This window comes from Phyllobates terribilis, unplaced genomic scaffold (assembly GCF_046119375.1).
Source record: "Phyllobates terribilis strain yellow unplaced genomic scaffold, ASM4611937v1 Scaffold_7__3_contigs__length_470593459, whole genome shotgun sequence".
Lineage (NCBI taxonomy): Eukaryota > Metazoa > Chordata > Amphibia > Anura > Dendrobatidae > Phyllobates > Phyllobates terribilis.
Window position 1 is genome coordinate 201,353,617 of NW_027362767.1, and position 144,179 is coordinate 201,497,795.

Sequence of the window (144,179 nt, forward strand, 5' to 3'; positions counted from 1 at the left end):
GTATGGGCCCCTGTCAAGTATATATTATTGGAGACAGGAGAATGTATGGGCTCCTGTCAGGTATATATTATTGGAGGCAGCAGAATGTATGGGCTCCTGTCAGGTATATATTATTGGAGGCAGCAGAATGTATGGGCTCCTGTCAGGTATATATTATTGGAGGCAGGAGAATGTATGGGCTCCTGTCAGGTATATATTATTGGAGGAGGAGAATGTATGGGCTCCTGTCAGGTATATATTAATGGAGGCAGCAGAATGTACGGGCTTCTGTAAGGTATATATTATTGGAGCCAGCAGAATCTATGGGCTCCTCTCAGGTATATATTATTGGAGACAGGAGAATGTATGGGCTCCTGTCAGGTAGATATTATTGGAGGCAGCACAATGTATGGGCTCCTGTCAGGTATATATTGTTGGAGGCAGCAGAATCTATGGGCTCCTGTCAGGTATATATTATTGGAGGCAGGAGAATGTATGGGCTCCTGTCATGTATATATTACTGGAGGCAGCAGAATCTATGGGCTCCTGTCAGGTATATATTACTGGAGGCAGCAGAATCTATGGGCTCCTGTCAGCTATATATATTACTGGAGGCAGCAGAATCTATGGGCTTCTGTCAAGTATATATTATTGGAGACAGGAGAATGTATGGGCTCCTGTCAGGTATATATTATTGGAGGCAGGAGAATGTATGGGCTCCTGTCAGGTATATATTACTGGAGGCAGCAGAATCTATGGGCTCCTGTCAGGTATATATTACTGGAGGCAGCAGAATGTATGGGCTCCTGTCAGGTATATATTATTGGAGACAGGAGAATGTATGGGCTCCTGTCAGGTATATATTATTGGAGGCAGCAGAATGTATGGGCTCCTGTCAGGTATATATTATTGGAGGCAGCAGAATCTATGGGCTCCTGTCAGGTATATATTATTGGAGGCAGGAGAATGTATGGGCTCCTGTCAGGTATATATTATTGGAGGCAGCAGAATGTATGGGCTCCTGTCAGGTATATATTATTGGAGGCAGCAGAATGTATGAGCTCCTGTCAGGTATATATTATTCGAGGCAGGAGAATGTATGGGCTCCTGTCAGGTATATATTACTGGAGGCAGCAGAATGTATGGGCTCCTGTCAGGTATATATTATTGGAGGCAGCAGAATGTATGGGCTCCTGTCAGGTAGATATTATTGTAGGCAGGAGAATGTATGGGCTCCTGTCAGGTAGATATTATTGGAGGCAGCAGAATCTATGGGCTCCTGTCAGGTATATATTATTGGAGGCAGGAGAATCTATGGGCTCCTGTCAGGTATATATTACTGGAGGCAGCAGAATCTATGGGCTCCTGTCAGGTATATATTATTGGAGGCAGCAGAATCTATGGGCTCCTGTCAGGTATATATTATTGGAGGCAGCAGAATCTATAGGCTCCTGTCAGGTATATATTATTGGAGGCAGCAGAATCTATGGGCTCCTGTCAGGTATATATTATTGGAGGCAGCAGAATGTATGGGCTCCTGTCAGTGTCAGGTATATATTATTGGAGACAGGAGAATGTATGGGCTCCTGTCAGGTATATATTATTGGAGACAGGAGAATGTATGGGCTCCTGTCAGGTATATATTATTGGAGGCAGGAGAATGTATGGGCTCCTGTCAGGTATATATTATTGGAGGCAGCAGAATGTATGGGCTCCTGTCAGGTATATATTATTGGAGGCAGCAGAATGTATGGGCTCCTGTCAGGTATATATTATTGGAGGCGGCAGAATGTATGGGCGCCTGTCAGGTATATATTATTGGAGGCAGCAGAATTTATGGGCTCCTGTCAGGTATATATTATTGGAGGCGGCAGAATCTCTGGGCTCCTGTCAGGTATATATTATTGGAGGCAGCAGAATGTATGGGCTCCTGTCAGGTATATATTATTGGAGCCTGCAGAATGTATGGGCTCCTGTCAGGTATATATTATTGGAGACAGCAGAGTGTATGGGCTCCAGGCAGGTATATATTATTAGAGGCAGCAGAATGTATGGGCTCCTGTCAGGTATATATTATTGGAGACAGCAGAGTGTATGGGCTCCTGGCAGGTATATATTTTATAGGCAGCAAATTGTATGGGCTCCTGTCAGGTATATATTATTGGAGGCAGCAGAATGTATGGGCTCCTGTCAGGTATATATTATTGGAGGCAGCAGAATGTATGGGCTCCTGTCAGGTATATATTATTGGAGGCAGGAGAATGTATGGGCTCCTGTCAGGTATATATTATTGGAGGCAGGAGAATGTATGGGCTCCTGTCAGGTATATATTTTTGGAGGCAGGAGAATGTATGGGCTCCTGTCAGGTATATATTATTGGAGGCAGGAGAATGTATGGGCTCCTGGCAGGTATATATTATTGGAGGCAGGAGAATGTATGGGCTCCTGTCAGGTATATATTATTGGAGGCAGGAGAATGTATGGGCTCCTGTCAGGTATATATTATTGGAGGCAGGAGAATCTATGGTCTCCTGTCAGGTATATATTATTGGAGGCAGGAGAATGTATGGGCTCCTGTCAGGTATATATTATTGGAGGCAGCAGAATGTATGGGCTCCTGTCAGGTATATATTATTGGAGGCAGGAGAATGTATGGGCTCTTGTCAGATATATATTATTGGAGGCAGGAGAATCTATGGTCTCCTGTCAGGTATATATTATTGGAGGCAGGAGAATGTATGGGCTTCTGTAAGGTATATATTATTGGAGCCAGCAGAATCTATGGGCTCCTGTCAGGTATATATTATTGGAGGCAGGAGAATGTATGGGCTCCTGTCAGGTATATATTATTGGAGACAGGAGAATGTATGGGCTCCTGTCAGGTATATATTATTGGAGGCAGGAGAATGTATGGGCTCCTGTCAGGTATATATTATTGGAGGCAGCAGAATGTATGGGCTCCTGTCAGGTATATATTATTGGAGGCAGGAGAATGTATGGGCTCCTGTCAGGTATATATTATTGGAGGCAGGAGAATGTATGGGCTCCTGTCAGGTATATATTATTGGAGACAGGAGAATGTATGGGCTCCTGTCAGGTATATATTATTGGAGACAGGAGAATGTATGGGCTCCTGTCAGGTATATATTATTGGAGACAGGAGAATGTATGGGCTCCTGTCAGGTATATATTATTGGAGGCAGGAGAATGTATGGGCTCCTGTCAGCTATATATTATTGGAGACAGGAGAATGTATGGGCTCCTGTCAGTTATATATTATTATAGACAGGAGAATGTATGGGCTCCTGTCAGGTATATATTATTATAGACAGGAGAATCTATGGGCTCCTGTCAGGTATATATATTGGAGGCGGGAGAATGTATGGGCTCCTGTCAGGTAGATATTATTGGAGGCAGCAGAATGTATGGGCTCCTGTCAGGTATATATTATTGGAGACAGGAGAATGTATGGGCTCCTGTCAGGTAGATATTATTGGAGGCAGCAGAATGTATGGGCTCCTGTCAGGTATATATTATTGGAGGCAGCAGAATGTATGGGCTCCTGTCAGGTATGTATTATTGGAGACAGGAGAATGTATGGGCTCCTGTCAGGTAGATATTATTGGAGGCAGCAGAATGTATGGGCTCCTGTCAGGTATATATTATTGGAGGCAGCAGAATGTATGGGCTCCTGTCAGGTATATTTTATTGGAGGCAGCAGAATCTATGGGCTCCTGTCAGGTATATATTACTGGAGGCAGCAGAATGTATGGGCTTCTGTCAGGTATATATTACTGGAGGCAGCAGAATGTATGGGCTCCTGTCAAGTATATATTATTGGAGGCAGGAGAATGTATGGGCTCCTGTCAGGTATATATTACTGGAGGCAGCAGAATCTATGGGCTCCTGTCAGGTATATATTACTGGAGACAGCAGAATCTATGGGCTTCTGTCAGCAGGGCCGGCGTCAGCATCCGGCCAAATGCCGGGTCCCTGAGCGGGCGGGGGGGGGGCCCACTAGCGGTCGCGCACCCCGCTGGGCTATGGGCGGAGGAGAGCGGTGTCAGCGCCTGCCCTTCTCCTCCGCTTGCTCAGGGCCCCGGCAGCTGGATACTTACCTCTCCCCGTGCCTCCGCAGATCCGCTGTCTTCCTGCTCTGCGCTCCCTGTGACGTCTCAGGTCAGAGGGCGCGATGACGTCTTTACACCGCACCGTCCCCTGAGCCGTCACAGGGAGCGCTGAGCGGGACAACGCTGGCGTTCGGACCCGAGCAGCGGGCAGCGGGCAGCAGGTGAGGAGAAGGGAGGTGAGTATTTGATTTTTTTTTTTAATGTATGGAGGCATGGGGCAGTATAAAGAGGGGGGGCATCCTCCATGGAGCATTATAAAGAGGGGGGGTGACATCCTGCATGGGGCATTATAAAGAGAGGGGGGGACATCCTGCATGGGGTATTATAAAGAGGGGGGGGCATCCTGCATGGGGCATTATAAAGAGAGGGGGGGTGACATCCTGCATGGGGCATTATAAAGAGGGGGGGTGACATCCTGCATGGGGCATTATAAAGAGGGGGGGTGACATCCTGCATGGGGCATTATAAAGAGAGGGGGGGACATCCTGCATGGGGCATTATATGGGGGGGGAGGGACATCCTGCATGGGGCATTATAAAGAGAGGGGGGTACATCCTGCATGGGGCATTATAAAGAGAGGGGGGACATCCTGCATGGGGCATTATAAAGAGGGGGGGGCATTATAAAGAGAGGGGGGGACATCCTGCATGGGGCATTATAAAGAGAGGGGGGGGCATCCTGCATGGGGCATTATAAAGAGAGGGGGGGGCATCCTGCATGGGGCATTATAAAGAGGGGGGGGCATCCTGCATGGGGCATTATAAAGAGGGGGATGGTGATGACGCACCCCTGGGCCTACTTGGTGTAGCGTTGCGCACGCGGGGACTACCCGGAGCCGGGCCTGTTGGGGGTAGTAGTCTCGTGGCGGTGACCCGGTCCGTGCCCAGGGAGTCAGACTAAGTGGCGGTATATTAGCAGTAGATGTAGGACGACTACGCCACCCGTTGAATGCAGCTATGGAGCTGCTGCTGCAGGGCAGACCGCTGAGGCCGGTGGTAGGATAGTGCAGCGTAGATGGTATAACCCCCAACGGGAGGGGTATGGCCTCAGGGCAGCCGACGTGGATGATGGGGGTAGCAGGAACCACTCAGAGACGATGCGGTGTAGTTCAGGGTCTTTACTGGTGACAAAGATAGACCCTCCCGGAGTACTGGCTAGCGGTCGGGGCCTGGTCAGTCCTTGAGCAGATGGGATCCCCCTTGGCCAGGCGGAGTTGTAGGCCTCCCCAACTAATTGTACTCTTCTGGCTTCCTTGCTAGAGGCGGGTAAAGGTAGCCCACGTCCCTGAGTGTACCGTGTGGTGCTCACCCGTATGGCCGGTGACTCGGGGCCTTCTAGTGGCTTCCGCTCCACGACGGCGGTGCTGGTCCCACGCGTGTGACCGTGCCTTCGGGTTTCTTGGCCAGAGGACCTGAAATCCCCTGCCGGGCGGTTTCTGCTGCTGGGTCTGGGTTAATCCCCACAGCCTCGGACTCCGGGTCCGGTGGTAACTCTTCAATCAGGGCGAGCTCTTCAGCTGCCAGCCCCTGATTCCTTTTAGCACTGCTCCCACAGAGCTCCTGATCTCTCTTTCCTATAGCTGCTTCTCTTCTTCTCAACTCTTCTTCTCACTAACCCTGCCTCAGCCCCAGCTTTATATAGGGGAAGTTCTTCCCCTCCCAGGACTGGGCAGGAGGTGTGGCATGCATAGGATTCCTGACCAAGAGACCTCCCACCTGCTCTCAGACATAACATTGCTATTACTGTGGAGACCAGACCCCTGGGGTGCCACATTCCCCCCTAGTGAAAGTTAGTACTCCGGGACTAAACATATTTTTGTAACATAACAAATTACAAACAGAAACAACGCAATAAAGAAAAACATTAGGATGGTCACGGCGTGTCCGCAACCGGGTGTAACTTTTGAGGAAAACAAGGGTGTCCATTTCACCAACACAGGGAGACGTAACCAGGTAGGGGTCTGTCCTGCCCCGAGTCCTTAACAGTCTTTCAGTCCGTCCTGGGTTACGCTCCAACTATATACACAAAGGATTCCCGGTAAATCCACCAAAGACTCCTATAAATAACTAGAAACACATAATTATACACAAGCAACAATAAACAGGTAAACATTAATAAAATAGCTTGAACATTTAGATCCTCCACCGTATGGGCAGCTGGCCTCTAGTGACCCTAGTGGACCTACGGAGCTGGCTGACTGGTCCTGAGCTACAGGGTATAGGAGCTGTCAAGGGTAAACTGGGCAGCCGTCTACGGACTCTTTGGCTCACTAGGGGTATGGCAGGCTCACTATAAGCAGAGGGTTGATTCTCCTGGTCTGCTTGTGTGGGGTCTTCTGCCTCCTGGACCGGCTGTTCTTCCAGCTCCACCTGTGTCTCCGTAGGTCCTTGGGATGCTGGTTGGAGGAACGTGAGGACGGGTACCACAACAGCACCATTGACTTGAGTCCAAGACCGAGGGAAGTCTCCGAGCACAGTACTAACCAAATCTTCCCTTTCCTCTACGGGTCGAGGGTCTTCTTGTTCCTCTTCAGGGTTCCGTAGCTGTTCGGGACACTTCTTCAGGTGATCCCGGGATACAATGGCTGTGGTTTCCCCTCCGTCTTTACTGATTGTACAGATCTTTGGGTTGTCGTGGCTTGAGGGCAGTACGGTGTACGGGTCCTTCTCCCACTGGTCGTCCAACTTGTGGAGCCGTCTTTTCCTCTTCAAGACCTGCTCTCCGGGCACCAGGGGAACAGCGGGAGCATACTGGTTGTAAGTTTTCTCTTGTCTTTCCCTAGCTTGACAGAGACTTCGCTCCACGCTCTCCTGTACTTTCCGGTACTGCTGCTGCCTCTCTGTGTCCCAGTCTGCTTCTGGTGAAGTGTCCTCGGGTGTCAGGACTCCCATCTCCAGATCAACAGGAAGCTTACCAGGTCTTGCCCTCATTAGGTAAGCCGGGGTACAGTTGGTGGAACCTACAGGGATGTGGTTGTATAGGTCCACCAGGTCGGGCAGCTTTTCAGGCCACAGACTACGTTCTTCCAGGGGCAATGTTTTCAGAAGATCTATCACCACCTGGTTCATTTTCTCACAAAGTCCATTAGTTTGCGGGTGATAGGGTGTTGTTCTAATCTTCCGGCAGCCATACAGGGTGCAGAACTCCTGGAAGACTTCCGCTTCAAAGGCAGGCCCCTGGTCCGTCAGCACCTGCTCCGGGTATCCGTGCGGACGGCAGAAGTGCTGCTGGAAGGCTCTAGCTGCTGTTTGAGCCGTTAAGTCCTTGACGGGGACGACAACCAAGAACCGGGAGTAGTGATCCACGATGGTTAACGCGTAGACGTAGCCACTTCTGCTTGGGGTCAGTTTTACATGATCCAAGGCTACCAGTTCCAACGGCTGTCTGGTGATGATGGACCGCAGGGGAGTCTTCTGGCTGGCACGGTCCCTCCTTCTTAAGTTGCATGGGCCACAGTCTCTGCACCACCTCTCGATGGTTCCTCTCATGCCTACCCAATGGAACCGCCCGCGCAGCAGAAACTCCAGCTTCTTCCATCCGAAATGCCCAGCTCCGTCGTGGTATGCCTCCATCACCATAGCTGCGTCTCTTCTTGGCACCACTACTTGCCAGATTAGTTCATGCGTCCGGGAGTTAACCATTCTGCGGCACAACTTTCCCTTATAAAGGAACAGTCGACTCTTCTCAGCCCACAGTTGCTTGGCTTCCTCCGGAGCGTCTGGGTCAAGGCGTGCATCTGGCCGAGTCAGCATCTCCTTTACCAGACGGACGGCAGGGTCACTGTCTTGCGTCTCCACCCAGTTGAAATGAGGTAAGGGGTTGAACGTAGCGGTTTGCTTACTTCTTACACGGTGGGAATACTGGATAGTCCCATGACGGTGGAACGCGGGGAGCTCAACTTCTTCCAGTTCCTCTGAATCTTCCCCTACGTCCGGTAGGTTTGGCATCCTGGACAGGGCGTCCGCGTTGGTATTGGAGCGTCCTGCCCGGTATTTGATTGTAAACTCATAGTTGGACAAGCGGGCCATCCATCTCTGCTCTAGGGCACCGAGTCTTGCAGTGTCCAGGTGTGTCAACGGGTTGTTATCCGTGTACACGGTGAACCGGGAAGCAGCAAGGTAGTGCTTAAAGCGTTCGGTGACTGCCCACACCACTGCCAGGAACTCTAGCTTAAATGAGCTGTAATTCTCAGGGTTTCTTTCGGTGGGTCGCAGTTTCCGGCTGGCGTAAGCAATTACTCGTTCTTTCCCCTGCTGGATCTGGGACAGTACGGCTCCTAGCCCGACGTTACTTGCGTCGGTGTAGAGGATAAAGGGCTGGCTGTAATCAGGGTACGCCAGGATTTCATCCCCCGTGAGGGCCATCTTCAGCTGGCGGAAGGACTCTTCTTCCAGCTTCTCCCATCTGAAGGGTGGCTTCTGGTTCTTGGCCTTCCTGGACTGGCCTATCAGGAGGTCCTGCATAGGAGCTGCCTTTTTGGTGAAACCGGGAATGAACCTTCGGTAGTAGCCTACCAACCCGAGGAACTGCCTCACTTCCTTTACGCTGGAGGGGCTTGGCCATTCCTTAATTGCGGTGATCTTATCAGGGTCGGGAGCCACTCCGTCAGCACTCACCACGTGTCCCAGGTATTGCACCTTTGGCTTCAGGAGGTGACACTTGGAAGGTTTCACCTTTAGGCCGTAACTTGCCAGAGCTTCAAACACTTCCGCCAGGTGCTTCAGGTGGTCCTCGTAGGTCTTGGAGTAGACGATGACATCGTCCAGGTATAATAGGACCGTCTCAAAGTTCCGGTGTCCCAGACAGCACTCCATCAATCGCTGGAAGGTTCCTGGTGCGTTGCAGAATCCAAACGGCATGCAGGTAAACTCGCTAAGTCCCATCGGGGTGGTGAATGCGGTCTTCTCCCGATCCGCCTCTGCTACAGGAACCTGCCAGTACCCGCTAGTGAGATCCAAGGTGGAGAAGAAGTTAGCAGATTTTAAAGCAGCCAAAGACTCCTCTATTCTTGGTAAGGGGTACGCATCTTTGTGTGTGATACGGTTGATTTTCCGGTAATCTACACACATTCTCATAGTGTTGTCTTTCTTTTTGACCAAGACTAGTGGAGCTGCCCAGGGGCTACAGCTATCCCTGATTACCCCAGCCTCCTTCATGTCTCTAAGCATCCCCTTGGCGTGTTGGTAGTGTGCAGGGGGTATGGGTCGATACCTCTCTTTTATGGGAGGATGGTCTCCCGTGGGGATGTGGTGTTCTACCCCCTTGACTCGCCCGAAGTCTAACGGGTGTTTACTAAACACTCTCTCGTACTCTTGAACCACCCGATAGACTCCCTGTTTCTGGTGTGAGGGAGTGGAGTCAGTACCCAAATGTAGTTGCTGACACCAGTCCTCTATTGTTTTCTTAGAGCCGTTACCTTCCTCCGGGTGAGATGGAGGCAAGGGTTCCACAGACTGTATAGAATTTTGGTTGATAGTATATAATTTGGCTAGCGCAGCATACCGGGGCAGGTATACTTCCCTTTTCCCAATATTTATTATGCGAACGGGTACCCTCCCATGGCGTACATCAACTACCCCCCGGGCTGTCAAAATGGTGGGCCTACTGTCTGAGTAGACTGGCTCTACCATGGCCTGGTAATCTCTACCTCTCAGACCAATAGCTGCCCGGCACCAAATCATCATTTCACTTTTCGGGGGTATGGCAATAGGGAAAGGGTCACACATTCTTACGCTACCAATCTCACCGCCGGAGAGTTCCACTTGTTGCCGTCGCATCAGTGCCCGGATCTCTTTCTGGAGCACTCGCTGCTGGCCGGAGCTGGCGTTCTTGGCAACCTGCTGTAAAATGAAAATCACCTCTGCAAGACAATTTTCAATCACATTAGTTCCTAGAGTTATCTTTGGGTGACTCTCGCGCTTGTCAATGTCTACAATGATCAGTCCCTGTGCTGCCAGTTCGACTCTACCGATTTTAATGGTCATTTCTTTAAATCCGATCTGTGGCACGGGCTGACCATTACTGGCGATGATACTCAAGTCGTCGTCTGGATAGCGGGTTATATCCGAGTCATTCCAGTACTGCTTGAAGAGCACGTACGGGATGGTGGTGACCTGTGACCCGGTGTCAAGTAGGGCACTCATAGGAATGCCATCCAGTACCACAGGCAAGACTGGACGTCCTCCCACATATTTGTCGCGCCAGCTCGATGGGCCTGGTGATCTTTTTCCTGGGGGTTGGCCCTCTACCCCAGGTTGTGCCAGTTTAAAGGACAGTACCTTGCCATATGTCCGGGTTGATTGCAGCGGCGGCAGATGGGTTGTCCGTCCTCGTTGTATCGGTCGCTGGGTCTTCCTCTGGCCGGTGGGGTCCTCCTTGGTCGACGCCACGGGATGTCCTCCGGTCCGGATGCCAGCTGGATTTTCCCTGGAGTGGAAACCTGCAAAGACTGCACAGTTCGGGTTAGCGCAGCAACACTTTTAGCTAGCTCTTGGACCTGATGGTGCAGGTCTGGAGCCGGGTCATTGTTCAAAGCCTGCGCATCAGCCCCCACAGGCCCTGCCGACAAGGGCGCCGCCTCCTGGTGGTAAGTGATAGCTGGGCGCCTGTGGGTCACAACGCCACCCGGTGCCGGTTCTCGGAGCACCCGGATGGCTCTGTCCTTGAACTGTGCAAAGTCCAGATGAGGATCCTGTAAGGCCATTGCCCGCAACTGGGTTCGGTGGGCATTGCAATATAGTCCCTCTATAAATTGTTCGGTCAACAGCCTGTCCTCGTTTCCCACGCCGTCAGGGTCGGTCTGCTTAATGGCTCTCAGGGCCTCTTGTAGGTTTAGTGCATAGTCCCTTATACTCTCATGTGCTCGCTGCTTGCACCCATAGAATTTAAGCTTAATCTCGGCTGAGGTGCGGGTATCAAAGGTGTCCCTCAGCCGGGTTAGTATCCCTGCGACAGTCCTCCTCCCAGGTGGCCAGGACTTTACCTCCCTTTGGGCTGCCCCGGTTAGTTGGGCCACCAGGATGCTCACTTTTTGCTCCTCTGTGAGGGGGTACACCTGGAAGAGGCTATCCAGCTTTTCTTTAAAGTCATTCAGGGTATGTGACTCCCCTGAGTACTGGGGTAGCCAGGCTGCTCCCGGGATATAGGGCATGGTGAAAGGCATGACTGCAGCAGCGGTGGCGCTGGCGGGGGTTGAGGCAGTGAAGCTCTCCTCCGTATCCGACATCTTCCTCCCCCCTAGTGGACCGTGGCCTACCTTGCGATGATCCTCTTCCGTAGGCCGCGGCTCCGCAGTGGATCGTCAGGGTTGAGGACCTTCCGTCGCGCTCCTGTGACGTCGGCGTCTGCTGGGCTCCTTCCAGGACCTTACGCAACGTCCGGACGTGAGGCGGGGCTTCAGTTCTCGCGCGCTTTCGGAGTCCACGCCCCTCTTCTTCCCGCACGGCGTCTTCAAGATGGCGTCCAACGGCGGGAAAACTCCACGGAAGGCGGGAAGAAGGCAGAAGATGGTGCCGGATGGCGGGAAAACTTCGCGGATGGCGGGAAGAAGGTAGAAGATGGCGCCGGATGGCGGGAAACCTCCACGGATGGCGGGAATCTTCACCACTGGTAAGTTTGAACAGTCTTTTTCAGGCACGCAGTACCCGGTGGTTGCGGGCACGAAATCCTGCCGACTACGCCAAAAGTTGACGCACCCCTGGGCCTACTTGGTGTAGCGTTGCGCACGCGGGGACTACCCGGAGCCGGGCCTGTTGGGGGTAGTAGTCTCGTGGCGGTGACCCGGTCCGTGCCCAGGGAGTCAGACTAAGTGGCGGTATATTAGCAGTAGATGTAGGACGACTACGCCACCCGTTGAATGCAGCTATGGAGCTGCCGCTGCAGGGCAGACCGCTGAGGCCGGTGGTAGGATAGTGCAGCGTAGATGGTATAACCCCCAACGGGAGGGGTATGGCCTCAGGGCAGCCGACGTGGATGATGGGGGTAGCAGGAACCACTCAGAGACGATGCGGTGTAGTTCAGGGTCTTTACTGGTGACAAAGATAGACCCTCCCGGAGTACTGGCTAGCGGTTGGGGCCTGGTCAGTCCTTGAGCAGATGGGATCCCCCTTGGCCAGGCGGGGTTGTAGGCCTCCCCAACTAATTGTACTCTTCTGGCTTCCTTGCTAGAGGCGGGTAAAGGTAGCCCACGTCCCTGAGTGTACCGTGTGGTGCTCACCCGTATGGCCGGTGACTCGGGGCCTTCTAGTGGCTTCCGCTCCACGACGGCGGTGCTGGTCCCACGCGTGTGACCGTGCCTTCGGGTTTCTTGGCCAGAGGACCTGAAATCCCCTGCCGGGCGGTTTCTGCTGCTGGGTCTGGGTTAATCCCCACAGCCTCGGACTCCGGGTCCGGTGGTAACTCTTCAATCAGGGCGAGCTCTTCAGCTGCCAGCCCCTGATTCCTTTTAGCACTGCTCCCACAGAGCTCCTGATCTCTCTTTCCTATAGCTGCTTCTCTTCTTCTCAACTCTTCTTCTCACTAACCCTGCCTCAGCCCCAGCTTTATATAGGGGAAGTTCTTCCCCTCCCAAGACTGGGCAGGAGGTGTGGCATGCATAGGATTCCTGACCAAGAGACCTCCCACCTGCTCTCAGACATAACATTGCTATTACTGTGGAGACCAGACCCCTGGGGTGCCACAGTGACATCCTGCATGGGGCATTATAAAGAGAGGTGGGGACATCCTGCATGGGGCATTATAAAGAGAGGGGGGACATCCTGCATGGGGCATTATAAAGAGAGGGGGGGACATCCTGCATGGGGCATTATAAAGAGGGGGGGGCATCCTGCATGTGGCATTATAAAGAGAGGGGGGGACATCCTGCATGGGGCATTATAAAGAGGGGGTGACATCCTGCATGGGGCATTATAAGGTGGGGAACAGCCTGCATGGGGCATTATAAAGGGGGGGGGGCAGCCTGCATAGTGCATTATGTGGGGGGGAACAGCCTGCATGGAGCATTAAAAGGGGGGGGGCTGTATGGGGCATTATGTGGGGGGTAACAGCCTGCATGGAGCATTATAAGGGGGGGGACAACCTGTATGGGGCATTATGTGGGGGGTAACAGCCTGCATGCAGCATTATATGGGGGCCAGTATCCTGTATGGAGCATTATAAGGGGACCGGTATCCTGTATGGAGCGTTATAAGGGGACCGGTATCCTGTATAGAGCGTTATATGGGGGCCAGTATCCTGTATGGAGTTTTATAAGGGGACCAGTATCCTGTATGGAGCGTTATATGGGGGCCAGTATCCTGTATGGAGCTTTATAAGGGGACCAGTATCCTGTATGGAGCGTTATATGGGGGCCAGTATTCTGTATGGAGCCTTATATGGGGGCCAGTATTCCGTATGGAGCCTTATATGGAGGCCAGTATTCCGTATGGAGCCTTATATGGGGGCCAGTATTCCGTATGGAGCCTTATATGGGGGCCAGTATTCCGTATGGAGCCTTATATGGGGGCCAGTATTCCGTATGGAGCCTTATATGGGGGCCAGTATTCCGTATGGAGCCTTATATGGGGGCCAGTATTCCGTATGGAGCCTTATATGGGGGCCAGTATTCCGTATGGAGCCTTATATGGGGGCCAGTATTCCGTATGGGGCCTTATATGGGGGCCAGTATTCCGTATGGATAAATTCAGATACACGTCACTCCGGGTAAAATTGGTGCTCGGAAAGGATACCACTCCTAACTAATATAAGAATATAATCCGGCACTCATATAGTGATATGAAATAAATTCTTTAATGAAATATTCATTGTTCTTAAGGTAATTTTCAAAAATAGCAATCCATACAATGTAACGTTTCGGTCGTCAAACTACGACCTTCATCAGACACTAATGTATAGATAGAAAACAGAACAATAAAGAAAAAATTAATATTTTAGCATACTCATAAATATAAATCAAATATTATAATTTTTACAGAAAAAGACATATAAAGACATAGGATAAATTGATAGATAAATTCCATCATAGTGGCATATTATAATGCATATAACAAATAATCTGACAAAAATGAACAAGTCTCAAAAAAGAGAGCAACAAAAGAAATTTAGAGCGGCTAATGGCCAGAAATTAGGATAAAAATTGACATGAGTAAAAAAGGAAGAGCCAGAGAGTACATCTGAAAAAGGGAAAAAGTAAGAAGGAGATTGTAATGAGCATAATAAAATAAGTATCTAGGACCCAGGAAAGTAGTACAAACAAAAGGTGTATACATAAAAAGTAAATACAAAAAAAACAAGATGCATGTAAAACAATAGTGAAGTGACCATACGTTAATGGTTCCAAATAGAAAAACTGTGTATACAGAATGTGAGCAACAAACTTACCGGATTGCTGGTGTATGGTGATATACAAAGAAAAAAGCGCCCAGTGTAACGGCCAGTATTCCATATGGGGCCTTATATGGGGGCCAGTATTCCGTATGGGGCCTTATATGGGGCCCAGTATTCCGTATGGAGCCTTATATGGGGGCCAGTATTCCGTATGGAGCCTTATATGGGGGTCAGTATTCCGCATGGAGCCTTATATGGGGGCCAGTATTCCGTATGGGGCCTTATATGGGGGCCAGTATTCCGTATGGAGCCTTATATGGGGGCCAGTATTCCATATGGAGCCTTATATGGGGGCCAGTATTCCGTATGAAGCGTTATATGGGGGCCAGTATTCCGTATGGAGCCTTATATGGGGGCCAGTATTCTGTGTGGAGCGATTCACCGGTTTCTGAGCTATTGTAGAATTTACAATAGATATCACTCATGTAATGTAAGAAGTGAAATCTTTGCATTGTACTATATATATATATATATATATATAAATATATTTCTCCGCCGTATCTGTGCATCATGAATCGTGGTATGTGTTAAAGGGGCCCACTGAGACTCTTTCGCCCGGGGCCCAGAAAAACCTGGAGCCGGCCCTGTCTGTCAGGTATATATTATTGGAGACAGGAGAATGTATGGGCTCCTGTCAGGTATATATTATTGGAGGCAGCAGAATGTATGGGCTCCTGTCAGGTATATATTATTGGAGGCAGGAGAATGTATGGGCTCCTATCAGGTATATATTATTGGAGGCAGCAGAATGTATGGGCTCCTGTCAGGTATATATTATTGGAGGCAGGAGAATGTATGGGCTCCTGTCAGGTATATATTATTGGAGGCAGGAGAATGTATGGGCTCCTGTCAGGTATATATTATTGGAGGCAGGAGAATGTATGGGCTCCTGTCAGGTATATATTATTGGAGGCAGCAGAATGTATGGGCTCCTGTCAGGTATATATTATTGGAGGCAGGAGAATGTATGGGCTCCTGTCAGGTATATATTATTGGAGGCAGCAGAATGTATGGGCTCCTGTCAGGTATATATTATTGGAGGCAGGAGAATGTATGGGCTCCTGTCAGGTATATATTATTGGAGCCAGCAGAATCTATGGGCTCTTGTCAGGTATATATTATTAGAGCCAGCAGAATCTATGGGCTCTTGTCAGGTATATATTATTGGAGGCAGGAGAATCTATGGGCTCTTGTCAGGTATATATTATTGGAGGCAGCAGAATCTATGGGCTCCTGTCAGGTATATATTATTGAAGGCAGCGGAATGTATGGGCTCCTGTCAGGTATATATTATTGGAGGCAGCAGAATGTATGGACTCCTGTCAGGTATATATTATTGGAGGCAGGAGAATGTATGGGCTCCTGTCAGGTATATATTATTGGAGGCAGGAGAATGTATGGGCTCCTGTCAGGTATATATTATTGGAGGCAGGAGAATGTATGGGCTCCTGTCAGGTATATATTATTGGAGGCAGCAGAATGTATGGGCTCCTGTCAGGTATATATTATTGGAGGCAGGAGAATGTATGGGCTCCTGTCAGGTATATATTATTGGAGGCAGGAGAATGTATGGGCTCCTGTCAGGTATATATTATTGGAGGCAGGAGAATGTATGGGCTCCTGTCAGGTATATATTATTGGAGGCAGGAGAATCTATGCGCTCCTGTCAGGTATATATTATTGGAGGCAGCAGAATGTATCGGCTCCTGTCAGGTATATATTATTCGAGGCTGCAGAATCTATGGGCTCCTGTCAGGTATATATTATTAGAGCCAGCAGAATCTATGGGCTCCTGTCAGGTATATATTATTGGAGGCAGGAGAATGTATGGGCTCCTGTCAGGTATATATTATTGGAGGCAGCAGAATCTATGGGCTCCTGTAAGGTATATATTATTGGAGGCAGGAGAATGTATGGGCTCCTGTCAGGTATATATTATTAGAGGCAGCAGAATCTATGGGCTCCTGTCAGGTATCTATTATTGGAGGCAGCAGAATGTATGGGCTCCTGTCAGGTATATATTATTGGAGACAGGAGAATGTATGGGCTCCTGTCAGGTATATATTACTGGAGGCAGCAGAATGTATGGGCTTCTGTCAGGTATATATTATTGGAGGCAGGAGAATGTATGGGCTGCTGTCAGGTATATATTATTGGAGGCAGGAGAATGTATGGGCTCCTGTCAGGTATATATTATTGGAGGCAGGTGAATGTATGGGCTCCTGTCAGGTATATATTATTGGAGGCAGGAGAATGTATGGGCTCCTGTCAGGTATATATTATTGGAGGCAGGAGAATGTATGGGCTCCTGTCAGGTATATATTATTGGAGACAGGAGAATGTATGGGCTCCTGTCAGGTATATATTATTGGAGGTAGGAGAATGTATGGGCTCCTGTCAGGTATATATTATTCGAGGCAGCAGAATCTATGGGCTCCTGTCAGGTATATATTATTGGAGGTAGGAGAATGTATGGGCTCCTGTCAGGTATATATTATTGGAGGCAGGAGAATGTATGGGCTCCTGTCAGGTATATATTATTGGAGGCAGGAGAATGTATGGGCTCCTGTCAGGTATATATTATTGGAGGCAGGAGAATGTATGGGCTCCTGTCAGGTATATATTATTGGAGGCAGGAGAATGTATGGGCTCCTGTCAGGTATATATTATTGGAGACAGGAGAATGTATGGGCTCCTGTCAGGTATATATTATTGGAGGTAGGAGAATGTATGGGCTCCTGTCAGGTATATATTATTCGAGGCAGCAGAATCTATGGGCTCCTGTCAGGTATATATTATTGGAGGTAGGAGAATGTATGGGCTCCTGTCAGGTATATATTATTGGAGGCAGGAGAATGTATGGGCTCCTGTCAGGTATATATTATTGGAGGCAGGAGAATGTATGGGCTCCTGTCAGGTATATATTATTGGAGGCAGGAGAATGTATGGGCTCCTGTCAGGTATATATTATTGGAGGTAGGAGAATGTATGGGCTCCTGTCAGGTATATATTATTGGAGGCAGCAGAATCTATGGGCTCCTGTCAGGTATATATTATTGGAGGCCGCAGAATGTATGGGCTCCTGTCAGGTATATATTATTGGAGGCAGGAGAATGTACGGGCTCCTGTCAGGTATATATTATTGGAGGCAGCAGAATCTATGGGCTCCTGTCAGGTATATATTATTGCAGGCAGGAGAATGTATGGGCTCCTGTCAGGTAGATATTATTGGAGGCAGCAGAATGTATGGGCTCCTGTCAGGTATATATTATTGGAGGCAGCAGAATGTATGGACTCCTGTCAGGTATATATTATTGGAGACAGCAGAATGTATGGGCTCCTGTCAAGTATATATTATTGGAGGCAGGAGAATGTATGGGCTCCTGTCAGGTATATATTATTGGAGGCAGCAGAATGTATGGGCTCCTGTCAGGTATATATTATTGGAGGCAGCAGAATGTATGGGCTCCTGTCAGGTATATATTATTGGAGGCAGGAGAATGTATGGGCTCCTGTCAGGTATATAATATTGGAGGCAGGAGAATATATGGGCTCCTGTCAGGTATATATTATTGGAGGCAGGAGAATCTATTGGCTCCTGTCAGGTATATATCATTGGAGGCAGGAGAATGTATGGGCTCCTGTCAGGTATATATTATTAGAGCCAGCAGAATGTATGGGCTCCTGTCAGGTATATATTATTGGAGGCAGCAGAATCTATGGGCTCCTGTCAGGTATATATTATTGGAGGCAGCAGAATGTATGGGCTCCTGTCAGGTATATATTATTAGAGGCAGCAGAATGTATGGGCTCCTGTCAGGTATATATTATTAGAGCCAGCAGAATGTATGGGCTCCTGTCAGGTATATATTATTGGAGGCAGCAGAATCTATGGGCTCCTGTCAGGTATATATTATTGGAGCCAGCAGAATGTATGGGCTCCTGTCAGGTATATATTATTGGAGGCAGCAGAATGTATCGGCTCCTGTCAGGTATATATTATTCGAGGCTGCAGAATCTATGGGCTCCTGTCAGGTATATATTATTAGAGCCAGCAGAATCTATGGGCTCCTGTCAGGTATATATTATTGGAGGCAGGAGAATGTATGGGCTCCTGTCAGGTATATATTATTGGAGGCAGCAGAATCTATGGGCTCCTGTAAGGTATATATTATTGGAGGCAGGAGAATGTATGGGCTCCTGTCAGGTATATATTATTAGAGGCAGCAGAATCTATGGGCTCCTGTCAGGTATCTATTATTGGAGGCAGCAGAATGTATGGGCTCCTGTCAGGTATATATTATTGGAGACAGGAGAATGTATGGGCTCCTGTCAGGTATATATTACTGGAGGCAGCAGAATGTATGGGCTTCTGTCAGGTATATATTATTGGAGGCAGGAGAATGTATGGGCTGCTGTCAGGTATATATTATTGGAGGCAGGAGAATGTATGGGCTCCTGTCAGGTATATATTATTGGAGGCAGGTGAATGTATGGGCTCCTGTCAGGTATATATTATTGGAGGCAGGAGAATGTATGGGCTCCTGTCAGGTATATATTATTGGAGGCAGGAGAATGTATGGGCTCCTGTCAGGTATATATTATTGGAGACAGGAGAATGTATGGGCTCCTGTCAGGTATATATTATTGGAGGTAGGAGAATGTATGGGCTCCTGTCAGGTATATATTATTCGAGGCAGCAGAATCTATGGGCTCCTGTCAGGTATATATTATTGGAGGTAGGAGAATGTATGGGCTCCTGTCAGGTATATATTATTGGAGGCAGGAGAATGTATGGGCTCCTGTCAGGTATATATTATTGGAGGCAGGAGAATGTATGGGCTCCTGTCAGGTATATATTATTGGAGGCAGGAGAATGTATGGGCTCCTGTCAGGTATATATTATTGGAGGCAGGAGAATGTATGGGCTCCTGTCAGGTATATATTATTGGAGACAGGAGAATGTATGGGCTCCTGTCAGGTATATATTATTGGAGGTAGGAGAATGTATGGGCTCCTGTCAGGTATATATTATTCGAGGCAGCAGAATCTATGGGCTCCTGTCAGGTATATATTATTGGAGGTAGGAGAATGTATGGGCTCCTGTCAGGTATATATTATTGGAGGCAGGAGAATGTATGGGCTCCTGTCAGGTATATATTATTGGAGGCAGGAGAATGTATGGGCTCCTGTCAGGTATATATTATTGGAGGCAGGAGAATGTATGGGCTCCTGTCAGGTATATATTATTGGAGGTAGGAGAATGTATGGGCTCCTGTCAGGTATATATTATTGGAGGCAGCAGAATCTATGGGCTCCTGTCAGGTATATATTATTGGAGGCCGCAGAATGTATGGGCTCCTGTCAGGTATATATTATTGGAGGCAGGAGAATGTACGGGCTCCTGTCAGGTATATATTATTGGAGGCAGCAGAATCTATGGGCTCCTGTCAGGTATATATTATTGCAGGCAGGAGAATGTATGGGCTCCTGTCAGGTAGATATTATTGGAGGCAGCAGAATGTATGGGCTCCTGTCAGGTATATATTATTGGAGGCAGCAGAATGTATGGACTCCTGTCAGGTATATATTATTGGAGACAGCAGAATGTATGGGCTCCTGTCAAGTATATATTATTGGAGGCAGGAGAATGTATGGGCTCCTGTCAGGTATATATTATTGGAGGCAGCAGAATGTATGGGCTCCTGTCAGGTATATATTATTGGAGGCAGCAGAATGTATGGGCTCCTGTCAGGTATATATTATTGGAGGCAGGAGAATGTATGGGCTCCTGTCAGGTATATAATATTGGAGGCAGGAGAATATATGGGCTCCTGTCAGGTATATATTATTGGAGGCAGGAGAATCTATTGGCTCCTGTCAGGTATATATCATTGGAGGCAGGAGAATGTATGGGCTCCTGTCAGGTATATATTATTAGAGCCAGCAGAATGTATGGGCTCCTGTCAGGTATATATTATTGGAGGCAGCAGAATCTATGGGCTCCTGTCAGGTATATATTATTGGAGGCAGCAGAATGTATGGGCTCCTGTCAGGTATATATTATTAGAGGCAGCAGAATGTATGGGCTCCTGTCAGGTATATATTATTAGAGCCAGCAGAATGTATGGGCTCCTGTCAGGTATATATTATTGGAGGCAGCAGAATCTATGGGCTCCTGTCAGGTATATATTATTGGAGCCAGCAGAATGTATGGGCTCCTGTCAGGTATATATTATTGGAGGCAGCAGAATGTATGGGCTCCTGTCAGGTATATATTATTGGAGGCAGGAGAATGTATGGGCTCCTGTCAGGTATATATTATTGGAGGCAGGAGAATGTATGGGCTCCTGGCAGGTATATATTATTGGGGACAGGAGAATGTATGGGCTCCTGTCAGGTATATATTATTGGAGGCAGGAGAATGTATGGGCTCCTGTCAGGTATATATTATTGGAGGCAGGAGAATGTATGGGCTCCTGTCAGGTATATATTTTTGTAGCCAGCAGAATCTATGATCATTTCCCAGGTGTATGTTAGTGAAGCTAGCAGAATGTAGCCTACAATGTATGGTCTCCTTCCAGGTCTTGACAGCAGCCCATACATTCTAGCCGTTTCACTGTTAAAGACACTAGAATGTAAGGGCTCCTGGTGGTATATAACAGTGAAGTCATCACAATATATTGGCTCCTGCCAGGTATACAATAGAACATCAGAATCAGGGGCGTAACGTGCCCGGCGGATAAGGGCTCGCCGGCGCCAGCCCCTATTTCAGCTGAATGTGCATCCTCGGACACACATTCAGCTGAAGTGTATTGTAGCGCAAAAACTTGCCAGATCCATGCTCCGCAATACATGCTGCCGGCCCATCAGAGTGACGTTATACGCTCCTGTCAAAATCAACCAAAATCAGCTGCCAGCTTCAGATGTGGACGCCGCACAGCATGGTGAGTGCTAGGAAGGTGAGTAGGAGCGTTTGTTTTTTTCTGTGTATTGACCAACAGCGGGGCCATATATCAGGATGGGGGCCCAGGATGGGGCCATATACCAGGATGGGGGACATATACCAGGATGAGGGCCATATTCTAGGATGGGGCCATATACCAGGATGAGGGCCATACACCAGGATGGGGAATATATACCAGGATGAGGGCCATATACCAGGATGGGGTACATATTTCAGAATGGGCTGTGCATTATACTATATAGAGGACTATAGGCTGTGCATTATACTACATGCATGACTATAGGGTGTGCATTATACTGTATGGTGGATTATTGAGGGTGCATTATACTATATGGAGGAGTATGGGAAGTACATTATACAATAGGGAGGACTATGGGCTGTGCATTATACTGTATGGAGCACTGTGGGGTTATAGTGTATGGAGGAGTATGGGGAGTGCATTATACTATAAGTAGGAGCATAATACTGTAGGGGGGACTATGGGGCACTATGACTTCTGTGTTCACCCCTGGGGAGTGTAATGCTTTACTTTTTTTTTCTATACGGTAAAGGACAGCACCAGAATGGGGGATATATACTGTATATACCAGTATGGGGCTCTAAGACAAGGGACCATAATGAGGGACATATATACTAGGATGGAAGTCATATATATATATATCTTGCACCAGGCCCATCAGACTTTACTCACGCCTCTGATCAGAATGTATGGGTTTCTGTTCGGGATATGTTAGTGAGCAGAGATGAGCGAATGTTTCAATGTTCGGGTCAGATTACAATTGTCGAATTTGCAAAATTCGCCGAACATTGACGAACGTCATAGGATTCAATGGGGGGCAAGAACAAACGCATACACAACACCTTCAAACTGGTCCAAAAGCTGCGAAAACACATCAAATTAGGGGTAGACACCAGGAAAGTGCCATCAATTGACCCAGAGTACAAGTACTATAATTATTATTATTACAGCGACATTTATTCAGTGTCGCTTTACATGTGAAAAGGAGTCACTGACTGGTACAAGAGGATCGAGGACCCTGCCCGCGAGGGCACACAAACAATCTACAAGGGATGAGTGAGGATACAGTATGTCAGGGTACAGCTAGTCGTGTAGCGGTATGCTGGAGCGAGGGTTACCGTAGATTGTACGCTTGTCAGAAGAAGTGGGTCTTCAGCTTCCTTTTCAAGGTTTCCTGGGTAGGCGAGAGTCTGATGTGTTGGGGTACAGAGTTACACAGTAGGGGATATGTATGCGATTGTGGTAAGAAGAGATAAGAGGGAAGTAGAGAAGATCTTGGAAGGATGGGAGGTTGCGTGCAGGAAGACTAGGTCACACATGTATGGAGGAGACAGGTTTTCGGTGGCTTGGTATGCCAAACTTAGGCTTTTCAACTGGAGTCTCTGGGCAACGGGGAGCCAGCGCAGGGATTGACAGAGAAAGGGGAGAAGCCGGGGAATAACGGGATAACGTGGATTAGCCGGCCTGCACAGTTTAGGATAGATTGGAGGGGTGTGAGAGTGGTAGATGGGAGGCCACAGAGTAGGAGCTTGCAGTAATCGAGGCGGGAGAGGATGAGGACATGCACTGGTGTTTTTGTAGATTCATGGTTGAGGAATGTGTGGATTCAGGAGATATTTTGGAGTTGTAGTCGGCAGCAAGTGGAAAGGGCTTGGATCTGACTTTTCAAGGACAGATCAGAGTGGGCAGCCATTGACTTTTATGGATAGGTCAGTTGGGGGGGTGAATGAGATGGTGGAAAGATGATGAATTTGGTTTTATCCATGTAAAGTTTTATCAATCTAGCAGAGAAGAAAGCTGAAATAGAGACTCACATTGTGGGATTCTGGTTAGTAAGGAGGTGATATCAGGTCCAGAGAGGTAGATCTGTGTGTCATCAACATAGAGGTGATACTGAAAGCCTTGAGACTGTAGGAGCTGTCCCAGGTCGAAGGCGTAGATGGAGAAGAGCAGGGGTCCTAGAACTGAATCACCGACACATAGGGGGCGAGATCAGGAGGTGGTGTGTGAGCGGGAGACACTGAATGTTGGATCAGTTAGGTATGAAGAGATCCAAGTTAGGGCTAATCTGTGATGCAGTAACAGCGGTACGCTTTGTAGATGAGGGCCAGAAAGAATATGTGCTCCAGTGGATGACAAGCGTGGCATCAAGTGGCCTCTGCTCCTCTTCCTCCACCTTAACATCACACACACTACTGTCCTCAGAGGTGGCACCCCAATTACCCTTGTTTTCCCCCATGTCACAACTCTCCAACTGCCTAACTGACTGTGGGGAACTACAAATGGGCGAGTCTGCAGAGTTGTGCACACATTCTATTCCGGGGAATCAGAGGTGTGATGCAAAGCTTCACAGACTCGAGAGATGGGGAAATCATGTGTAGCAATGCCCAAAATTTTTTTTAGTTGATCCGGGGCTGGACAAAGTAGGGTCCTAACAGAATCCAAACCCTCGTCATCAGACGTTAACCCCTGGGGGTGGGCATGGATGGGTTGGAGAACAAAACAAATACACACCAGAACATGGAGAACTAAACTAATATACAACAGGGGTTGGAAAACTAAACTACTAAACAGCTAGGTTTGGAGAACTAAACTACTACACACCAGGGGATGGAGAACTGGACCACTAGACATCAAGGTGTCACTAGACAGCAAGTGTTGGAATCCTCAAGGTTTGTGGGACAAACCTCTATATCTAACGCTTTGTCCGATGCCTCTGCCTCCTCTAGGGCCTCCACCTGCGCCCTCAAACTTTGCCTTAATAAGACACATGTTCCAACAGTGCAGAAAGAATCCCCCCACCTCCGTACTGCGCAGCCATGGCTCACCGGTTAAAATTAATATGCCTTGGAGATTGCAGTCATACAGCTGAAGAGTTGTGGACAGCTCTCCAGGCCGAGTTTGAGCAATGGCTGTCTCCACTGAACCTGGAGCAAAAGAAGGACGTGTGCAATAACGGTGCAAACCTGGTGGCGGCCCTACGCTGGGGCAACCTCACACACTGGGGCAACCTCACACACCGGGGCAACCTCACACACGTGCCTTGCATGTCTTGCATCCTCTACCTGATGGTACAGCAATTTCTCCGCCACTATCCCGGCCTGGATGCGCTGCTGCAGAAATCACGGTTTGTGTGTGCTCATTTAAAACTATAAAAACAGTAGGATCTTTAGTATAAAAACCAGACTCGCCAATTTAACCTCTTAATCCTCGCAAGCTTCAACACAAAGTTCACAAGGTAGACAGCAGCAGTGATCGGTCCCCTAGACAACGAGCAAACTCCTTCATGATGACAGAGGCCACTATCTCCTTAGCTTGATGCTGGTACTTTTCTGTGGGAATGAGCTTGTCTCCAATCAATCAGGAATATCCAGTGACTGGCACGCCACGGTTTGGTATTAGCACCCAGTACCAGAAACGAAGCCATCCACAATTTCCATATGTCAGGAATTTTATTTTTTAGAATGGCTGCCCAAACATTAGTTTCTCACAAAGGAGCTGAAGACACTGAGTGGCAGTAGGTGCAAGTTTCTCCAGCATGTTAGACGGTAGATTATAAAAGGGAATATAGCGGGAGATTAATTCAGAGATGTAGGGAGGAAAAAGGTTATGGATGGCTTTGTAGGTCAGTGGTAGTAGTTTGAACTGGATAAGCTGGGCAATTGGGAGCCAGTGAATGGATCTTATAGATTTCAATATTATAGATTGCTGGAGCCAGTCCACAGTAAAAAAGTAGCCATAGAGTGTCCCGGAACCTTGGCCAGGGATGCTTCTCAGCAGGATTGCACGGGCCCACCAGAGAAACGGAGACTCCCCCGGTGGGGCCTGGCTTCTCCTTCAGGAGAGTTCATAATGCAAACCTTGCAACTGCTAAGGGGCTCTTGAGCAGGGGAGAAAGGTGGGCCCTCAGAATCAAATTCTCTGGTGGGCCCAATGTTCTTCAGTCTGACATTGCTTCTTGGTGACAGTTGTATTTCACCACAGCCATATTCTTTAGCTCAGTGAAAGGACTGGCATAGAGGGAAACTGAATCTACGCCGGCTGTCATTTCTACCAGGAAAGTCCTTTAATGCAGCTTCTTCCATAAGCAATGACAGCCCGCCCAACATCAGCTCACACTTCTTGGTGGTACTTCAACATACAAAGATGTTTCTTTGCGCCTTGAATCTCATGACTACAGAGTTGGGCAATGGGATGATCTACAATGCGTTTTCAGAAATAACGTGCATAAGCAAAGCCACTGAAGGTCATCATTAAGCGAAACTCGTACTGCTTTCCCACAGACTGAAAGAGGGGTATTAAGACTTCCAAGAAAGCCAAGACTTCCCTGTCCTCACTAAGAGGACGACTGTTCATGTTCTCCTCCTCCTCCTTGAGATTAGATGAGGCTGGGCTGTGTAGCATCACCCTGTACAGTATAGTTCCCTGCTCTGCCTGCAAGGCCTTGTCTTTGTGAGCTGCGAGTGTTTCAGTAAACAGAGAAGCGGGATGGTGACGCTAATTATGGCGTCATCGCCACTCACCATCTTGGTAGAGTCCTCAAAGTTTTGGAGACAACACAGATGTCAAACATCCATCCCCACTCATCAGCTGTTATGTGCAGAGGCTGACCTGAATTCCAACGAGCATGTTGAAGCTCGTACTTAACAACTGCCCTCTGCTGCTCACAAATCCTTCCCAACATCTGCAACGTTGATTTCCAACGTATGGTCACATCGCACACCAGTCGGTGAGCTGGAAGCTGCAAACGTTGCTGAAGCACTGCCAGGGTGGGGAAAGCTGTAGCTGACTTTCTAAAATGGGCACACACGCGGCGTTTTCATGAGCAGCTCTGGCAGATCTGGGTAATTTTTGAGAAACCGCTGAATCACTAAGTTGAGCACATTTAGTGCTCGCTCATCACTAATGGGTACCCCTGTCTGGAGAACAATATCATTACCAAAGAATTAAAAGATGAAATGTAGCCTGCTTTATACACCACAGTACTAAGAAAACCAATTTCGATTATATCATGTGTACTCCTGTGACAATATCTGTACCAAAGAATTAATTTCACCAGATATAGAACTAGTATAATGGGGATAGACAACTCTTCCACTACAGCCAATCCAGCAGATGAAGACCCAACCAGGAGTGTTCACATTTCAAACAATTAGGGCCTGACACCACCATTTCCGTGGCCAACAGTTTGGAAATTGTGGCGTACAATCTCTTAGCTTTGTCATGTGTAGGAGGAAACAATCTTTTGCTGGCTGCAGTGCTGAGAGAGGGCGTAGTATGGTGGATCGGACAAACAGCTGAGGCACGGTAGGCACAATCTAGTAACGTCCAGTCCTATGGATGTCGCTGGTCTTCATCCAATACTGTCCTCCTTCTCTGCTTCATGTGGATTACACGTCCAACATCAGCCACACAGCATCTGCCATCACGCTCCTGCGCAGGCACGCTTCTCTGCTCTGTGCGGGGAAAGGGCAGAGAGAAGTGCACCAGCGCAGGAGCACGATGTAAGACACTGTCTGGATGATGTAGGACACATCATCCACTTGAAGTAAGGAGGACGGCAATCTCAGGAGGAGGCGCCGGATTAACACTAGAGAAACCCATTGGACGGGACTGCCCTGTAGGTGAGTCTAATATAAGGGTTTTTTTTACGTTATGCAGATCGGCTTGGGGACTTATATACAGCATTCTAGAATAGTGTATATAAAGGCCATACAGGTGGTGGTCATACTTTATATGGGGAAAACCAGGTGACAGGTTCCCTTTAACGTTTTCATCTATGCAGCTTGTACAAGTGAACTTCATTGTTTCAAAAGTGGGTTACCTGTCTAAGCCATGTTATTATAGTACCTTTTACATGGTTTACACAGATGCATCATGGGCTTTTCCTGCCCTATGAGTAAAATGAAAGTCTAAAATACAATGTGGAAGCTTAATCAATGTATTTACATTCAGAACAAGTTTAAAAGAAACAACATTAACATTACGTATAGAAATAATTCTAATTTTATAAAAGTGCATTTATGGGAGGATTGTGGGTAAGGTCTTTGGCTTTGCCCCGACCCCTCGGCCTGCCTCCGGTGTCTGATGTCTCAGCGTCCTGGAAATGAGATCATGATGCCTGCTTTGGATAGCAAATCAATAGCCTTGAAAAACCCGGGAATAAGGGAAGGGGGTCTTTGGGGAAATTGGTCTCGAAAACAAGGCAGCGTGGAAAATTCTATTTTGTGGCTGTAGGCGACAACGTCTCAGACCCAAGCGTTGTTGACTACTGAGAGCCACTCATCCCGGAACCAAAAAGGAGACGGCCGCCAACCCTGAGAAACATCTGCTAGATCTGGGCCTGGCAGAACGGCGCTAGTGGGTTCGGTGATGCCAGCAGGGGGCTAGCCTAAAGGAAGGTCTCTTCTTTTCCTGGCGGGTCGGAGAGTTGTCCTTTTGGTTGCTGTTCTACACTGAAAATTTCAGAAAGGACTAAAACTGGACTGTGCGTCTCTTGGGAGGAGGGCATTTGGCCCTCTGTTGCGGAAGCAAAATATTCTTACCCCCCACGGCATTAGAGATCATCTTATCTAGCTCTTCGAAAAGGCGGGAGCCCTGGAAGGTGAGGCTGGTGGACTTTTTGGAAACTGAATCCACGTTCCATGATTTCAGCTATGAGGCCATGTGGATGGTGATGTAGCCAGCTGCCAGGGCTGAATAGGCGGCTGCAGGGGGGGGGCACACTCTTGTTATAGGCAGTGAGGTGCTCCTGGGGAGGTGACATTGTGAGCGGACTGCAGTCCTGGCAGAGGGAACAGGTCTGACCAGAGGGAAACCTTTTGTTACAGGAGAAACATGCAAAATGCAGGACAATGGGAGTGAGACTCCCTGGGGTTAGGAATAGAGAGAAGAGAAAGAAACAGGTGCTAGAGGGGAGCTAGGCTGTGGATAAAGAGCTGTCCCGGTGGCAGAGCTTACTCAGACCCTGCATCCTTAGGACCTGGAGAGGCTGAAGGTGGTGTTGATCTGGCAGAACCAGGCGATGAGGCAGCAGAATTTTCAGGTGAGCTGCGGCAGTGTTATAAACTGGCGACAGAAAGATGGCGCCGAGCAGGAGAAAGGTAGCGTCAGGAAAAATACGTGCAGGGTTCTTGCGCACCAGAATGCAAAGTGAGCCCTGATAGATGGAGGGCAGAAAGCGCTGGAGAGCCAGCGTGCGCGATTGTTTAGGCTGCTAGGGGTGTGGTCCGGGCACCGGGGAAAGTCTAGACTGAAGTCTGGATTTTTTAAGACAGGGGCGTCAGGAGCCTCTGGAAAACGTGGAGGTGGTGATTCGAGCACCCTCACTGCCTGGTAGGATATATCTGTACCGAAGAACCTGAATCCTTCTTCGCAGACCGATGATGAAGCTGGGCATGAGATAACCTGGACAAAGACCCTCGGGCAGCTGGCAGGTAACGGATCAGTCTTCCTCCCTGCACCTTCTGCATCTGGGGGGTGAGCAGGCAGGGGATTAGTGCCAAGGACCATCTGCTGGGGAATCCCAAACACTCTTGTTGTGTTAGGGTCCTGCCTCGTAGACCACAGAGGATACAGTAGTAAAACAATTCCACTGTCGCCCTCACAAACCGTATCTGAAAGAAAAAGGGGAATCATTAATAAAAAATAAAAAAAACCACAAATCTAAGGCTACGTCCGAAATCCCCAGGAAACGGGGTCTGACGTATGCGCCGACGGGGGCCATAGACTGCAATGGTGACGGCAGAGCGAACGTGCACTTTTTTCGACAGTGTACACCTACAGGAGGCGGACTCTCAGACACAGTAGCCTATGTCTGAGTGTCCGCCTCCTGTGGGCATACACTCCGGAAAGCACACGTTCGCTTTGCCTTCACCATTGCAGTCTATGGTCACCAAACCCCGTTTTGCCGGGGATTTCAGACGTATGCCCCGACAGGGAGACAGAACGCAATGTGAAAGCACCCTAAGGATGAAGGTAATCACCCCCCCAAAGAGCCCCCACCAGCGCCCCCGCAGCATGCCCCCACCAGCATCCCCTGCAGCATGCCCCCACCAGCATCCCCACAGACCCCACAGCATGCCCCCACCAGCATCCCACCAGAGCCCGCAGCATCCCCCCCGAGCCACCACCAGCACCTCCCCCAAGAGCCACCACCAGCACCCCCCCAAGAGCCACCACCAGGATCCCCCCCCAAGAGCCACCACCAGCATCCCCCCCCCAAGAGCCACCACCAGCATCCCCCCCAAGAGCCACCATCAGCATCACCCCCCTAAAGGCCACCACCAGCATCCCCCCCCCAAGAGCCACCACCAGCATCCCCCCCAAGAGCCACCACCAGCATCCCCCCAAAAGCCACCACCAGCATCCCCCCAAGAGCCACCACCAGCACCCTCCCAAAAGCCACCACCAGCATCCCCCCCAAGAGCCACCACCAGCATCCCGCCCTCAAGAGCCAACACCAGCATCCCCCCCAAGAGCCACCACCAGCATCCCCCCAAGAGCCACCACCAGCATCCCCACCAAGAGCCACCACCAGCATCCCCTCCAGAGCCACCACCAGTTTCCCCCCCCAGAGCCACCACCAGCCCCCAGCATCCCCCCAGAGCCACCAGCATCCCCCCCAGAGCCACCAGCACCACCCAGCATCACCCAGAGCCACCACCATCCCCCCAGAGCCACCAACAGCCCCCCAGAATCCCCCTGGAGCCACCACCAGCCCCCCAGAATCCCCCCAGAGCCACCACCAGCCCCCCAGAGCCAACACCAGCAGCCCCCCAGAGCCACCACCAGCATCCCCCCAGAGCCACCACCAGAAGCCCCCCAGAGCCTGCAGCATCCCCCCAGAGCCACCACCAGCCCGCAGCATCCCCCCAGAGCCACCATCAGCCCGCAGCATCCCCCCAGAGCCACCACTAGCCCGCAGCATCCCCCATAGCCCGCAGTATCCCCCCAGAGCCCCCAGCATCCCGCCAGAGCCCCCAGCTTCCCCCCAGAGCCTCCACCAGCCCGCAGCATCCCCCCAGAGCCCCCAGCATCCCCCAGAGCCACCACCAGCCTGCAGCATCCCACCAGAGCCCCCAGCATCCCACCAGAGCCACCACCAGCCCGCAGCATCCCCCCAGAGCCCCCAGCATCCCCCCAGAGCCACTGCCAGCCCGCAGCATGCCCCCAGAGCCACCAGCATCCCTCCAGAGCCACCACCAGCCCGCAGCATCTCCCCAGAGCCACTAGCATCCCCCCAGAGCCACCACCAGCCCACAGCATCCCCCCAGAGCTCCCACCAGCCCGCAGCATCCCCCCAGAGCCCCCAGCATCCCCCCAGAGCCCTCGCCAGCCCGCAGCATCCCCCCAGAGCCCGCAGCATCCCCCCAGAGCCCCCAGCATCCCCCCAGAGCCACCATCAGCCCGCAGCATCTCCCCAGAGCCCCCAGCATCCCCCCAGAGCACCCACCAGCCCGCAGCATCCCCCAAGAGCCCCCAGCATCCCCCCAGAGCCCTCACCAGCCCGCAGCATTCCCCCAGAGCCCCCAGCATCCCCCCAGAGCCCCCACCAGCCCGCAACATCCCCCCAGAGCCACCACCAGTCCTCAGCATCCCCCCAGAGCCCCCAGCATCCCCCCAGAGCCACCACCAGCCCCCAGCATCCCCCCAGAGCCACCACCAGCCCGCAGCATCCCCCCAGAGCCACCAGCATCCCCCCAGAGTCACCACCAGCCCGCAGCATCCCCCCAGAGCCCCCAGCATCCCCCCAGAGCCACCACCAGCCCGCAGCATCCCCTCAGAGCCCCCAGCATCCCCCCAGAGCCCCCACCAGTCCGCAGCATCCCCCCAGAGCCCCCAGCATCCCCCTAGAGCCACCACCAGCCCGCAGCATTCTCCCAGAGCCCCCAGTATCCCCCCAGAGCACCCAGCATCCCCCCAGAGCCACCACCAGCCCCCAGCATCCCCCCAGAGCCCCCAGCATCCCCCCAGAGCCACCACCAGCCCACAGCATCCCCCCCCAGAGCCACCAGTATCCCCCCAGAGCCACCACCAGCCCGCAGCATCCCCCCAGAGCCCCCAGCATCCCCCCAGAGCCACCACCAGCCCGCAGCATCCTCCCAGAGCCCCCAGCATCCCCCCAGAGCCACCACCAGCCCGCAGCATCCCCCCAGAGCCACCACCAGCCTGCAGCATCCCCCCAGAGCCTGCAGCATCCCCCCAGAGCCCCCAGCATGCCCCCACAGAGCCACCACCAGCCCGCAGCATCCCCCCAGAGCCACCAGCAGCCCACAGCATCCCTCCAGAGCCCCCAGCATCCCCCCAGAGCCACCACCCACCAGCCCGCATCATCCCCCCAGAGCCACCACCAGCATCCCCCCAGAGCCACCAGCAGCCCGCATCATCCCCCCCAGAGCCACCACCAGCATCCCCCCAGAGTCACCACCAGCATCCCCCACAGAATTCCCCCAGAGCCACCACCAGCCCGCAGCATCCCCCCTAGAGCCCACAGCATGCCCCCACTGAGCCCTCCCAAACCCGCAGCATCCCCCCAGAGCCCCCACAAGCCCGCAGCATTCCCCCACAGACCACGCAGCATGCCCCCAATGTCCCTACAAGCCCGCAGAATCCCCACAGCGCCACCACCAGCCCGCAGAATCCCCACAGAGCCCGCAGCACTGACCTCCTCCTGCAGCTTCACCGGCTGCTGTGTCATTCTCTGCAACAGACTATGGCGTCTTGTGCTAAACTAGAACACGCCCATAATGCACCATCAAGACACGCCCCCGGAAATTACATCATACCTGGAAGGAGCCCATACATTCTAGCGTTTGCCTCAGCAGCAGCCGCAGCGCTGGAGGAGACCACGCCCCTTCCGGTGACATCATCCTTCACAGGCGCAGCCTCACGCTAGGGTTGCATCTAGTTTGGAGTTGATTATTTGTAGTCCTCCATTCTAGCTGATTCACCATTGAGCCGTCTAGTTTGGAGTTGATTTTTTGAGGGCTCATTTTATCAACTCCACTCTAGACGGTTCACTGGTGAGGTGACAAGATTGGAGTTGAATTTTTGAGGCCTCACTGTACTCACATGTTTTTGAGGACCTCATTTTAGCATCTCCGCTCTAGCTGATCACTGGTGAGGTGACTGGATCGGAGTGGATCTTTTGATGATCTCTCTGCAGCTTCTCCATTCTAGACAGTTCAGTTTCTACAGTGACGTTCCTCAAAAAATCCCCTCCAGTGTCCAGAATGGAGCAGATTCCCGGACCCTCATAGCCTGCAATGTAGTGGAATTGGAATGTACACACATTGTAGATATAGATCAGCCTTATAATTGTAATGATTTCATGTTATTATTTTTTAAGTACTTGCTCAAACTGTTATATTTATTACGTATTTCCAAAGGGCAAAATTTTATTTTTTTCATGATTAATCAAACTTGCATTTTATTATCGCTTTTTGTAATATAAATAATCACACACAGCGCTGATCGTTCAGTTTTACGCGGGGAATAACGTAACAGAGCGCAGCGACAGAGTCCTCATAATTTACAACAGTGGATTTTTTGAGGACTTCATTTTAGCAACTCCATTCTAGCTGATTCATCAGTGAGCCGTCTAGATCGGAGTGGGTTTTTTGAGGATCTCCCTGTAGCCTCCATTCTGTACAGTTTGGTGCTGAGGTGACTGGAATTGAGTTTTTCAAACAGTGAGCGGAGCCTCGCGGGGAGAAACGTAACAGAGCGCAGCAACAGAATCCTCATAATTTATAACATTGTATTGTAATGGATTTTTTGAGGACATCATTTGAGCAAATCCATTCTAGCTGATTCACTAGTGAGCCGTCTAGATCGGAGTGGATTTTTTGAGGATCTCCCTGCAGCCTCCACTCTGTACAGTTTGGTGCTGAGGAGACTGGAATTCAGTTTTTCAAAAAGTGGCGGAGCCTCGCGGGGAGAAACGTAACAGAGCGCAGCCGAGAGTCCTCATAATTTACCACATTGGATCGGAGTGGATTTTTTGAGTACCTCATTTTAGCAAATCCATTCTAGCTGATTCACTAGTGAGCGTCTAGATCGGAGTGGATTTTTTGAGGATCTCCCTGCAGCCTCCACTCTGTACAGTTCATTGCTGACCTGACTAGAATGGAGTTGCTGGAGCGATGTCCTCATAGGATCAAATCCAATCTAGACGGCTCATGACTGAAACCTCCAGAATGGAGTAAATTCCAGGAGCTCCTCATAGATTCCAATCTAGTGGCATAGGAATTATAAATGGATGGATGTATTGTCACTTTTTGTGACATACATAATTACACACCGCACTGATTATTCAGTTTTGCCCGAATTTGACTTTTAGTGTATTTCCACCAATCACAGCCACAGCAGCGACATTTCTGAAGAGTCGGCGGAGCTAGACAACATTTATGTGATCATTTTTGCCACTTTTGTGATGTAAATTATGATAATGTCCACCCGCTCTTCAAAATGCTGGTGCTGGCCGGGACTGGTCGACAGACAAGAAAAGTAACATTTTGTCAAACATGAACAATCAGAGCTTTGTGTAAGTTTTTAAACTATGAAAAGTGATAATATAAAAAAAAACAAACTAATTTTTTAATTTAATTTAATTTCTACCTCTCACCTTTTATTAATACTGGCATGCAAAATTTGTTTCTTCATGAATTGTGGCTGTAATCTTATATAATGTCTGCCAAGAAATAATAAAACACCCTGCAGCAACTCCAATCTATATGTCTCAGTACAGAGATGGCAAGATTGAGCTGCTGCCCTGAGGTCCATGATTTGTGGGCACAATGTACTGTGTATAAGGACGTCCCCTGTACAGAAACTCCATTCTACAACCCCTGGCAAAAATTATGGAATAACCGGGCTCGGAGGATGTTCATTCAGTTATTTAGTTTTGTGCCATGTCTGTGATCTGCTTTTTTTCAACAACATTAAAGTCATTTCAAATAGCAACTTTAGGGCTTTAAGAAACACTAAAAGAAATCAAGATAAAAAATGTGGTACTCAGTAAGGGTAATTTTTTTCAGACCAAGCAGAGGGAAAAATTTTTGGAATCACTCAATTCTGAGGAAAAAATTATGGAATCACCCTGTAAATTTTCATTTCCAAAACTAACACCTGCATAAAATTAGATCTGCTCGTTAGTCTGCATCTAAAAAGGAGTGATCACACCTTGGAGAGCTGTTACACCAAGTGGACTGACATGAATCATGGCTCCAACACGAGAGATGTCAATTGAAACAAAGGAGAGGATTATAAAACTCTTAAAAGAAGGTAAATCGTCACGCAATGTTGCAAAAGCTGTTGAGTTGTTCACAGTCAGCTGTGTCTAAAATCTGGACCAAATACAAACAACATGGGAAGGTTGTTAAAGGCAAACATACTGGTAGACCAAGGAAGACATCAAAGCGTCAAGACCGGAAACTTAAAGCAATATGTCTCCAAAACAGGAAATGCACAACAAAACAATGAACGAATGGGAGGAAACTGGAGTCAATGTCTGTGACCGAACTGTAAGAAACCGCCTAAAGGAAATGGGATTTACATACAGAAAAGCTAAATATAAGCCATCATTAACACCTAAACAGAAAAAAACAAGGTTACAATGGGCTAAGGAAAAGCAATCGTGGACTGTGGATGACTGGATGAAAGTCATATTCAGTGATGAATCGCGAATCTGCATTGGGAAAGGTGATGATGCTGGAACTTTTGTTTGGTGCCGTTCCAATGAAATTTATAAAGATGACTGCATGAAGAGAACATGCAAATTTCCACAGTCATTGATGATATGGGGCTGCATGTCAGGTAAAGGCACTGGGGAGATGGCTGTCATTACATCTTCAATAAATGCCCCAGTTTACATTGATATTTTGGACAGTTTTCTTATCCCATCAATCGAAAGGATGTTTGGGGATGATGACATCATTTTTCAAGATGATAATGCATCCTGCCATAGAGGAAAAACTGTGAAAACATTCCTTGAAAGAAGACACATAAGATCAATGTCATGGCCTGCAAATAGTCCGGATCTCAATCCAATTGAAAATCATTGGTGGAAGTTGCAGAAAATGGTCCATGACAAGGCTCCAACCTGCAAAGCTGATCTGGCAACAGCAATCAGAGAAAGTTGGAGCCAGACTGATGAAGAGTACTGTTTGTCACTCATTAAGTCCATGCCTCAGAGACTGCGAGCTGTTATTAAAACCAGAGGTGGTGCAACAAAATACTAGTGATGTATTGGAGTGTATTTTGTGTGTTTGTTTTTCATGATTCCATAATTTTTTCCTCAGAATTGAGTGATTCCATAATTTTTTCCCTCTGCTTGGTCTGAAAAAAATTACCCTGAGTACCACATTTTTAATCTTGATTTCTTTTAGTGTTCCTTAAAGCCCTAAAGTTGCCATTTGAAATGACTTTAGTTTTGTGCCATGTCTGTGATCTGCTTTTTTTCAACAACATTAAACAACTGAATGAACGTCCTCCGAGCCCGGTGACTCCATAATTTTTGCCAGGGGTTGTATACACCTTTTGATCACTTGTTTATAATATTTTTTGCAGATTTATTTATTTTCTGTTATGGGGTATAATAATTTTATAGTTTGGGTCATTACAGATGACCGATAATAAGTGTGCACTTTTTTGGCTTTATTTTAGTTTATTTATAAAAAAAACATTTTTATTGGCACTAAAAAATTTAAGCCAATATTTAGAATTTTTTTTGTTTTCTTTCACATTTTAGCCCCTTTTTGTAATACAATCTTACTATTAGCGCCATATAGTAGTTTTGGCCAGCATCTTGTAGTAATGTCCCCATCATGGTCCCTATCTTGTGTTTATGTCCCCCATCATGGTCCTCATCTTGTAGTAATGTCCCCATCATGGTCCTCATCTTGTTTTATTGTCCCCCCATCATGGCCATCTTGTAGAAATATCCTCCTACCTGGTCCCCTTCTTGTAGCAATGTCACCATTCGGCTCCCTATCTCATAGTAACGTGTCCCTTCCTGGTCCCCTTTTTGTAGTAATGTCTCTTTGCAGTAATGTCAGGATCCTGATCCTCATCTTCTAGTCCTGTTCCCATCCTGGTGCCCTGCAGACATTAGCTGCTGGCCTGTGATTGACCCACAGTTGGCATTGGTATAGCTGAGCCAAGAGCTTGTCTGTGCACGGCGCCTGCAATATGTTCCACTGAAAAAGTGCTGACGTGCCACAATCCTCAAGGTGTATGGTGCCTGCGGCCTGCATGAAGCAGCCCCTGTGGCCAAATGTTTGAGACCCCCGCTTGAGTCTATAAAGCTAAAGCTGCCAATCAAAATACAGGGTGCCATGATATACTGAGGGGCTGCCATTGGTTTGATTAGTTATTCTGTGATGACAGAGTCTCTTTACACCCCGAGTGATTTCAGACCAATCACCTATTCTGTGGAGAAGTGATAAAGATTTACAAGATGGTGACGTGAAGGGTCAACTTGATATTTGACATTTTTTCACAACATTTTATTTCAGTTATATCTTCAAGCAGATCAGGGGGTGTTCATATCCTGAGACGACCATAAGCTGCCCCCAAAAAAACTCACTGTCTTCACCGAGGGGTGCGCAGTTCAGGCATAAGAAAGGTATACTCAGTCCATAATATGGATATCCATGGAAAACAGAGGGCTTGTAGTGATCGATGGGTTATTGCATTGTGGGGTTTCTAGGTTTTGCTTGAAAGTATAAGGACATTCACAAATGAAAAATATATCATACAAGGTTTACTTAAATCTTACAAATGAGAAAACAGGTGTACTGGTGTGATCATTCTAATAATACAGGTGCATCTCACTAAATTAGAATATCATCAAAAAGTTAATTTATTTCAGTTCTTCAATACAAAAAGTGAAACTCCTATATTATATAGAGTCATTACACACAGAGGGATCTATTATATAGAGTCATTACACACAGAGGGATCTATTATATAGAGTCATTACACACAGAGTGATCTATTTCAAGTGTTTATTTCTGTTAATGTTGATGATTATGGCTTACAGCCAATGAAAACACAAAAGTCATTATCTCAGTAAATTGGAATAATTAACAAAAAACACCTGCAAAGGCTTGCTGAGCATTTAACAAGGTCCCTTAGTCTGTTTCAGTAGGCTCCACAATCATGGGGAAGACTGCTGACTTGACAGATGTCCAGAAGGCAGCCATTGACACACTCCACAAGGTCCCAGAGTCTGGAGGAAGAGTGGAGAAGCCACAAGCCAAGCTACTGGAGGTCTAGTGTGAAGTTTCCACAATCGGTGATGGTTTGGGGAGCCATGTCATCTGCTGGTGTAGGTCCACTGTGTTTTATCAAGACCAAACTCAGCGCAGCCGTCTACCAGGACATTTTACAGCCCTTCATGCTTCCCTCTGCCGACAAGCTTTTTGGAGATGGAAATGTCATTCTCCAGCAGGACTTGGCGCCTGTCCACACTGCCAAAAGTACCAATACCTGGTTTACACACAACAGTATCACTGTGCTTGATTGGCAGCAAACTCGCCTGACCTTAACCCCATAGAGAATCTATTATAGAGAAGCTATGGGGTATTGTCAAGAGGAAGATGAGAGACCCCAGACCCAACAATGCAGACGAGCTGAAGGCTGTTATCAAAGCCACCTGGGCTTCCATAACCTCTCAGCAGGGCTACAGGCTGATCCCTCCATGCCACAGGCTGATCCCTCCATGCCACATTGCTGCATTGATGCAGTAATTGATGCAAAAGTAGCCCAGACCAAGTATTGAGGGCATTTACTGAACAGACATTTCAGTAGGACAACATTTCGGATTTTAAAATAATTTTTCAACCTGTTATAAAAGTATTCTAATTTACTGAGATAATGACTTTTGTGTTTTCATTGTCTGTAAGCCATAATCATCAACATTAACAGAAATAAACACGTGAAATAGATCCCTCTGTGTGTAATGACTCTATATAATAGATCCCTCTGTGTGTAATGACTCTATATAATAGATCCCTCTGTGTGTAATTGACTCGCCCCCTGGGCCGTGGGGCACTCGGATCCGGGCAATAGGGGAACGATGGGAGTAGTAGTGGCAACCCGGTTCCGTGGCTCAGGGTGGTCAGGCCAGTGGTAGTCCGTTTTGTCCGACTACGCCACCCGTGGATTTGCGGTCATTAGGAACCGCCGCTGCAGGGCAGACCGCTGGGGCTGATGATATATGCAGCTGGGATGGTGTGACTCCCCACGGGAAGAGTGCGGCCCCAGGGCAGTGTAGTGGATGGTGGGAGTGATGGTAGTGAGAGTCCCGGTGCTGATAGTGCTGGAGGAGCAAGGAGCACACAGACAACAAGTTGCAGTCCAGGGTCTTTACTAAAACAGGTAAACTGACCCATAAACAGTCCTGGCTAGGAGGGGACCTGGATGTCTGAGAGCAACGGGGAAATTGGCCCTGGTCAGGGTGAGGGTGTAGGCCTACCGTGCTTTCTGTGCTCCTTCTGGCTATCTCCTCGTTATAGGGTAACAGCCCACGTTTCCGAGCTTTCCGTGTATTCTCGCCTGTATGGCCTGCGACGTGGGCTCCTTTCTGCTCCCAGCCTTGTATTGTTCTGCTGGTCCCTTCTGTTGTGGCAGGGCCTCCAGACTTCTTAGGCCAAGGAATATACAGTCCCCTGCGGACTGGTTATCTGCTGGAGGATGTAGAATCCTCTCAGCCTCAGACACCAAAGTCTGGTAAAGTCAGTCTGTTATCTGCCAAGACAGGCTCTCTTCGCCTCTTGTCTCTGGCTTGTGGCTCTCCTCCTGCCACACTTCCTCTTAGGTGCAGTGCAACTGTCTGTCCCTATTCTGCTCTGGGACAAGTCTCAGTGCTGAGACAGGCCATGAAGTTCTCTCTAACCCTGCCCCTAGTACCAGCTTTTATAGGGGCAGCCAGCTCCCCCTACTGGCCTGAGACAGGAGGCATTGCATGCTAATGTTCCCCTGACTAGAGAACCTCCCCCTTGCTCTCAGACACAGCTTTAATTACACTTGTGGCATCCAGGCCAGGGTGACACATTTTGACTCTATATAGTATAGGAGTTTCACTTTTTGTATTGAAGAACTGACAAAGTAACTTTTTGATGATATTCTAATTTAGTGAGATGCACCTGTAGATAAAAGGGTTTCTTAACTTGAATTGACGTCATAGCACAGACCTGCATCAACTCAGCTTAAACAGAACAAACCCATAGGACCCTATTCATCATAGTGTTTATTCCAGAATTCTGTTATAAAATGCTCAATCGTATAATTTGGATGCAACTGAAGACTATGTAAAAATGTTGCAACTTTTTGCTTTCTAATGCCATTTTTATCGGTAAGTGGGCAGGGTTGTGATGACTGCTGTTTGGCAACTTCATCATGAGCAGCGGTGGTCGCTACAAATCCTACTCCAGTCAGTGGCATAGCATGGAGGCGCTGCCAGCCATCAGACGCCTCTGATGAATATGTCTCTTAATGAATCAGGAGCTGCGTCCTTCACCCCAGCCCTCTCCAGACCGGCATGATCAGGTGCATAGTTCTTTAAGGTGACAATGCAGCAATTTCGCTCGAGTAGTTAATATTTTGTATGCATTTATGTACATAAGTGACACAGCCGAGTGCTGTGATGGCCTATTTTTATTAGTCCCATACAGAATCCATGAATGGACGGACAGACCTGTGCTAGGCATACGTGAAAATTACTTTATTAAACATGGACATAGTCTTTCCTAAGTAACACTGGGGTCCCTGGTGGTCCTAACCTCAGCAACTTATGTTTCATCCAATATGACTGTAACAGTGTATCCCTCTCCCGCCTGTGTTCATGTACGCTATGTAATGTAACCTGCTTTAGTGTAAGGCTATGTGCCCACGATGCAGAAATGCTCAGGATTTTTTACTGAGTGTTTCTGCATCTCCCTGGCAGAAAAAAAAACGCATGCGGATTGTACATACGGATTTCCTGCCAGGGACATGCGGATGTGAAGCGTTCTTCACATGCATTTCCGCATGCGGGTTGACAAGCACTTTCCAAACGATTTTCGCAACTTTTGGAAAGTGCTTGACAACTTGGTCACACTATATAAATCCATGGAAACGGCATGGATTTATATATGTGACCTTAAAGAATGGTAAAAAATAAATCTATACTTACCTTCCGATGGCCCCCAGAGTCTTGATTCGCTCTGTCCTGGCTGCCGGCAGCTCGCGGTACACTACACTGAAGGACCTGCCGTCACATGACTAAATGACATCAGCGCAGGTCCTTCAGTCCACAGCGCGCTGCTGGAAAGTGAAGACAAGCGCACTGGGGGCCATCAGAAGGCAAGTATAATATTTATTTTATTCTTTTTTTTCACAGGTTCTATGGTACCCGGGTCTGGAGAAGTCTCCTGTCCTCCACACCCGGGTACCATCCGCACATTGAAAAACATTACCCGTGTGTGCAAATGTGCTGGCGCGGATAATATGCATTTCAATGCAAGTCAATTACGCAGCATGTCCGCAAAATTAATGGACATGCTGAGTATTTTTCAGCAATGATAATCCGCAGCGGAAGTTTCCGCAGCATGTGCACAGCACGGATTATCATTGAGGAACATGGCAGGTCTTCTACCATGCATTTTCTAAGTGTTTCTGCAACGTTTTTGCCGCTGCGGAAACGCTTAAACGCATCGTGGCACACAGACTAACAGCATGTCCCTCCCCCAGCCTGTGTTCATGGACTGTAATGTAATCAGGCCTAGGTCAACAGCTCTTGTTGCATCTAGTGGGTGTGAACCCTTCCCCCATCCAGGGGCTGATCCCAGTAGACAGAACAATAGACTCATGTTTGGCCCAGTCAGTTGCGTGGTGCCTCCAGACGCTGGAGGGTCTCAGGCTGCGGCCAGACCCTCGTGCCGTGTGTGGATTGATAGAAGGGGCCACGTGGGATTGTGTTGTGTCCCTCATCTGCTGGATCCATTGAACTCATCCAAGGACTATTTCTATATTTTCTCTGGCGGGAGGCGCCCCCGGACTTGTTTCTACTGTTATATAGCAAAAACGAACCAAATACGGAGTATATGGCAAAGAATCAAAAAACTTTATTGTAAACAATATACAGAAAAGACATACATGATTAAAAAAGGACGACACACAGACAACCAAACTGGGTGACACATAAACAACATAATAACAGATGTTAAATATCTATTGGGACAAAGTGCAAGAAGTGCTAGTATTCAAGTCATTTATGCACTGGTACAAAATTATGGCATATTTCATCACTATGGATATGTTCCACGTGCCATATGGCCTATAGTGCCCTATGAAAAAATGCTAAAGAATTATACTGCACTCTTACCCATATTAGATGAGGTGTCAGCACCCAGAATAAACAAGGACCCCAATGTGTGTTTCGAGTGGCGTATCCTATGGCTTCCTCGGGGGGATTGTTTAATAGGACCTTCCATGTCTATTTAAAAATACTTTAGGGCCTGCGATCACGTGACCGGAACTGACCAATCATCTCCTGGATCATCGGCGCATGCGCGCTGAACCGCCCGAGCCAGATGCGTCACGCACGGCCATCAAAGTGAACCACGCATGACAGGGAACCAGGACACGTTGCCATGGCCCCCCAACATGCGCAGACACCATGCAGATGCCGTGCATGACGCAGAGGCAAGGGGAGGCACAGCAACGCATTTAGACAAGTAGAGTAACGCAACTACTTAATGATGCAAAAATGTGTTAGAGTAAGCAGCATCATTATCCTATAATTGCAACACAATTCTGTCAGTACGAAAATCAATTTTCTTGGTCCAATTTAATTGTTGCTAGTAGTATCCTCATATTAACCATATGTAGGTGATCCATATAGATGGTACATATAGACTATGGAGGGAGAAAGTTACAAATGACAAAGAATACTAATTAAAATCAACACATACAATTGTATAAAAATACCACAAAGATTATATCCATTAAAGAAATGGGGTGAAGCTCAGGGCCTCATTAAGGCCATTTGGCGTCATTGTTCCCAGTTCCACTATCCATTTGGTTTCCCTTTGAGCCAGAAGTTTTTTTAAGTTTCCACCCCTAACGCCACTATGGGTGACATTGATACCACGTACCATAAAATGTTTTAGGATTTCTCCCATGACAGATTTTAAAATGGCGTGCTATCGTCTTTAAGGAGGTTGTGTTGGCCACCGTCCTCATAGCCCATGGCCCCCCTCACACCAGCCACCTGGATGCCCCTCTACCTAGCCCATGCCCCCCCTCACACCAGCCACCTGGATGCCCCTCTACCTAGCCCATGCCCCCCCTCACACCAGCCACCTGGATGCCCCTCTACCTAGCCCATGCCCCCCCTCACACCAGCCACCTGGATGCCCCTCTACCTAGCCCATGCCCCCCCTCACACCAGCCCCCTGGATGCCCCTCTACCTAGCCCATGCCCCCCCTCACACCAGCCACCTGGATGCCCCTCTACCTAGCCCATGCCCCCCCTCACACCAGCCACCTGGATGCCCCTCTACCTAGCCCATGCCCCCCCTCACACCAGCCACCTGGATGCCCCTCTACCTAGCCCATGCCCCCCCTCACACCAGCCCCCTGGATGCCCCTCTACCTAGCCCATGCCCCCCCTCACACCAGCCCCCTGGATGCCCCTCTACCTAGCCCATGCCCCCCCTCACACCAGCCACGCAGCCCCCTGGATGCCCCTCTACCTAGCCCATGCCCCCCCCCCTCACACCAGCCACGCAGCCCCCTGGATGCCCCTCTACCTAGCCCATGCCCCCCCTCACACCAACCACGCAGCCCCCTGGATGCCCCTCTACCTAGCCCATGCCCCCCCTCACACCAGCCACGCAGCCCCCTGGATGCCCCTCTACCTAGCCCATGCCCCCCCTCACACCAGCCACGCAGCCCCCTGGATGCCCCTCTACCTAGCCCATGCCCCCCCTCACACCAGCCACGCAGCCCCCTGGATGTCCCTCTACCTAGCCCATGCACCCCCCCTCACACCAGCCACGCAGCCCCCTGGATGCCCCTCTACCTAGCCCATGCCCCCCCCCTCACACCAGCCACGCAGCCCCCTGGATGCCCCTCTACCTAGCCCATGCCCCCCCCCTCACACCAGCCACGCAGCCCCCTGGATGCCCCTCTACCTAGCCCATGCCCCCCTCACACCAGCCACGCAGCCCCCTGGATGCCCCTCTACCTAGCCCATGCCCCCCTCACACCAGCCACGCAGCCCCCTGGATGCCCCTCTACCTAGCCCATGCCCCCCCCTCACACCAGCCACGCAGCCCCCTGGATGCCCCTCTACCTAGCCCATGCCCCCCCCTCACACCAGCCACGCAGCCCCCTGGATGCCCCTCTACCTAGCCCATGCCCCCCTCACACCAGCCACGCAGCCCCCTGGATGCCCCTCTACCTAGCCCATGCCCCCCCCCTCACACCAGCCACGCAGCCCCCTGGAGGCCTCTACAACATTTATTCACATGGTCAGCTCTCCCCACCTCAGTACTCACAGCACAAGGCTGAACACCAGCTCCCCAGCAGAGACATAGCCAGGGCACAGGTTGTTGCACACCGCTCAGTACAGGAACCTCAGCAGAGTCGGCTCCACAGCACAACTCAGGAGCAACTAAAGGAGTTCCTCATCACCAGTCCTCCTGTGCCGGCACAAGGTACACACTGCTGCAGCAGCACGGCTAATTTCCACTGGACTGAGAAGGCCCCGCCCCTTCCGGTGACGTCATGATTCCATGAACTCACTCCTCCCCCTCAAGAAATCAATTCCAAACTAGACGCTACCATGAAGTAAGTGCGTGTTGTGCAGTGTCGGCCATACGGTCACCGTGTAGCCCTGCGCCGTGGTGTGTGCTGTGGTCCGGGCACCGTGTATCCCTGCGCCGTGGTGTGTGCTGTGGCCGGGCACCGTGTATCCGTGTGCCGTGGTCTGTGCTCCGTGTATCCCTGCGCTGTGGTCTGTGCTCCGTGTATCCCTGCGCTGTGGTCCGGGCACCGTGTATCCCTGCGCCGTGGTGTGTGCTGTGGCCGGGTACCGTGTATCCCTGCGCCGTGGTCTGTGCTGTGGTCCGGGCACCATGTATTCCTGCGCTGTGGTCTGTGCTCCCTGTATCCCTGCGCTGTGGTCTGTGCTGTGGTCCGGGCACCGTGTATCCCTGCGCCGTGGTCTGTGCTGTGCTCCGGGCACCGTGTATCCCTGCGCCGTGGTCTGTGCTGTGGTCCGGGCACCGTGTATCCCTGCGCCGTGGTGTGTGCTGTGGCTGGGTACCGTGTATCCCTGCGCCGTGGTCTGTGCTGTGGTCCGGGCACCGTGTATCCCTGCGCCGTGGTCTGTGCTGTGGTCCGGGCACCATGTATTCCTGCGCTGTGGTCTGTGCTCCCTGTATCCCTGCGCTGTGGTCTGTGCTGTGGTCCGGGCACCGTGTATCCCTGCGCCGTGGTCTGTGCTGTGCTCCGGGCACCGTGTATCCCTGCACCGTGGTCTGTGCTGTGGTCCGGGCACCGTGTATCCCTGCGCCGTGGTCTGTGCTGTGGTCCGGGCACCGTGTATCCCTGCGCCGTGGTCTGTGCTGTGGTCCGGGCACCGTGTATCCCTGCGCCGTGGTCTGTGCTGTGGTCCGGGCACCGTGTATCCCTGCGCCGTGGTCTGTGCTGTGGTCCGGGCACCGTGTATCCCTGCGCCGTGGTCTGTGCTGTGGTCCGGGCACCGTGTATCCCTGCGCCGTGGTCTGTGCTGTGGTCCGGGCACCGTGTATCCCTGCGCCGTGGTCTGTGCTGTAATCCGGGCACCGTGTATCCCTGCGCCGTGGTCTGTGCTGTGGTCCGGGCACCGTGTATCCCTGCGCCGTGGTCTGTGCTGTGGTCCGGGCACCGTGTATCCCTGCGCCGTGGTCTGTGCTGTGGTCCGGGCACCGTGTATCCCTGCGCCGTGGTCTGTGCTGTGGTCCGGGCACCGTGTATCCCTGCGCCGTGGTCTGTGCTGTGGTCCGGGCACCGTGTATCCCTGCGCCGTGGTCTGTGCTGTGGTCCGGGCACCGTGTATCCCTGCGCCGTGGTCTGTGCTGTGGTCCGGGCACCGTGTATCCCTGCGCCGTGGTCTGTGCTGTGGTCCGGGCACCGTGTATCCCTGCGCCGTGGTCTGTGCTGTGGTCCGGGCACAGTGTATCCCTGCGCCGTGGTCTGTGCTGTGGTCCGGGCACCGTGTATCCCTGCGCCGTGGTCTGTGCTGTGGTCCGGGCACCGTGTATCCCTGCGCCGTGGTCTGTGCTGTGGTCCGGGCACCGTGTATCCCTGCGCCGTGGTCTGTGCTGTGGTCCGGGCACCGTGTATCCCTGCGCCGTGGTCTGTGCTGTGGTCCGGGCACCGTGTATCCCTGCGCCGTGGTCTGTGCTGTGGTCCGGGCACCGTGTATCCCTGCGCCGTGGTCTGTGCTGTGGTCCGGGCACCGTGTATCCCTGCGCCGTGGTCTGTGCTGTGGTCCGGGCACCGTGTATCCCTGCGCCGTGGTCTGTGCTGTGGTCCGGGCACAGTGTATCCCTGCGCCGTGGTCTGTGCTGTGGTCCGGGCACAGTGTATCCCTGCGCCGTGGTCTGTGCTGTGGTCCGGGCACCGTGTATCCCTGCGCCGTGGTCTGTGCTGTGGTCCGGGCACCGTGTATCCCTGCGCCGTGGTCTGTGCTGTGGTCCGGGCACCGTGTATCCCTGCGCCGTGGTCTGTGCTGTGGTCCGGGCACCGTGTATCCCTGCGCCGTGGTCTGTGCTGTGGTCCGGGCACCGTGTATCCCTGCGCCGTGGTCTGTGCTGTGGTCCGGGCACCGTGTATCCCTGCGCCGTGGTCTGTGCTGTGGTCCGGGCACCGTGTATCCCTGCGCCGTGGTCTGTGCTGTGGTCCGGGCACCGTGTATCCCTGCGCCGTGGTCTGTGCTGTAATCCGGGCACCGTGTATCCATGCGCCGTGGTCTGTGCTGTAATCCGGGCACCGTGTATCCATGCGCCGTGGTCTGTGCTGTAATCCGGGCACCGTGTATCCCTGCGCCGCGGTCTGTGCTGTGGTCCGGGCACCGTGTATCCCTGCGCCGCGGTCTGTGCTGTGGTCCGGGCACCGTGTATCCCTGCGCCGCGGTCTGTGCTGTGGACCGGGCACCGTGTATCCCTGCGCCGTGGTCTGTGCTGTGCTCCGGGCACCGTGTATCCCTGCGCCGTGGTCTGCGCTGTGGTCAGGGCACCGTGTATCCCTGCGCTGTGGTCAGGGCACCGTGTATCCCTGCGCTGTGGTCAGGGCACCGTGTATCCCTGCGCTGTGGTCAGGGCACCGTGTATCCCTGCGCTGTGGTCAGGACACCGTGTATCCATGCGCCGTGGTCTGTGCTGTAATCCGGGCACCGTGTATCCCTGCGCCGTGGTCTGTGCTGTGGTCCGGGCACCGTGTATCCCTGCGCCGCGGTCTGTGCTGTGGTCCGGGCACCGTGTATCCCTGCGCCGCGGTCTGTGCTGTGGTCCGGGCACCGTGTATCCCTGCGCCGTGGACCGGGCACCGTGTATCCCTGCGCCGTGGTCTGTGCTGTGCTCCGGGCACCGTGTATCCCTGCGCCGTGGTCTGCGCTGTGTTCAGGGCACCGTGTATCCCTGCGCTGTGTTCAGGGCACCGTGTATCCCTGCGCTGTGTTCAGGGCACCGTGTATCCCTGCGCTGTGTTCAGGGCACCGTGTATCCCTGCGCTGTGTTCAGGGCACCGTGTATCCCTGCGCTGTGTTCAGGGCACCGTGTATCCCTGCGCTGTGGTCAGGGCACCGTGTATCCCTGCGCTGTGGTCAGGGCACCGTGTATCCCTGCGCTGTGGTCAGGGCACCGTGTATCCCTGCGCTGTGGTCAGGGCACCGTGTATCCCTGCGCTGTGGTCAGGGCACCGTGTATCCCTGCGCTGTGGTCAGGGCACCGTGTATCCCTGCGCTGTGGTCAGGGCACCGTGTATCCCTGCGCTGTGGTCAGGGCACCGTGTATCCCTGCGCTGTGGTCAGGGCACCGTGTATCCCTGCGCTGTGGTCAGGGCACCGTGTATCCCTGCGCCGTGGTCTGTGCTGTGGTCCGGGCACCGTGTATCCCTGCGCCGTGGTCTGTGCTATGGTCCGGGCACCGTGTATCCCTGCGCCGTGGTCTGTGCTATGGTCCGGGCACCGTGTATCCCTGCGCCGTGGTCTGTGCTATGGTCCGGGCACCGTGTATCCCTGCGCCGTGGTCTGTGCTATGGTCCGGGCACCGTGTATCCCTGCGCCGTGGTCAGGACACCGTGTATCCCTGCGCCGTGGTCTGTGCTGTGGTCCTGGCACCGTGTATCCGTGCGTTGTGGTCTGCGCTGTGGTCCTGGCACCGTGTATCCCTGCGCCGTGGTCTGTGCTGTGGTCAGGGCACCCTGTATCCGTGCGTCGTGGTCTGTGCTGTGATCAGGGCACCCTGTATCCGTGCGCCGTGGTCTGTGCACCCTGTATCCGTGGTCTGTGCACCCTGTATCAGTGTTCCGTGGTCTGTGCACCCTGTATCAGTGTTCCGTGGTCTGTGCACCCTGTATCCGTGTTCCGTGGTCTGTGCTGTGGTCTGTGCACCCTGTATCCGTGCGTCATGGTCTGTGCACCCTGTATCCGTGTGTCGTGGTCTGTGCTGTGGTTCTGTTGCCTCTAGCTCCTCCCACCTCATGAGAACTTGCAGCAGAATATCTTCCTCTAGCTCCTCCCACCTCATGAGAACTTGCTGCAGAATGTCTGTCTTCCTCTTGCTCCTCCCACCTCAGGAGAACTTGCAGCAGAATGTCTGTCTGCCTCTAGCTCCTCCCACCTCATGAGAACTTGCAGCAGAATGTCTGCCTGCCTCTAGCTCCTCCCACCTCATGAGAACTTGCAGCAGAATGTCTAAGGCAACAGAGACCATGTGTGTACAGTACGTGATAGGTCAGGTAGCAGTGTAAAATTATTAGCATGTTATGGGAGTAATCTGCAGAGGAACGTTCTATGTATATACGGTGGATGTGGCAGGTGTTATAGAACTCGTCTTTCCTCTTTTCTAGTCCTCTAACAAAAGTAAAGTTGATCAACGAACTCAATGCACGAGAGGCCAAACTTGGTGTAAAGGAGTCAGTGTCTTGGCATCAGGACTACAAAGACAGCGCGTGGCTCTTTCTGGGTGAGTACATGTACGGCCATGACAGAGCACTTCATTTAGGGCAGCTCAGTTCTTTACAACCACTGTGATGATTCGTTACGGGGGTAACCCTGTGCACGCTCTCTTGTTCTCAGGTGGGCTGCCATATGAGCTGACGGAAGGGGACTTGATCTGCGTCTTCTCACAGTGAGTTCATTATTGTTCTGCTTGTTTTCCCTTCCTCGTCATTCTGAATATTCCTGTGAAATAAACTTTTTTTTTTTTTCTTTAAGGATAGTATGAAAACAAAACTAGTTAATTGACCTGCTTTCTTTCTAATGTCTAAACATCAACGTTTTAAGTGGTTTGACCTTTCTAGCATGTTATAACTACATGTTGCTCACTATATACTACGTCATGGGGGCTCAGTGTGGTAGCCTGACAGTGTCTTGAAGGGACTGTGCAGACGAACCACAGGCAAAAAGAGAATGGTCAGCAAACTGTGTCAATACCAGGAGGGTCTGTAACAGCAGCAGAAGTGTCAGGCAAAGGCATTGTCAGAATACGGACCAGGGTCGATAACAGGAAAATCGCTAGAAAAGCAGAAGCTGCAATCAAGGGTGTGAACCAGGCCAAGCTGAGCTTATAACTAGCAGTGGCAAACAGGAAGTTGAGAGCTTAAAGGGACTTTTATCAGCACAGAATAACTGTTCAAACCAAGCACAGGCGTTCAGTGCATCATGGTGCAGTCGTATATCTATCTCCACCCTTCTCTGGCTCTATGATGCCAGAGCTATCAGTCGAAGAAGAAGAGAGTGGAGATAGATGGAAACCAAGCAGGTGGGAAGGAGTACTTGTTTGGCTGCACCATGATGCACCGAACACCTGTACTTTGTTTGAACAGTCATTCTGTGCTGACAGCAGCTCTCCAGGGAGCCAGCACAAACCAGAAGATAACCTCTAGCTTGGACAGCACCACAGGTCTGGGAGACATAAAGGGACCATCGAGTTGTTACCCTGTGTTGCCTGCGACTAAGGCAGTAGCAGAGGGGGCCGGCACCATTGCACGTCACACTGTGCCTGTAATGAACCTATTGGTAGGGAGCCCACTTCTTTCTGTGTTGTCCTTTATGGGGTGCTTTGAACCAGAGTGCACTTTACAATAGCTCCAATAAGGAGATAAACTGCTAAGCTTATAATAAAGGAATTCATGATTTCCTTGTAGGATGTCTCCATCAGGGTGACCTGTGTTTTGACAGTGGACTGCTCAGGATGTGCTCATTGTCATACACTGACCCCATATAGGCTTCTATCTCCCAGGCAGGGTAGCAGTATTATGGGATCACTCCTACCCGGTCTGCCTGGCCTTCATACGGGATTAAAAACATGTCTAGATATCCCCCCCAAAAATGATCCTGTTCAGAATGTAAATGGATTGGTCACTTTGTAATTATTTTTACAAAATGTGCAGCAAACGTATTAAATCTAGTTACTAATATAATGTGATTAGCTGAGAGGGCGTCTTCATACAAGGAGTGCTGGGAAGCCAGGTGTCCCATATACATAGGATGGCAGACGGCCGGCTGATCGCTGCCTCTGGAGCCCGTCCTGACAGAGCAGAGGAGCTCGACCTCTTCGACATTCATTGTGTATGGGACTGCGGGTGTTCTCGGAGATCTAGACAATGAATGGAGCAGAGACAGCATGCGCACCTCCGTGCCATTCGGGGTCGGGCTGCAGAGCCCCTTTTCGAGTTTCCAGAACCTCGATGGAGGTCATTCGGGACCTTGGGATCATTTGGGGTCCCAAGGGTCTGACCCCCCTGAAACTTTATTTGCAAGTTATCCCCTATCTGATGGCTAGAGGGATAATTTTTTTTTCCGAGGGGATGTTTTAATTCTTATGGTTTCTCCTATAAGAAAAGTCCATGTATGTGTTCTATGGCTGGGTGTTCACTGTTCATTATGGGGAAGCACTTTAACCACTTCGCACCAGAGCCTGTTTTTGCCTTCGTGACCAGGCCAATTTTTTCAATTCTGACCACTGTCACTTTATGAGGTAATTACTCTGGAACGCTTCAACGGATCCCCCTGATTCTGAGATTGTTTTTTTCGTGACATATTGTACTTCATGATAGTGGTAACATTTCTTCGATATCACTTGCGTTTATTTGTGAAAAAATCGGAAATTTGGTGAAAATTTTGCAATTTTCAAACTTTGAATTTTCATGCCCTTTAATCAGAGCGATATGCCACACAAAAGAGTTAATGAATAACATTTCCCACATGTCTACTTTACATCAGCACAATTTTGGAACCAAAATTTTTTTCTGTTAGGAAGCTATAAGGGTTAAAAGTTGACCAGCGATTTCTCATTTTTACAACAAAATTTACAAAAAACATTTTTTTAGGGACCACATCATATTTGAAGTCACTTGGAGAGGTCTTTATGACAGAAAATACCCAAAAGTGACACCATTCTAAAAACTGCACCCCTCAAGGTGCTCAAAACCACATTCAAGAAGTTTATTAACCCTTCAGGTGCTTCACAGGAATTTTTGGAATGTGGAAGAAAACAATGAACATTTAACTTTTTTTCACAAAACTGCTACTTTAGCCTCAAATTTTAAATTTTCACAAGGGCAGCCAGAAAAAATGGACCCCAAAATGTGTTGTGCAATTTCTCCTGAGCACGCTGATACCCCATATGTGGTGCAAAGCCACTGTTTGGGCGCACGGCATGGCTCGGAAGGTAAAGAGCGCCATTTGACTTTTGGAATGGAAATTTGACTGGAATCGATAGCGGACGCCATGTTGCATTTGGAGAGCCCCTGAGGTGCCTAAACAGAGGAAACCCCCAACAAGTCACCCCATTTTGGAAACTAGACCCCTCAAGGAACTTATCTAGATGTGTGGTGAGCACCTTGAACCCCCAGGGGCTTCACAGAATTTTATAATGTTGAAGGGTGAAAATAAAAAAACACATTTTTAACACAAAACTGCTACTTTAGCCTCAAATTTTTAATTTTCACAAGGGCAGCCAGAAAAAATGGACCCCAAAATGTGTTGTGCAATTTCTCCTGAGCACGGTGATACCCCATATGTGGTGCAAAGCCACTGTTTGGGCGCACGGCATGGCTTGGAAGGTAAGGAGCGCCATTTGACTTTTGGAATGGAAATTTGACTGGAATGGATAGCGGACGCCATGTTGCATTTGGAGAGCCCCTGAGGTGCCTAAACAGAGGAAACCCCCAACAAGTGACCCCATTTTGGAAACTAGACCCCTCAAGGAACTTATCTAGATGTGTGGTGAGCACCTTGAACCCCCAGGGGCTTCACAGAATTTTATAATGTTGAAGGGTGAAAATAAAAAAACACATTTTTAACACAAAACTGCTACTTTAGCCTCAAATTTTTAATTTTCACAAGGGCAGCCAGAAAAAATGGACCCCAAAATGTGTTGTGCAATTTCTCCTGAGCACGGTGATACCCCATATGTGGTGCAAAGCCACTGTTTGGGCGCACGGCATGGCTTGGAAGGTAAGGAGCGCCATTTGACTTTTGGAATGGAAATTTGACTGGAATGGATAGCGGACGCCATGTTGCATTTGGAGAGCCCCTGAGGTGCCTAAACAGAGGAAACCCACAACAAGTGACCGAATTTTACAATCTACTCCTCTGTATAAATCTAGTGGTGGGAAAATAAGTAGATAGGTAAATGGTCACTAAACCCATAGATGAATTCCCACAGAGGTGTCATTTCCATAATGGGGTCACTTCAGGGGGGATTATGCTGTTCTGGCACTTTTCAGAGTACCAGAGCTAAAGAATCCCCCCTGAAGTGACCCCATTTTGGAAATGACACCCCTCTGGGAATTCATCTATGGGTTTAGTGACCATTTTAACTCGATGGATGATTTCCAGAAACAAGCACGCAATGGAAGGTTTAGATTCTGGAGAACCCCCCCTGGAAATTAAGTGAGCTCTACTCGAATATGTCATTCACTAAATGAACCAAATGTTTGAATGACAAATTGGGATACATTTTTACAGTTTAAAAACGTGGTTCTGTGTGGTAGATTTTAAAGCAGTCAGTGACGCATAAGGCTGGCAATGATGGGCATTGTGGGCAATAGTAGCGGGTATCACGCCTCATTCCTCTCTTAGTACATACACGACATCTTTTCTGGGGGTTCCTTCTTGTTTCCGTTGCTGGAATAAGTGCAATAAAATGTCGCTCAGTGAGTCTTTTCACATCCTCAGATTCTAATGGATGAGCGGGGCTAACACTTTGAAAGACAAGATTTTCAATTACCTTTTCTTGATAATCAAGAAAAGGATCTGAATTTCCTGCTTTTTTGTACAACACAAAAGAATTGTATGTGGCCACCTGAAACAAATAAATATCCAACTTTTTATATCAGGTATAGGACTTTCTTGATACCTGGTATGGCTGTAGAACCTGGTCTGCAAGGTCCACACCCCCCATGTGTTTGTTGTAGTCAATGACTGACACAGGTTTTTGCTTCGGAGTGGTGGATCCTAGTTCTACAGTGGCCCTTGTGGCATCTGTGTGGATCGAGCTGAGGACAAAAATATCCCTCTTATCCCTATATTTCAGGGCAAGCAGCTCTCCGTTGCGTACAGCCCCTGACTGCCCATTTTGAAACTTTTGGTTGACCAATGGTTGTGGAAACCCCTGACGGTTTTTACGGATGGTCCCACAAGCCCCGATGTTGTGTTCAACCAGACTTTTAAATAGGGGTATGCTGGTGTAATAATTGTCCACATATAGATTGTAGCCTTTTTGAAAAAATGGACTTATCAGCTCCCAAACAATTTTTGCAGATGTCCCCAGATAAGTAGGGCATCCTGGTGGGTTTAGTTGGCTATCTTTCCCCTCATATATGCGAAAAGCGGATGTGTATCCGGTTGAACTTTCGCACATTTTATAGATCTTTATTCCAAACCTTGCCCTTTTAGATGGGATAAATTGCTTGAGGTGCAGTCTTCCTTTGAATTTTACAAGGGACTCATCTATAGAAATATTTTGTGTTGGGGTGTAGAGGCTTAGGCTGTGTTCACACGATGCGTATTTCATGCGTTTCCGCGGCGTTTTTGCAGTTGCGTAAACGCCGCGGAAACGCATGAAAAACGCATGGTAGAAGGGCAGCAATGTTCCCCAATGGAAATCCGCATGTGCTGTGCCCATGATGCGGATTTTTCCGCAGCGTTAACGCTGCGGTCAAAAATCCGCAGCATGTCAATTAATTTTGCGGAAACGCGGCGATTTTGCCGCCATTGACTTGCATTAGAACGCGCCAATTCCGCAAGACAGCATTTGTACTTGCGTAATTGGTGCGTTCTAATGTGCGGATGGTACCCGAGTGTGGAGGAGAGGAGAGTCTCATCCACACCCAGGTACCATTAAAAAAGCTGTAAAAAAAGAATAAAATAAAAAATAAATGTATTCTTACCTTCTGTCGGCCCGCGCAGCGCTCCCGCTTGGTTCCCGGCACTTGCAGTGAGTTGTAGGACCTGCGGTGACGTCAGAGTCATGTGACGGGTCACGTGACGCTGACGTCGGCAGGTCTTTCAATTCAAAGTTGCCGGGAGAACGGAGTGAGCAGGACAGCGCGGGCCATCGGAGGTAAGTATATACACTCTCTCGGGTCACACTGTATAAATCCATGCTGTTTGCATGGATTTATATAGTGTGACCTAGTTATCAAGCACTTTCCAGGTGATGCTAACATCGCCTGGAAAGCGCTTGTCAATCTGCATGCGGAAACGCATGTGAATCTGCATGTGGATCCGCATGTATTCTGCAGGAAAAACGCATGCACAATCTGCATGCGTTTTTTCTGCCAGGGAGATGCAGAAATGATGCAGAAATTTTCTGCTTCATTTCTGCATCGTGTGCACATACCCTTAAGAATTTTTCTGACAAATTTTCAATGATGGGTCTAATTTTATATAACCTGTCATGTTCTGGGGCATTTCTGGGCAGGCATTGACTTGTCGTTAAAATGCCAAAACCGCATGAGCATTTCATAACGGGTCCTAGGAAGAATGACTGAAAACATAAGGGTGGCTTGAACAGGGTGGTTGGACCAGTAGGATCGAATGCTCGGTTTTTTAACAAGCCCCATGGCAAATGTAAGTCCTAAAAATTTTTTTATTTCCGGGACATTAGTTGGTGTCCATAAATTTGCCCTAGCATAGTAAGATCGGGGATTCTGGCTTATGAATTGGGATGCGTATAAATTTGTTTGCCCGACAATATGCTCTAGCAAGCTGTCTGTAAAAAACAAATTAAAAAAATGAATTGGTCCAAAATCTTCCACCTCCACATTTATACCAGGAATGGCGTTGAAATCAGGGCTGAATGGAGCAGCCGAATCTGAAGCCTCCCATCTGGGAAATGCTAGATCATGTGGCAACGCCCCTTGTACACTGGCGTGCGCCAATTCACTAGTAGCAGGGACAGCGCTTGTACTGGGCAGTGTTCCCTGATTTGGAGACGTTTCTCCAGTAGCGCTATTTGCCCCTATTGCTGTACTGGTCCTTGGGCTTGAGGATGGACCAGAATCACTGCTCATTTCTGAGCTCTCAGTGTCGCCGCTACTAAAGCCCTCAAAATCCATATCTCCATCTGAGATTGCGCTGTCATCAGTGTCAGAACACAGCAGGGCATACACCTCCTCTGCGGTATAAGTCTGACGGGCCATTTTATTTTTAGATTTTTTGACTTGACTGACGGGACGGGACTGACTGACGGGACGGGACTGACTGACGGGACGGGACTGACTGACGGGACGGGACTGACTGACGGGACGGGACTGACTGACGGGACGGGACTGACTGACGGGACGGGACTGACTGACGGGACGGGACTGACGGGACGGGACGGGACTGACGGGACGGGACGGGACTGACTGACGGGACGGGACTGACTGACGGGACGGGACTGACTGACGGGACGGGACTGACAGGACTGACTAACCCTAACTCTTACTTTCTTTTTTATGTTATTTTTTTACTTTTACAGTGGCAAGGCTGACACAGCTCTTGTCACACTGTTTCTCCTCTGCTCTCTCACTGAGATCGGAGGAGAAACAGTGTATTTATCAGGCAGATCGCCCGGGAAAGTTTGTTGCTAAAACAAACTTCCCTGGTGATCTCTCTGATTGGCTGGTGTGACGCTGACATCATCGAGACCTGAGCCAATCAGGTCTCGATGATGTCAGAGGTCACAGCACCGGGATCCCCGCCGCTCCTGAGGTATGTGGGGGGTCCCGATCGCCGACCACCAGCTGTCACTATCTTTTAAATGCCGCGATCGCTATGGATCGCGGCATCTAGAAGATAGGAACAGGTTAACATCATGGGGACCTGATCCATTCAGGTCCCCATGATGCCACATGTCAGAGCTATCGCTCTGAACCGGTACCGCAGCGCTAGCAGGACCCTGGGGGTCCTGAGCGCTGCGGGACCACCCACCGTTTTTAAACGTCGGCGCTGCACAGAGCCCGGGCAGCGCCGACGTTTATGTACAGTGGGCGGTCCTGAAATGAGATATATTACAGGGAGATGCTGCCGCAGCCAGATTTGGTATTTATGATGACTTTTTTCCTATCATTTTATAAAGAGGTGTATTTGTTAGTGGCACCATCTGTGAATAATATTATATATATTACAGTACAGGCCAAAAGTTTGGACACACCTTCTCATTTAAAGATTTTTCTGTATTTTCATGACTATGAAAATTGTACATTCACACTGAAGGCATCAAAACTATGAATTAACACATGTGGAATTATATACTTAACAAAAAAGTGTGAAACAACTGAAAATATGTCTTATATTCTAGGTTCCTCAAAGTAGCCACCTTTTGCTTTGATGACTGCTTTGCACACTCTTGGCATTCTCTTGATGAGCTTCAAGAGGTAGTCACCGGAAATGGTTTTCACTTCACAGGTGTGCCCTGTCAGGTTTAATAAGTGGGATTTCTTGGCTTATAAATGGGGTTGGGGCCATCAGTTGTGTTGTGCAGAAATCTGGTGGATACACAGCTGATAGTCCTACTAAATAGACTGTTAGCTGCTTTTTTCTTGCCATAATACAAATTCTAAGTAAAGAAAAACGAGTGGCCATCATTACTTTAAGAAATGAAGGTCAGTCAGTCCGAAAAATTGGGAAAACTTTGAAAGTGTCCCCAAGTGCAGTTGCAAAAACCATCAAGTTCTACAAAGAAACTGGCTCACATGAGGACCTCCCCAAGAAAGGAAGACCAAGAGTCACCTCTACTTCTGAGGATAAGTTTATCCGAGTCACCAACCTCAGAAATCGCAGGTTAACAGCAGCTCAGATTAGAGACCAGGTCAATGCCACACAGAGTTCTAGCAGCAGACACATCTCTTCAACAACTGTTAAGAGGAGACTTTGTGCAGCAGGCCTTCATGGTAAAATAGCTGCTAGGAAACCACTGCTAAGGAGAGGCAACAAGCAGAAGAGACTTGTTTGGGCTAAAGAACACAAGGAATGGACATTAGACCAGTGGAAATCTGTGCTTTGGTCTGATGAGTCCAAATTTGAGATCTTTGGTTCCAACCACCGTGTCTTTGTGCGACGCAGAAAAGGTGAACGGATGGACTCTACATGCCTGGTTCCCACCGTGAAGCATGGAGGAGGAGGTGTGATGGTGTGGGGGGGCTTTGCTGGTGACACTGTTAGGGATTTAGTCAAAATTGAAGGCATACTGAACCAGCATGGCTACCACAGCATCTTGCAGCGGCATGCTATTCCATCCAGTTTGCGTTTAGTTGGACCATCATTTATTTTTCAACAGGACAATGACTCCAAACACACCTCCAGGCTGTGTAAGGGCTATTTGACCAAGAAGGAGAGTGATGGGGTGCTACGTCAGATGACCTGGCCTCCACAGTCACCAGACCTGAACCCAATCGAGATGGTTTGGGGTGAGCTGGACCGCAGAGTGAAGGCAAAAGGGCCAACAAGTGCTAAGCATCTCTGGGAACTCCTTCAAGATTGTTGGAAGACCATTTCCAGTGACTACCTCTTGATGCTCATCAAGAGAATGCCAAGAGTGTGCAAAGCAGTCATCAAAGCAAAAGGTGGCCACTTTGAAGAACCTAGAATATAAGACATATTTTCAGTTGTTTCACACTTTTTTGTTAAGTATATAATTCCACATGTGATAATTCATAGTTTTGATGCCTTCAGTGTGAATGTACAATTTTCATAGTCATGAAAATACAGAAAAATCTTTAAATGAGAAGGTGTGTCCAAACTTTTGGTCGGTACTGTATATATAACTCATTTTATTAGCTGTTTAGGGGGCGGTATATCACCAAAATAACAATTTTGCCATTAATTTTCCATTGTAAATGTAACATTATTCATTCTGCTGCATAAAGAAAGTTTATTCTGTAGGTCAGAGTGATCAGTGCTCCCAAATGTACATTTCATTTTTTAATACTTTTCTACAATAGAGTTAAAAAAAAAATGCTCGTAACTAAGCGAGGTCTGTCCCAGCAGTGGCAGCTCCATATCTCCTGACATCGGTCGTCTCTGGGATGTACAAGTACGTCCTAACATAGTCAGTTACATCCCACCCCGATGTATGTGTACATCCTAACAGTCAGTTACATCCCACCGGGACGTCCCATGTACGCCCTGACACAGTCAGTTACATCCCACCGGGACGTCCCATGTACGCCCTGACACAGTCAGTTACATCCCACCGGGACGTCCCATGTACGCCCTGACACAGTCAGTTACATCCCACCGGGACGTCCCATGTACGCCCTGACACAGTCAGTTACATCCCACCGGGACGTCCCATGTACGCCCTGACACAGTCAGTTACATCCCACCGGGACGTCCCATGTACGCCCTGACACAGTCAGTTACATCCCACCGGGACGTCCCATGTACGCCCTGACACAGTCAGTTACATCCCACCGGGACGTCCCATGTACGCCCTGACACAGTCAGTTACATCCCACCGGGACGTCCCATGTACGCCCTGACACAGTCAGTTACATCCCACCGGGACGTCCCATGTACGCCCTGACACAGTCAGTTACATCCCACCGGGACGTCCCATGTACGCCCTGACACAGTCAGTTACATCCCACCGGGACGTCCCATGTACGCCCTGACACAGTCAGTTACATCCCACCGGGACGTCCCATGTACGCCCTGACACAGTCAGTTACATCCCACCGGGACGTCCCATGTACGCCCTGACACAGTCAGTTACATCCCACCGGGACGTCCCATGTACGCCCTGACACAGTCAGTTACATCCCACCGGGACGTCCCATGTACGCCCTGACACAGTCAGTTACATCCCACCGGGACGTCCCATGTACGCCCTGACACAGTCAGTTACATCCCACCGGGACGTCCCATGTACGCCCTGACACAGTCAGTTACATCCCACCGGGACGTCCCATGTACGCCCTGACACAGTCAGTTACATCCCACCGGGACGTCCCATGTACGCCCTGACACAGTCAGTTACATCCCACCGGGACGTCCCATGTACGCCCTGACACAGTCAGTTACATCCCACCGGGACGTCCCATGTACGCCCTGACACAGTCAGTTACATCCCACCGGGACGTCCCATGTACGCCCTGACACAGTCAGTTACATCCCACCGGGACGTCCCATGTACGCCCTGACACAGTCAGTTACATCCCACCGGGACGTCCCATGTACGCCCTGACACAGTCAGTTACATCCCACCGGGACGTCCCATGTACGCCCTGACACAGTCAGTTACATCCCACCGGGACGTCCCATGTACGCCCTGACACAGTCAGTTACATCCCACCGGGACGTCCCATGTACGCCCTGACACAGTCAGTTACATCCCACCGGGACGTCCCATGTACGCCCTGACACAGTCAGTTACATCCCACCGGGACGTCCCATGTACGCCCTGACACAGTCAGTTACATCCCACCGGGACGTCCCATGTACGCCCTGACACAGTCAGTTACATCCCACCGGGACGTCCCATGTACGCCCTGACACAGTCAGTTACATCCCACCGGGACGTCCCATGTACGCCCTGACACAGTCAGTTACATCCCACCGGGACGTCCCATGTACGCCCTGACACAGTCAGTTACATCCCACCGGGACGTCCCATGTACGCCCTGACACAGTCAGTTACATCCCACCGGGACGTCCCATGTACGCCCTGACACAGTCAGTTACATCCCACCGGGACGTCCCATGTACGCCCTGACACAGTCAGTTACATCCCACCGGGACGTCCCATGTACGCCCTGACACAGTCAGTTACATCCCACCGGGACGTCCCATGTACGCCCTGACACAGTCAGTTACATCCCACCGGGACGTCCCATGTACGCCCTGACACAGTCAGTTACATCCCACCGGGACGTCCCATGTACGCCCTGACACAGTCAGTTACATCCCACCGGGACGTCCCATGTACGCCCTGACACAGTCAGTTACATCCCACCGGGACGTCCCATGTACGCCCTGACACAGTCAGTTACATCCCACCGGGACGTCCCATGTACGCCCTGACACAGTCAGTTACATCCCACCGGGACGTCCCATGTACGCCCTGACACAGTCAGTTACATCCCACCGGGACGTCCCATGTACGCCCTGACACAGTCAGTTACATCCCACCGGGACGTCCCATGTACGCCCTGACACAGTCAGTTACATCCCACCGGGACGTCCCATGTACGCCCTGACACAGTCAGTTACATCCCACCGGGACGTCCCATGTACGCCCTGACACAGTCAGTTACATCCCACCGGGACGTCCCATGTACGCCCTGACACAGTCAGTTACATCCCACCGGGACGTCCCATGTACGCCCTGACACAGTCAGTTACATCCCACCGGGACGTCCCATGTACGCCCTGACACAGTCAGTTACATCCCACCGGGACGTCCCATGTACGCCCTGACACAGTCAGTTACATCCCACCGGGACGTCCCATGTACGCCCTGACACAGTCAGTTACATCCCACCGGGACGTCCCATGTACGCCCTGACACAGTCAGTTACATCCCACCGGGACGTCCCATGTACGCCCTGACACAGTCAGTTACATCCCACCGGGACGTCCCATGTACGCCCTGACACAGTCAGTTACATCCCACCGGGACGTCCCATGTACGCCCTGACACAGTCAGTTACATCCCACCGGGACGTCCCATGTACGCCCTGACACAGTCAGTTACATCCCACCGGGACGTCCCATGTACGCCCTGACACAGTCAGTTACATCCCACCGGGACGTCCCATGTACGCCCTGACACAGTCAGTTACATCCCACCGGGACGTCCCATGTACGCCCTGACACAGTCAGTTACATCCCACCGGGACGTCCCATGTACGCCCTGACACAGTCAGTTACATCCCACCGGGACGTCCCATGTACGCCCTGACACAGTCAGTTACATCCCACCGGGACGTCCCATGTACGCCCTGACACAGTCAGTTACATCCCACCGGGACGTCCCATGTACGCCCTGACACAGTCAGTTACATCCCACCGGGACGTCCCATGTACGCCCTGACACAGTCAGTTACATCCCACCGGGACGTCCCATGTACGCCCTGACACAGTCAGTTACATCCCACCGGGACGTCCCATGTACGCCCTGACACAGTCAGTTACATCCCACCGGGACGTCCCATGTACGCCCTGACACAGTCAGTTACATCCCACCGGGACGTCCCATGTACGCCCTGACACAGTCAGTTACATCCCACCGGGACGTCCCATGTACGCCCTGACACAGTCAGTTACATCCCACCGGGACGTCCCATGTACGCCCTGACACAGTCAGTTACATCCCACCGGGACGTCCCATGTACGCCCTGACACAGTCAGTTACATCCCACCGGGACGTCCCATGTACGCCCTGACACAGTCAGTTACATCCCACCGGGACGTCCATGTACGCTCTATTGCAGGAAGGTGTTAGTATTTTCACCTTTAGTTTCATAGAACAGTTGATTTTCATGTCGTCTCTGTTCAGTGGTTGTGAAAGTTTCCTAACGCTCACTCTGTATCTAGGTATGGGGAAATAGTCAATATTAACCTCGTCCGTGATAAAGTGACCGGCCGCTCCCGTGGGTTCTGCTTTCTGTGCTATGAAGACCAGAGGAGTACAGTGCTGGCTGTGGATAACTTTAATGGCATCAAGGTGAGTGGGATATAGGGACACTGACACGCTGCATTTGCTTCCATGGCATCCTATTCTAATAGGCATCGATATGGACTTGGTCTCCCTTTTACAGCTACAGCGGCTTCCACTCTTCTGGGAGTTTTTTCCCATTTGGTCAGACGCTGATGTGAGAGGAGGCCGGGCTCGCAATCTGTGGTCTAGCTCATCCCAGAGGAGTTAGATGGAGTCAAGTTCTTCCACACCAAACTCCCAACCAAGGCTTTATGGACCTTGCTTTCTGCAGTGGGGAACAGAAAAGGGCCTTCCCCAACCTTTTCCTGTAAAGACAATTGTGTGCTTGTAACTTAAGTGTATTGGTACGCGGAAGCATTAAGATTTCCCTTCACTAGTTCATAGTATTATCCCTCCGCTACCAAACTGTACAGCAGCACAATGCAGTCAGGAGGGTAACGTTCTCCTGGAATCGCCAAACCTAGAGTCGTCCATCAGGTGACAGAGGAGCATGACTCCACAGAACAGGTCTCCTCCAGAGTCCAGTGGTGGCGGCTTTACACTACGGCATCCGAAGCTCGGCATTGTGCTTGGTGATGTACGGCTGCATGCAGCTGCTCGGCCAAGGAAACCCATGTCATGAGATTCACAGTAGTGGTGCTGATGTCAATACCACAAGAGGTTTGGACTTTGCAGTTATGGAGTTAGCCAGGTGCAGCCCTCGCTCCTCAGCGACTCCACTATGTAACTTTGCTCTCCACTGTGTTGATGACTTGCTGACATTTCTAATCACTAATGAGGGAAGAAATGTAATGAACTGACTTGTTACACCAGTGGCTCCTGTCCCTGAACTACACAGGTACCAGTCACCTCTTATTCTCCATTCTGTAACACCTTAGTAAAGGCAGACTGTATCGCTGGGGCTGGATCTCACACACCGGTGGCAACAGCATTGAAAAACCTGAATTCAATGTTTAAAAAGGAGTGTCAGTATTTTATACCATGTATGTATGTATAATATATATAGAATTTTTTCTTTTCTGATAGCTGAGAGGGCGAACAATCCGTGTGGATCATGTCTCCAATTATCGGCCACCTAAAGACGGTGAAGATATTGATGAAGTGACACAACAATTGAGGGAAAGCGGCTGTGGTGCCAGGACTCCTTCCCCATCTGCATCAGAGGAAGAGACAGAAGAACTGCAGAGGCCGAAGAAAGGTATCTCTGTTCCTTTGATTGTCGGGGAGCTTTGATGACAAAGGTCTATCCCAACTAGATAGTTATGGTAGAAGCAGGATTATATTGAAAGTAATTGCTATTTTAATTATTTTTCATTATTTAATAATACATATGAAAATAACAAACGTTGTAATATATCTTATCAGAGAAATCTGCTTCTTCTTCCTTCTCAACTCAGTCTCAATTCAGGGGTAAGAACTGGATTCAGTACATGCAGACTCTCCCATCACTGAGATAAGAGATGACAGTTGGTGCTTCTACAATTCTATGGAGGTGGGAGGAGCTAGAGGTAGACACAGACATTCTGCTGCAAGTTCTCCTGAGGTGGGAGGAGCTAGGGGCAGACAGACATTCTGCTGCAAGTTCTCATGAGGTGGGAGGAGCTAGAGGTAGACAGACATTCTGCTGCAAGTTCTCATGAGGTGGGAGGAGCTAGAGGCAGACACAGACATTCTGCTACAAGTTCTCCTGAGGTGGGAGGAGCTAGGGGTAGACACAGACATTCTGCAGCAAGTTCTCCTGAGGTGGGAGAAGCTAGAGGCAGACACATTCTGCTGCAAGTTCTCCTGAGGTGGAAGGAGCTAGAGGCAGACACAGACATTCTGCTGCAAGTTCTCCTGAGGTGGGAGGAGCTAGGGGCAGACAGACATTCTGCTGCAAGTTCTCATGAGGTGGGAGGAGCTAGAGGCAGACATTCTGCAGCAAGTTCTCCTGAGGTGGGAGGAGCTAGAGGCTGACACAGACATTCTGCTGCAAGTTCTCCTGAGGTGGGAGGAGCTAGAGGCAGACACAGACATTCTGCAGCAAGTTCTCCTGAGGTGGGAGGAGCTAGAGGCAGACACAGACATTCTGCTGCAAGTTCTCCTGAGGTGGGAGGAGCTAGAGGCAGACACAGACATTCTGCTGCAAGTTCTCCTGAGGTGGGAGGAGCTAGAGGCAGACAGACATTCTGCTGCAAGTTCTCCTGAGGTGGGAGGAGCTAGAGGCAGACAGACATTCTGCAGCAAGTTCTCCTTAGATGGGAGGAGCTAGAGGCAGACAGACATTCTCCTACAAGTTCTCCTGAGGTGGGAGGAGCTAGAGGCAGACACAGACATTCTGCAGCAAGTTCTCCTGAGATGGGAGGAGCTAGAGGCAGACAGACATTCTCCTACAAGTTCTCCTGAGGTGGGAGGAGCTAGAGGCAGACAGACATTCTCCTACAAGTTCTCCTGAGGTGGGAGGAGCTAGAGGCAGACAGACATTCTCCTACAAGTTCTCCTGAGGTGGGAGGAGCTAGAGGCAGACAGACATTCTCCTACAAGTTCTCCTGAGGTGGGAGGAGCTAGAGGCAGACAGACATTCTGCTGCAAGTTCTCCTGAGGTGGGAGGAGCTAGAGGCAGACACAGACATTCTGCTGCAAGTTCTCCTGAGGTGGGAGGAGCTAGAGGCAGACACAGACATTCTGCTGCAAGTTCTCCTGAGGTGGGAGGAGCTAGAGGCAGACACAGACATTCTGCAGCAAGTTCTCCTTAGATGGGAGGAGCTAGAGGCAGACAGACATTCTCCTACAAGTTCTCCTGAGGTGGGAGGAGCTAGAGGCAGACAGACATTCTCCTACAAGTTCTCCTGAGGTGGGAGGAGCTAGAGGCAGACAGACATTCTCCTACAAGTTCTCCTGAGGTGGGAGGAGCTAGAGGCAGACACAGACATTCTGCAGCAAGTTCTCCTGAAATCGACAGTTAGTTCTTCATGTAACGAGCATCAAATGTCCTCTCCTATCTAAGTAATGGGAAAATCTATGTTCACTACAGACATATTACCTGTGAATTGAGACTTTTGAGAATGAAAGATCAGTGCAGGAGAAAGCAGATTTCTCTAAAAAGATATATTACTAAGTTTCTTATGTTCAAGTTCACTATCAATTTAAGAAATAAAAATTAGAACAATGGTTTTAACGATGTACGAAGACAATCGTGTAGTCAAAGCGTTATAGCAGAAAGTGACAGGAAGGCCACGTTCACACGTTCAGTATTTTACATCAGTATTTGGTGGAACAAGTACTGAACATCAGACGTGGCCTTCCTGGCAGTCATCGTGCAGCATTTAAAGACACTATTTCTGCTATAATTTTTTTTTCTTATGTGTTTTGGAACATCACGCTGATCATGGTACTTCTAAAGAGGTCTATAGAATTACTTGCCTTAACCCCTTAACGACCTTGGGCTTTTCTATTTTTGCGTTTTCATTTTTTCCTCCCCTTCTTCCCAGAGCCATAGCATTTTTATTTTTCGTTCAATATGGCCATGTGAGGGCTTATTTTTTGCGGGACGAGTTGTACTTTTAAACACCATCACTGGTTTTACCATATCGTGTGCTGGAAAACGGGTAAAAAATTCCAAGTGCAGTGAAATTGTGAAAAAAAAATGCAATTCCACAGTTGTTTTTTTGGGTCCTTTTTTTAGCACGTTCACTGATTGCTAAAACTGACCTGCCACTATTATTCTCCAGGTCATTCCGAGTTCATAGATGCCAAACATGTATAGGTTCTTTTTTTATTTAAGTGGTGAAAAAAAAATCCAAAGTTTGATAAAAAAAAATAAAAATAAAAAAGGCGCCATTTTCTGAGACCCGTAGCGTCTCCATTTCTTAGGATCTGGGGCCAGGTGAGGGCTTATTTTTTGCGCGTCGGGCTGACTTTTTTATTGATACTATTTTGGGGTAGATCCGATGTTTTGATCACCCGTTATTGCATTTTATTGCAATGTTGCGGCGACCAAAAAAACATAATTCTGGCGTTTAGATTTTTTTTCTCGTTACGCCGTTTTCCGATCGGATTAATTCTTCTTTTATATTGATAGATCGGGCGATTCTGAGCGCGGCGGTACCAAATATGTGTATGCGTTTTTTTTTTAAATTATTCTATTATTGAATGGGGCAAAAGGGGGGGATTTAAACTTTTTATTTTTTTTTTATATTTTTAAAAACACTTTTTTTTTTTTTCACTTACTGCATGCTCCAATAGCCTCCATAGGAGACTAGAAGCAGCAGTTGTCTGATTGCTTCTACTGCATACAGGCGATGAGCGCTGGGTGGCGCTCATAGCAATTGAGACATGACAACCACAGGGGTCTGCTGCAGACCCTGGGTTGTCATGCCGAGCCATCACGTGACGGGGTCACCGACGGGCGGGGCCTAGGACGCGCTTCCCGGAAGCGCGAGTTAAATGCCGCTGTCAGATTGACAGCGGCATTTAACTAGTTAACAGTCACGGGTGGATTGCGAGTCCACCCGCGGCTGTTGTGGGCACATGTCAGCTGATTCTTACAGCTGACATGTGCCTGGTTCAGTGTGGGCTCACCGCCGGAGCCCCCGCTGAACCGTCCTTTCAGACCTGGTGCGTACTATTACTGACCAGGTCGGAAAGGGGTTAAAAAAAAAAATAGTCATGTTAGCTCACAAGTTTTTGTCATTTTTAGCCAATTATGAAATACACAAAAGGCTGACGAAATACATTAAGTAGCGGAAGGTAAATTCCAACAATTTAAAAATAAAAAAAGCTGCAAACTTTTGAGGGGAAAAAAAACACGTGTGCAAAGGCAGGCTTACAGGGGTTTCCCATAAATGACATTTATCAGCTGTTCACAGGATAGGTGGTACACCTCTGCCCACTGGGAGCCCCCAAACTCCTTTAAAAGTGCTGATTCTTGGCCTAAAATCTATAGGAGTACTTATCTGTATGTGGCTTATTAGTGACAGTAAATTAAGGGCCCAGTTCATAGCGTTCGGTGCCAGCCTGAATGACAGGAGTGCTGGACTAACATGCAGCTTTTTTTTAATGAATTCTGTCGAAAACTTTGATTCAGGCCCAAAAAGTGTTAACATTTAGCCCCAGGATCAACCACCACCTTCTCTGACCAATTCACCATCTGGCTGCTTTATTTCCTTTCCACTCACATCCCCACTATCCTCATGGGCGACTTCAACATCCCCTTTGACACTTTCCACTCATTTGTCTCTAAGCTTCTATCCCTCACTTCCTCCTTCAGCCTTACTTAGTGGTCTTCCGCAGCCACCCACAAAGACGACCACACACTGGACCTCATTTTCACCCGCCTCTGTTCCCTATCCAACTTCTCTAACTCTCCTCTCCCTCTTTCTGACCACAACTTACTCACATTCTCTCCCCTCTCCAGATCCACAATCCCCACTCCACAAACTTGCATACCCTTGCAGAAATCTCAAACACCTTGACCTACACTCACTCTCTGAATCCCTTCTCCCTCTTACAGACATTAGGTCCTTACATGATGATGCTGCTGCTGCTTTGTGTAACACCACAACAGCTGCAGCTCTCAATTCAGTCGCCCCCCTCACACATACCAAAGCTCGCACAATCAACAGACAACCCTGGCACACCAGCCTAACTAAAGAACTGCGCTGGGCCTCCAGGGTTGCTGAGCGTGGATGGAAAAGGTCCCACTCCAATGAGCACTTCATTGCATTCAAACAGTCCCTCACTACTTTCAAGTCCACATTCACTGCAGCAAAACAAACACTTCTCATCTCTCATATCCTCCTTGTCTCACAACCCTAAACAACTATTCAACACCTTCAATTCTCTCCTCCGTCTCCCAGCACCTCCTCCCTCTCCTCTTATTTCAGCTGAAGACTTTGCCTCATTCTTCAAGCAGAAGATTGACACCATCAGACAAAGCTTTTGCCTAAAGTCCCCACAGCCCCTCCCCACACCTACTCAACCCTCCTCCAAAACCAGCTTCTCCACCATTACGGAAGATCAACTTTCCTCTTTACTCTCCAAATCACACCTCACCTCCTGTGAACTTGACCCAATCCTGTCCCACCTCATCCCTAACCTTACCACAGTCTTCATCTCAACCCTAACCCTCCTCTTCAGCCTGTCACTAACAACTGGTGTCTTCCCCTCATGCTTCAAACATGCCTCAATCACACCCATCCTCAAAAAGTCCTCCCTTGACCCATCCTCTCTGTCTAGCTATCGCCCCATATCACTTCTCCCTTATGCCTCAAAACTACTGGAACAACATGTCCACTCTGAGCTGTCCTCCCACCTCTCCTCCTGCTCCCTCTTTGACCACTTACAATCTGGCTTCCGACCGCATCACTCCACTGAAACTGCCCTGACTAAAGTTATCAATGACATACTAACCACCAAATCCAAGCGACACTATTCTGTCCTTCTCCTCCTAGACCTGTCCTCTGCCTTTGACACAGTGTACCATTCCCTCTTACTACAGACTCTCTCATCATCACAGACTTGGCCCTATCTTGGATCTCTTCATACCTAACAGACAGGACATTCAGTGTCTCTCACTCACAGACCACCTCCCCATCTCACCCCCTATCTGTCGGTGTCCCCCAGGATTCAGTTCTCGGACCTCTGCTCTTCTCCATCTACACCTTAGGCTTGGGACAGCTCATAGAGTCTCATAGCTTTCATTATCACCTCTATGCTGATGACACACAGATCTACCTCTCTGGACCCGATATCTCCTCCTTACTAACCAAAATCCCACAATGTCAGTCCGCTATCTCATCCTTCTCTGCTAGATTTGTAAAACTTAACATGGACAAAACTGAATTCATCATCTTTCCACCATCTCATTCATACCCCCCAACTGACCTATCCATCAAAGACCATGGCTGCTCTCGCTCTTCCCAGTCCCGCAAGCTCGCTGCCTCGGGCAACCCTGGACTCTAACTTCTCCTTCAAACCACATATTCATAGAATCATAGAATGGTAGAGTTGGAGGGGACCTCCTGGGTCATCTGGTCCAACCCCCGGCTCAAAGCAGGATTCACTAAATCATCTCAGACAGATGTCTGTCCAGCCTCTGTTTGAAGACGTCTATTGAAGGGGAACTGACCACCTCTCGTGGCAGCCTGTTCCACTCATTAATCACCCTAACTGTCAAAAAGTTTTTTCTAATATCTAATCTGTGTCTCCTCCCATTCAGTTTCATCCCATTGCTTCTAGTCTTTCCTTGTGCAAATGAGAATAAAGATGATCCTTCTACAATGTGACAGCCCTTGAGATATTTGTAGACCGCTATTAAGTCTCCTCTCAGTCTTCTTTTTTGCAAGCTAAACATTCCCAAATCCTGTAACCGTTCCTGATAGGACATGGTTTGCAGACCGGTCACCATTCTGGTCGCTCTTCCCTGAACTTTCTCCAGTTTGTCGGTCTTTTTTAAAATGTGGTGCCCAAAACTGGACGCAGTATTCCAGAAGAGGTCTGACCAAAGAGGAGTAAAGACCGATAATGACTTCACGTGATCTAGACTGTATGCTTCTGTTAATACATCCCAGAATTGTATTTGCCTTTTTTGCTGCTGCATCACACTGTTGACTCATGTTCAGTCTATGATCTATTAGTATACCTACTGTATTTGCCTGTGTATAAGACGACTGGGCGTATAAGACGATCCCCCCCAACATTTCCACTCAAAATATAGTTTGTTATATACTCACCCCCTCCCATATAATGCCCCATGCAGGATGTCACCCCCCATATAATGCCCCATGCCTCCATACATTAAAAAAAAAAAAAATCCAATACTCACCTCACCTGCTGCCACTGCTCTGGTCTGGACTCAAGCGTCACCAGCGTCTTCCCGCTCTGCGCTGCCTGTGACGGCTCAGGGGAGGGCACGGTGGAAAGACGTCACCGCACCCTCTGACCTGAGACATCACAGGGAGCGCAGAGCAGGAAGACAGCGGATCTGCGGAGGCACGGGGAGAGGTAAGTATCCGGCTGCCGGGGCCCTGAGCAAGTGGCGGAGAAGGGCGGGCGCTGACACCGCTCTCCTCTGCCCATAGCCCAGCGGGGTGCCCGACCGCAAGTGGGCCCCCCCGCCCGCTCAGGGCCCCGGCATCAACCCGTCGCATCTCAACTGAAGTGCACCCGGCGTATAAGACGACCCACCCCCCACACACACTTGGAGGCATGTTTTTCAGGGCAAAAAAGTCATCTTATACGGCGGCAAATACGGTAAGTCTTTTTCACATGTACTGTTGCTTAGCTCTATTCCTCCCATTCTGTATATGCTTTTTTCATTTTTATTGCCCAGATGTAGGACTTTGCTTTTTTCCCTGTTAAAAACCATTCTGTTGGTTGCTGCCCACTGCTCCAGTTTATTTAGGTCTTTTTGAATCCTCTCTCTCTCTTCTCTAGTATTAGCTATCCCTCCTAGCTTTGTGTCATCAGCTAATTTAATTAGTTTACCCTCAATTCCTTCATCTAAATCATTGATAAAGATGTTGAACAATACAGGTCCCAGGACAGAGCCCTGTGGTACCCCACTTGAGACATTCATCCAGCTGGATGTGAAGCCATTTACAACCACTCTGAGTCCGATCACTAAGCCAGTTATGAATCCACCTAACAGTTGCCTTGTCCATTCCATACTTGGTCATTTTTTCAATAAGGATGGTGTGAGATACTTTATCAAATGCTTTGCTGAAGTTAAGATATACTATATCTACATCCTTTCCCTGATCCACCCAGTCAGTGATTCTGTCATAGAAGGAAATTAAGTTAGTCTGACATGACTTGTTAGTTACAAACCCATGCTGACTGGTTAATCACTTCATTCTTATCCAGGTACTTACATACATGTTGTTTAATAATTTGTTCAAAGATCTTTCCTGGTATAGAAGTCAGACTCACCGGCCTATAGTTCCCTGGGTCCACCTTCTTCCCCTTTTTGAAGATAGGAACAACATTTGCTCTTCTCCAGTCTTCTGGGACTTCTCCTGTTCTCCAAGAATTTTCAAAGATTATGGAGAGTGGTTCTAAAATTTCTTCTACGATCTCCTTCAGTACTCTGGGGTGTAATTCATCTGGACCTGGAGACTTGAACTCATTTATGTTAGCTAAATATTCCCTCACAATGTCTCTGTTTACAGATAACCTGGATTTTTCTATTCCTTTAATAGGACAGTGAAGATCAGTTGATGTTACATTTTCTTTGAGAGAAAACAGATGCAAAATAGGAATTAAAAAGTTCGGCCTTCTCAACACCCTCTTACCATTTCACCATTTTCATCCTGTAAAAATCCTATAGCATCTTTGACTTTTCTTTTACTTTTGACATACCCCAAAATCCTTTTTTATTGCTTTTGACATCATTCAAGCCCTTTCCATTTCCTGCCGACTTCAACTTAAAAACATCTCCCGGATCCGCACATTCCTCAACCACGAATCTGTAAAAACACTAGTGCACGCCCTCATCATCTCCCGCCTCGATTACTGCAACCTCCTGCTCTGTGGCCTCCCCTCTAACACTCTCGCGCCCCTCCAATCTATCCTAAACTCTGGTGCCCGACTAATCAACCTGTCCCCCCGCTATTCCCCGGCCTCTCCTCTCTGTCAATCCCTTCACTGGCTCCCTATTGCCCAGAGACTCCAGTTCAAAACCCTAACCATAACATACAAAGCCATCCCCAACCTGTCTCCTCCATATATCTGTGACCTAGGCTCCCGGTACTTACCTGCACGCAACCTCCGATCCTCACAAGATCTCCTTCTCTACTCCCCTCTTATCTCCTCGTCCCACAATCACATACAAGATTTCTCCCGTGCTTCCGCCCTACTCTGGAACTCTCTACCCCAACACATCAGACTCTCGCCCACTGTGGAAACCTTCAAAAGAAACCTGAAGACCCACCTCTTCCGACAAGCCTACAACCTGCAGTAACCACCGCTCCACCATACCGCTGCACGACCAGCTCTACCCTCACCCATCCCTTGTAGACTGTGAGCCCTCGCGGGCAGGGTCCCCTCTCTTTCCGTACCAGTCGCCGTCACTTTTTTTTCTAGATTATTGTAATTGTTTTGTATGTATACCCCTATCACATGTAAAGCGCCATGGAATAAATGGTGCTATAATAATATACTGTAAACATAGCTTCATTTTTTGTGTCTTAACAGAGAAAAAGAAAAAGAGAAAAAAGACGAGCAAAGACCGTTCAACTGAAAGAAGCAGCGGAAAAGCCACCAAGGCAATTAAACAAGAACATGAGGATCCAGGGTATGAAAAATACAATACTAATCACCCGAATTCAAGGGATAATCGGAAAGATTCCCCAACTGAGCCCGCTTCAAAAAGTATTTCTAATCAGCCGCGTTACGAGTGGCAGAGTGCTCATCACAGCGGATCGGAGAGACATACGTTACCGGAAGACAGACACAGAGATAATGGACTAAAAAGACCAAAAGAACCTGAGAAGAGGGAACAGGACAAGAGAAGAAAGTGAATGATAGAAAACAGCAAGTTTAGAACTTTAAACCAATGATATAAACACCGGAACATTTTATAAACTTAGCTTTTTCGGAACAAGGAGGATATTTTTCCCCCGTAAATTATATATATATATATATATATATATATAAAAAAAAAAATACATTTTTATGTTTATGACTGCAGGCTGCTGAATAAATCAGTCGTCCATACTGATATCATTCAGAGCGGTGGTGACATTATTTGAGCACTGATTCTGGTAGCAATCTGTGCATCTTTCACCCGTGGTTCTACGGTTTGCGGATGGTTGCAACTTTAGTGTCGGTAAAACATTATTTTTTTACTGTATAAAAATTAAGAGGATGCTTCTTATATGAAATCTTTCTGGTCTTTGTTTCAGAATATTAAAAAACAAAATTAAAACAGTTTTCTTAATTCTACAAAACAATAACTCTTTATAATAAAAAAATGCCTTTAGTTATGTCTATAGATGGCTATTTTTTATTTTAATATTGCTAGTAAAAAAAAAACAAAAAAACTTAAATTCTAAATATAAGTAATCAGTGATGAAAAGGCTTATATTAATGGGCATATGCAAATTCTATGCTAATACAGTATGTCGCCGACATACCAAGCAGCGCTGCGTCACTCCACAGCACGGAAGTGACGCATCTGCTCTGAGGAGCGCGGCCTCGCTGCTCAGCGTTGTGCAGTGAGTGCACGCTGCTCCCGGGGACATAGTGCTGCTTTATTAGAAGACTTTTCCCTGCCTGTCTGCAGCTTCACAGTGATAAGTATATTATTACAGTCCCATCACACTTGCCTTTGCAAGGAAGTCTTGTAATAAAGCAGCGGTGTGTCCCGGGAGTAGGACACTTCAGTCTCTGGTGCAGCGGGATCGGTGAGAAGCCGTGCCACCCCCAAGACGGGAGCCCTCTTCCATTGAAAACTGGGTACAGAATACAAAGCCTTTAGATAGACGCTGACTTTTAAAGCTGTAAGTATTTCGCTAAAGTAAGTGAGTGCACACAGTCCTATTTTTTTTTAATATTACTACATTTTTGGGGATCGATACTGTTTAAAGCGAATCTTTCAGCTTAAGGTTATGTTCCGACGATGAGTTTTTGACACTCAGAAATCTGCCCACTGTTATTTTTTTTTTTTACTCCATGTAAACGGACCTGCGGAGCCTGTCTCAAATCCACAACATGTCCACATCTCTTGCGGGGGGCGCTGAGTAACATGTACAGATTTTTCCCCATAGAGTTTTTTTTTAACTGGCAGATTATCTGCATCTAATGCATCTGCAAAATGCAATAAAAATAGATGTAAATCCACACACGACCGTCTCAAAAACAAAGCAGCTTCATGTAAAGCATATCAAAAAGAAACAAAATGCAGCGATTAAAAACGCACTCTATTGTAATGCAACAAACCACAAGTCATCTAATTTACTTAATCGGTGCAGAAAATCGCAACATCAAAAACTGATGGTAGGAACGTAGCCTGACAGGCCAGAATTATAACCCCTTAATGACCTGTAATGTGCATTGTTTTCAAGTGCTGAAATAAATGGAGTGTAACCTCTTCTCACCTATCACCAAACTCATCATTTTTTTTCCCCCCATGTAAGGAAGTTTCTTCTGAAGTTCTCAGCGTTGCCTTTGTGTTACATCTCCTTATTTCTTTACAGTCACACATCTTTGTAGATTATTTCTCCTCTGCCTCCAGTCTCGGGTACAGGAGACCACATTCTGATCCCAGAGTCTGACCCTGAAATCCACATTTGTCACCCAAAGTTGCGGCAAAGAAAGGGTTTCCTTTCAGAGTTCTGGAGATGTCGGGAACGCCCAGCCGATCCAGTATGGTTTTCGCTAGATCTGGAACTGCAGGCTGAAGAAGAGTAGCGTAAAGCCTTAAGGATTCCAGAGTGAGGTACAGAACGGACAGTCCCCACGCCTTCTCCTCCTCTCCGCCCTTACACAACTTCCATGGCGCCTGGCTTTGGAAGAAAGCATTTGAGCACCGGACGCTGCTGTCGATGGCCTCTAAGGCTTTGTTTGCCTGGAACCTGTTCATGTAGCGGTCCACCAGGCCCGGCAGCTCTTTCACCGTCCGCAGCAGTCTGTGCAGATCCTGATGTGCCGCCGGTGGTACACTTGTGCACTGATAATACGGCCAGCATTGTCCTGGGTTTATTGTGTGGGCCGTGCAGCGGTTTAGCAGTCCGCCCAGGGCGTCAGCCAGCTCAGAGTTTAGGAGCGTGCACACAATATGGTGTGTAAAGTCACAGTCTCGCTCAGGAGAGCCGTGGCGAAGCAAGAAGTAGCGCAGCCCGTCTCTGGTGTACCGCCTAATGCAGTCCACGGGATCCACAACGTTCTGAAGGCTCTTGGACATCTTGACCCCGTTACACGTCCAGTGAGAGTGGACAAGTAATTTTTTGGGTGGAGGAAGGCCGGCGGCCAGTAAGAAAGCCGGCCAGTATACCGCGTGGAAGCGCAAAATATCTTTACCGAGCAGATGGGTTGACGCTCCCCAGGGAGCTAGATGTTGGTCTGGAAATCCAGCAACAGTTAAATAGCTGATCAAGGCGTCCAGCCACACGTAGATGGTATGAGAGGAGTCAGACGGGACCGGGACGCCCCACGATACACGACTACGCTGGCGGGACACAGACAGATCTGGTAATTCTTCCTCCAGCCATTGCTGCACAATACGGAGGAATGGCGCCGGGTGGACGGGTTCTGTCTGCAGCCAGGCCAGGAGTTGGGGGCGCAGGTGAGAAAGTCTGAACATGTAATTTTCTTCACTCATCCAATGCACCTAAACGAGAAAGGATTAAGCTTAAAATTGGGCAATGCATTCGCTGTCACCGAATCTTGTGACTGAGAATCCCATAGTGTCACTTCTCTTACAGTAAAGAACCCTCACTCATGATGATACTGAAACTCTCTCCAGATATAGAGAATGCCCTGTCGTTATCGATTAGAGGGAATATGTCAGCAAGATCAATCCCCCCCAAACCATAAATATCAGGATGCAGGTCTGGGAAATGTAAATCCATCAACACCTTTATATCTTCTATCTGTTGCTGCAGTCCCAAGTAATACGATTTTAATTTATATGCCAATGAGGCATTATGTGCTATGGGCATTACAGAGCAATTAACCCGCCTCATCCTCCCCAGGCTGTTCCCCCGCCGCCCAGTACCAGTCTCTTTAGCTTAACTTGTCTGTGATATCAGGTGCCGGGCAAAGAAATCAGATATTGAGCTATCAATCAAGCTAAAGAGGCTGGTACTGGGCCAGGGGGGTGGGGGACAACCTGGGGGGGGGGGGGGGGGTGAGGCTAGTTAATTGCTCTGTGACACCCCCAGAGCACATAATTCATCATTTGCAAATGAATTAAAATGCTTATTACTCGGGACTGCAACAACAGATAGAAGATATAAAGGTGCCAATGGATTTACATTTCAAAGACCTGCATCTCCATATATGAGGTTTGGGGGGGGTTGATCTTACTGACAGATACCCTTTAAGGGTCTAGCTATAGAAGGAGCTCTGTACTAAGCAGCCTTTTTCTCCAAAGTATGATAAGTCCTGGCACTGCAATTTTCCTCTGCTTGGCTACATCTGAAAGGGTCAAAAAAGTGAGCGGAGAGTGGTGGCCATCTCTTACTTCATAGGGGTGTAGGATAGGGCCCGTCTTGAGAGAGAGGCGAACCTCAGAGGTGTGACCTGCATCTGTCAATCAGACCACCCCCCAAATCTCTATGTAATGTTACCCCGTATGTGCTGATTTTGCCACATGTAGAGATATAACACAGCTGCCTCTGTACAGACATTTGTATACATTTTCGCTCAGGATTTTTCTTTCTCCAGTACCTGATGTCCGCTTTCGGCAGACACTCTGCAGATGTTGCCTTCTCCATCTCTGCTCTCCACAGTTTGGTCCTCACTTAGGAAAGTCTCATCAGAGGTGCAGTACCACCCGTGGTACGTCCCCTTATAGATATATCCTCTGTCTTCTAGCCTCTTCCAGAAGTGACACACTGCTTGTGCGTGACGACATTCTGTTGTGCGCACAAAGTCCATGTAAGAGACGGCCATCGTGTCAAACATTGCACGGAACTGCTGGGACACGGCGGCACAGAAGCTGGACGGGTCCGAACCCAGAGCCGCGGCGGCTTGCTGCACCTTGATGCCATGTTCATCAGTGCCTGTAACAACACACACATAATAGACAAGTGTCGCCCCCCCAGAGGCCTCATATGCAGCACCTCTAGCGCCAGCTATTGGATGTAGCAATCTTAAAAGTCAATATCGACCCTTTAAAGGGTCAGAAATGTAAAATTTCATACTAAATGTGTATGTGTTTAATAATTCGATCACTTTTCTAATAAACTTCAATTAAAAATTCCCTACCGGTCCCGCTCTACTCTAACTTCCTAATGTTTTGTTGGAGTATCCCAGCATGCACTGGGGATTCTCAAATGGGATGTTATCAAGGGACCAGGACTGTGGTCACTGACGGGGCCTGAAATGAAGCGTCATCAGCGACATCCGTGCTCTACTGAGTATGCGCCTGTTGTCAATTCTAACACACGCTCAGTGCGCTCTCCCTGCTGTATATTCATCTGAATCCACACTGACAGTGCGCTCTATCGCCGGGTCTAAAAGAGACCAGATGAGCCATCAAGAGAGAGCACTGTCAGTGCAAACTGACAAAGAGAAAATGTGGCGAGCGGAGAGAACACAGACCAGACCCTGAAATAGACGTCATCGATATCTCTACATAAAAGGAGGGGCCAGTAGCGGGAGCAGTGACTGCATCTGCGGCCCCCTGATGACGTCCTATTTGAGAATCCGCAGTGCATGCTGAAATACTAAAAAAAAAAAAACAGGAAGTTAGAGCAGAGAGGGAATTTTTAACTGAAGTATATTAGAAAAGTGATTGGATTATTAGACAGTGTGAAATTCAACTTTGGTTTCGGACCACCCCTTTATCGAGCCGCATGACTTGAAGGGGCTTGTCTGGCCTTAAAGTAACTGCAGACTTGTAAATCCTCACAGCGCACAAACTGTGTGCTGTGAGGATTCTCAGGTGCTGGGAGCAGCGGGCGCATGACAGGCAAGTATGCGATTTGCATACATGTGTCGACTAGACGTGTGCGGCCTCGCACAATACAAGTGTGTTTAGTGAGGCCGGACACGTCTAGTCTGAATGTGGCCGCAAGTATGAAAATAACACACTTGTGGTCACAGCGATGCACAGAGCGACTGCAAACTTGTACACGAAGGACGGCCGAAACCTATAAGAAGTCAAATCAAAAACTCCATTAGCAGACTGGTGTTTTGGGGAGTTTACTCCTCATCAGTGCACAGCAGAAGGTCCAGACCTGCGGACATCCTGGGAAGGTAAGATTTTCTTTTTTTTTTTTTTTTTACACAAGGGCTTTGAACTTTACTCATTCCATGATTGTGCCACAGACCCTGAAGCTGTGCTGCAGCAGCCGCCCCTGGGGGGGTCTCCCTGGGTTATTAGGGTCTATGGAGGGGAGGCCCCCGGCCATTATGCTTGCTATGAGCGACCTGTCCGCTTACCGGTGCTGAGCCGCGAGTCCCGGCCGCACAGAGCCGAGTACCGCTGCTGCACGTCAGCCAGCAGCGCCGAGTACACGTGTCCGAGGTGCGGGGCCGCGTTCACGTAGAATATGGGGGTGGTGAGGAGCGCAGGGCCGCTGTCTCCTCCATAGCCGGCCCTGACCATGTGCAGCCCTGAGCCGCGCTGCACCGTCCTGCACAGCTGCCGCCACATTGTACAGCGCCGCAGGCAGGGCCAGGCTGCCATCACTCGACCTTCCAGGAGCCCCCGCGCCCTGAGGGAAGAATCCCGGTCACTGCTACTACGTTATTACATGCCACTCATGGGGAGGGAAAGTCGCATGTTGCCTGCGACCACCGCACTGTGAAAACCGAATCTATGGAGCTGTTTCAGAAAACTGTTTGCCCTCACTAAACATGGCCGCCGGCGCCTTCCTGGCCCCGCCCCCTCCTGCCGGAACACATAGCCGGGCGGTGACGTCACAACTAAGGTTCTTCTGTCATGGCGCTGTCCAGAGCGGGTGTCCTAGGGCTGAGAGCGGGCAGAGCCGCCGGGCTGCAGAGCCGGCAGAAGTCACCGGCCACCGGCAGTGAGTGCAGAGGAGGCGCCGCCCCATAGCCATAGCCATGGCGGTGTCTGTGTGCGGGCTCTGCCTGTGTGTGCCCTTCATGTGTGCTGCCAGCTGCAGACAGTGGGAGGTGGATGGGAAGGTGCAGTGCAGGGGGCAGCAGGCAGGGGGCAGCCATGGGGCATCGCCACAGAAGTGTCACTGAGACTGGGGCTTAAAGGGGAAGTCCCCAGAGCGTTACTGATTATAGGGCGCTGCGTGCGGCCGGTGACCCTACAGGACAGCGCACTGCCGCCGGACGTGGGGGAATTTATTAACACCTGCACAGCAGATATAGAAAATAGATCCCAATGCAGCCAAATATATACATTATTTTAATTCTTAAAGGAGTATTCTCACGTTTGGACGTTGTTCACGATCTATGCGAAAGGGGATAATTTTCTGAAGAGGGGTCTGACCGCTGGGACCCCACCACCGGCCGCCATGTGAGAGGAGCGGAGGATGACCATGCGCTCTGCTGCTACATTCATGGTTATGAGCGCTGATGACCAACCGAGTGCAGCGCTCCGCTATATCCGCTGCTCCCCAAGAAAATGATTGGAGAGCGGCATACGCAGGGGGGCTGTAGAGGACTAATAGTCACATATATTTAACAAAATTCTGTTAAAGAAATGATTTTCAGACAAAAATATTTGTATTCAAGTAGAAAAAATACCCCTCAAAGTGTCTTCATCCTGTATAGGGGGTCTATATCCAGTGTGAGCGCGGTAAACTGGCCACGTCACGGAATAGTGGCTGCAGAGCTGAATAAAACGTAGTTTTGATTTTTGAATCCTCCCACCCCCCTCCTCCCTGTTGCCGAGATGTTGGCTTGTAATGTACAGCTTATCATTTGTTCTGGTTCAGTGGGGCGTTACCAGAGACTTGTCTCCGGGGGCGTGGACTTCTTCCTCCTGTATGATGCTGACCAATCATAAGCAGGCAGCAGCACACGGGGACATAAGAACACGCCCCCAGAATAACCTAGAACAGGTTTCTCAGTGTGAGACATGTAATGACAGACAGCCCTGATCTCACTGCAGAGATGAGTGTGAGTACAAAGTGCTGGGAGTGCAGCAGAGCTGAGTGTGATTACCAACACTTCTTCAACTTTCAGCTCCCAGCAGTCAGTGTGGGGGGAGGGGCAGTACAGCTGATCTTCAGCTGTCCTCTTACAGTGCTGTCAGCTCAAATGTATCCCACACACTGACCTGAGATGAAAAGTGTTTGTAATTTCTCCTCCACCCCCAGCACAGGTAGTCACACACAGCTCTGCAGTGTGACCAGTGAGGAGAGCAGACGGTCATTACATGCCTCACACAGGAGAAAGCCTGTTCTAAGCCATTGTGGGGGCGTGTTCTTTTTCCCACCGGTGTGATGCTTTCTGCTTATGATTGGTCAAGGTCAAACACGGGAAGAAGTACACGCCCCAAGGGAAAAATCTCTGGACTTATCATAAATTATAACCTAAACTTTACAAGCTAAAATCCTCGCAACAATGAGGAGGAATTAAAAACTATGTTTTACTAAGCTGTGCAGCCAGTATTCCATGCTGTGGCCATCTTAAAGGGTACAAGTCGCTCTGTGTGTTACACTGTGTGACTGCAGACTCATGAATCCCCCCCCCCAGCGGATGCACTGTGCAGTGCAGGGATTCGTCGGTTTCAGACCCGGTAACGGAGGGTATGTACGAGTTATACATGCCCCCGGGCTGAAGTGGTCTCTACTTGTATTGAGTGAGGCCGCACCCCATCTAATGACGCGACCGTGCAGTGGGCGAGTCCGACTAGAGGATGTGGCCTGGCTTTATACAAGTGTTTGGAGAGCGAGGCTGCCCCCACTGGCTGGGGGGGGGGTGTAACTCATACATACCCTCCAGTCCTGGGTCAGAAACCGGTGAATCCCCGCAGCGCCCAGTGCGTCCGCTGGAGGGATTCATAAGTCTGCAGTCACACTGACACACAGAAGGACTGCAGACTTATCGGTTTGGACCGGCCTACCCCTTTAACATGCCTTATCATAGGCCGTCCACAGTACATCAGTGGGTGCCGGGCTCCCGGGGGCCCTGCTCATCTACCGAGCACTTTGGCTTCTTCTTTGTGTACTGTATAATGCTCCGGATATTGGATGCACCCTACATTCAGCTGTTTGTGCAGCTCCTCTCCAATATAATGCAGAGAGCCTCTGCCCTTGGGCACAGCTTTGGCTTTTGGTTAAAGGAGTTGTCCAGGACGATTATATTTTTTATCCTATGGACCTAAGAACTAATAGGCAGGTAGCTAATAATCGATAAAACAACCTGCTTGTTCTACCCGATTGCTCCTGCCGGTGATCCAGCTGCTCAGTGTCAGCAGAGCAGCTCTTCCTCTCCTGGGCTGCTCTATTGTCAGGGTGTGACTGCTGACGACATGCTGATTACTAGCCGGCTCCCTGCAGTTAGGCAGTGGGGAGCCGGCTGTCAGTCAGCAGGATGTGGGCAGTCACTCTCTGTCAACAGAGCAAAGAGGAGGAGAAGCCTCTGAATTGCCGGCAGGTCTGTGCCAGCAGAGATCGGCATCAGGCAGGTCAGTGACCACTGTCTGCCTGTTAGTTCTTAGGCACATAATAATAATAATAATAATAATAATAATAAATAAAATTTTAAAAAAAGTATACAGTCCTGGAGAGCCCCTTTAAGGGAATCTAAATGTACGTAGTGCGCCCAGCCTGCAGACAATCCGGCTTGTTTGGTCGGTAAATGTTCGGCGCTTCGCTGCCGGTCTGCGCGCTCTCACTCGTCTCCTCTCATTACAGACTGCTTGTTACAGCGCTTTACCTCACCTTATAATCAGGGATTAAGAAACTCCGGGAGCCTCTCCAACGTCCCGTCCCCCGGAGGAGCTGCTTATGGAATACTTGTGGCAGTGGCGACAGTAGGAGGTGGAATATATGTAAGTCTGACAATGGTGGATACCTGGACTGATAGCGTGCCGTCTGCCCTCGCCTCCTGCACTCCCAACTTGTCTGTATCAGACTCCTACATTCCCACAAGCCCCTACAAAATTAACTTTAAACCTATGTGAATCTGTGGATGACTAGTCAGGGCGGCGAGGATTTCCCCAGACTAATCCACTCAAGCAGCACTCCTATGGGCGTGAGTGACATGATTTGTCAGAGCAATGACCCTGCCGGCTCCCTGTAAGTCTCGGGGCTGGCCGAGATCCACAACACTGCTCACTCCATGGGCCGGTGCGTACTCCCCTGCTTCACTGCACATGAGTCAGAAGATCACGCGACAGCTTATCAGGGAGCCCGCGGTGACGTCACTCTTGCAAATCCTATCACTTGCACCCACAAGGCTGTGCTTACAGCCACGGTGGCAGTTTAGGGGCTTGGGCAGCTGGCTATAGCAAAAAAAGAAGGACGGCACTAAAGGACGTACATGGTCAGTGCTGTTCTGTACAGTTTTCAGAGCCATGTATAGACTAGACTGCATTAAAGGACATTGCAGTACAACAGCACCAGATGACCAATTACTGGTGCATCTCAGTAAATTAGAATATCATCAAAAAGTTAGTTTATTTCCGTTCTTCAATACAAAAAGTGAAACTCATATATTATATAGAGTCATTACACACAGAGGGATCTATTATATAGAGTCATTACACACAGAGTGATCTATTATATAGAGTCATTACACACAGAGGGATCTATTATGTAGAGTCATTACACACAGAGGGATCCATTATATAGAGTCATTACAGACAGAGCGATCTATTATATAGAGTCATTACAGACAGAGCGATCTATTATATAGAGTCATTACACACAGAGCGATCTATTATATAGAGTCATTACACACAGAGGGATCTATTATATAGAGTCATTACACACAGAGTGATCTATTTCAAGTGTTTATTTCTGTTAATGTTGATGATTATGGCTTACAGCCAATGAAACCACAAAAGTCATTATCTCAGTAAATTAGAATACTTAACATAAAACACCTGCAAATGCTTCCAAAGCGTTTAAAAAGGTCCCTTAGTCTGTTTCAGTAGGCTCCACAATCATGGAGAAGACTGCTGACTTGAAAGATGTCCAGAAGGCAGTCACTGACACACTCCACAAGGTCCCAGAGTCTGGAGGAAGAGTGGAGAGGCCACAATCCAAGCTGCTGGAGGTCTAGTGTGAAGTCTCCACAATCAGTGATGGTTTGGGGAGCCATGTCATCTGCTGGTGGAGGTCCACTGTGTTTTATCAAGACCAAAGTCAGCGCAGCCGTCTACCAGGACATTTTACAGCCCTTCATGCTTCCCTCTGCCGACAAGCTTTATGGAGATGGAAATGTCATTCTCCAGCAGGACTTGGCCCCTGTCCACACTGCCAAAAGTACCAATACCCGGTTTACACACAACAGTATCACTGTGCTTGATTGGCAGCAAACTCGCCTGACCTTAACCCCATAGAGAATCTATTATAGAGAATCTATAGGGTATTGTCAAGAGGAAGATGAGAGACCCCAGACCCAACAATGCAGACGAGCTGAAGGCTGCCATCAAAGCCACCTGGGCTTCCATGAACCCTCAGCAGTGCCACAGGCTGATCGCCTCCATGCCACAGGCTGATCCCTCCATGCCACATTGCCGCATTGATTCTGTAATTGATGCAAAAGGAGCCGACCAAGTATTGAGGGCATTTACTGAACGTACATTTCAGGAGGACATTTCGGATTTTAAAAACATTTTTCAAGCTGTTGTTATAAAGTATTCTAATTTACTGAGATAATGACTTTTGTGTTTTCATTGGCTGTAAGCCATAATCATCAACATTAACAGAAATAAACACGTGAAATAGATCCCTCTGTGTGTAATGACTCTATATAATAGATCCCTCTGTGTGTAATGACTCTATATAATAGATCCCTCTGTGTGTAATGACTCTATATAATAGATCCCTCTGTGTGTAATGACTCTATATAATAGATCCCTCTGTGTGTAATGACTCTATATAATAGATCCCTCTGTGTGTAATGACTCTATATAATAGATCCCTCTGTGTGTAATGGCTCTATATAATAGATCCCTCTGTGTGTAATGGCTCTATATAATAGATCCCTCTGTGTGTAATGACTCTATATAATAGATCCCTCTGTGTGTAATGACTCTATATAATAGATCCCTCTGTGTGTAATGACTCCATATAATAGATCCCTCTGTGTGTAATGACTCTATATAATAGATCCCTCTGTGTGTAATGACTCTATATAATAGATCCCTCTGTGTGTAATGACTCTATATAATAGATCCCTCTGTGTGTAATGACTCTATATAATATGAGTTTCACTTTTTTGTATTGAAGAACTGAAATAAATTAACTTTTTGATGATATTCTAATTTAGTGAGAAGCACCTGTATCTGCGGCCCTTCCAATAAGTTATTATGGGCACATTAAATGCACAAACTACCAACACCATCTAATGTAGGGTAACCTGAGTAACGGCAGCAAGACACCATTTGAAGGGGTTTTCCCATCTTAACATATTTCTTTATCGCTTCATCGGGGGACACAGGACCATGGGTGTATGCTGCTGTCGCTAGGAGGTTGACACTAGGCAAAAAAAGAAAATGGCTCCTCCTCCGCAGTATGCACCCGCCTACAGGCACCAAGCTCACCAGTTTAAGCTTAGTGTCTGTAGGTGGTAGACCTGGATCCTACTGATCTAACCCTGTTTTGTTTTATTAATCTTTGTTCTTTATTTTTCAGATACAGCTCTTCAGGGTGAACAGGGAACACTGCGTCCCCTGTTATCCCCATTCTCAAGCGACCGAGAGAGCAGTGTGGCATTCCCCACATCGCCCACTCTCGGACCCGCTGGGCCGGACCTATCCCCTGTCACCCCCAGGTGTCTCAGGGTGATTCCCGGTGGCCAGTCCTTGCCTATTCCCCACCCCAGCCCCCTCCTCGGAGCGGCCTGGGAGGGAGACGGTGGTCACTGCGGTGACCTTCCCCCAGATTCTGGGGTCGACACCGTCTCCTGCACTGTCCAGTATAGGTCAGTGCGGGAAGGAGGAAGAGCCAGGATCCCCCCCTATCCACGGAGGACCTCCTGTGACCATCCTCAGAAGGGGAGAGGAAGACGAGGTATCGGGACCTCAAACAGGTAATCCCTCCCACTCCTCCTGCCTTACAACAGCAGCCCCCCAGGTCCCTCAGAACACTGGATATGACACAGAGCTGCCTGCCAGCGGGTCCTGTAAATCCCGTGGATTATTAATGGGGGCATCACCTCTCCACCGACGCTCACTTACAGCAGTGCTTCCCTGGTCACACCCCCTCTCCTCGCATCTTTATGGCATCTCCCGCAGCATGGCGTCCCCCTCAGCATAGCGTCCCCCCACAACCCCCCCATACTTTTTCCTTTTTGCGCGGCAAATCTGCCCGCGCTTTCTCCGTCGGGGGGTGTCTCGGGTGGGGCGTTCCCCTTACCGACGGGTATACGCCCCCTCCGGCAATCGGCCAATCAGGACCGAGGCGCAATGTGACGCTTCCGCCACACCCACTGTTCTCCCGGGGACCTATCAGCGGCTGGGGTCTTAAGCCTGCCCCCTTTCCTTCTGCCTATCAGAGCCTCGGCTCCCCTAGGTTGCTCAGGGCAGCACGCTCTGCTCCTGCTCCGCCCCTCTACGCTGCTCTCTGTTCTGGCTCCGGCAGCATCACTCTATCTGACTGCCTCATCACCGCAGCCCTGCTCCTGTCTCCGCAGCTCCGGACTTTCCGACGGGGGATACGGGACCGTGGATATTCCAGACCGGGTAGGCCCTGCCCTGGCACCTACACACTCCTTTCCTGTTCACGGGCTCCCTCCTCTGCAGTATTCCTGGTTAGGCACATATGCCCAAACCCAGGGAGCTTTCTGTCCGTCCCGCTCACACACTAAGTGGCCCGCGGGTCTGACAACGGCTTTCTGCTCGACCTGCAGGCCTCCCACCATGCTGGCACCCCAAGACCCCCCTGCCGCCCAAGACGAAGTAACTCTCCCTCCTCCAGAGTGGGCTGTTGCGATGTCCCAGTCTGTCTCTGACCTCACCAAGGTATCTCAATCTCTGGTGCAGGTCCTAGAACGCTTGCCCATGCTATCCACGGCCACCCGTGCTCCGAACGTTCCCACGGACTATTCGCAGGCACCCGTGCCCCCTCCTCTTAAGGGCAGACCGAGGGCACGTTCTCAGAAACGGACTCACACGAGTTCATTTTCCAGCTCTCCAGACTCCAAATTACTCCCTGCATCTCACACCTCTTCCCCAGAGGTCGCTCCGGGATCAGACACTGCATCAGATTCTGACTCTGGATCCGACACGGACCAATATTCTAGAGTCCAGGACATGGTTGACAGCCTTATATCGGCCGTCAATCAGACCCTGCATGTTAAAGAGGACGAGAGCCCTTCTCAGGACTACTCAGTTTCCTTCAAGAGAATTAAGCGCCCGGCGCGCACCTTTTCTGACCATTCAGAATTTGATGGTGTCTTTCAGAAACAGTGGGAGCTTCCAGAAAAGCGCTTCACTGGAAATAAACAGTTAGACATGCTATACCCCTTTAACCACGACCTCGTCAGCAAATGGACGGAGTCCCCTTCTGTGGATCCTCTCGTCTCTCGGCTTAGACAGTGCTGTCTCTTCCAGACGGTTCCTCCCTCAAGGACACTACGGATAGACAGGTTGAGGCCTTGGCTAAGTCAGCTTTCGAGGCTGCTGGCACCTCCCTGTGTCCTTCCTTCGCCTCAACTTGGGTATCAAAGGCAGTCTCCGCAAGGGCCAAACAGCTTAGGCAGGGCATCCTAACGGGGGCTTCCCCGGACGATCTGGCTGACCTAGCGGATCAGATCGCCCACACAGGGAAATATCTGCTCACTGTGTCCCTTGACGCCGCTACCTGTTCAGCCCGCATCTCCAGCAATATCATCGCCATACGTAGAATTCTTTGGCTGAAGGCTTGGAACGCCGACCCGGCCTCCAAAAAATCACTAACAAATCTCCTTTTTCAGGGCTCCAGGCTGTTTGGGTCTAAGTTAGACTAGATCATCTCTGATGCCACTGGGGGCAAGAGCACCTCCCTTCCCCAGCCGAGACCTAATCGCCCCTTTCCTAGGAGACGTTCCCTTCAGTTCCGGTCCTTTCGTCAGTTAGCTCAACTGGGACCCTCCTCTCAACAGGACCGTACCCCAGCACAGTAAGAGAGACGTAAGCCTACCTTTAGGCCCACTCCCACCTGGCGCGCAAAGGGTCGCTCTTCTAAGCCCTCTGGATCCCGATCACGATCCAACAGATTTTCCTCAGCATGACAGGTCACTCCCACCTGGGATTTCTCCCAGGGTGGGCGGCCGTCTACTTCTGTTCCGAGACCCTTGGGTCTTGGCAATAGAGGATGCCTGGGTCAAGGAGATTGTGATCGAGTTCAACGCCATGCCAGGAACACGATTTCTCAGGTCCCGCCCCCCGCATCCATCTCTGCTTCCCTGTTTCCTTTAGGCCATTGCCTCCCTTCTGCGCTCAGGAGTCATAGTTCCAGTCCCCCTTCAGGAAAGGTTTTCCGTTTTTTACTCCAATCTTTTCGTTGTTTCAAAAAAGGACGGCTCACTACGTCCGATCCAAGACCTCAAACAACTAAACCGACAGGTATGCGTACGGCACTTCAGAATGGAGTCCCTCAGGTCGGTAATCGCCTCGATGGAAGCCAGGGAATATCTATGTTCAGTGGACATTCAGGATGCGTATCTTCTTATCCCAATCTGCGCACCACATCAGAAGTTCCTTCGATTTGCCTTCCAGAACGCACAGTACCAGTTCACTTCTCTCCCCTTCGGGCTTGCCTCCACCCCGAGGGTTTGCACAAAGGTAATGGCGACGGTCATGGCCATTCTACGAGCCAGGGGGATTGTAATTATCCCCTACCTCGACGACCTGTTGATCAAGGGTCCCACGTTCAGGGACTGTCTCAACAGTCTCCAGATCACCCTGAACACGCTTTTTCGGTTAGGCTGGCTGATCAACACAGACAAATCCTCCCTGGTCCCATCTCAACGCGTAATCTTTCTAAGGATGCAGTTCGACACAACCCATGCCCGGGTCCTTCTCCCGAGGGAAAAGAAAAACTCTCTCCGTCAGGGCATTGACCTTCTCTCCGACTCAAGTCCACACAGTCTTCGCCTGTGCATGAGTGTCTTGGGAAAAATGGTGGCAGCTATGTAAGCAGTGCCGTTTGCCCAGTTCCATACCCGGCCTCTTCAACTGGCCCTTCTGTCGGCATGGGACAAGAACCCGTCGTCTCTAGATCGATGCATCAGGTTACCTCTTCATGTGAGAAGGTCATTAATATGGTGGACTCGCCCTTCTTCCTTCAGACCCGGGAGGTCATTCCTACCGCTTCGCTGGCAAGTGGTCACGACCGATGCCAGCCTCATCGGTTGGGGGGCAGTCTTCCTTCACCACACGGTGCAGGGCCGTTGGAGTCCCCACGAAGTCTCCCTACCGATCAATATATTGGAGATAAGGGCAATTTACCTGGCGTTGCGTCACTGGCAGGATATTCTTGCAGCGTTCCCGGTCCGCGTAAAATCGGACAACGCCACGGCTGTGGCGTACATAAACAGGGAGGAACGCGCAGCAAGTCCGTCTTGAAAGAGGTGGCAAGAGTTCTAGTTTAGGCCGAGAACACAGTTCCGGCAATCTCAGCAGTCCACATTCCGGGGATCAACAATTGGGCGGCCGACTTCCTCAGTCGGCAGGGCCTTGCCTCAGGAGAATGGGCTCTCCATCCCGAGGTTTTCCATCAGATTTGCTTACGATGGGGCACTCCGGACGTCGACCTCATGGCATCTCGGTTAAACCACAATGTTCCATCCTTTGTAGTCCGGTCCCGCGATCCCCTTGCAATCGCTCAAGACGCGCTGGTCATATCATGGTCTCAGTTCCAGCTGCCATATCTTCTTCCCCCTCTACCATTGATCCCTCGAGTCGTCAAAAACATCAAGACAGAAGGAGTACCGGTAATTCTAGTAGCCCCGGATTGGCCCAGACGAGTCTGGTACGCAGATCTAGTAAACCTGCTTGTCGACTCCCCCTGGAGACTACCAGACCGTCCGGACCTCCTCTCTCAGGAGCCTATTATTCATCAGAGTTCTCGTTCTCTGAATTTAATGGCATGGCCGTTGAGGCCGCAGTCTTGAGGAAGGCGGGTTTTGCAGACAATGTCATCCAGACCCTAATTAGTGCCAGAAAACCTGCAACCTCGCGCATATACCACAGAACCCGGAGAGCCTTTTTTCGTCACTGCGAGAAAGATCTGCTAGCTCCCATGTCCTTTTCGTTACCGGTCATTTTGGCCTTTCTTCAGTCTGGTCTGGAAGCGGGACTCTCTCTAAGCACTCTCAAAGGCCAAGTTTCGGCCTTGTCCATTCTATTCCAACGTAACTTGGCTTCCCGTCCTCAGGTCAAGACATTTCTACAAGGGGTGGCTCACCTGGCGCCGCCTTATCGCCCCCCAATGGATCCATGGAACCTTAATATGGTCCTAAGCGTCCTCCAACAGCCCCCGTTTGAACCCATTCAGGACATCTCAGCCTCTCTTCTCTCCTGGAAGGTGGCTTTTCTGGTGGCCGTTACCTCTATTTTATCTCGCAGAGCTCGCAGCCCCTCATGTCGGTCACCCTTTCTGGTCTTCCATGAAGACAAGGTAGTGCTCAGGCCTGTGCCTTCCTTTTTGCCGAAAGTAGTCTCCTCTTTCCACATCAATGAGGACATTGTTTTGCCTTCCTTCTGTCCAGCCCCAGTGCACCCATGGGAGAAATCCCTGCACAAACTGGATCTGGTCAGATCCTTACATGTGTACCTCTCTAGAACGGCCTCCCTCCGACGTTCGGACGCCCTGTTTGTCATCCCTGAAGGGCGTCGCAGGGGCCTTCCTGCTTCAAGTCAGCCATCGCCCGTTGGATACATTCGACCATTTTGGAGGCATATCGCATCTCTGACAAACCTCCCCCTCCGGGGGTAAGGGCTCACTCCACCCGGGCGGTGGGGGCCTCTTGGGCTGTTCGCCATCAGGCTTCAGCTTCTCAGATCTGTAAGGCCGCAACCTGGTCTTCACTCCACACCTTTTCAAGGTTTTACAAAGTCCACACTTATTCCTCGGCTGATGCCAGTCTTGGACGGAAGGATCTGCAGGCGGCGGTTGCCAGCAGTCTGACCTAATCTGTGGCTATCTTGTTCTCCTACCCTAGGGACTGCTTTTGGACGTCCCATTGTCCTGTGTCCCCCAATGAAGCGATAAAGAAAGAGGGATTTTTGGTACTCATCGTAAAATCTTTCTTGGAGCCTTCATTGGGGGACACAGCACCCTCCCTGATTTTGGGCATATGTCCAGTTGGCCCTGTTGGGCATCTAATTTAGTTTTCATGGTTGTGCCCCGTTGGGCATTGCATAGCTAATTATTTTGTGTTCCTCCTACTGCTTTAGCCACTAACTGGTGAGCTTGGTGCCTGTAGGCGGGTGTATACTGCCGAGGAGGAGCTATTTTCTTTTTTTGCCTAATGTCGACCTCCTAGCGACAACAGCATACACCCCATGGTCCATTGTCCTGTGTCCCCCAATGAAGGCTCCAAGAAAGAGATTTTACGGTGAGTACCAAAATCCCTCTTTATATAAAACAAGAGAAAAACAGCGGCGTGAAAAAAACGCAGTAAAAACACATATAACAAAAATGCAATGAAAAATCACAAGTAATCTAATTTACCTAATAGATGTAGAAAGTCTGCTACATCACAAACTCCTAGTGGGAACGTAGCCTTAAAGAGGTCATCCACTACTTTTCCATTGACCTATCCTAGTAATGGACAACCCCTTTAAACCATTAATGGTTCTAATAGCATGGACTGAAGATCTCCACCTTACACAGTATAGATCCTAAGAGTATAACCTGCAGTGCAGGATATTGTGAGCTGCTGAATACATTGACTGCTGACTTGTTGCAATGGGCGGAAATATATACAACCACAAAGTAAAAAATACAAAGGTGTAGTGCTGGAATATATAGCAGTGAGACGGCACGACTTTCCAAGTATGAACTAATAATCCTTATACTTAATGAAAGCGGACACTGACATAGTAAGACCCTTTACAGTTACCCTCAGGTACATGAATCTTAGGCATCCTGGGGTCCGGACACGATGCACCACAATCCCACAGGACGTCCCCCCCCCCCCCCACACACACACACAACCACTATTTCCAATGTAATTTATGTATTTTTTAATTCCTTATCCTTTCCTTCCATTTCTGGTCTTATGTCCTTACCCCAACATGCTTGTTATTTTACTGCTAATCAGTAGTACATGCCCGATTTCAATATAAATGAATTTGTAGTCACCGAAATCCACGTATAACTTTCAAGAACCAAAACGTTAGGGCTTGTACAGTGTCCTATGTCTTATAAATTGGGTTTTGTATACAATTTTCTCTGTAGTTTAAGTTACATCTTTCTGCTCCAGGTATACAGAACGTTACACAGAGATAAATCACGGTTTAATGAGAGGATCTCAACTATCAAGACCATTAGAGAGAACATAGGTTAGTAGGCCTCACCTTCAAATTTATTTAAAGGGGTTGTCCATGCTTGGGGGCTCAAGTCTGCAGTCACTATGTTATGCTATGTGACTGCAGAATTGAAAATACAGCACATAATGTGCGCGCTGTGAGGATTCTCCAGGAGCGGGCGGTCATGTGAATGCAAGTATGCGGTTTGCATACCGGCCACATTCTGACTAGACGTGTTCTGCCTCACTTAATTGAATGAGGCCACGCATGTCTAGTTGGCACGTGACTGCATGTATGCAAATTACATATTTGACGTCACATGACTGCCCACTCCTGGCATCGGCACCAGAGAATCCTGACAGTGTGCAGTGTACGTGCTGTTAGGATTTACAAGTCTGCAGTCACGTAGTGTGACTTCAGAAATTAACCCCAATCCTGGACAATCCCTTTAAGTGTTGTAGATTACTTTAACATTGTTGATGTTAAGAGTTGGCCATATATGTAGGATCGATGGAGGTCTAACTCTCGGCACCCCTGTGATCAGTTGTTACCACCTCCTTGGGCTCGGTCATCACTAGGAGATTGGTGGGGGATCTGATACCAGTTAACCTACTGATCCATTGTTATCAGGGCCGGATATAAGCCGTGCACTCCTCCACAGCTTCGTACACTGTTTATTGGCGGCTCCCAGATCTGAAAATCCACTCCTGTTTTCTTCACTAGGAACTTGTCCTCAGTCCCCAGCAGCCGCCGCAACGTTGTACGGAGCTGGAGCATTAACATACGGCCTTGATGACATCTAATCGGTGGGATGACCTGGTGTCACGTCCCCACCAGTCTTAGGGCTCATTCACACGTCAGTTTTTCTTGTACAAGTTCTGTCCGTGTTTTCCACTGATAGACTATACTATGTATGAGCTCTATGGGGCTGTTCACATGTCCTTGCCTTTTTATGGACCTAGAGACATGTCCGATTTTGATCTGAGTCTCGATCGGTCTCGCCAATCCAAGTCTATGGGTCCATGAGAAAATTGGACAGCACTTGAGTGCCATCCGTGTGCAGTCTGTTTTACACAGACTGATATGAGATGGTTGAGAAATCTTGATTATTTACTTATGACAAAAACTGATGAAGCCTCGACCAAACTCTGATGACACTGAGCGAAAACACTGATGAAGCTCAGACCCTTTTTAGCGTAGAAGAAAATCCCTGACTTGTGAATTAGGCCTTACAGTGACATCTTATCCTAATGATGGCTCATCAATATAAGTGGAGCGGACAACCCATTTAATCTATAAAGGGCTTCTTCAGCCTCAATAATGTTTTTACAAAGAGCTGACTGACCGTGGTAAAATAAACCAAAAGGCTTCAAGGCAACCAGTAATGTCCAGAAATGCCAGTCACCTGCTGGTACAGGTTTAATCTGCAGGAAAATGGTGTTAAAAACCTGCCTGCCTTATTGGAGCAGCGGCTACTGGGAGAAAAGGAGCTTATATCCTCCCTGCAGCTGCGCACTTCCAGTCATTGGGGCAATGCGTCCTGTGAGTGCCGCTGTAATGACTACGTTGATTGACAACCTGCTATGCAGCAATCTGGGACCATGGCACCCATATTCTCCAAATGAACATCCCACCTATGATAAAAAATAGAAAAGTTGTATATCGGCTCACCAACTGTTGAAAAACGCCTTGAATCGAGGTGCGGTGCATGGAGGCTCCATACAGACTTCAGGGTGTAAATATAGCAGCAAAATAGAAAAATCCAGCATCCGCAGGAAATAAAATAGCATTTAATATACTTACTTTATTAGCAACATAGTAAAAGAAAAATTAAAAATCAAAACAAAGAAAATAAAAGGACACTGGTCTACGCGTTTCGAGCATAACAGCTTAGTGAGGAGTAAGAGTGGTTATGCTCGAAACGCGTAGATCCGTGTCCATTTTGTTTTGTTTTGATTTTATTTTTTATTTTTTTACTATGTTGCTAATAAAATAATGTTTTAATATACTTACCTCATTTCCTGCAGATGCAATATTTCCTCTATTTTCATCCCACCTATGATGCCCTCACCAGTCAGACATTAATGGCAGAGCCTGCTGAAATGCTAGAGATGCTTAAGCGAGCACCAGCCCTTCACCCGTATGATGTGGTATATCCGTTGTCACTGTTGCTTGTCTTATTTTTCCTGCAGAGAATCCGGATAGCTCAGGGAGCACCGGTGAGTAATTTGTGCCTACATTACATTTATATTTGTTTGACTTTTTCTGTCTTTTTGTCAATGATAACTTATGAGTTTAATTATTTTCTTTTGCTCCACAAGTGGAATCCAAACAAGTTAAGGATAAACAAGGTAAGAAATTGGGATACAGCAATTGTTTTGGGTGTTGCATTTTATTTGTCTTTTCTACATTTTGTGTATTTTTTTATTTTAAGAAACGCAAAAAGGTCTACCCGCTGCTGTTTTACCGAGCCATGTACCATTCCTTCTTATTGGTGGAGGTACGGCTTCATTTGCTGCAGCGAGATCCATACGTGCTAGAGATCCCGGGGCAAAGGTGAGCGAGCGTGGTAAAGGGGGAATGGCTTCTGGATTATGGTCTGTGCAATTTTATTATTAAATGATTATATATTTTAGGTTCTGATTGTGTCAGATGAGTTAGACCCTCCTTACATGCGACCTCCTCTTTCCAAAGAACTCTGGTTTTCAGATGACCCCGATGTTACAGAAACTCTGCGCTTTAAGCAGTGGAACGGCAAAGAAAGGAGGTAAGAGGAATAATAGAGCTTATGTATATAGGATAAATGTGTGAGATCGTACAGCACTAAAGGATTTCTATCTTCTGCTCAGTATCTTTTTCCAGCCACCGTCCTTCTACGTGGCTCCAGAGGAATTGATGTCTGCGGAGCATGGAGGGGTTTCAGTTGTTACTGGGAAAAAGGTAAGATCAATATCTTTTTGGAAAAGAATGCAAAAATACTAATAATCAACTTGGTTATATTAAAGGTGTGTTAAACTTTATTTTAACGGATAGAAAAATAAACAAAAGTGATACTCTTCTAGGTTATCCCCGCTGTTCACTTCTTGACGTTTTTGAGGGTCTTTTTTTATCCTTAAATGGGTGATAATCAAGAATACAGTCATGGCCGAAAGTGTTGGTACCCTTGAAATTGTTCCTGAAAATAAAGTGTTCCTCCCAAAAAATTATTGCAATTACGCTTGTTTTTCTTTTCCTTTGTGTGTATTGGAACAACACAAGAAAACAGAAAAAAATTGGACATCATTTCACACACAACCCCAAAAATGGTCCTGACAAAATTGTTGGCACCTTTCCAAAATTGTGAATAAATAACTTTATTTCAAGCATGTGATGCTTGTTCACACTCACCTGTGGCAAGTAACTGGTGTGTGCAATAAGAAAATCAAATCCCACCTGAAACCAGATAAAAAAGGGATATGTTGCCTCAATCTTTGCATTGTGTGTCTGTGTGTGCGCCACACTAAGCATGGAGAACAGAAAGAGGAGAAGAGAACTGTCTGAGGACTTACGAACCAAAAGTGTTTGAATAATATCAACAATCTCAAGGTTCCTTCATCAAGGTGGCCGTGTCCACCGAAACGCGTTGTGTGTATTAATAAATCAGTCCTTTTAATATTTTTGCCCTGTTATTGGCGCTCTGGTACCGCTATTCACATTCACTGATTGACCATATAGTGCCAAGCACTGAGCTACCGTGCTGCCCAATAATTTTTTGGGAAAAATACTTCATTTTCTCTAACCATTTGAAGGGTGCTGACCCTTTGGCCATGACTGTATGTGAAATTAATTGCATTGCAATTAAAGAAGATTTGTGTTTCCTTTGATTTTTGCTGTGTAGGTAGTTCACCTAGATGTCCGGGAGAACAAGGTGAAACTGAATGACGGAACCCAAATCTCATATGAAAAGTGCTTGATCGCTACAGGTAATGTTTATGGAGCTCATCTCCGAGAAGAATTTTAGTTTTTTTAATGCTTCATTACAAGAAAAGAGGTTGTCAGTTTAGAAAATAAGGACATGATACTCCATGCATTGAAACGTGCTGATAAAAATATGATAGATATCTGTCATATTTTTATTATGGCAAGGGTGACTGGGTCACAACCAGCGATATGTAACCATTGTGGCGCTCATTGTCCCTTCTGCAGTGCAGTCGTAATGTGCTGATGGGCTGCCATCTCTGTAATTCCATGAAGCAGTCAGCGTCTGTGCTTCATAGGAGATTGTTATTACTACTAATCACTGTAGGATGCTGCAACCTGACAGCAGGTCCAAGTCCTCTACTGAGAATAAAAAATATGTGAAATTTTAATAAATTAAATAAAAAGTTTGATTCATTCACTTTTTTCCAATTTAAAAGTATATACGTATTGGTATAGCCATGTCTATGAAAACCTAAAATAAGTGGGATAAAGAAAAAATAAACCCAGAATTGTTGTATTTCTTTCACTGCACTTTCCTTCAAAAAATAGAATAATAAGCTATAAAAATGAAAATTATCAATAAAAACAGCTCACCGCACAAAAAAAAAGCCCTAACCGCAGCTCAATGTCAGGACCTCAGAAAATGGTGACGAGAAGCAAATTTTTCTGTTTTACAAAGTTCTGAAACTTTGATCAGATGGATTATGGCAAAACTAAAATAAGCGTTGTGATGCCAGGATCTAGTTTTGTACTGCAACAATGGCCGAAATATAATGAAACCCAAAGAATGGTGCAAGTGAATTATTTTCTCCATTGTACCAAACTTGGATTTTTTTTTTCTTGGCTTTTAGCACAACTTGGGGTAACGTGAATTTTGTCTTTCAAAACTACGGCACGTCCTGCAATAAACAAGCCCTGGTTCAACTATGTTGACCAAAAAATGAAACCATCCCTTGTGAAAGGCTTAGAGAGGGGAATCTGGACTTTCAAACAAGACCTGGATTGCGGCTCTGACTTGAGATCGTCCTGTTGGAATTGCATTTTGGCGTGAGCGCTGCTGACACATCTCAGGCTGGTTGTAAAGATGAGATCCAGCATTAGTAGCCAGGACGGATCTCATACATTGTCACAACAGTTTGTAGCCTACCTGCACCCATTTTCAAAGGGTGCCTACCTATGTCTCAGCTAAACCGCAGATTGTCTCTACCACATGGTGCAAATCATGAAGGACAGGGTTTTTTTTGGCACATTTAGCTTGATAAATCTCCCCCATTGTCCTTCTCTTTTCCCCTTCCAGGAGGAACGCCTCGTAACCTTCCTGCCATAGAGCGGGCTAGTGAGGAGGTGAAGAAGAGGACCACACTGTTCAGACGGGTATGCTCCTCACATGGAAGGCTTCTTTCCTGCTAGTTTCTACCATTTTCTGAGAAACGTGTTTCTATAGGTATCTGACTTCCGCTCCCTGGAGCGCCTCTCCTCCTCGGTGGGCTCCATTACCATCATAGGTGGTGGATTCCTTGGAAGTGAATTGGCTTGTGCCCTGGGAAGAAGAGGTAAGTTTTAACTTTTTTTTACATTTTTTTTCTTGCAGACTTTTCAGATGAAAGTATGACTTTAAGATATTGGATATCTTGTAAAACATTTTTTAACAGCACAGAGGTCAAATCTTGAAGTTATCCAGATGTTTCCTGAAAGTGGAAATATGGGGAAGGTTCTCCCCGAGTATCTAAGTCACTGGACTACGGATAAAGTGACCAGAGGTGGGTTTGGCATCTTTGTCCTATAGGTCTAGTGGGCCGTTTATTACACATTGTACTTTTCTCTATCTTGTCTCTTTTTGTCTTTCATGTCCTGTCTAGAGGGCGTTAATGTAATATCTGATGCTGTCGTCAAGTCTGTCAGCTACAAAAGTGGGAAGCTTCATATTTCCCTAAAGGATGGAAGACAGGTAATGTAACACACGGTTAAGTATCAGGTTTTAAAATGTTTTCATTTTATTTATTTATTTTTTTGTTACCCCAGCTTCATGTTGGTGTTGCTTATATTGAAGATGATCTACAATATAATTCACTTAAGAAGTCTTGTAAATCTGTAACTATTGCTCGCCTGTCACACTTCTGCACATGGTAGGACGCCATTCACTGTGTGAACGTCAGACCAATATTCCTATCAAATGCTGACCTAGAATGGTGGGCGAAGAAGCTTCCAGAGTCAATGGACTCTTGCCTAAACTCATAGGCCCCGAGCAAGTGGGGATTGTGCCCGAAGAGAAGGTGGACATAACGCCACCCAACTAATCCTTACCATGTACTTTGCCAAACCATCAAAATACCACCTTTGTTTTTTGGCACTGATTCAAAATGCATTTGACAGTTAATTGTCTGTTCTTAGAAGCAGCGGCCCTTCTCCTCGTCTTCTGACTCTTATCTATTGACTATTACAGCAGATGTCTCCTTTAAATGCTCAGATAAAACGTTCAACCTCCCACGTCTTCTGTATATCCTGATGGTCCCTATATACCTTCCCAAGGAATTCTTTTATAGCATAACGCGCCTTTTCCATAGAACTCGAAAGACTAGAGCGGCTGGAAGGATACAAAACAGAATATCTTCTTAAAATCCGGGCGCTCGCCCAATCTGATCAGCCTTCCTGAATGTCGTATCTTCTCCCCTTCCGTCAGCATTTAGGGCCGGTTTACAGTAATCGGGTTTACAGTGTCGAACCACTGTCGATCAGCAGTTGCTTCTCAGGAAGCCCCGGCTTCAGGTGTGCACTGAACTGTCTGACATTGTTCTCGGAAGCACGACGTGTTTACACAGGATGATGTGCTGCCGAAAACAGTGATCTATTGTGCTGCAAACTAGTAGATCCCTTCACACAATAAACGTACCTTCTGCTCGTTCACCATGCTATCAGCAGTCTGTTTACAATTATCGGTAAATGAGCGCGCCTAGAAACATTTATTCATGATAATCCTGTAGTTCACACCACTCTTCTTTTCTCCCACCCTCAACTTTTTCTTAGTTGCTCTCCCTCCTTTGAACTGTATAACTATGTTCCTTAACCCCCGAGGGTGGTTTGCACGTTAATGACCGGGCCAATTTTTACAATTCTGACCACTGTCACTTTATGAGGTAATTACTCTGGAACGCTTCAACGGATCCCGCTGATTCTGAGATTGCTTTTTCGTGACATATTGTACTTCATGATTGTGGTAAAATTTCTTCGATATCACATGCGTTTATTTGTGAAAAAAACGGAAATTTGGCGAAAATTTTACAATTTTCAAAATTTGAATTTTTACGCCCTTAAATCAGAGAGATATGTCACACAAAATAGTTAATAAATAACATTTCCCACATGTCTACTTTACATCAGCACAATTTTGAAACCAACATTTTTTTTGTTAGGGAGCTATAAGGGTTAAAAGTTGACCAGCGATTTCTCATTTTTCCAACAAAATTTACAAAAACATTTTTCTAGGGACCACATCACATTTGAAGTCACTTTGAGAGGTCTTTATGACAGAAAATACCCAAAAGTGACACCATTCTAAAAACTGCACCCCTCAAGGTGCTCAAAACCGCATTCAAAACGTTTATTAACCCTTCAGGTGCTTCACAGGAACTTTTGGAATGTGGAAGAAAAAAATGAACATTTAACTTTTTTCACAAAAATGTTACTTTAGACCCAATTTTTTTTATTTTCGCAGGGGTAACAGGAAAAAATAGACCCCAAAATTTGTTGTGCAATTTCTCCTGGGCACGCAGATACCCCATATGTGGGGAAAAACCACTGTTTGGGCGCACGGCAGAGCTTGGAAGGGAAGGAGCGCCATTTGAATTTTCGATTGTAAAATTTGCTTGAATAATTAGCGGACGCCATGTTGCGTTTGGAGAGCCCCTGATGTGCCTAAACAGTGGAAACCCCCCACAAGTTACCCCATTTTGGAAAGTAGACCCCCCTGGGAACTTATCTAGATGGGTGGTGAGCATTTTGAACCCCCAGGTGCTTCACAAATTAATCCGTAAAAATTAAAACATTTTTTTTTTTTCCAGTTTTTCATTTTTACGAATCAATTTGTGAAGCACCTGGGGGTTCCAAGTGCTCACTATGCATCTAGATAGGTGCCTTGGGGGGTCTAGTTTCCAAAATGGGGTCACTTGTGGGGGAGCTCCAATGTTTAGGCACACAGGGGCTCTCCAAACACGACATGGTGTCCGCTAACAATTTGAGCCGATTTTCCATTCAATTTGTTAGCGGACACCATGTCGCGTTTGGAGAGCCCCTGTGTGCCTAAACATTGGAAACCCCCCACAAGTGACCCCATTTTGGAAACTAGACCCCTCAAGGATTTTATCAAGGGGTATAGTGAACATTTTGAACCCAGAGGTACGACAGAGAATTTGATAACATTAGGTCATCATATTGAATAAGTTGTCATTAGTCTTGAGCGCAAGTGCTCGCTATTTGAGTTTGCATCGGGTACTCAGGTATGCACCATGTACTGCGTCTGCTCGAGTGACATGCTCGAGTCCCCACCCGCAAGTTTCACGGTTATTAGACACCCAAAAAAAAACATGCAGGGATCGCTCGTGCATGGCAGGCAATCCCCGCAAAGTTTTTTTGGCCGCGAAGCATATGGGGCGGAGACTCGAGCATGTCACTCAAATACCCACAATACTCAATGCATACCCGAGCACCCGATGCAAACTCAAGTAGCGAGCACTTGCGCTCAACACTAGTCGCCATATCGTCATCTTTTTTTCTTACTTTTGAAAAAAATCCCAACCCCAGCCCTAGCCCAACCCTAACCCGAGAGTTTATTTTTTACGCCGTTCCTCGTGCGGTATAAGTGATTAGACGACTTTATTCTTCGGGTCGGTGCGACTACAGCGATACCAGAATCATATGGGGTTTTTATGATTGACAGCTGTCACACACTAAAAGACGCATTTTTTGTAAAATCTAGTTTTTGCATCGCCATATTTTGAGAGCTATAATTTTTCCATATTTTGGCAGACAGTCATGTGACGGCTTGTTTTTTGCGGGATGAGTTGACGTTGTTATTGGTGCAATTTTCAGGCATGTGACATTTTTTTTATCTCTTTCTATTCCGATTTTTGGGAGGCAGAATAAACAAAAACCAACAATTCAGGAATTGTTTTTTTTTTTTTATTCTGTTCCACATGTGGTAAAATTGATGAGGTAGCTTTATTCTTCGGGTCAGTACGTTTACAGCGGTACCACATTTATATAGTTTTTCTATGTTTTGGCGCTTTTACACAATAAAAGCTATTTTATAGAAAAAATTATTTTTTTGCATTGCTTTATTCTGAGAGCTATAACTTTTTGATTATTTGAATGATGGAGCTGTATGGCGGCTTGTTTTTTGTGGGACAAAATGACGTTTTCAGCGGTACCATTTTTATTTATATTCGTCTTTTTGATCGCGTGTTATTCCATTTTTTGTTTGGCGGTATGATGATAAAGCATTGTTTTTTGCTTTTTTTTTTTTTTTTTTTTACAGTGTTCACTGAAGGGGTTAACTAGTGGGACCGTTTTATAGGTCAGGTCGTTCTGGATGCGGCGATACCAAATATGTGTACTTTTATTGTTTGCTTTTTTTTCATAATAATATTTATTGATGGGTACATTATATTTTTATTTTTGGTGGATTATTTTTTTTATTTTTTTTTTTTTTTTTCACTTTCTGGGAGTTTTTTTTACTTTTTTACTTTGTCCCACTCTGGGACTTTAACTTTTTTATTCTGATCGCCTGCACAGCATAGGGATGGTGCACCATCCCTGTGCTATGCAGGCAGTCGGCGCCGCACAGTGATCACATTGTGTGGTCGTGCACTGCGCATGACAAAACAATGTTCCTGCTGCCTGGTGACCCGGATGTTGTCGTCATGACGACATCGGGTCGTCATGGCAACACCCGGGAAGCCGCGGCAGACAGCGCTGGAGGCCGGAAGAGGTGGTGAGTATACCGATCACCTCCCCTTGTCACCGCAATGTTGCGATCGACTTCGATCGCAGCATTGCGGGGGTTAATGTGCCGGGAGCGGTGTGCGGGACCGCTCCCTGCACATTGTCTCAGCTGACACCCGGCGGCGATCGCGCCCGCACAGCCTGTGTGCGCGCGTGATCGCGATGACGTACTAATACAGGTCAGGCTCTTAAAGCCCAGGGCACTGACGCGTATTAATACGTCATGGGCTGTAAAGGGATATGCTCATCTCCAAGATCCTATCCCAATATGTAGTAGGAATAATAATAATAATAATATTAGCAAATGCCTCCAATTAGAAATGTAGTATAGTATTTTTGATTCGCTATACCACTTACCTCATGTGCAGACAATACAGGACCTTAGGTATCCATGGTTACTAGCACTAGTTAACTGTCACTTTATCAGTGGATGTAACCATAGAAACCTAAGGTCCTGTAATGCCTGCACATGAGGAAAGAGACATAGCGAATCAAAAATACTATGCTACATTTCTAATTGGAGGTATTTGCTAATATTATTGTTTATTATTATTACACCTACTACATATTGGGAAAGTATCTTAAAGATGGGAATACCCCTTTAAGAATGTATCTCAATCTTACTAGTTGGGCCTGTGAGACAAAATTACCTTTACAATATCTGTTAGTGTCATCACTGTCTGGTGATGCTTTCTTTTTGCCGTTTCATTAAAAATAAATTTTCTGAAAAAAAATAACAATAATTAGTCTCTTTTAAGCGAAGGCTGCACAAAAGTTTGTAAGTCTTTAAATACAAAAGTTCCTATCAATGAAGCAGGGACGATCAGCGGGCACTGGGCACCGCCTTGTCAACTGGCGTTTTATTTATGATTCAACAGCCCCAGACCCAAGGAAGGACACTGACAGCCCTGCATCTCGTACACCCGTTATGAGGACCTAATGTTAGTCCAGATATGTAAAATATTGACACTCATGTAATATAATAACCGCTGTCATAATAAGTGAAAATATATAAAAATAAAAAAGGAGCAAAAAAAACCACACCAGCTGACACTGTCTAGCTTTTGACTTAACGCTCAAAACCCGTCCCTAGGGTTACAAAAGCCGAACAGAGGCCAAAAGCCTGTCCTTCTGGCATCTCTGTGGCTGGTATATGTCAGTATACTACAAAAAAGTATGGATTAGACCAGGGGTGGGCAATTAATTTTCCCGAGTGGGCCACATGACCACATGAGAGATTGTGACTGTTGTGGAGGCCGAACCAATAGGCTGAAATTAATTCTGCTCAATATTAAGATTAACTTAATTATAATTTTATATTAATTGTATTACTTAATATTGAGCAGAATTAAGTATGCTGACATCCCCCTATATACAGTATGAGACCCCACGTAGCTCACTATATTATGCGGCGTGATCCCCCGCGTAGGCCCCTAGGTGCAGCGTGATCCCCCGCGTAGGCCCCTAGGTGCGGCGTGATCCCCCGCGTGGGCCCCTAGGTGCGGCGTGATCCCCCGCGTGGGCCCCTAGGTGCGGCGTGAGCCCCCGCTTGGGCCCCTAGGTGCGGCGTGAGCCCCCGCTTGGGCCCCTAGGTGCGGCGTGAGCCCCCGCTTGGGCCCCTAGGTGCGGCGTGAGCCCCCGCTTGGGCCCCTAGGTGCGGCGTGAGCCCCCGCTTGGGCCCCTAGGTGCGGCGTGAGCCCCCGCGTAGTTCCCCTAGGTGCGGCGTGAGCCCCCGCGTAGGCCCCTAGGTGCGGCGTGGGCCCCCGCGTAGGCCCCTAGGTGCGGCGTGGGCCCCCGCGTAGGCCCCTAGGTGCGGCGTGGGCCCCCGCGTAGGCCCCTAGATACATACAAATATCCCATACACTTGAAGGAAAAAAAACACCACATACTCGCCTCGCTCCTGTTCCCCGGCGCTCTGCTCCTGTCTCCTGTGAGTCTCAGCAGATGTGCAGTGAAATGACTTCATGTCTGTTGTCTCACCCGCTGATTGGTGGAAGATGGAGCCGGTGGCCTCATCCTCCACCAATGTGACTGCGGGCGGCAGCGGATGGACAGTGGGCCGGGGAGGGCACGGTGTGGCCCGTGGGCCACTGTTTCAGCCCTTCTACAACATGGTATAAATGTTATAACCCTGAAAGTCTTTGTGTGACTGATAGCAGTGTATAATCTTCTCCCCAGTCTCCATGTAATATACATCAGCCGGGGGCTGTTTCTGACGACTATGGTAAATATATTGACAAAAACATGTGATCAGTCCCTAAAGTGGGTCCGCAACTGTCAGAATCCAGCTGGTGTGAAATACAACTCCCAGCGCTCCACAGCAGCAGGCATGGTTGGAGTTGTAGTTTCACAACACCAGGAGTGATGCATGTCGCCGACTCTTCCCCCGAAATTATTTGAAACTGATTTATTCAATATGTAGTTTGTCAATTGATATAATATAATAGAAGTGTAGATTTATAGATTATTGGACCACAAGAAATAGAATTGTTCCACATATCCTACATCATGTGTAAAGCATAGTGCACGTATCGCCATTACCGGAACGAGACACCCCTTTATTTATATAGATATATACACAATATAATAACACTTTTATAGACTTTATCAGATTCATGAAGTTTTTCTCTCCTCCCCAGTTAGAAACAGATCACATTGTGGCAGCGGTTGGTCTGGAACCGAACACGGAACTGGCAAAATCCGCCGGTCTGGAGCTGGATGGGGATCTCGGAGGGTACAGGGTTAATGCGGAACTGCAGGCCCGCAACAATGTGTGGGTGGTGAGTTCCAGTTTTGTGTGACGATCGTTTTATAAATGTGAAAAGCATTTAGGCTAGTGGTTTTCTCCATTATGTGATTTTTTTTTTTTTATTTATTTATTTTTTTTATTTTTTTATTTTCCCCACAAATTAATGATATGACCGAAAAAGGTTTTTAGTTTCTTAGCCTACTTCAGGATATTCCTCATCTTTTCCATTTATAGAAATTTTGATTTATTTGGAAGTGTTCAAGACAAGGTCCAGTGCATTATTATGATTATTTATTAATATTATTAATAATTTTTATTACAATTATTTGTATTAAGATCAATAAAAAAAAAAGTTTATTGAAAATAATAAAATTAATGTTATTTATTCAGATGTTTATTTAATATTATATTATACTATGATTAACAATAATATAATTTTATTAATAAACATGATTAAAAATAGTTTATTAAAATTAATAAACATATTTTATTAAAATATTTTATTTCATTTTCATACAAAAATATAACAATCAAAAATATTTTTTATTAAAAATTAGTTAATACAAATAATATTTTTGATTATTTTATTCTTTGTATTAAAATTAAATATTGTATTTTTATTATTTAAAAACACATATTTAGACAGATCTATTACTATTTAAAAAGGTCAGCCCAGCTGTGCTGACTTCTGCATGGAGAGGTGAGGCCGGCAGGAGATGTCAGGTCTGATGCCGGGATGGGGGGCGTCCCAGCAGGTATCGGTAGACCAGGCACATTATTCGGGTGTTTTCTTCCATGCAGTTCAAAGAGCAGTAAAGTATTTTCTCATTTTGGATATTCATATATTTTTTTAAAACTTTTTTTCATGATACGAGAGGCCTAATTTTCATTGTGTTTTTTTCTTGGCGAATACATATAAAAGATCCTAGTTACTTACCGGTAACGGGATTTTACAGAGCCCATGACAGCACCACCTGAGAGAGGGCATCCGCCCACCAAGGACAGGAACCTACTGAATAAAAAGGCGGTACCTCTCCTCCGCATCAGTTTTTGTTTCAGAGCATGAGAGGGCCTCCGAAAAATAGGTTAGTACATAACTACCACCTAAACATTTCTTAATAAAACACCCTAAGAAGTGCACACCATAAGTGATAAAGGGGAGGGAATCAATAGGGTGCTGTCATGGGCTCTGTAAAATCCCGTTACCGGTAAGTAACTAGGATCTTTTCCCCTTCTCCCATGACAGCACCACCTGAGAGATTTAGAGAGATCAGACACCAGAGGGAGGGATCACCGCTTGCAACACCTTCCTCCCAAAGGACAGATCAGTAGAAGAGGAAAGGTCAAGACGGTAATGCTTGTAAAATGTAGCGGGGGATGACCAAGTTGCCGCCTTACATATGATGTCGATGGGCACATCCGCCTTCTCTGCCCATGAAGCAGCTACAGCTCTGGTGGAGTGGGCCTTCAGGTTCTCTGGAACTGGCAGATTGCTAGAAGAGTACGCTAAGCCAATGGTGTCCCTGACCCACCTAGCTATGGTCCCCCCTGTAACCTTAAGCCCTTTCCTAGCCCCCTGAAAGGAGATGAATAAGGCATCACTTTTTCTCCAGGTCTTCGTCCCCTCCAAATACTGGACCAATACCCTCTTAACATCTAAGGTGTGCAGTTTATGTTCTTCAGAATCTCTAGGGTCAGGATAGAAGGAAGGGAGAGTAATTACTTGTGTCCTATGGAATTTGGAGGCTACTTTTGGAAGATAGGCCGGGTCTGGTCTTAAGATTACTCTATCCATACACACCTGAGTGAACGGATGGTTAATTGACAGCGCGTGCAGATCACTAACCCTACGAGCTGACATTAGAGCTACCAGCATGGCTGTTTTTAAGGTGAGAATTTTCTCCGAAACTTCCTTTAAGGGCTCAAAGGGAGGCTTGGTTAGCGCTTCTAGAACCAGATTAAGGTCCCAAGGAGGGCATCCTTGGAGTAGGAATAGGTCTAGATCTACTGCAAGCTTTAATGAATCTGATGATCCACCTATTCGCTGCCAAGTCTCAATTATATAGTGCCCCCAGAGCTGATACTTGTACCTTAAGGGTACTGGTGGCTAACCCCATGCCTAAGCCTTTCTGAAGGAATTCCAGTATGACCCCAATAGGAACCCTCCCTTTGGCAGACTGACCCAAGGTAGGCAGAAATTTAGCCCAGGTTCTGCCATAGATCCTAGTCGTCACCGGCTTCTTACTCACCAGTAGAGTAGTAACTAGGCCTGGAGAAAACCCCTCCTGCGTTAGTAGTGACCTTTCAAACTCCAGGCCGTCAAATGCAGGCCCGATCTTTGGGGATGGAAGACTGGGCCCTACCTGAGGAGATCTGGGGTGTCTGGAAGAACCCATGGATCCGCTTGGGACATTCTCTTCATCCAAGTGAACCATGGTCTCTTGGGCCAAAACGGGGCAATCAATATAACCCTCGTCTGTTCTTCTCGGATTTTCCTCAGGATAGTAGGGATCAGCATTAGAGGGGGAAAGGAATAGGCCAGGGTAAAGTCCCAAGGAATTTGCAGCGCGTCCACCGCAAACAGCTTCTCCTTTGGATTCAGGGAGCAAAAGATTTTGGTTTTCCGATTGTGTTTGTTCGCAAACAGATCTATCTGAGGTTGTCCCCATCGGCCGACAATCTGCTGGAATACCGCTGGGTTCAATTCCCATTCTCCTTGTTTCAAGATGTGTCGACTTAGAAAATCGGCTTTTACTTTCTCCTCTCCTCTTATATGCAGCGCCGAGAGCGTAAATGATGACTCTCCGCAAAACGAAGGATCTGATCTGCTACTAACATCAGAGGAAGGGATCTGGTACCCCCCTGACGATTGATGTAGGCGACTGTTGTTCGGTTGTCCGACATTATCCGGATGTGATGACCCTGAAGAAAAGAACTGAACTCTACTAGCGCATTTCTGACTGCCAACAGCTCCCTCATGTTGGAGGAGAGACCTGTCTCGCTGTCCGACCAGAGGCCTTGTATTGAATGATCTCTCAGGTGAGCTCCCCAGCCTTCTGCTCTTGTGTCTATCGTAATCGTATCTGACACCTGGAAAGACCAAGGAACCCCCAGAGATAGATTTACCGGATTCATCCACCAGTCCAGCGAGTTGATTACTAAACTTAAAAGGGATATTCTTCCAGGCGACCTCTGAGACGTTTATCTGCTGTCAGGATCTCCTGCTGAAGACGTCTGGAATGGAACTGGGCCCACTGAACTGCTGGGATACAAGATGTCCTCGTACCCAGTAGAGACATTGCATTTCTCAAGGTCATGGATGGATTGCTGATTACGCGTGATATGAGGGAACTGATCTTCAGTTTCCTGTCCTCTGGCAGAAGACAAGTCTGGTTTTCCGAGTCCAAAATCAGACCCAGGAATGATTGAACCTTTTTTGGTTCCAGTCTCGATTTTTCTAAATTTAACATCCAACCCAGGCCATTTAGACTAGCCATGACTTCCGCCAGAGCCAGTGCGCAGAGTTGTTTTGATCTGCCCACGACTAAAAAATCGTCCAGGTAAGGGATGACTAGGATATCTTTCTCCCTTAGATGCGCTGTAACTTCCAGGATAATCTTTGTGAAAACCCTTGGAGCCATGGAGATGCCAAAGGGAAGAGCTGCAAACTGAAAATGCCTTATGTGCTTGCCGAACCGTACAGCTACCCTCAGAAACTGTTGGTGTGCAGGAAAGCTTGGGACGTGGTAGTAAGCGTTCTTCAAAATCGAGGACGCACATAACATTCTGGAAACAACATTTTTATGGACGATTTTATTGATTCCATTTTGAATGGCCTGTAAATCAAATGGTCGTTCAGCTTCTTCAAGTTGACAGTCGTTCTGAAGGAGCCATCCGGCTTCTTTATTGGAAGAGAGTTGAGTAAAATCCTCTCCCCTGCTCGAGTACAGGTGTTTCTACTAGAACCCCCTTCACAACCAGAGTGAGTACTTCCTGTTGCAGGGCCATCTGCTCCCTTAGGCCTCTGTGGGCTGAAATCCTGACTTTGTTTCTGGGAATGTTTTTGAACTCCAACTTCAGCCCCCTCATGATTATCCCTAAAATCCAAGCACTGGATGAGATTTCTTCCCAGGCAGGAAGGAAGTGGGACAACCTTCCTCTCACCTGGGGAGGTCCGTCACAAAGGAGCTTTCTTATTCTTGGAGGATGGACCCCCAAACATGAAGCCTCTGTTATTTGGCTTCCTGTCTCTCCAACCACTCTGGTCTCTGGGAAACTTGCTCCGATTGTATTTCCTCTTCCGAAAGGATCTCTTATATCGGGGAACAGACACAGTAGGAAACCCATGTTTCTTGTCTGCGGCCTTATCCAGGATGTCATCTAAGGCCTTCCTGAAAAGAAAGTCCCCTTCGCAAGGGATGGAGCAGAGTTTAGATTTTGATTGCACATCCCCTGGCCAGCTCTTGAGCTATAATGCCCTACGGGCTGCATTAGAAAGATTTGCTGACCTGGCAGCCAGCCTAACTGAATCTGCAAGGAATGCAGCCCCCCCCCCCCCCCCCCCTGCAAAAGAGGAAGACCCGACAGAATTTTCTCTCTAGAGACATTCCCTTTGATCTGGTCCTCTAACTGTTGAAGCCAGATCATCATAGACCTGGCGGTGCAGGTGGCTGCCACTGCCGGTTTCAGAGCCCCTGCTGAGGACTCCCGGGCCTGTTTTAGAAAAGACTCCGCCTTTTTATCAAGCGGATCTTTTAGGGTCCCCAAATCCTCAAAGGGCAGTGTGGATCTTTTCGAGGACTTTGCGATGGCCACATCAATTTTAGGGGTTTTGTCCCACTTAGCTGCATCCTCCTCTTCAAAAGGGTATCTCCGCTTAGAAGAAGAAGGCAGCTGGCCTTTCCTCTCTGTTTTTTTCCATTCCCTATCTATAAGAGTCTTGATCCTCTCGTTAACTGGGAATGTGCGTCTCCTCTTCTAATCTAAGCTTGGCATTGGCAATACCCATAGTCACTCTAATAGCCTTGACCAATCTCTCAGTATTGTCCACCGAAAAACAAGGCCTGCCCCCTCCATCTTCATCCGAAGACTCTGATGAAGACGATGAAGAGAGGTCAAAGGGGGAAGGATATTCCCTTGTGAAACGGGACTCTACTGATTCCTCTGAGTCCGAGGAAACCCGTTTCTGCTTCCTCCTCTTACGAGAGGTCAAGTTCTTTAAGGAATCCCTGACCTCCATCTGGATTAAGGTTTTTAAATCCATAGAAAAACTAGGGGACTCCTCTGCTATAGTTTTCTGGATACAACCAGAGCAAAGGTTCTTAGCGTAGGAGCTGGGAAGGCTAACTTTACATAATGCACACTCTTTATTCTTGTTCTTGGAACTACTCTTTTTTGGTTCCTAACAACCAGAAAGAAATGAAAGGAGAGAAAAGAGAAAAAACTGAGAAGAACACATTACTAAGGTGAACTTTCACGAAGATCACTCGCCACACTGCCGTTCAGACTAGGGTACCGGAGGCGGTGGTTGCCGTTCACATGAACGCTCCCATCTGGCGGAGGTGGATTCACGAGATTTCTTCTGACCGGTTCTGCCAGCACTCGTATGACCCCCACTGCTGTGGCTCTGATGATGGGAAGACTCCCGTTGCTCCGGTTGTCTCACATTTTACTTGAGCTGTTTACGCTGCTTAGGCGCCTGTGGCTGCTTCTGTTCCTCTTGCGGTGGTGACAGCGGCTCCTCACTTATGATGACGGGGATGCAGACACCGCAATCTTGACTGCCTCCCAGCCTTTTAAAGCATAAGGGGGCTCCACCTCCTTTGGGCTCCTCCCCTTCCGGCAGCAGTGTGGTCTCTCTTTTTGTCATTAAATTTAATCTTATACTAAAATATATATATATATATATATATATATATATATATATATATATATAATATAATATAATATAATATAATAATTTTTTTATATTTTTCACTAAAATAAATATACTTTTTTTTTTTTTTTTCTTCACATGCCAGCTGGCGCGCTACGCCGCAGAATCCCGCATGCGCAGACCCAGCGGCTCCCGGCGCGTTTGCAAACGGGGATGTCCCTGGAAATCGCACCCCGCGCAAGCGCAGACCCAGGCTTCCGGCGCACTTGTGCTAGGGCGCGACACGACCCTGCGCGTGCGCAGCCCGGACTTCCGGCACGCTACGTCACTGGGCGCGAATCGACCCTGCACGTGCGCAGCCCGGAAGGCCTGCCTGCCGGCGCGCCCAGCCACGGCCACCGTGCGTGCGCAGACCCAGCGCACGACCCCAGAAGGCGCCCCCCCCAAACACAGACCAAGGTACCAGCAAGATGGGGCTGGGAACAGAGGACCCATCTGCTGCTTCTTCACGGCCTCCAGGCCGCATCGATCCCGGGATCCAACTCCAGATCCCACGAATAGGTAGGCGAGGCACCACCTAGAGAGGTTCCCATCAAGGACAGGAACCAAAACTAATGCGGAAGAGAGGTACCGCCTTTTTATTCAGTAGGTCCTGTCCTTGGTGGGTGGATACCCTCTCTCAGGTTGCGCTGTCATGGGAGAAGGGGAAAAATTAGTTCCTCCTTCTGTAACAATTTGTCCGATACATAAAAATAATGTTTGTTTTTTTCAGCAGGGGCCTAGTAACAGCAATTTGAATTAACAGCGGTTTTATTATTTTATTTTGTTTTATTTTTCTTTAATTTAACATGTTGTGCCCTCCATAAGATCCTAAAAGACCTTTTTGGAGGGCATATCAACATTTAAATATTATTATTTTTTTTACATTTGAAATCTGATTTCCTCTTTAATTGGGGTTGGTATATTAGATCCAATTACAGGGTAAATGCCGCCTCCCAGCTGCATAGCAGAGCTGACTGGGGGTCTACCAAGACCCAGCGGCTCTTGCACCCTCCCTACACCGAGCAATCCCGTGATCACTGGATCCAGAGGAGGACGTGCTCTCTATTCTGTATACACAGCACTTGTTCAGGAAGGCAGAAATGGTGATAAACCCTCTCTGCCTTCTGTTCCGCTGTGACTGATAGTGTCCCATTCCTGCTATTGCAATATTACGCAGTGATAGGTTCGCACATTACTGTAGGGTATACGGCGGACCACCCAGATGTTTTCAGTCTATGGGCAGTTGGTACGTAGTTGGGAGGCATTTACCTCACGATTATCATGCCATGAGTGCTCCTAGGAACACTCATACAACCCCTGGCAAAAATTGATTCCATAATTTTTTCCCTCTACTTGGTCTGAAAAAAATTACCCTTACTGAGTACCACATTTTTTATCTTGATTTCTTTTAGTGTTCCTTAAAGCCCTAAAGTTGCCATTTGAAATGACTTTAGTTTTGTGCCATGTCTGTGATCTGCTTTTTTTTCAACAACATTACACAACTGAATGAACATCCTCCGAGCCCGGTGACTCCATAATTTTTGCCAGCGGAGACCAGGCAGGCGCTACGCTAAGGGAGTCGATCGTCAGGATTCTTTCCACATCTTCTTTTTTTTTTTTTTTTTTTCATATAGAGCTTCAGATGGAGCCCCCAACGTAATGTGAACATAGCCTAAAACAGACATGTCAGGAGAGCGGACAGATCCTTTTGATTCCTTATTGAAAATAAATGACCCTTTGTTAGGTGTCAGCACTGCTCTACGATGATGGATGGATATAGATGTCCTGTGTATTATACACATCGAATTCCTTGTTAGTTTTTTGTATTTTTGTAGGCCGGGGACGCTGCCTGCTTCTACGACATTAAGCTTGGCCGGAGGCGGGTGGAGCACCATGATCACGCCGTAGTGAGTGGACGTCTCGTGGGAGAAAACATGACCGGAGCCGCTAAACCCTACTGGCACCAGTCCATGTTCTGGTAAGTGGCGGCTCGGAGGAAATGTGTTCAGGAGGAGATAACCGGTGTCGGTGGAGAACCGCAGTGATGAGGCATTTTTGTTGTTACTATTTTTGTTGTAACATTTTCTTATTAATGAGTTTTGGATGATGTGGATAAGTGTGGGGTCCTGCAGTATGTAACAGTTAAATGCTGCAAATAATTTAGGGGCAGATCTGCTGCACATTTATGGCATAAATACAGATTTTTTTTTTTATAGTGTTTTAAAATTTAGCAATTTTAGTTTCAGCCTCCCTTGGTTTGGTGCGGCTAATACTTGGCACATACAATGGTGAAGCCCCGCAGTCATGATGAACATTACTGAGCGGTTTCATGGGTCACTAGTTTGACACTCAGCATTTTTATCCAGAAACAGACAATATTTTTATTTTTTAATATTTCGTACTAAGTGATATAATCCAGCAAAGTCTAATCTTGAGATTTGTCGTCTTCCATTTCTACTTCAGGAGTGACCTGGGCCCTGAAGTCGGCTATGAAGCCATTGGCATTGTTGACAGTGCGCTCCCTACAGTCGGAGTGTTCGCCAAAGCAACAGAGAAAGACACCCCCAAGAGAGCCGCCGAGGAAAGCGGTGAGGAAGTGACGAGAAATGAATCATGGGCACAGTTTAGTCAGTCTATTAACCCAGCGCCTGAGCAGACAATTTTTTGTTTTTAATTTTTCCCCCACATTATTCCAAGAGCCGCAACGGGTTTTTTATTTTTCCACCCACACAGCCGTATGAGGTCTTTTTTTTTTGTTTTGTTTTTTGTTTTTTTTCATCCATTTTACTATACAATATACTAAAAAATGGAAAGAAATGGTGAAAAAAATACAATTCCACTGTTTTTGTTTCTTTACGGCGTTCATGGCAACATGCTTCTCCAGGCGATACAAAACTTGTATGACCTTTTTTTTTTTTACCGACTTCTGAATTTTTTCATCATCTAAGCAAAAATTGGAGTTCGTGTCTCTATTTTCCAAGACCCGTCACGTTGTTATCTTTCCGTCAGCTTGGCAGTGTGAGGGCTTGTTTTTTCCATGGTGAACTGAGCGTTTTATTGATACCATTTGGGTGTATGATGTTTTGATTGCTTTTTATTGCTTTTTTTTGGGGAAGACAAAAATCACAATTCTGGCTTTAATTTTTTTTTCTTTATTGCCTCTACTATATGGGTTGATATAATTTTTTTTTTTATTTAGATGGCCTGGACTTTTATGGATGCTGTAATATTGTTGATTTGTATATTTCTTTTAATAGGGTTAAAGGGGATGATAAAAAATTGTTCTTTTTTTTTTTTTTTTTTTTTTTTAGAGTTTCAAATTTTTTTATTTTTTTGGTTAATTTTCTTTTTAGTCTCCTTAAAACACTTGAACCTGCGATTTTCTTATAGTATATACTGCAGTACCCAAGTATTGCGTTAAAGTAAATGTGAAGGGAAACTTGATTAACTTATGATTTGATTGTGTACGCTAGGTTGGCTTTGGCTCTGCTCATGCTGCCTTAGTGCCGTATACCTATAATTGCTTATGTGGCCATTGTACCCCAGGTGAAAAGCAAATGTTTAATTGACTCCACGTTGATTTCTGCACAAAGCCCCGTTCTCTGTAATACATGTGATATCTGTCTCTGGTTTTGTAAATTAATTTTGCTAAATTGGCCACACAGATCAGAGTGAATAGTAAGATTTTTTTTTCAATCAGCCAGATATATCCCATGTATTTTTGTTTATACTTGTGATTATATTGGGCTGTCACTGTATATGACATAGGCACTGGGATCCGCTCCGAGAGTGATGATCAAGGTGCGGTGCAGCCGGTGAGTGACGGCGCTGCAGTTGCTCCTTCGCTTCCCGCTCCGGCTCAGCAGGGAGATTCCTATGGAAAGGGAGTTGTCTTCTATCTACGAGACAATGTGGTGGTCGGCATCGTGCTGTGGAACGTCTTCAACCGCATGCCGATCGCACGCAAGGTATGACTCAAAGCAGTTGGAGGGTTTTATTTTCTTTTGCCTGTCATTCGGGAACAATGGACATAACATTTTAGAATTGATTATTGTGAATTTTTGGTCATTTAATTTATTTTGCAATAAAAAAAATAGTAAAAAAAATATCTCTGATAACACACAAAGTAATTTGCTATTTCTTTCAGGGTCCACACCAAAATTATTACTTTACACAGTACCACACCAAACCCTTCACCTCCGCCATGTGTCTAAGAGCATTCGCACAGGCTCTGATTTTTAAGTCGCCTCCTTTCTGACTCGGGTCCTGTTTTATCAGGGGTTCTGTATCTTTGTACAGGACTGCTCTCAAATGTTTCTGTCCATACATCTGCTGAATTCAATATTCAACCCATTAAACTGTCTCACTAGGCCACACTTTAGGCGGTCTTCCTACTTTTCCGTTTCTCATGGGCCTTCACTTCACCACCCTGTTTACTTCACCCTCCCCAGTTTAGCAATTCCCTAGCTCACCAGCCCCTCCATGAATCGTGCTCAAACATGACATGCCAAAAAAGAGACACAAACTACGGCATCAAAAATGCAATGTAAAAAAAATGTTAAAGTTGCCTACTGGTGCAGGAAATGTTTCATTACTGCCTTCATACTCTATCCACCCTCCTTCCTGAAAGCAGAGGGAAAGATATGCTCATCCCAAGAGACCAGTTACTGCCTAATTTTTGCTTTCGTAAAATGGCTCCAGAAATCCTCCTTGTATGGGCTGTTCTCTCCTCATGGTGGCCCAGCATATCCCCTCCACTTCGCTTCACCAGCCAGCACTAGCCTTTTCCTAGGCCAAGCACATTTTATATACTTCCCTGTAAATGTCCACCAGAATATTCTTATTTCTTTTTGCCCATGACCCATCCTCCAGTAGTCCTACAAAACTAATATGTACACAGTGCAGCATGACATATGTACATGGTGTAATCAGTAATAGCTAAAGCCCCCGTCTCGCATAGCGAGATCGCTGCTGTGTCACAGTTTTGGTGACGCAGCAGCGACCTCACCAGCGATGTCGCTATGTGTGACACTTTGCAGCGATCAGGCCCCTGCTGTGAGGTCGCTGATCGCTGCAAAGTGTCCTGGACCATTTTTTGGTCGTTGCTCTCCCGCTGGTCAGCACACATCGCTGTGTGTGACCAGCGGGAGCAGCGATCAGGCTGGTAACCATGATAAACATCAGGTTACTAGGGGCACACACGCACCTAGTAACCCGCTGTTTATCATGGTTACGAGCCTGCTAAAGTGAGCGGTAACCTCCCGCTCACTGTAGCAGAGTGGTAACCATGATAAACAACAGGTTACTAGGTGCGTGTGTGCCCCTAGTAACCCGATGTTTACCATGGTTACCAGCCTGCTCCTGCTTCAGCAGGCTGGTAACCGGAGCAGGACATCGTGGAAAGATTCTTTCCACGATGTCGCTGCTCCCCTGATCGTTGGTGAGCCTGCCTGTTTGACAGCTCACCAGCGACCACATAGCGACGCAGCAACGATCCCTGACAGGTCGTATCGTTGTCGGGATCGCTGCAGCGTCGCTAAGTGTGACGGGGCCTTTAGTATCCCTTAAAGGAACAGTCAACAAGAACGAATACATGGGCAAAATGTAATACTTCTTGCATAAGAAAGAAGGTATGTCCAGTAAGTTAGTTAAATCTGTGCATAAGCCAGTATCTGATATTACTTTGTTGGGATGCCTTTTGCCAATTTTCATACTTTCTAATGTTCGTATGGACCACCGGATCAACCATCTATCTTCATTGTGTGTCTTTGTGATTTTCCCTACAGATAATTAAGGATGGCGAGCATCATGCCGACTTGAATGAAGTAGCCAAACTCTTTAACATCCATGAGGAATAAATGGTTTGATGAATATTAAGAATAAAATAAATCAAGCTCTTAAAGGAATGGAACTCATTGCCCCTTGGGACATTTCAGTCCGGTCACATCAGAATTTATCTTGATTTCTGTAGAAAATCGAGTGAAGCCAATGTATGGATTGAAGGAGCAAATCTGCCCATGTGCAATACACCGTGATATAAACGATGGCTGTAAATGTTTTCATGTCTGATGTCTGATCGATCTTTTCTGTGGTTAAAGTAAAGAAATCTGAAAAATGTTCTTGTTTGAGGACTGTATAAAAGATGAATCATTTGTAATAAAGGTTTTGGAAATTATCTACAAGATGGTTTCTTCTGTGAGAGTTGGATGTGGAAACCTAAGATCATGGCTGTTATTACAGGCTGTAGTCACAACCAAAAAAGTACAGAAACTGCTCAGCGGTGCATGGAGTAATGGGAGCAGATTGAAGGCTGCAATAGCAGAACAAGAGCGCCCAGCGTTCCAGTAACACTTGAGGCTTTGCGTAGTCCACATTCAGAATACTAATCACAGAATCCAACTCTACACAATTCATGCACTTAGTGCTTTTAGCCAGAGCCAAGTTTTACTCGCACAGCTCTTGTAGGCTAACTCTGATCGGGATGCCAGCTCATTAAAAGAAGCCCTTTTCTGGCTGAAATCCTTGGAAAATCTTCTGTATGCCATCAAGCATGCAAGGCATGTGAAAAGGTTCACACGCCTTGTACTGTATTACATTTTAATAGGGGGTCCATGATGCAGAGATCCAAATAACCACTTTTCTAGTATAATAAAAGCGTTGGCTGATAACATGGCTGCCTGCACATGCCACAAGGCACGCTCATTGCTGAGTTGTACAGCTTTCACTAAAGTGGGAGCAATGCTAACCTATGTAGGAAAGCCAGGTAGGACTGGGTTAATTCCTAGCACTGCACAAATCGAAATTCCCACTTACTGTCTCGGAAAATTCCATGTAAAAACCTATGGCCCTTAGAAGCAAAACGACATCCGCACTCATTTCTCCAAGAGCAACACATATCCTACTACATGAAGAAAGTTAGACAATTAACTACGCCGCCGACCCAATGGCTGTGGATGGAAATATTAACAAAGGTGACGTCCCCAATCTCCAAAGTCACCTCTAAAATATACAACAACCTCCTCGACACTAAGCAGAATGCCTTCCCACTCTCCTTACATTCGTGGGAAGTAGAATTGGGTATCTCGCTTTCCCAACGTGAGAAAGAAAAAGTATCTCTAGGATCACATGGATTCCCCAGATGCATCTTATTACAAGAGATGTCTTTCAAACTTTTCTCGAGGTGGTATTTTACCCTTGAGAAACTCTTCCACTTGGGACTAACTGAGTCCCCGCTATGTTGGAGATGCGAGAGATCAAGAGGAACTTTGACCCATGTTTTCTGGACAGCCAAGACTTAAAATGCTTTTGGAAAGGGGTTAATGACACCTTGAAAGGTCTAGGACTTATAGACCTCAACTTAACGGCTGTAGAAGTACTTCTATCACTCCCAACCAACAATTACAGACCTAAAAGACATGGGCTGGCACCATTAATGATAGGAGCAGCAAAACACATGATCACTCTAAAATGGAAACAATTACACCCCCCGACCTTGGAGGACTGGCTGGCAAAAATTACAGATATACACAGATTGGAGGAACTCTCCAGTTAGGAGACCCATTCCCACGAACGTTTTCTCAAAACATGGCTGCCATGGACTGAGAAATATGGAATAAAGTGAATGTATAAAACCTTGTCAGATGCCTCGGTGATGGAGTTCTTCTCCTCCAGACACTGTGTCCCTGATATGGGGCAGGTGGATGGGAAGAGATACTCCACTACATGCTCACTACGGGAGCCTGGCCACGACAATCCCCAAGAATTTAAAAAATAAATAAATAAATTAAAAAAAAAAAACTGGTAGCCAAAATGCTAGACAGATTCAATTACAACAACTAGACTTAATATTATCGAAAGTATTACTTTATCATTGAAAGACACCTATTTTATTTTATTTTACCTTATTTTACTTTATTTTACTTTACTTCATCTTATTTGACGTTGTCCCTCCTTATTTCATCTGTATCGATATCTATGGTTATTTACTATCTTCCAATTGTTACTAGTATTATTGTATATATGAAACTGACAACGAATCATTTCAAGGAGAATACGTTTGTTAAGAGACCTCACCAACCAGGTTGGGTCTATATATTAAGAAGAATATTTTCTCTGTTTGTTTTTGGAAAATTTAAATAAAGAATTGAAAAAAAAAAAATCCTAGCACTGTAGACCTTGATTAGATGCACCTGGCTAGCTTTGACTAAGAACTAGGACTTGTATTCACCGTGAGGTTCTTAGGGAATAGAAAAGAAATATTATAAAAAAACAAATTCCAAAATACTTTTAAGTAGCAAATCACACTTGTTTTCCCCTCACCCATGACAGCACACCTGGAGAGAGGGATCCGCCCCACCAAGGACAGGAAACCGTCTGAAATAAAAGGGCGGTACCTCTCCCTCACTTCAGTTGGTTTCCTGTCCTTGATGGGGAACCTGTCTGGAAGAAAGAAGACTTACCTGGGGCTGTTCCGGTGTGGAAGAGCGGGCACTGGCCTGTGCACCGGGTTCAGTATCCCAGAAGCGCCGTCCGCAGCTTCCCCTGGGGTTTCTGCGCCGTGCGGGCGCACGCGGTGAGGCAGGCTCCGTCCTCCCATAGACCGCTGCGCCGCCCTCCCCCTGCCGCTTCTGCCGGCCGCGCAGTGACTTCCGGGTATGACGCGTCTGACGTCACGGCGGGGGGCACTCTGGGAGAGGCGTGCCAGATGACGTCAGGAGTCGGCGCCCTATCCAAGATGGCGGCGCCCTGTGAAGTGTTCCAGGCCGTTATTTTTCGATGGAGCTCCGGCCTGGGAAGGGGGGAGGGCCCCATGAACTGGAGGAGGTGCTGGATGGCCCTATTTTAGGAGGAGTGGGTTATCCTGAAAGCGTGGTACGCTTCTGAAGCATGGCTGACCAGGATAGCCAAGAGCAGCAGCTAACCCCCCCCCCTCAGCAATGGGAGAAGCAGAGGGATGCCTCTCACACCGACAGCCGCTCAAGCAATCGCAGTGGCAGCCGCAGTAGCAAGGTGTCAAGCGCCTCTGGTCCATCCAGAAAGGAATCATCGGTTCCGCTACAGCCTCCGAATCCGGTACCCGTTTGTGACTTCCAGGGGTGAGTGATCTTCGTGAATGTCACCTTTTAGTAATGAGAAGTCTCTTATGTGCTTCCTTTTATAGGAGCCTAAGAAGAGTAGCGCCAAGCAAAAGCACAGAATGTGTGCCCTATGCCAAATTTCCCTCCCCATAGATTGGCAAAAGCCGCTTTGCCGGAACTGCGTTAATAAAACTATAGCGGAAAATTCCCTGGATTTCGCATCTAAATTAAAGTCTATAGTCCACGCAGAGGTTCAGGGGTCCCTGAAGGGGTTGCTTAGAGGGAAGAAAAGATCCCATAGAGATGTCTCCTCCAACTCAGATTCCTCCCAGTCCGAGGATCTGTGGCTGAGTGATTCATCATCCTCTTCCTCATCGGATAACGGTAGACCCTGTTTTCCCATTGAGAATACGGACAGACTGGTTAGAGCAGTCAGATCAACCATGGGTCTGGGGGAGGTGAAAGCATCTAAATCCCGGGAAGACATTATGTTTGCTTGCCTTGGAGAAAGAAAGGCGCTCCTTTCCGGTAAACGCTAAAATTCATGGAGAAAGATCAGGGACCTTACCCTCCTTCTCTAAAAGAAGGTACCCCTTCGAAGAGAAGGACTCTGAGCCTTGGGATAAGATCCCCAAAGTTGATGGGACTGTAGCCAGGTCGTCCAAAAAATCTTCCCTGCCCTTGGAGGACTCAGGCGTCCTAAAAGATGCCCTTGATAAAAAGGCTGACTCCTTTCTCCGTCATACTTGGGAAGCTGCAGCAGGAGGCCTGAAGCCAGCTGTAGCGGGCACCTGTGTGGCAAAGATCCCTAATTGTGTGGCTCCAACAGTTGGAGGACCAGCTTAAGGATAAAAAGGTCTCTAGGGATAGAATCCTTTCAAATCTACCCCTAATGCAGGCAGCATCGGCCTTCCTGGCGGACTCTTCAGGAGACTCTGTCAGGCTTTCGGCTAGAGCAGCAGGTCTATCTAATGCTGCCAGACGGGCCTTGTGGCTCAAAGGTTGCCCAGGCGACCTACAGTCGAAGCATAAATTGTGTTCACTCCCGTGTGATGGTAGACTCCTGTTTGGCCAAAAGTTGGAAGACCTTTTAGCAAAGGCGGGCGATAAAAACAAAGGGTTCCCAGGATTTTCAGGGGACTCAAAAAGGTTTGGTTTTCGGAGGAGGAAATTTAATCGGGGTCGCCCACCAGGAGAAGATGGGAGACCAAGTCCAAAAAGGAGTTGGGCTATATGTTTGGGGGACCGTCCTCAAATACAAAGAGATCCTCCCAATGACGCCATGCCGGAGGTTGGGGGGGGGAGGCTTTTCCACTTTTTTCCAGCTTGGAAAGCAATTACAGCAAACCCCTGGATTTTGAACGTTGTAAGTGGTGGCCTGAAGATACGGTTCAGCCAGCTCCCTTGTCGGACCTTTGTGGTTACCCCCAAAAGGAAGGTCCAGGAAGAACGGATAACACTGGAAGCAGAGATATTAGCGCTAGTAAGGAAACGAGTCCTTCTCGAAGTTCCGATACCACAAAGAGGGAAAGGGTTCTATTCCCCTCTGTTCATGATAAAAAAATTAAAAAAAACAAACAACGGGTCCCTAAGGACCATCATCAACCTCAGGAGTCTGAACCAGTTAATAGAAAATCAGACCTTCAAGATGGAATCAGTGGGCTCGGCAGTGAAGCTCTTACACCACAATTGCTTTATGGCAGTAATAGACTTTGAAGGATGCATATTATCACGTCCCAATTCATCCAGACTACCAGAAGTTTCTGAGAGTAGCCCTGTTCATTCAGGAAGAGCCGAGGCATTTTCAGTTTGCTGCCCTACCCTTTGGCCTCTCCATAGCCACAAGAGTATTTACAAAATTAATAGCGGAAGTAACAGCCTTTCTACGAATCAAGAACGTAGTAATCGTGCCCTCTTTAGACGATTTCTTAATAGTAGGGAAATCAGAAGCCCACTGCTCCAGTCAACTTCTCTAAGTCACGACAGTGTTGCATCAGCTAGGGTGGTTGGTAAATTCCCAAAAGTCAAAACTAACCCCCTCAAGGACTCAGACCTTTCTTGGTCTAATCCTAGACTCTCATCTCCAAGCCTGCTTCCTCCCAGAAGACAAGGTCCGCAAATTGCTCGTTTTAGTCTTGAAAGCTATGCGATCTCCAGTGATGTCTCTAAGAGAGGCAATGTCCCTCCTGGGCTCTATGACGGCCTGTCTCCCAGCAGTCAAATGGGCTCAGGGGCATATGAGACTTCTTCAGTGGGAGGTCCTGTCAGCGCAAAGGTCCTTCAACGGGCATTTAGAAAGCAAGTCCTCTCTCTCCCCAGAAGCTGTAGATTCCCTTTCGTGGTGGACAGACGAGGGAAATCTGACCTCAGGCGTACAGTGGTCCAGGCCAGTCGATCGGGTGATTACGACCGATGCGAGCAGTTCCGGATGGGGGGGGGGGTCATCTGGCAGAGCTCTCAATACAGGGTCACTGGACATACTACGAGATGGGGGGCATCCTCAAACACAAAGGAGCTTTGGGCAGTAGAGAGATCCCTCATATGCTTCCTTCCTCACATTCAGGGTCACCACGTCCAGGTCAGGTCCGACAACCGAACATCAGTATCCTATGTGAATCATCAGGGGGGAACAAGATCACGCTCTCTGATGGCTGTGGCAGACAGAATCCTTCATCTGGCAGAGCGACACCTCCCATCCCTCAGTGCCCTTCACATAAAGGGGGTAGAAAACGTAGAAGCCGACTTTCCCAGCCGCCATACCCTAAGACAGGGGGAATGGAGCTTGAACCCGGAGGTCTTCCAACAGATTGTCCAGTTATGGGGGCAGACAGACATAGACCTGTTCGCCACAGGAGCAAACAGGAAGGTAGACAGATTCTGTTCCTTAAATCCAGCAGAAAGTCCCCATGCCGTGGATGCCCTACAGATCCCTTGGAAGTTCAGGAAGGCCTATGCCTTTCCCCCGTTAGTAATGGTTCCAGTCGTAGTGAGGAAGATTCGGGAGGAAGGCGCAAGGGTAATTCTTATAGCCCCTTTTTGGCCCAAGAGGCCTTGGTTCTCCCTGCTCCAACTAATGTCGGTTTCAGATCCCTGGGTTCTACCAGAGAGGCCGGACCTTCTCATTCAGGGACCAGTATTCCACGCCCAAGCCAGAGGTTTCCATCTTACGGCATGGAATTTGAGAGGTCACTACTAAGTAGCAAGGGGTTTTCACCAGGGTTAGTCTCTACCTTGCTGGGTAGTAGGAAACCAATAACGACAAAAATTTATAACAGAGTCTGGAGTAAATTCCTAGAATTTATAGATACCCCATTATCAGACAAGCCTCCAATCAGGGGAATCCTGGAGTTTCTGCAAAAGGGGCGTGACCTAGGTCTAGCCACGGGGACTCTTAAAGTTCAGGTGTGGGCGCTCTATAATTGTAACTTGGCGGGAAACAGATGGGTCTCGAGGTTTATCAAGTCCTGTGCCAGAGCCAGACCGGTTCGGTCCCTAAGAGTTCCTTCCTGGGACCTGAATTTGGTCATGAATGCACTTACCAGTGACCCGTTCGAACCCCTACAGGATGTCTCTCCTAAGATCCTCACCCTTAAAACCATCCTCTTAGTGACCTTAACGTCTACTCGTAGGGTGGGTGACCTGCAGGCCCTTTCGGTTAATCCTCCCTACACACAAATTTATGATGATAGTCACCTTGCGTCCATATCCAGCATACCTTCCCAAAGTGGTATCTAGATTTCACTGTAACCAGGAGATTGTGCTTCCCTCGTTTTGCAGCAATCCTAAAAACCCAGGGGAAGTTAGATTCCATAACCTAGATGTTAGAAGATCACTACTACTGTACATTAACATGACCAGTGTATGGAGGAAGGACCATTCCTTGTTCCTGGCCTTTCAGGGGAATAGGAAAGGTCACGGGGTGTCCAAGGGTACCATTTCTAGGTGGTTTAGGGAGGCCATTTGTCTAGCATATACGTCCACAGGAGTTCCGGCCCCGGACAATGTCAGGGCTCATTCCACCAGAGCCGTCGCAACCTCCTGGGCGGAAAGGGCAGACGTCTCAATTGATCAGATATGTACTTGGTCTACACCATCCACCTTCTTTAAGCACTATCGGTTGGATCTGTCCTCCTCTGACCTTACCTTTGGGAGAAGGGTACTTCAGGCGGTGGTCCCTCCCTAGGGTGCTCATAATTCTCCAAAATTCTCTCCAGGTGTGCTGTCATGGGTGAGGGGAAAACACCACGGTTACTTACCGGTAGCCGGTTTTTCCTGAGCCCATGACAGCACCTGTAGTTTTCCCTCCCTATTTTTTCTGTTTCTCACACCCTGGTGTGCACTGTTTTGGGTGTTATATATATATATATATATGTATATATATTGTAGGTGTTGGTTATATGCCTAACCTCTTTGGGAGGTCCTCTCAATGCTCTATAAACAACTGAAGCGAGGTAGAGGTACCGCCCTTTTATTTCAGACGGTTTCCTGTCCTTGGTGGGGCGGATCCCTCTCTTCAGGTGTGCTGTCATGGGCTCAGGAAAAACCGGCTACCGGTAAGTAACCGTGGTGTTTTGTCTAGGGAAGTAATCACTAAAAATGGCTGCCTCTTTGTGACACAGACAACAACCTGCTTACTCAGAAAGACATGGTGGTCAATAGTATGAGTCTTCTAACCTCAGCACTTCTGGTATCTCCAGTATTAGATCATATAGACAGGGTGGACAGCAGTGTGAGCAGCCTCTTCTTACCTCAGCACTTCTGGTATCTCCAGTATTAGATCATATAGACAGGGTGGACAGCAGTGTGAGCAGCCTCTTCTTACCTCAGCACCCCTGGTATCTCCAGTATTAGATCAGATACAGTGTGGACACTAGTGTGAGAAGCCTCTTCTTACCTCAGCACCTCTCGTATCTCCAATATTAGATCAGGATATCCACTGGAAGTGCATCTTCCTACATCTGGAGTTGGCAGAGTTTCTACTGCACATGCTCACATGCACCAGTCCTAATATTACAGGAAAGATTTCGGTCAGTGTAACAGCAGCTGCCATTGTAACTGTAGTGAATAGCTCCTTAGACTTAACTATTGTGATTTTCTAATTAAATGTATTTACAGTAGATAAGTATATTCCATCAATTTTTTGATTGTGTTCTGTATTGCTTGGATTTTGAATGTGGTCTATAAGTTTTATTGCAATCCTGGAAGTTCTTGTCTTGTTGTCTTGAGACTTTGACTCCTTTTTTAAACAATCTTACCACCAAGCAACGAACAAAATAGCTAGCGAGGGGGAGAAGCTCGATCCCATAGGAGCTCCTTTGATCGGGAAAAAAAATTCCTGATTTGAATGAGAAAATTGTTTCAAAAGATCATTTATGGCTGAGAGAATAGTTTCCTTTAATTTTGCCTTGTATCCACTATAACGTTGCTTTGTGGGAGGAATGTTTTATTTTCTAAGACCAATCCTTTTTCATCTAGTGTAGTCTGGTATGGCCGCTGCGTGGATGATATCCTGATCCTCTAGTCGGGCTGCATGGTGGCCATACTGGCTTTCGTTAAATATCTTAACAACATTAATCTGTGATTCACAAGCGACTCTCCTGGTGTTCACACTGAATTTTTTGGATATTGCTTTAACAAGAAGCAGTATGTCCCAAGAAGGTAGAACATTCCATTTTCAGAAAACTTGTCAATGGGAACACAACCTTACGGGCTGACAGTTGCCGCTCCTCACACACAATGGCCTCCGTTCCCTATGGAGAGTTCATCAGAGCAAAACACATTTACTCTGATGCAAAAACTTTTGTTAAGGAAAGCATCAACATTAAAGATAGATTTAAAATCAAGAGGATATGAAGACCATTGACACCGGTATATAAAAAAAATCTTATCTATCTAGAAACATTTCATCTGTTAAATCTAAAAATAAGTGAAAGAGTCACAACCATTTAATCACTTTCAGCACACCCTATAGCTTGCAAGAGAAAAAAAGAAGATATCATCACTAGATACAGTCCTTTGTGAAAGTATTTGCCCCCCTTGAACTTTTCTACCTTTTGCCACATTTCTGGCTTCAAACATAAATATATAAAATTCAAATTTTTGGGGGAAGAATCAACAACAAGTGGAACACTATCGTGAAGTGGAACGAAATTTATTGGATTTTTAAACAAATTAAACACTGGAAAGTGGGGCGTGCAATATTATTCGGCCCCCTTGAGTTAATACTCAATTACCGTTTGCTGCGATTACAGCTGCAAGTCGCTTGGGGTATGTCTCTATCAGTTTTGCACATCGAGAGGCTGAAATTCTTGCCCATTCTTCCTTGCAAAACAGCTCGAGCTCATTGAGGTTGGATGGAGGGCGTTTGTGAACAGCAGTTTTCAGCTCTTTCCACAGATTCTCGATTGGATTCAGGTCTGGACTTTGACTTGGCCATTCTAACACCTGGATACGTTTATTTTTGAACCATTCCATTGTAGATTTTGCTTTATGTTTGGGATCATTGTCTTGTTGGAAGATAAATCTCCGTCCCAGTCTCAGGTCTTTTGCAGACTCCAACAGGTTTTCTTCCAGAATGGTCCTGTATTTGGCTCTGTCCAGGTTCCCATCAATTTTAACCATCTTCCTGTCCCTGCTGAAGAAAAGCAAACCCAAACCATGATGCTGCCACCACCATGTTTGACAGTGGGGATGGTGATTTGAGGGTGATGAGCTGTGTTGCTTTTTTGCATTGTGGCCAAAAAGTTCGATTTTGGTTTCATCTGACCAGAGCACCTTATTCCACATGTTTGGTGTGTCTCCCAGGTGGCTTGTGGCAAACTTCAAGCAAGACTTTTTATGGATATCTTTGAGAAATGACTTTCTTCTTGCCACTCTTCCTTAAAGGCCAGATTTGTGCAGTGTACGACTGATTGTTGTCCTATGGACAGACTCTCCCACCTCAGCTGTAGATCTCTGCAGTTCATCCAGAGTGATCATGGGCCTTTTGGCTGCATCTCTGATCAGTCTTCTCCTTGTTTAAGATGAAAGTTTAGAGGGGCGGCCGGGTCTTGGTAGATTTGCAGTGGTCTGATACTCCTTCCATTTCGATATGATCGTTTGCACAGTGCTCCTTGAGATGTTTAAAACTTGGGAAATCTTTTTGTATCCAAATCCGGCTTTAAACTTCGCCACAACAGTATCTCGGACTTGCCTGGTGTGTTCCTTGGTCTTCATGATGCTCTCTGCACTTGAAACAGAACCCTGAGACTATCACAGAGCAGGTGCTTTTACAGACTTGATTACACACAGGTGGATTCTATGTATCATTACCAGTCATTTAGGACAACATTGGATCATTCAGAGATCCTCACTGAACTTCTGGAGTGAGTTTGCTGCACTGAAAGTAAAGGGGCCGAATAATATTGCACGCCCCACTTTTCAGTTTCTATTTTTTTAAAAAAGTTTAAAATATCCAATAAATTTCATTCCCCTTCACGATTGTGTCCCACTTGTTGTTGATTGTTCCCCAAAAATTTAGAATTTTATATCTTTATGTTTGAAGCCAGAAATGTGGCAAAAGTTAGAAAAGTTCAAGGGGGACAAATACTGAAAAATGGTTTCAGATCTGTGGCAAGGAGGGGTCGATCTCTAGGAAATATGGAGCCCCCCAGTCTACATAAACTGTCAATAGTTCCACAAAAGGCTTCAACAGATGCTCAAAACACAAATGCAATCTGTGTCAGTGACGTGCCCCCTGAACCGTTTGTGTAGGGGAATACCCGGAGCTGGGTCTCTGTGTAATGCTGGGGGTTGCAGTCTCCGTGGCGGCGACCCGGTCCTGTGGCTCAGGTCGGTCAAACCAGTGGCGGATCTGTTTAGTTGGATTTTAATGTTTAAGTGTCCGACTACGCCATCCGTGGATTGCGGTCACTGAGAACCGCCGCTGCGGGGCAGACCGCTGAGGCTGATGTGTGCACAGCAGGGAGTAGTATAACTCCCCACGGGAGGAGTATAGCCTCAGGGCAGCGTTGGTAGATGGTGAGGGTCGTGGTGCGTGGGCGCAGCAGAAATGACTTAGAGTCCGTGCAGTGCAGTTCATGGTCTTTACTGTTGGTAATGAAGAAGGCCCTGCTGGGAGTACTGGCTAACATTAGAGGCCTGGTCAGTCTGTGAGCGAACAAGAGTCCCCCTGGCCAGGTGGAGGTATAGGCCTTCCCGTCTGACTGCACTCTTCCTGGCTACCCTGCTGTAGTCGTGTAGTAGCCCACGTCCTGAGTGTACCGCGTGGTGCTCACCCGTATGGCTGGTGACTTGGGGCCTTTAATGCCTTCCGCTCCTCGATGGCGGTGCCAGTCCCTTGCGTGTGACTGAGCCTCCGGGCTTTCTATGGCCACAGGACCTGAAATCCCCTGCCAGGTGGTTTCTGCTGCTGGATGTAGATATCCCCACAGCCTCGGACTCCGGTGTCCGGTTCTCTGCGTCTTCTGCCAGGACGAGCTCTGCTCCAGTCCCTGGTCTTCAGCTCCTGGCTCCTACAGAGCTCCTTGCTGCTGCTCTTTCCCTCTCTCTGGAACTAACTTCTCTGCTAACCCCGCCCCAGATCCAGTTTATAAAGGGCAGGTTCCTCCCCTACCTGGACTGGGGCAGGAGGTGTGGCATGCAATATTGCTCCTGACCAGGAAAACCCATGCTCGCTCTCAGACATGGTATTTCTACCACTGTGGCAACCAGACCCCTGGGGTGCCACATTCCCCCCTAGTAGATTTTAGTACTCCGGGACTAAACACATTTTCTGAAAACATAACATAACAGGGTATAAGCAATAACACAACATATATATAAGAAGTTTAGTCTTTTTAGGTCACGGCGCTCCCGTAACCAGGTATCCATGTCACCCGAGATGCATTTTGAGGGACCCGTCCCAAACCCTCCACGTAGGCCCTGGGGTGGCTACAGGGCATCGATGATCCGGCATTGGACCACATCTTCAGCCACCTCCACGGGTTTTTGTTCTGTGGTCTGGGACAAAAAGGGGCACTTTACAGGTGCAACGATATACAAGGTACATTTCCGGTTATTCATTGTCCATAACCTGTTAGTCCATGAACCCCGTCGGGTAACTAGAAAAACATAATTAGTATGCAGGCAACAACCATTTTAACATTTGCAATATACAGGCATTTATATCACATTTTAGATTCTCCAGCGAGCGGGCATTTGACCCCTAGTGCTCCTGGTGGACCTACGTAACACGCTATCTGGTGGTGTCCTTTCTTGGTCCCCTGTTTCTACCCCTTGTGCAGGGGGCTCACTAGTGTCTGCACTACAGGTATTTGGAGATGTTACGGGTAGGTTGGGCAGCTTTCTGCATACTCTTTGGCTCACTACGGGCACGGCAGGCTCACTACTAGCAGAGGGTTGATTCTCCTGGGCTGCTGGTATGGAATCTTCTGCCTCCGGGGCCGGTTGCTCTCCCAACTCTACTTGCTCTTCTGTAGGCCCTTGAGGGGCTGGCTGGAGGAAGGTAAGGACGGGTACCACAATAGCGTTGTTAATTTGTGTCCAGGACCGGGGAAATTCTCAGAGTACTGTACTGACCATTTCTTCCCTTTCTTCTGCGGGTTGAGGGCTATCTTGGTCTTCATCAGTGCTTTGCAGCTGCTCAGGACACTTCTTCAGATGGTCTCTGGAGACAGTGGCTGTGGTCTCTCCTCCATCCTTACTGATAATACATACCTTTGGATTTTCATGGCTTGAGGGCAGTACTGTGTACGGTTCTGTCTCCCACTGGTCATCCAACTTATGGCGCCGCCTCTTCCTCTTCAAGACCTGCTCTCCAGGTGCCAGGGGAACAGCGGGAGCATGCTTGTTGTAAGTCCTCTCTTGCCTTTCTCTTGCTTGAGACAGACTTCTCTCAACATTCTCCTGCACTTTCCGGTACTGCTGCTGTCGTTCTGTATCCCAGTCTGCCTCTGGCAAGGTGTCCTCGGGTGTCAGGACTCCCATATCCAGGTCAATAGGCAGCTTACCAGGTCTTGCTCTCATTAGGTAAGCCAGGGTGCAGTTGGAATTTACTGGGATGTGGTTATACAAGTCCACCAGATCAGGCAGTTTTTCAGGCCACAGACTGCGCTCCTCCAAGGGCAACGTTTTCAGCAAGTCTATCACCACCTGGTTCATCTTCTCGCATAATCCGTTGGTTTGGGGGTGATAGGGCGTTGTCCTTATCTTCTTGCAGCCATACTGGTTGCAGAACTCCTGGAAGACCTCCGCTTCGAAGGCTGGACCCTGGTCAGTCAACACTTGCTCCGGATACCCGTGTGGACGGCAGAAGTGCTGCTGGCAGGCTTTAGCGGCTGTCTGAGCTGTTAAGTCCTTGACAGGGACCACCACTAGGAACCGAGAGTAGTGGTCTACGATGGTGAGGGCGTAGACGTACCCGGACCTACTTGGAGCCATCTTCACATGGTTCAGGGCTACCAGTTATAGTGGCTGCTTGGTCATGATGGACTGCAGGGGAGTCTTCTGGCTGGCACGGTCCTTTCTTCTTAGGTTGCACGGGCCGCAGTCTCTGCACCATCTTTCAATGGCCCCTCTCATGCCTACCCAGAAGAACCATTCACGCAACAGGAACTCCAACTTCTTCCATCCAAAGTGCCCTGCTCCGTCGTGGTATGCCTCCAGGACCATAGCCACGTCTCGTCTCGGGACCACTACCTGCCAGGTCAGCTCATGTGTCCGGGAGTTGACAATTCTCCGGCACAGCTTCCCCTTGTAGAGAAACAGCTTACTCTTCTCCTTCCACAGCTGTTTAGTTTCTTCCGGAGCGTCTGGGTCAAGGCGGGCATCAGCCTGTGTCAGCATCTCTTTCACCAGGTGGACGGCTGGGTCACTGACTTGCGTCTCCGCCCAGCTGTAGTGGGGTAAGGGATTGAACGTGGCAGAGTGCCTGTCCCTTACTCGGTGGGAACACTGGGTAATCCCACGACGGTGGAACGCAGGGAGTTCAATCTCTTCAAGTTCTTCTGGATCTTCCCCTCCGTCCGGCAAGTTCGGCATCCTGGACAGGGCGTCTGCGTTGGCATTTGTGCGTCCCGCCCAGTATTTGATGGTGAACTCATAGTTGGATAGGCGGGCCATCCATCTCTGCTCCAGGGCACCTAGTTTTGCAGTGTCCAGGTGTGTCAACGGGTTGTTGTCCGTGTACACGGTGAACTTGGAAGAGGCAAGGTAATGCTTAAAGCGCTCTGTCACTGCCCATACCACCGCGAGGAACTCTAGCTTGAAGGAGCTGTAATTTTCAGGATTCCTTTCCGTGGGTCGGAGCTTCCTGCTGGCATAAGCGATTACCCGTTCTCTGCCCTGTTGGATCTGGGACAGCACCACCCCTAGCCCGATGTTGCTCGCGTCTGTGTGGAGAATAAAAGGCTGGCCGTAATCAGGGTACGCCAGGATTTCATCCCCCGTGAGGGCCATCTTCAGCCGGCAGAAAGACTCATCCTCCAGCTTGTCCCATTTGAAGGACGGCTTCTGGTTTTTGGTCTTCCTGGACAGGCCTATCAGGAGGTCCTGCATAGGAGCTGCCATTTTGGTGAAACCGGATATGAATCTTCGGTAGTAGCCTACCAACCCGAGGAACTGCCGCACTTCTTTTATGCTGGAGGGTCTTGGCCAGTCCTTAATCACTGTGATCTTATCAGGGTCTGGAGCTACTCCGTCAGCACTCACCACGTGTCCCAGGTACTGTACCTTTGGTTTCAGTAGATGACACTTGGAGCAGGGGCGGACACAGACTGTAGTGGGCCCCTGTGCAAGAAATTTTTGGGGGCCCCCCCCTGCCCTTCATAAGGCAACAAAGTTATGTAAACATAACCCCCCCATGTGCAGCCCTCATCCCCCCCATATGCAGCTCTCATCCCATGTGCAGCTCACCCCCCCGTGCATCTCTCATCCCCCCCGTGCATCTCTCATCCCCCCCTGCATCTCTCATCCCCCCCGTGCATCTCTCATCCCCCCCGTGCATCTCTCATCCCCCCCGTGCATCTCTCATCCCCCCCCGTGCATCTCTCATCCCCTCCCATGTGCATCTCTCATCCCTCCCATGTGCATCTCTCATCCCCCCCCTGCATCTCTTGCCCCCCCGTGCATCTCTCATCCCCCCGTGCATCTCTCATCCCCCCCGTGCATCTCTCATCCCCCCGTGCATCTCTCATCCCCCCCCGTGCATCTCTCATCCCTCCCATGTGCATCTCTCACCCCCCCGTGCATCTCTCACCCCCCCGTGCATCTCTCATCCCCCCCGTGCATCTCTCATCCCCCCCATGTGCATCTCTCATCCCTCCCATGTGCATCTCACATCCCTCCCATGTGCATCTCTCACCCCCCCGTGCATCTCTCACCCCCCCGTGCATCTCTCATCCCCCCCATGTGCATCTCTCATCCCCCCCATGTGCATCTCTCATCCCTCCCATGTGCATCTCACATCCCTCCCATGTGCATCTCTCACCCCCCCGTGCATCTCTCATCCCCCCATGTGCATCTCTCATCCCCCCCATGTGCATCTCTCACCCCCCCATGTGCATCTCTCACCCCCCCATGTGCATCTCTCATCCCCCCCATGTGCATCTCTCATCCCCCCCATGTGCATCTCTGATTCCCCCCACTCCTGATTAATTAATTGTATTTAAAAAAAATAAAACTTGTTATACTTACCCCCATGCGATCCCTGCAGAATCCTGGCGCTCGTCCACGTCGCTGCCACCAGGTTCTCCTGACGTTCGGCCATGTGACGGCGCCACATACATAGCCATCAGCTTTTGTTTTGGCCAAAAGATTTTTAAAGCCGCCACCACGATAAGGTAGACTCTTCTGGCCGGGCCCTACTCTAAGCTATTAAAGTTTTCTTAAAATATCCAATACTCTTTTTAGATATATTTTTATTTAGTTTTCTTTAAGGGAATGTGTCATATACATTTTTTTTTTAAATGACCAATAATACCACATACAGGGAATACCGCCACACCATGACCAGACCACATATTACCACAACATAGTGGCCGAATAATACCACACAGAAGGGAGAAAAACTGCCACACCATGACCAGACCACATATTACCACCACATTACTAATATTACCACCACATTACTAATATTACCATAAGTGTCATTATACACGGGAGCTCTATACATGGTATGTATAATGTAAGTGTCCAGGTAATCTAGTGATCACCAGTGACATTATACACAGGAGCTCTGTATATAGTGTCAGTGTACAGGTAATACAGTGATCACCAGTGACATTATACACAGGAGCTCTGTATATAGTGTACAGGTAATACAGTGATCACCAGTGACATTATACACAGGAGCCCGGTACATAGTATATAGTGTAAGTGTACATGTAATACACTGACTCACTGGTGACGTCTCTAGGTGAAGTCCTTCAGCTACGCTTTTCTCCTTCATTCAGCACAGACCGCCATCACGTCTTCCAGCCAGGACTTGTCTCTGCATAAAATAACACAGTTATCTAGAGCACATTCCCCAACTTCTACATTACGCAGCTGAATACAGACGTGCATCCACCATCAATATATGGTTAGTTATTATGCCACCTACCATTCCAAATATAAATTGTAATCCACCACGGTGCCCCCATTAACTGTAAATAGGCACTTAATATATAATTTAATTAGAACCTCTACTCTTTCCGCCAATTTGTTACCAGTTACACTCCTGCATCCGCAACGCCCCCTACTCTATGCTTCCTGCTCCCCGCATTCATTATTTACATGCACCCCCTGCCCCAATTCATTATATCATGTCCGTGCTCTCCCCACCCCATCATCATTTACTCTCCCCCACCCCACATTCATTATGTGCAGCTCATTATCCCCCTACTCCCAATTCCCCCATGTGCAGCTCATTTTCTCCCAATTCCCCCATGTGCAGCTCTCATCCCCCCCATGTGCAGCTTTCAAACCCCCCCCATGTGCAGCTCTCAAACCCCCCCATGTGCACATCTCTCACCACCCCCCCATGTGCACATCTCTCACCCCCCCATGTGCACATCTCTCATCCCCCTCCCCCACATGTGCCCCTCTCTCATCCCCCCCATGTGCATCTCTCATCCCCCCACATGTGCGGCTCTCACCACCTACCCATGTGCACCTCTCTCACCCCCCCATGTGCACATCTCTCACCCCCCCATGTGCACCTCTCTCATCCCCCTCCCCCACATGTGCACCTCTCTCATCCCCCTCCCCCACATGTGCACTTCTCTCATCCCCCTCCTCCACATGTGCATCTCTCATCCCCCCCCCCACATGTGCATCTCTCATCTCCCCCCCCCACATGTGCATCTCTTATCTCCCCCCCCACATGTGCATCTCCCATTCCCCCCCCCACATGTGCATCTCCCATTCCCCCCCCCCACATGTGCATCTCCCATTCCCCCCCCACATGTGCATCTCCCATTCCCCCCCCCCACATGTGCATCTCTCATCCCCCCCCCACATGGGCATCTCCCATTCCCCCCCCCACATGTGCATCTCCCATTCCCCCCCCCCCACATGTGCATCTCCCATTCCCCCCACTCCTAGTTAATTGTATTTAAAAAAAAATAAAACTTGTTATACTTACCCCCATGCGATCCCTGCAGAATCCTGGCACTCGTCCAAATCGCTGACACCAGGTTCTCCTGACTTCCGGCCATGTGACGGCGCCGTCACATGACCGGAAGTCAGGGGAATCATGAAGGCGCTGCCACGGCAGCGCAGCGCAGCGCTGAGATGTCCCGGACCCGGCGCTTAGCATGGGGCCGGAGGCCCCATCAGGCGAGAGATGCACAAGAGGGGGGCCCCCAACGGGGCTCCGAGGGGGCCCCTACCGGCCGGGCCCCATACTGGAGTCAGAGCAGTCATGCCCTGATGGCGGCCGTGCTGGAGGGGCCCCCTCTCCCTCGGGGCCCCCGTTCAATGAACCGGCTGCACGGGCGGTAGTTCCGCCCCTGACTTGGAGGGTTTCACTTTTAGGCCGTAGCCTGCCAGGGCGTCAAACACCTCTGCCAGGTGTTTCAGATGGTCCTCATATGTTTTGGAATCCACAATGACATTGTCCAGGTATAGCAGGACCGTCTCGAAATTCCTGTGCCCCAGACAACATTCCATCAACCGCTGGAAGGTTCCTGGTGCGTTGCAGAGCCCGAACGGCATACAGTTGAATTCGCTGAGACCCATCGGGGTGGTGAATGCAGTCGTCTCCTTGTCTGCCTCTGCTACAGGAACCTGCCAGTACCCGCTAGTAAGATCCAAAGTGGAGAAGAAGTTAGCAGATTTTAATGCAGCTAAGGACTCTTCTATTCTAGGTAACGGGTACGCATCTTTGTGTGTGATACAGTTGATCTTTCTGTAATCTACACACATTCTCATAGTGCCATCTTTCTTTTTTACAAGAACTAGTGGAGCTGCCCAGGGGCTACAGCTGTCCCTGATTACCCCAGCCTCCTTCATTTCTCGCAACATTCCCTTGGCATTCTGATAGTGTGCAGGGGGTACAGGTCGGTATCTTTCCTTTATGGGTGGATGGTCTCCTGTGGGGATGTGGTGTTCTACCCCCTTTACTCGCCGAAAGTCTAGCGTGTGTTTGCTAAAGACTCTTTCGTACTCCTGCACCACCCGGTAGACTCCCTGTTTTTGGTGTGAGGGAGTGGAGTCGGTGCCCACATGCAGCTTCTGACACCAGTCCTCCATTTGTTTCTTGGAGCCGTTACCCTCCTTTGGTTGAGATGGAGGCAAGGGTTCCACGGCCTTTACAGAGTTCAGGTTAACGGTGAACAATTTGGCTAGAGTAGCATACCGGGGCAAGTATACTTCTCTTTCCCCAATGTTTAGGATGCGGATGGGTACCCTCCCATGGCGTACATCGACCACCCCCCGTGCTGTCAAAATGGTAGGCCTACTGTCTGAGTAGACGGGTTCTACCATGGCTTGGTAGTCCCTTCCTCTTATCCCGATTGCAGTCCGGCACCAGATCTTCATCTCACTTTTTGGGGACATGGCGATAGGGAACAGGTCACTCATCCTAACGCTACCAATCTCACCACCAGATAGTTCTACCTGTTGCCGTTTCATCAAGGCTCTGATCTCTTTTTGTAGGACACACTGTTGGCTGGAGCTGGCGTTCATCGCAACCTGCTGTATAATGACAATTATCTCTGCAAGACAATTTTCAATAACATTAGTACCCAAGATTATCTTAGGGTGGCTAACACGACGGTCAATGTCCACAATAATCAGTCCTTGCGCGGCAGTTCAACTTTACCAATTTTGATGGTCACTTCCTTGAATCCCACCTGCGGTACGGGCTGACCATTGCTGGCGATGATGCTCAGATCGTCATCTGGGTAGCGGGTAATATCTGAGTCATTCCAGTACCGCTTAAAGAGCACATAGGGGATGGTGGTTACCTGTGACCCGATGACCAGTAGTGCACTCATAGGAATGCCATCCAGCACCACAGGCAAGACCGGTAGTCCCCCTACGTACTTATCACACCAGCTCGATGGGCCTGATGGTCTTATGCCTGGGGGGTCGGCGCTGTGCCCCAGGTTGAGCCCGTTTGAATGACAGTACCTTGCCATATGTCCTGGTTGATTGCAGCGGCGGCAGATGGGTTGTCCGTCCTGGTCATGGCGGTCGCTGGGCCTTCCTCTGGACGATGGGATCCTCCTCCGTCGGCTCCAAGGGACGTCCTCCGGACTGGAAGCCAGCTGGATCTTTCCTGGGGAAGACACCTGTAAAGACTGCACAGTTCCTGTTAGCGCAGCAACAGTTTTGGTCAGCTCTTGGACCAGATGGTGCAGGTCTAAGGCCGGGGCTTTGTCCAAAGCCTGTGCATCAGCTCCCACAGGCTCTGCAGACAAGGGCGCCGCCTCCTGGTGATAGGTGATAGCAGGGCGCCTGTGGGTTACAGCGCCACCTGGTGCCGGTTCTCGGAGCACCCGGATGGCTCTGTCTTTTAACTGCGCAAAGTCCAAATCAAGGTTCTGCAAGGCCATTACACGCAACTGGGTTCGGTGGGCGCTGGACTGTAGACCCTCAATGAATGGTTCAGTTAACAGCTTATCCTCATTCTGCACAATGTCAGGGTCTGCCTGCTTAATGGCTCTCAGGGCCTCCTGCAAATTCAAAGCACAGTCCCGTATACTGTCTTGTGCCCGCTGTTTGCACCCATAAAATTTTAGCTTAATCTCTGCTGAGGTGCGGGTATCAAAAGTGTCCTTTAGACGGGCCAGTATTTCCTTTACAGTCCCCTTTTCCCTGGCTGACCAGCACTTCACTTCTCTTTGGGCTGCCCCGATTAACTGGCCTATCAGGATGCTCACTTTTTGTCCTTCTGTCAGGGGGTATACTTTGAATAGGCTATACAGTCTTTCTTTAAAGTCGCTCAGGGTATGCGACTCCCCTGAGTACTGGGGTAACCATGCCGCTCCGGGAATATACGGCATCGTGAACGGCATCACTGAGGCAGCAGCTGCGCTGGCGATGGGAGCTCCCTCCATTCCTGGTGTCTTCCTCCCCCCTAGTTAACCGTGGCCTACCTTCTGTTGCTTCTTCTCCGTAGGCCGCGGCTCCGCAGGCGATCGTCGGGGTCGAGGACCTTGCGTCGCGCGCTGGTGACGTCAGCGTCCGCTGGGCTCCTTCCAGGACCTTGCGCAGCGTCAGTACGTAAGGCGGGGCTTCAGCTCTCGTGCGCCCCTCTTCGTCCCACGCGGCGTCCCAGAAATGGCGCCCAATGGCGGGAAAATGGCTGTGAATGGCAGGAAAACGGCTGCGGATGGCGGGAAACTTCACCCCGGTAAATATCACAGTCTTTCTTCAGGCGCGCAGTACCCGGTGGTTGCGGTCACGAAATCCTGCCGACTACGCCAAAGTTGACGCGCCCCCTGGGCCGTGTGTGTAGGGGAATACCCGGAGCCGGGTCTCTGTGTAATGCTGTGGGTTGTAGTCTCCGTGGCGGCAACCCTGTCCTGTGGCTCAGGGCGGTCAAACCAGTGGCAGATCTGTTTATTTGGATTTTAATGTTTAAGTGTCCGACTACGCCATCCGTGGATTGCGGTCACTGAGAACCGCCGCTGCGGGGCAGACCGCTGAGGCTGATGTTGTGTGCGCAGCAGGGGGTAGTATAACTCCCCACGGGAGGAGTATAGCCTCAGGGCAGCGTCGGTAGATGGTGAAGGTCGTGGTGCGTGGGTGCAGCAGAAATAACTTAGAGTCCGTGCAGTGCAGTTCAGGGTCTTTACTGTTGGTAATGAAGAAGGCCCTGCTGGGAGTACTGGCTAGCATTAGAGGCCTGGTCAGTCTGTGAGCGAACAAGAGTCCCCCTGGCCAGGTGGAGGTATAGGCCTTCCCGTCTGGCTGCACTCTTCCTGGCTACCCTGCTGTAGTCGTGTAGTAGCCCACGTCCCTGAGTGTACCGTGTGGTGCTCACCCGTATGGCTGGTGACTTGGGGCCTTTAATGCCTTCCGCTCCTCGATGGCGGTGCCAGTCCCTTGCGTGTGACTGAGCCTCCGGCCTTTCTATGGCCAGAGGACCTGAAATCCCCTGCCAGGTGGTTTTTGCTGCTGGATGTAGATATCCCCACAGCCTCGGACTCCGGTGTTTGGTTCTCTGCGTCTTCTGCCAGGACGAGCTCTGCTCCAGTCCCTGGTCTTCAGCTCCTGGCTCCTACAGAGCTCCTTGCTGCTGCTCTGTCCCTCTCTCTGGAACTAACTTCTCTGCTAACCCCGCCCCAGATCCAGTTTATAAACGGCAGGTTCCTCCCCTCCCTGGACTGGGGCAGGAGGTGTGGCATGCAATATGCTCCTGACCAGGAAAACCCATGCTCGCTCTCAGACATGGTATTTCTACCACTGTGGCAACCAGACCCCTGGGGTGCCACATCAGTATGCCAAAACACTTAATAAATTAAGTACATCTCATCATATCATTTACTAACTGCAATACTACCCACATAATTTGCTGCATTGAATGTGTGAACATAAAATATATTTGTTGCACACTTCGTAAAAAAAATAAATAAAAGAATAGAGCATATACAGCAGGTGAAATAAGTATTGAACACGTCACCAATTTGCTAAGTAAATCTCTTTCTAAAGGTGCTATTGACATGATATTCTCACCAGATGTCAGTAACAACCAATCCAATCACACAGGCAAAAAAATCATTCATAGCTGTCTATAAATTATGTGTAATAATGAGAAATGACACAGGGAAAAAGTATTGAAGACGCTTACTGAAATTTATTTAATGCTTCGCACAAAAGCGTTTGTTGGTGATGAAGCTTCAAGACGCCTCCTGTATGGAGAAACTACAATCATGGCCAAAAGTTTTGAGAATGACACCAAAATTATATTTTCACATGATCTGCTGGCCTCTGGTTTTTATTAGTGTTTGTCTGATGTTTATATCACATACAGAAATATAACTGCAATCATATTATGAGTACCAATAGGTTATATTGACAGTTAGAATGAGTTAATGCAGCAAGTCAATATTTGCAGTGTTGCCCCTTCTTCTTCAAGACCTCTGTAATTCTCCCTGGCATGCTCTCAATCAACTTTTGGACCAAATCCTGACTGATAGCAGTCCATTCTTGCATAATCAATGCTTGCATTTTGCCAGAATTTGTTGGTTTTTGTTTGTCCACCCGTCTCTTGATGATTGAGCACAAGTTCTCAATGGGATTAAGATCTGAGGAGTTTCCAGGCCATGGACCCAAAATCTCTATGTTTTGTTCCATGAGCCATTTAGTTATCACCTTTGCTTTATGGCGAGGTGCTCCATCATGCTGGAAAAGGCATTGTTGGGCGCCAAACTGCTCTTGGACGGTTGGGAGAAGTTGCTCTTGGAGGACATTCTGGTACCATTCTTTATTCATGGCTGTGTTTTTAGGCAAGACTGTGAGTGAGCCGATTCCCTTGACTGAGAAGCAACCCCACACATGAATGGTTTCAGGATGCTTTACAGTTGGCATGAGACAAGACTGGTGGTAGCGCTCACCTCTTCTTCTCTGAATAAGCTGTTTTCCAGATGTCCCAAACAATCGAAAAGGGGATTCATCAGAGAAAATGACTTTGCCCCAGTCCTCAGCAGTCCACTCCCTGTATCTTTTGCAGAATATCAGTCGGTCCCTGATGCTTTTTCTGGAGAGAAGTGGCTTCTTTGCTGCCCTCCTTGAAACCAGCCATTGCTCAAAGAGTCTCCGCCTCACAGTGCGTGCAGAAGCACTCACACCAGCCTGCTGCCATTCCTGAGCAAGCTCGGCACTGCTGGTAGTCCCATCCCGCAGCTGAAACAGTTTTAAGATACGGTCCTGGCGCTTGCTGGTCTTTCTTGGACGCCCTGGAGCCTTTTTGACAACAATGGAAGCTCTCTCCTTGAAGTTCTTGATGATGTGATAGATTGTTGACTGAGGTGCAATCTTTGTAGCTGCGATACTCTTCCCTGTTAGGCCATTTCTGTGCAGTGCAATGATGGCTGCACGTGTTTCTTTAGAGATAACCATGGTTAACTGAAGAGAAACAATGATACCAAGAACCAGCCTCCTTTTAAAGTGTCCAGTGATGTCATTCTTACTTAATCATGACTGATTGATCGCCAGCCCTGTCCTCATCAACACCCACACCTGTGTTAATGGATCAATCACTAAAACGATGTTAGCTGCTCCTTTTAAGGCAGGACTGCAATGATGTTGAAATGTGTTTTGGGGGTTAAAGTTCATTTTCTGGGCAAATATTGACTTTGCAAGTACAGCAATTGGTGTTAAGCTGATCACTCTTTGACATTCAGGAGTATATGCAAATTGCCATTACAAAAAATGAAGCAGTAAACTTTGGAAAAATTACTATTTGTCTCATTCTCAATACTTTTGGCCATGACTGTAGTTGCAGGCATTGCTCAGGTGTGATTTTAGCATATTTTTCTACAAAACACTCTTCACATCCTGAAGCTTCGGTGGGTTTTTTCTATGAACTCTGAGCTTCAGTTCCTTCCATGCATTTTCTATTGGATTCAGGTCCTGTTATTGGCTCGGCCATTCTAGCAGCTTTATTTTCTCTCTCTGAAGTCAGTTGTGTCCTTGGCTGTGTGTTTGGGATCATTGTCTTGCTGAAATGTCCACCCTCGTTTCACCTTCATCATCCTGGTAGATGGCAGCAGGTTTTTATCAAGAATGTCTCATTACATTTGTCTAGTCATCATTCCTTCAATCACATGAAGTTTATCAGTGCAATATGCTGACAAACAGCCCCACGCTATGATGTTCCCACCTCCAATACTGTTAATATGGTGTTTTTTGGGTTGATGTGCAGTGTCTTTTGGCCTCCAAACAAGGTGTGTATTATGGAATCCCAAGAGTTAAATTTTGGTCTCATGTGACCAGACTATATTCTCCCAGTATTTCACAGGCTTGTCTAAATGTTGTTGAGCAAACTGTAAACGCACTTGAACATGCTTTTTCTTCAACCATGGAGTCTAGCGTGGTGAGCGTGCATACAGGCCATGGAGGTTGAGTGCATTACATACAGTTTTCTTTTAAACAATTGTATCTGCTGATTGCAGATTTTTTTGGTAGCTCTCCACAGGTGGTCCTTGGATCTTGGACAACTCTTCTGATAATTATTGACTCCTCCGTCTGCAATCTTGCAGGGAGCACCTGGTCATGGCCAGTTTATGGTGAAATGATGTTCTTTCCACTTCCTAAATATGGCCCCAAAAGTGCTCACTGGAACCTTTAGTAGTTTATAATTTTTTTCTGTGACCAAAGCCATCAATATAATTTGCAACAATAAGGTTGCAAAGGTCTCGAGACAGCTCACTGGTTTTATCCATCATGAGATGTTTCTTATTTGACACCTTGGTAATGAGACATCTTTGTATAGACCATTAGTTGAACCAGCTGATATTATTTTTCACTAAGAGGCAGGATTGCTTTCTAATTATTGCTAGATCTTAGCTGGTGTCAGGGCTTTTTGCACCTCTTTCTTTATATCTTCAATACTGTTTCCCTGTTATTTCTTATTATTACACATAACTTAACTTATAGACATGGATGATTTCTTTGCCTATGTGGATTGGATGGGTTGTTAACAACATATGGTGAGAATCTTATGTCAATAGCACCTTTAGAAATATATTTACTTATAAAAATTGGGGGCATGTTCAAAACGTATTTCACCCGCTATGTGTAATATTAATACAAAAGCAGAACATATTCAGGAGCTGTGAAGCACTTTTGGGACATCCATAATGGAGTGGAAATATAAAAAGTAATTTTAATTTTTTTAGCATTGAAAAAGTTGCATTGCCAGATTGAGGTGGAAACTGGCAGAAAAAAAAAAACTTTTCATAAGGCAAAGTTCACACGTTCAGTATTTGGTCAGTATTTTACATCAGTATTTGTAAGCCAAAACCAGGAGTGGGTGATAAATACAGGAGTGGTGATGAGTTTCTATTACACTTTTCCTCTGATTGTTCCTCACCTGGTTTTGGCTACAAATACTGATCTAAAATACTGACCAAATACTGAACGTATGAACGTGGCCTAAGGGAAACTTTCTGGATTGCAAAGCGAGATTCCAGACTGCCGAAAGCCATGAATTACAGGAATGACACAATGTTCATTCATTTGTTTATTTTTGTGTTTTTGCTTTTTCTTCTTCGAGTCGGTATCTATTGTATAATACGGGTGATGATGATATATCTTTCAGTCTGTCCTGTTTTTTGCATACTTATTTTCCTAATTGTAATTAATGTATCCACATGATTGGGGGCGGTTGGTTTTAGAAGATATGTTTCCACAATGCTTTTGCATTCTCTATGACTAAGGACGTACACAGCCCCAGAAACGTGTAAGAATGTTTTTTTCTATCACAAACATGTGGATTGTAATTGTTTGACATTTATGGAATAAAATGTGAAGATTGTATCTATATTATTTGGTTGTGCCGATCAACTTTATTTTTCTTGGACATGTAGTAAAGACCGGCAAGATTAGAGGTCTCAATATACATTAGAAGAGAGTCGGCTGGATGTGACCATGCCGCCAGACTGGCCAATCATCTAATGTGCTTAGGGTCTCCTGAGAGACCCCGACTAATTACGTCAGGAAAGATGAGGATTGAGTGATTGGTATTCAGTCCATACTGCCTGATCTTCTTCTGTCTGGTGGGGACATAAGTCACTGCCAGATGATTCTGGCACCAGCTTTCTCATAGAAAATATAACATTGCTCAGCCAAGCATTCCTGTGTATGGAGGGTCCCGAAAGAAAATTGTTGGCCGAAAACTCAACCGGCGGCTGTCTGGTGTATGGCGACAACTCAACCGGCAGCTGTCTAGTGTATGGCGACAACTCAACCGGCAGCTGTCTAGTGTATGGCGACAACTTAACCGGCAGCTTACTAGTGTATGGCGATAACTCAACCAGCGGCTGTCTAGTGTATGGCGACAACTCAACTGGCGGCTGTCTAGTGTATGGCGACAACTCAACCGGCGGCTTTCTAGTGTATGGCGACAACTTAACCGGCAGCTTACTAGTGTATGGCGATAACTCAACTGGCTGCTGTCTAGTGTATGGCGACAACTCAACCGGCGGCTTTCTAGTGTATGGCGACAACTCAGCATGCGGCTGTCTAGTGTATGGCGAGCTTTATCCTCATTTAGCTGTCTGGCTAAATTGGAAGAGATTGGGAGGAAACTAGTACCCATGTTCTCTGCTTTTAAAGAGGCTCAAAGCCTTAAAATACTTCAGATCAGATGATTCTGGCACCAGCTTTCTCATAGAAAATATAACATTGCTCAGCCAAGCATTCCTGTGTATGGAGGGTCCCGAAAGAAAATTGTTGGCCGAAAACTCAACCGGCGGCTGTCTAGTGTATAGCGACAACTCAACCGGAAGCTGTCTAGTGTATGGCGACAACTCAACCGGCAGCTGTCTAGTGTATGGCGACAACTTAACCGGCAGCTTACTAGTGTATGGCGATAACTCAACCGGCGGCTGTCTAGTGTATGGCGACAACTCAACTGGCGGCTGTCTAGTGTATGGCGACAACTCAACCGGCGGCTTTCTAGTGTATGGCGACAACTCAACCGGCAGCTGTCTAGTGTATGGCGACAACTCAACCGGCGGCTGTCTAGTGTATGGCGACAACTTAACCGTCAGCTTACTAGTGTATGGCAATAACTCAACCGGCGGCTGTCTAGTGTATGGCGAAAACTCAACCGGCAGCTGTCTAGTGTATGGCGACAACTCAACCGGCGGCTGTCTAGTGTATGGCGACAACTCAACCAGCTGCTTTCTAGTGTATGGCGACAACTCAACTGACGGCTGTCTAGTGTATGGCGAGCTTTATCCTCATTTAGCTGTCTGGCTAAATTGGAAGAGGTCGGGAGGAAACTAGTACCCATATTCTCTGCTTTTAAAGAGGCTCAAAGCCTTAAAATACTTCGGAAGACGTCTTGCAGTTGGTCAGTTATCCAACTAGAGAATTCGGCAGAGTAACCTTTTTTTTCAGGACTTTGCTTTTCTACCCCATGATTATTTTTTGTTTTACACAAGAAGGAAGAGTTTCAGAATTCCTCCTAATCCATTGGCGTTTCTGTATGATCTTTCATTCAATGGTACAGGTTTAAGTTCATGACTTTTCACGACTTTGCGCTGGTATTTGATACGATTATGCAGTTATGCTGTAGCCTGTTGCTGCTTCCTGCTGTAAGCGATATAGATCTAGAAAGAAGGAAGATGCTTTTCCTTTGTGGCCGGAATCCATCTTGCCCTCGTCTATAGATAGAAATTCCGTTTTAATTTCTCTAGACTATTCGATGACTCAAATCACGTGAAAATTACAACAAAATATAGTAAATGTTATGTAATTTTTGTAATCCGTCTGCAGTTTATGAAGCAATGTTTCTTGAAAGATGACGTTCAATTAGACACTGAGCTTTTTCCAAATCCTCATAATTGCATTATTGTCTGGCAAAAAAAACAAAAAAACAAGCCCCCATACAGTTTTGTTGACGGAGAAATTAAAATGCTTTTCCTCTTAGAATATGATGAGGTAAAAAAAAAATTATTAAAAAAAGAAATAACTACAGGGATTATCGCTTTAATTCGGCATTTAGCCTAGAGTACAAGTCAGGATGTATACTTTAACATTCCCATACGTTCCCATTTACTCAATGGAGGTCATCAGTGGGTTTTATTGGCCTCAGTGAATATGCTCTTTGTTTGTTTAACTGTATAGGAAACCAATGCAGCTACAAAAAAAAAGTGTACCATG

The 144,179-nt window shown here is 48.1% G+C and overlaps 3 protein-coding genes across 3 annotated transcripts; 2 read left to right on the forward strand and 1 right to left on the reverse strand.

The window, feature by feature from the left end:
• The first annotated feature begins 44,203 nt into the window (after positions 1 to 44,203).
• Positions 44,204 to 72,519, forward strand: RBMX2 (RNA binding motif protein X-linked 2). The gene is made up of 6 exons (XM_073639665.1): positions 44,204 to 44,320; positions 48,587 to 48,702; positions 48,816 to 48,867; positions 61,770 to 61,899; positions 62,920 to 63,091; positions 72,067 to 72,519. The coding sequence occupies exons 1-6, from the start codon at positions 44,316 to 44,318 to the stop codon at positions 72,390 to 72,392; spliced, it is 801 nt and encodes a 266-aa protein (XP_073495766.1). The 5' UTR covers positions 44,204 to 44,315; the 3' UTR covers positions 72,393 to 72,519.
• A 1,006-nt stretch (positions 72,520 to 73,525) lies between these two features.
• On the reverse strand, positions 73,526 to 78,440 carry MARS2 (methionyl-tRNA synthetase 2, mitochondrial). Its single transcript, XM_073639663.1, has 3 exons — positions 77,983 to 78,440; positions 76,264 to 76,598; positions 73,526 to 75,202 (listed from the first exon to the last, which is right to left on the reverse strand). The coding sequence occupies exons 1-3, from the start codon at positions 78,227 to 78,229 to the stop codon at positions 74,087 to 74,089; spliced, it is 1,698 nt and encodes a 565-aa protein (XP_073495764.1). The 5' UTR covers positions 78,230 to 78,440; the 3' UTR covers positions 73,526 to 74,086.
• AIFM1 (apoptosis inducing factor mitochondria associated 1) lies at positions 78,435 to 115,961 on the forward strand. Its single transcript, XM_073639662.1, has 18 exons — positions 78,435 to 78,572; positions 81,384 to 81,520; positions 91,111 to 91,189; positions 93,349 to 93,375; positions 93,478 to 93,507; positions 93,591 to 93,712; positions 93,793 to 93,923; positions 94,006 to 94,096; positions 95,034 to 95,118; positions 96,414 to 96,490; positions 96,561 to 96,669; positions 96,769 to 96,876; positions 96,976 to 97,064; positions 103,753 to 103,893; positions 111,615 to 111,757; positions 112,243 to 112,367; positions 113,548 to 113,747; positions 115,566 to 115,961. Exons 1-18 carry the CDS (start codon positions 78,485 to 78,487, stop codon positions 115,635 to 115,637), a joined length of 1,854 nt encoding a protein of 617 aa, XP_073495763.1. The 5' UTR covers positions 78,435 to 78,484; the 3' UTR covers positions 115,638 to 115,961.
• The last annotated feature ends 28,218 nt before the right edge of the window (positions 115,962 to 144,179 follow it).

What these genes read in the sequence shown, in the direction of transcription:
- MARS2 (XM_073639663.1), bottom strand. Translation starts at nt 78,229, where the DNA reads ATGGCAGCCTGGCCCTGCCTGCGGCGCTGTACAATGTGGCGGCAGCTG. An exon ending in GGACTCGCGGCTCAGCACCG is followed by an intron (nt 76,599 to 77,982) that starts GTAAGCGGACAG and finishes GTGTTGTTACAG; the next exon opens with GCACTGATGAACATGGCATC. An exon ending in CTGCCGAAAGCGGACATCAG is followed by an intron (nt 75,203 to 76,263) that starts GTACTGGAGAAA and finishes TTTCTCGTTTAG; the next exon opens with GTGCATTGGATGAGTGAAGA.
- RBMX2 (XM_073639665.1), top strand. An exon ending in CAGCGCGTGGCTCTTTCTGG is followed by an intron (nt 48,703 to 48,815) that starts GTGAGTACATGT and finishes TCTTGTTCTCAG; the next exon opens with GTGGGCTGCCATATGAGCTG. An exon ending in ACTGCAGAGGCCGAAGAAAG is followed by an intron (nt 63,092 to 72,066) that starts GTATCTCTGTTC and finishes GTGTCTTAACAG; the next exon opens with AGAAAAAGAAAAAGAGAAAA.
- AIFM1 (XM_073639662.1), top strand. Translation starts at nt 78,485, where the DNA reads ATGGCGCTGTCCAGAGCGGGTGTCCTAGGGCTGAGAGCGGGCAGAGCC. An exon ending in CTAGAGATCCCGGGGCAAAG is followed by an intron (nt 93,713 to 93,792) that starts GTGAGCGAGCGT and finishes TATATATTTTAG; the next exon opens with GTTCTGATTGTGTCAGATGA. An exon ending in TACGGATAAAGTGACCAGAG is followed by an intron (nt 96,877 to 96,975) that starts GTGGGTTTGGCA and finishes TGTCCTGTCTAG; the next exon opens with AGGGCGTTAATGTAATATCT.